The sequence below is a fragment of the Solanum lycopersicum genome, chromosome 9 (genome assembly GCF_036512215.1).
Source record: "Solanum lycopersicum chromosome 9, SLM_r2.1".
NCBI classification, from domain to species: domain Eukaryota; kingdom Viridiplantae; phylum Streptophyta; class Magnoliopsida; order Solanales; family Solanaceae; genus Solanum; species Solanum lycopersicum.
In genome coordinates this window covers 26081713-26225891 of record NC_090808.1, presented here as the reverse complement: position 1 = coordinate 26225891, position 144179 = coordinate 26081713, and the positions used below count along the sequence as shown (strand labels likewise).

General features: G+C 34.2%; 1 protein-coding gene and 1 long non-coding RNA gene across 2 annotated transcripts; both read left to right on the top strand.

Moving 5' to 3' along the window:
* The first annotated feature begins 14638 nt into the window (after positions 1–14638).
* Positions 14639–26273, top strand: LOC109121052 (uncharacterized). Its single transcript, XR_002028479.2, has 2 exons — positions 14639–15090; positions 26021–26273. It is a non-coding gene; the product is annotated as an uncharacterized lncRNA (long non-coding RNA).
* Positions 26274–54862: 28589 nt separating this feature from the next.
* On the top strand, positions 54863–117309 carry LOC138338446 (uncharacterized). Its single transcript, XM_069289410.1, has 4 exons — positions 54863–55017; positions 55263–55561; positions 55684–55814; positions 117157–117309. Exons 1-4 carry the CDS (start codon positions 54863–54865, stop codon positions 117307–117309), a joined length of 738 nt encoding a protein of 245 aa, XP_069145511.1.
* Positions 117310–144179: the final 26870 nt, after the last annotated feature.

Here is a 144179-nt window from a genome sequence, read left to right as displayed (position 1 = left end):
TTCCATCATTTATTTATTTTTTCATTCAAGAATTAAATAACAATGTAAGTTTCGCTTTTAATCTAAGGAGGATATATGACAGAGGAAAATGCCTGAATCCGTCGATATGCAAAATCCCACACAAATTCATAACCATGATGTTGAAGAAGACCAATTTGTTGGAGAAGAAGTATTTTTTTTGCATGTTCTGTGTCTTGCATGTTTAGTTTACTTTGTTTAGTAATTTTTACGATTCAAAAAAATTCATGTTACAATGCGTTTGGAAGTGTATAAGGAATTTTTATTATGTTATAGTTAGTATTTATGTTTGTATTTCATATATTCATTGTATTTTGTGTTTTTTTTTGGTGTTAGTTATGTCAATGTAACACATTATATGAGTTTGATTGTGTATATTTCATATATTTTTTTTGTATTCATAGATTTGGAAGCGTAGATTGAAGTTTGCTGTTGTTTTACTCAATATGTATTTTTGTATTTCATTGTTTTATTGTATTTTGTATCCATAGATTTTGAATTGTATTTCATATATTTAATTCATTTTGTATTCTGTTTTTTTGTAATAGTTATGTCAATGTACCACAGTTAGTATTAATTTATTTTTTCCATAGTTTTATTATTTTTTGTATTCATAAATTTGGAAGTATATATTTAATTCTGATACTGTTTTAGTCAGTATGTATTTTTTACAATTAATAGTTGTATTCATTCAAAAATTATGTTGCATTATTTCTGAATTTGACATTTTTCTTCTAATTTGTATTTATTCTAAAGGTATGTGACCTCATTATGTATTTTATTTAAGAATGAGTACAACAAATATTCAATTATTTCTTTTCAATTTTATATTTCATTCACTTTTTCATCATACTAATTTTTTTGTATTTTATATATTATCACACAAAATTCTAAATAAAAACTAGAATAAATAGAAATACAAATAAAATACATATTGAAATTAATACATACAAGATTTTTAAAGAAAAAAATAACTACATAGGAAAAAAATATATGAATACAAATATACTTCTTAAATAATTATATAGATACATTTGGCATACCTATTCGAATGAATACAAACTAATAAAAAACTATAATAAATATAAATAGAATATATTATGGAATGAATATAATTTTAAGAAGGTAAAAATTCTGGAGAAAAAAAAAGAACAAAGTTTGAATTTTATTTGAAAATGTAACTGATGAGAAAATTATGTGATCCTTACCTTTTTTTTTGAAATATTCTCTCCCTTGATTTTCTTCCTTTTGTTATTAAATAATTTTATCCATTAAATAAAGACAAATAATAAAAACATAAATAAGATACATAACAAACTAAAATTTGACATTTTTACTAAATATTAAAAGTGTTGCTAGTGAGTAATGAGCCCTCTTAATTGTTAAAATATTGACATTTTGAAAAATTTCCCTAAATTAAATAGATCACTCTTTTTTTTTTTTTGAATGAGTTAACATGGTCTTCAACAAATTTAAGTTTAAAATGGATTAACATGAAAATCCATATCCAGCTCCTATAACTAAAATGAAACATTTTTTTTAATTTTAAAATAAAATAAAATTTAGGGTCGATTGGTGGAAGATGGGGGTCAGACCCTTGGGGGGGGGGGGGGTTTCCAAGTGGAGGGGGTTATTTTTTTTTTAAAAAAATGCATTTTTTATTTTTGAAAAATAAAAAAAATTAGAGATAGTTTGATGGAAGCTGGGGGGGGGGGAGGGGGGGGGGGAGGCAGGGCGTGGCGAGTGTTGAGGTGAGGGGGTACACTTTTTTCTTTATGAAAAATAGATTTTTTGTTTTGTTTTTGAAAAACAAAATTCTTTTAGCGGTAGGGGATGCCCATACGGAGGGAGTAATATCCAAAAACAAAAATATTTTAGGAATAGATTGTGGAAAGGGAGAGAGAGGGGGGGGGGGGGGGTTGTCCAGGGGGAGGGGGGATATTGTTGTCTCATAATTATGAGATTTTTAAAATACAAATACATTCAATTGCTTCCTCAACCATTTTAATGCGATATAAGCTCGGTCAATTGTTAGAGGATTTAAAAATTTTAGTTTCATTGAGTTTAAGGGTTCATTTGATAAATAGATAAATAAGAAGATTTATCTTACAAACGGAGCCAAGTACACGAAGTTCCAGGTTATTCCTCCTTTTTTTGATGCTTAGAATTCTTCTTATAATTCCGAGTTTGATCTTATGTGTACAATATTTTGTTGGCATGCGGAGGTAGACTAATGCTTATCAAACATGTTCTAGTCCCCCTATAAACGTGTGAAAGCTTTTTCCAAAGTTATTTATCCCAAACTTCGGCTACTAACAATAATTCATTACCTTAGTACTACATAGAATATTATAAACTCTCTCTGGTGAGTGTAGTAAAGGATTCTTGCCTCAGTTTTCTACTTGAATTATTATATCATCCAATTGCTTTCAAGTAAATCAATTTCCTTACTATTAAAGGAAGACCTCTTTTTCAAAATCAGTCACGTTCGAAAATGTATCACAATCATCGAGATATTCAATGAAGCTGGTATTGTAGCTTCGAGCCCTACTAAACATAAAACTCCCTTCTTTTCACCTGATACAAACCAGTCAAAATACTAACCACTCTGCAAATGTCAATCTGGGGAGAAAAACTACATTGCCCCCCATAGCCCTTTGCACACTTCCTATGGTATCACTCACTATGATCTTGAAGCATGCTTTCTTTGGATAATATTGTGTAATACACGAAGTAGTAGAGCCATCGTATTTTGATCATTATATTTTTATGATAGCAAAGATGAGGTTCATTATCTAAAAAAGGTAAGATGTAATGTTCAGTAGAAGATATTTGCGAGACAAAGAAAAACGTTGGAAATAAGGGTGACATAGTGATATAACCATTCCCTTGATTGGAGGTTGGGACTCCTCTGTCCTTTCAATATTTTTTTTATCTCTTTGGTCCCGCTAGCTTTTTTAGATATTTGTGTTTTATTTTGGGACACTTTCTTGGTCTATTGTGAGAGAACTAGATGTAAATGGCTAAATAAAGTTAAATTTCTATGCTATGTCTCTTGTATGCATTAGATTAGCTTAAGTAAGATATGAGAGATTGAGATTACAACATTAGTATAACAATTGAGGTGAATCAATCGTTTTAAAAGATCAATTCAAACGCGGTCAATACTTGTTTTGAAAGTGAAGTAGATGTCGACAAGAACCTCTCGAAGCCATTTGGACAACTTGCTTTGTTTTACTTGAACATAATTGTAAATGAGTTTAGTAGAATGATAACTTTCTTGAGGACAAGAAAAGATCTTAAGTTGGAGGCATCGTTTCACGTGGAAATTAACTCATACTCTATATCTTTTTCTTATTACTTTGAATGTATATAGAATTTCTAAACATATTGTTTTCGTATATTTATGTCGATTTATTGTCTTGTAGAATTTTTATTTCAAAATGGCTTAAAAAACAAAATACAAAACACAATTTTTTAAAACAAATTTGAGTGATTTAAGAACGCATTATGGATCAAAAATTATTTGACACAATGTCATCTTCAGTCATGAAATTTTATAAAGAGACTATAGGCAAAGGATGGAACATGAAGTTAAAAACGTCAAAAGATTATTTGACGACTCCAGCTTTAAAAAGAACCTAAAGAGTCCTAGAATATGATAGACAATTGAGTGCATATGAAATCAAAGCACACACAATAAAACATGAGGCCACATTAGGAAAAACAATGGACAATCCATGATGGTGTAAAGTTGAGTCTATGAACTGTAAGACAATTGATGGTCATGGATAGGGGTGACAAAATGGGTAAAATAATATGAGAATCCATTCATATTACCCATATTAAATGAATTGAGTATCCAACTCATTTGAAAATGGGTAAAAATGAGTAATATTCATATTACCCATTTAAAATAGGTAGTTAAATGGATAAAATGAGTATAAGCAAATAAAAAAAAAAGTGAGAAAGGGTTGGATGGTAATTTTTTTTTCTTTTTTTTAAAAATATCTATAAAATAACATGAAACTTTTTTTTTTACATTTAATTTGGGATAGGGGTGGGTAGGGCTAGGGTCGGGGCTGGTAGGGGGTTAGAGGGTGAGGATGGGGGTGGGGGCTAGTAGGGGGTAAGGGGGTGGGGTGATAATTTTTTATCAAAAAAATATTAATGAAAAAATTTAAAATATTGTTAATTTTTTGGTATGGAGTGTTGGGGGGGGGGGGGGGGGATGGTAGGAGTTGGGGTGTGTGTGGTAATTCTTTTAAAAATTTAATGAGGTTATTTTTAAAATTTTTAATGATTTTTTAAATGATTTCTTTGGATGGGTGTGTGTGAGGTGGGGGGCTGGTAGGGTGTGTGGGTGTGTGTCGGGGGGGGGGGGAGGGGAGGGGCCCGAGGGTGGGGTGGTAATTTTTTTTAAAAAAAAATTATTGAATTTTTTTAAAAATTTGTTATGTTTTTTTGGGATGGTGTGTGTGTGGGAGGGGGGTGGCTAGTAGGGGGTAGGGGGTGGGTGGGATTTTTTTTTTTACATTTTCTTGTTAGGTGGTTGTGGGAGGTGGGGCTGGTACAGGTGGAGTTAACTGATAGTTTTTTTCTTTTTAAACGATTTAACAAGATCTCTAATAAATATGGGTAATAAGGTTATTCATATTATCCATTGGGTAAACTCTTTTTACCCATTTAAAATATGTGTCGAGTTGGGTAACATACCCCTTTTTAGTTAACGCATTTTTTCATCAACTCGTACTCGACTCGACTCACTCATTTTCCACTCCTAGTCATGGATAATCAGCCAGTGAAACGTACTTTATTTGTTTATGATTCTACTTTTTCAGACCATTTAACTAGAAATATAGGCGTCAATTGAAAAGGAGAGGCGAGAATAGTAGTAGTAAATACATCTAGGGTTTAGTAGTAGTAGTTCTTCTCATCCAAGTTGACAGTTTTCATAGTTCTTGAATGAAGTCTTTAACATTATTAATGCTTTCAACATTTATGGTAAGTTAATGCTTTCTTTTAGTTTCTCGAGTCGTTATTACTTTAACAGTATGAATAGCTAGATATTCTAGTGGTTTTGTGAAATCCAATAAGATTGTGTGATTTACATGTAATTGCATATTACTAGGGCCATTAGATATCAAACTTTATTTTTTTCTTAATTAAAAAAGATTAGTGAATGTAAAGACTAACCTACACTATAATATCTTCATCTATAGACTTGAAAGAACGAGTTAAAATTTTGTAAAAGAAGATTTACATAAATTTTTGGAGTTTACCCTAGTTTAATAAATGTACATTAGAAATAATTGAATTCCTTGGTATAATAGGAAATTATTTTTAATATTTTATGTAGTTGAAGAAGTATCACATAAAAATTCGTTCATGAACTCAGAAGAGACTAAGTAAAATTGCAAGAGACCAAGTGAATATTTGTAACCTTTAGTGCATGTAATTGCATGATTATTAAAGAGCGAAATCAATTTAGTGAGGTAACACAATCTTAATGTTTTAATCATTACAAGCATATTTACTTTCAACATATTTAATTTTTAGTTATTAGTTTAAATACAACATAACATTTCAAGAAAAAGATAATCTCAATCCAGTTCAATACTTTAACGATTATATTACTCAAATCTATAAGAAGTTATTGTTACATCCCGTATCCGAAAGAGGGCAAATAGCAAATTTCAGGTTCTACAGGAGCCAAACCACGCCGTCCACCCACGATCCGTATATCGAACAACAGACCGTAGGCATGGTCTGTGGTTGGCCTGCCAAAGCACTATTCTAGGCGCCAAGAACCATGACATGAAGAACGGACTGTTGATCAGACTGGTCTGTGGAAGGGGCTCATCATTTGAAGCCCCAAAAACATAGTTGCAAACAACCACCCACGAGTGTGAAAGACAGAGTGTAGGGGTTCTCGTGGTTAACCTACTTGCAGTTTTTTTTAGGGTTAGTTGGGTTTTTTCTAATGAATTAATTCATATATTATGTTGTTTTGCCTATGTCTACGATGCCTATATAAGCCTTTTAACCCCTAAATTCACCCCATTGAATTCCCAAAAGAAAATCGATTCCTCTCAAATATTCTCTCACTAGAAATTTGAAAGAAGAAAATGAAGGATTCACCTAGGTTTTCAAGCTAAAGTTCCAATTCCTTCATTGAAGGCCAGTTTCTGGACTCTAGATATGCTAGTATTCATCCATCGAGTTTCTAAGTCTCTCAATTCCAAAAGGTAGAATTTCCCAAATGAGTTATAGTTTTCATCTATTATCATGGATTTTCTTTAGTATTGATTTAAATAAGTTAATTATGATCTTCTATCCATGAATTGATGAATTCAATGGTTTTATGATGAATTCCGATGTGAACCAATGTGAGCCCTATGTTTTAATGTTATGAACTATATGTTGAGGGATTTTGATTTTCAAGGAAGAGTGTCATGAAATTGAGCATGCATTACTAGTTTTACATGAATTTATTTTATGCAATATATACAAATATTTTATGGGTTCTTTGAGAGTAAAGTACAAATGTTAATGTTTTGTTGTGAAAGGATATTATCGCTAAAACACATTTGAGCATGATGAGAAATATTTTCTCAAATAGAAAGGATTCTTAGGGATCGCCCAATGCTTACAACCAAGAGGAGAGAGGCCAAGCAAGATCCTACTAGTGGTGCGGGTTCTAATTCTCCTAAGTTAAAATGATTCAAGCTCCATTTAGGGTTTCTTCAAAGGGGGATATGGGTACTTAGATACTAAGGTTTAAATGTTGACGACTTAACGGAATATATTTTAGCAGAAGCCCATAGTTCGCGGTACTCTATTTACTTTAGAGCCATTAAGATATTGGTGGAATGGAATGAAGAAGGATATTGCTGGATTTATGGCTAAGTTTCAAAATTTCCAAGTGAAGGTTGATCATTAAAGACTGGGAGGTCTCAAGATATTAAAATTCCTCAATGGAAGTGGGAAGACTTGAATATGGACATTATTGTTGCTTTTCCACCCATCGATAACATGAATCTATTTAAGTGATAGTAGAATGGATGACAAAATTGACTCATTTCCGTCTTGTTAATTTGTTCTATTCAGCGAAGGGATATGCCAAGTTGTACTTGAGAGAAATCGTAAGGTTGAACGGAGTGCCTTTGTACATTATTTCTGATTGTAGTACCCAATTCACTTCTCAGTTTTGGAAGTCATTCGAAAAGGGACTTGGCACTAAGTTAAGCTTAACAAAATTATTCATCCCCAAACCAATAGGATTGTGGATAATAGGATCCAAACTTTTTATGACATGTTAAGGGATTTTTTGATCTATTTTAAGGGCAATTGCGATGACCATTTCCAATTGATTGAGTTTTCTTACAAAAATAGTTATCACTCAAGTATCTATATGGCTCCATTTTAGGCCTCATATGGTAGGAGGTGTAAATCTCCTTAGGTTGATTTGAGGTAGGTGAACTTTCCCCAATCGGTCCTGAGCTATTTCATGAGGCTATTGAAAAAGTTTGACTCACTAGAGAGAGGTTGAAAATGGCTCAAAGTTTGAGTTTAATGGAAACTTTTTGATTTTTTTTTTTGAGCTACACATGTATATTCCTTTTGGCATACTTCAACTTTTATTCTTCTTTTTTCCCCGATTAAGATGTTACTTGTATTATAATATTAAGGCATAGTATCATTTTATTCAATCATTACTAGGAAAGATCGTTCATAATAGTTTTGGTCACACCCATCCATAATTATACTAATGGGTCAATCCTAACATAAATAGTTTCTAGTACATCTGCATCAACTTCATTACGCACCCATCCGGGAAGAGTTGTCAAAATGTTGGGTTGGTCAAAAACATCATTCGTGACCCCTTCTTATGATATCTTATCCTCCACCCTATTTTGTTTGCGAAACATATATGTAGTCCTTGTTATTTCCCGTTTTCTCATCAAAAGCTTGCATTGAACAATTACATCATCATAAAGCATACTATTATTAGTAAGCATATCGGTAATGCTGGTGGCCTCTCTTTTATTTTTTTAAGGTTTTATTGTTCCTTGTAATCTGGATGATATAAAGGATAAATGGGAGTAGATTTCCCTAGTTTACCCATCCATTGTACTACCTCCGTCACTTTTAACTGGCATAATTTCCTTTTTAGAGTTAAACTATAAAATTTTTGACTAACATTTAATTATGTATTTTTTCATCATATTAATATGTAACAACTTGCAATTTATACTTTTGGTATAATTTTTGAATATGTAAATAATTTGTTTAAAAAATCAAATTAATATTATCTAATTTAACTTTGAATATTAGTCAAATCGACTCTCAAAAAGTGAAACATGATAAATAAAATGGAGGGATGAAGTAGCATTTATTCTTCATATTGTCCCACTACTCGGTCCCATCAATTTCGTTGGTGCAGATAGTATTGGTGATGCTAGGGTTGTGACTTGTCAAAAGAATGTTACTCCTGAATAATAGGGATTTTGGGCACTGGAAAAATATGTGAGTGGTATCCTCCTAGGAGTTGTCACTGTATTTGGGGTTAACAATGAGGGTCCTTATGGTGCAAAACATGATTTTTTGGGAGCCTCTGATGGTTGAGGAGCCATGGGAAAGTATTGTTCTTATTTGGTGCCTAAGAAGATTTGATCCACTTGAAATTTTATTGGGTTCAAGTCTTCTCTTATCATTGGTATATTCTATGTGCATGTAGGTAGTGCTCGTCAAGAAGAGCCCATTTTGAGTGAGCCCCCACAGGGTGTCTTAATTTGTTTCATCACTGAGGTTATAGCTGTTGATTACGGAATTAAACTCCCTTGGTAATGTGAATTAGAGTTTTTATCAAAGTTTTATCCTCCATTTTGGTTAACTTCTTTTAATTTGAGGTGATCTTCTCTGTCAAGGAAGGGTCCATGGATGATTTACTCGAATTGCATTGGAGTGTGGTATCCATTAATATGTAACGAAATTTACTTTGTTCCTTTTACGAACTCTCCATTCAGTTGCCTTGATAGAATCAATAAAACCATTTTATATGTTTTTCCAAGTTATGGATATTATTTTCTTGGGTCCATGATCACTGCTTGGTTTCTAGTACTTGTCGGTAAGGATCTTTCTCCAAGTTATTTAGGGTTCTTCAAGGATCTCCAGGCAAGGCTGGATAGAGTATCCCTATTCTTGAATTCACATTTGTTAGTATTAGTCCCCTCATGGAACTTGTACTGGTGATTCTATCCCAATGGAGCATGTGTATTTTCCTTTTTTAATTTTGTTTCTATAGTAGTTCCCAACACAAAGTCCCTCTACTGCTTGTTGATTGTGTCACTTGTTTTTTTATGTATCTTTATGTATTGCTTCACATGGAAAGGGATGTAGCTTCTGGAAGAAAAATCCTCCCTGTAATGTTCAGGAACTTAGTTTTCCAACCTACCGGCGATTTCCTCATGTTGTCAATGATCACTGGAAGTACACATGTACTGGTGTCTTATGGAAAATGGAGAATCACAAATATTTCCTAAAGGACTGAGAAGCAGAAATACCTAGTGTGTTCCAACAAGTTTCTTGATCGTGGTTTTTGTAGTTTCTTGAGAAAAATATTGTGAATTCAAGGTTCTAGCTCGTTGAACCATTCAATTGCAGAAGGTATGAAGAATGTTTATATGTTTTTTTAATTCATTTGGTCAGCTTTGGCAAACAGGTAGAGATCGTCTACAAAGAAAAGTTGAGTGATTTTGGGACCCTTACTAGAAATTTGAATGGGCTTCAGTTCTTGTCTCTAACAACTTTTTCAATATCTCTTTAAAGTCTTTTTATTCAAATGATGAAAATGTAAGGGTACATAGGGTCTCCCTCCCTAATTCACCTCGGAAGGTGGAAGTATTCATTTTTCCTTCCATTGAATAGTGTGGCTATGAAGGAAGTGGTGATGCATGACATGACGAGTTTGGCCAGGTTGGGGGAATGTTGAAATAATGTAAAGTTTCGCAAATGTAAGACCATTTCAATATATCAAAATAATTTCAAGGTCAATCTTTAGAATCATATTAGGGATTTTTTCTTTCATTTTTCAATATTGAGTAATACATTTCTAGACAATGATGGCATTGTTAAAGGACCTTCTATTAGAAAGGAAGTTATCCTTGCTAGTTTTAATGGCGGACGGGAGGATAGACTTGAGCGATTGATAACAACCTTTCAAAGAGTTTGTATGTTGTATTACAAAGGTAACTAGGGCATTTAGGGATGAGGAAGAAAAGGGCGAAGTTGAACCTAGGTGGTTGCAAAACACTTTTGTAGAAGACAATGTATTTATCCTTGACAATTTTCCAACATTTTTGGTAAAACATGTGGTTAATTCTGTTCTGACTAGGAGCTTTAGTTGCTTAAAATAGTGAAGTCCTGTGAGGATTTCACTCTCCCACAAAGAGTGTCCAACAAATATGTGAGTTAGGGGTTAGAGAGTGGATAGGTTGATTATTCGTTGAGAAGTTCTTGGTAGAACTAGAATGATCAGTAATATAAAGTTATTGGAAGAAGTTGGTGATGTGGTTTCTAATGTATTCTTGGTACTCTATTGATTTCCAGTTTTATTTTTGATTTAGACAATGCGGTTCTTTCTCCTTCTCCGAATTGTGGTTATGTGGAAGAATGTGTTATGATCACCATCCGTTAGCCAGTTAATTCTTGATTTAGTCTTCTAAATTTTTTTTAGCAATAAGGATTTTATCATATTACTTAAGTAGGGTAGACTTAAGATCCTGAAGAAAGGGTCTGAGGTTGTAGTTGGGGGATTTTTGAATTCAATCTATTCTTGCAAGAAGTCTTCCCATTTTGAAGAAGATGTTATCAAAGGTATTGATGTTCCAGTTGGTAGCTTTCTTTTAAAAGCAATCAATATCGCACTAAGGTTGTCTTGTCTATTTAAGCATGGTTTTGGAATGAATTATGAAAGAGGGATGTCCACATAACATGGGCTAAATTAGGAAAGTCTTCTTGCCTTTATTGGTATAGGTTTTGTCCCGCTCAACAAGCATGGGGAAGTGATCAGACTTGGTCCTAGGAAGATGAGTGACTAGGGAGTACCCGAAAGAGTTTTACCTAGAGGTAGTTATCTATTCACCTATCAAGTCTCTATAGAATAAGGCAATTTATATTTCTATATCTTATAATGGTACAAGTATGTTCATAACCTTTGAATCCTAGATCTACCATTTTACACTTGTTAATACATTCCCATAAGATACTTGTTCTAGTGCTTTTAAATATATTACCTCCTAGCTTCCCACTGTTTTTCAAGACTTCACTGTATTGTCCAGTGATGAGTCATTTTCTATCTATACTTCTGAAGAGGTTACACAACTCTTCCTAGAAAATTGTTCTAGTATTAAAATTTGGGCTAAAATAGATAGCTGAAAAATTTCAAGAGTGGATGTCAGGGATTACTTTGACTGTGACATGGATTCCTTGTGTTGTTACTGTCAAATTTTCCAACTTTAGAGCGTCCTCCTTTCACATGACTAATATTCCTCATGCAAGACAATTAGTAGGTGTTTGAATTTAAGAATCAAACTTTAACCTATTTGTGAGATTGTTTTGCTCTATCATTTTTCTTTCCAAAAGCACGAGCATGACTGGTTTGTGATATTTAACCATTGCTTCAAATAGGCACCGAAAGGTTTCATTATTGGGTTGGCTCATGTTATATATGATGAAGTTCATCGTTGACGATGATTGTGATTCCTGGTCATACATGCTCTTTTTTTTCTTCGACTGGTTCATGTAAGTTTGTACACCCGTGGGGTTCAACTGAAAAACTAGTGGTGATGACATAATCATTTTCCTCATTCTTAGAGTACACTTCTTTAATGCTATAGAAAGAGTGCTATTACGGTGATGTTGATATGCTTTTTCAATTCCTTGAAAAAGGGTTTCTCATGTATGCAGGTTTTGATATCTTTATCTTTAAGCCTTATTGATAAATCTTTAGGTTTTGACTATTTCTTATAAGAAGCTCTAGGATTGAGGTTCCTTACCACTTAGGTTTCGAGTCACTCCCTAAGGAGTTGAGAGTTTATTGTATGTATTATATCCTATTTTATCTTACGGATGAAGGTTGGGCTTTGATATCTCATTAGTTATGAGTGGGAAGGAAAGAAGGGCAATGTCTAGAAATTGTGCCTATTATGGTGTAGAGTCCTCCATGGACATCGTCTTGACTATTTTTCCATTGCGGCCTTTCCCTTAGAGTTTGCATCCAAATTTGATTCCCTAATCCCCCTATTATTTTTTCCACTCTTTTCTATGTCATATGGGATAGGTATACTAGATTCTGGAGGATTCGAGTCACCGGCTATCCTGCTATGGTGACCTTGAAGGTTAGCTGTTTGTTGTATAATGCTAATGCAAGACAGAATGAGGGGTTGTGGTTTGGTACCATTGGCGTTGTTATGAAGATTAGAGGTTGGGGTATATTGGTGTGAGGCTCTTTGATTACTCTCTTAGTGGCATTGGCCTTTAAATTGATCTATTTTTCCATGGTAGGGACAAAAATGATCAGTTCTTTGATGCGACCTTTATTGTAAAATCGTTCATAAGGTTGTGATGATTACTTTCCTCAGTGAGAGTGTTTTAAGGATGGTGGAAGGGCACCTCTTGTGTTCTCTGAGGAGTCTGAGAAAACTTTATGACTTTGGGTCCAATTTGTGATTAATTTAGTTTGGCTGGTGGATACATGATAATCTTTTTGATTAATTGGATTCTCTATAATAGAAATTCATGAGTAAGGGGGATTACGAGCGTTTAAGATAGAGGTAGGTAGGGATGCAACATTATGAGTAAATGTCTTGGTCCCATTATTACCATAATTAATATTTTCACAATTAGTTTTACCTTTTTCAAATTTCTTTGATGTCCTTCTCTGTGTGCTTGAAGTGGTATGGAGATTTCAATAAACTTTCTTGGATAGGATTGTAAGTTTTACGTGTTGCGGATTTAGTCTCATTTACGTTTTATGATCCAATGATTTAGTTGAAATTTTGCTCCTGACTTTTTAATTTTTGGAAAGGAGATAATTTTCCAATTGTTTGCCTGCTTTATTTCGCTTGATGAAGGAATGTTCTAACTATATTGGTGTTTTTGGTGGTTATGAATATTTATTATGCAACTCCTAAGGTATGTATTATCCTTCACAACCCACACAGATAATTCCATCACCATCTAATACCATCTTTTACCTGTGATTGCCAATGATCGCTTTTTGTTTCAACTAGTATTTCTAGAGGACTTTGTAAGCATATTTAAGAACATCTCCTTTAATAGTAGTTGAGGTAAAAGTGTCCGTCTTTAGTAATTCTCATAACCTCTTTCCTATTTTTTCTAGGATTTATTTATTGTAGAACTCCGTTATTACATGGGGCAGCCTCGTCCATATTATTTTATGGGTCATGGATGATTTGTGTTGACAAAATATGGTTATGATCTTTTGAATGATAAGAAATGACCAACTACGAACCATGACCCTTCATAGATGTCCTTACTCATGTTTTGTACTTGGTTGAATTTGACGATATGGTAGTCACATCCTAGATCTATTAGTATATGTGGTTTTAAGAGTTACCATGGATCTATCAATTTGTTTTTCAGATAAGAATGTGATATTATTTTTCCAAATATTTTTATTATCACTAATAGGTAACATTGTTATTATAGCCTTTGCTTATCTTCCCCAATTAAGTGGACTTTCTCCCCACTGGGCAAGGGAGTCTTCCATCAGATTGTTGCTCTTTGGGCATTTCATAGGTCTGGGTCGGTGTGTTGTTTCGTCCTAACATGATCTCTTTGAAAAACTATGACCTTTGTTCATCGTCCACTATAAGATCGCTCGAGTCCGGTGATTCTAGTGGGTCTGGTGGGCTTTGAGCCAGTGGGTCTTTGTATTACTTCTAAGGTTTTGTCCTACTATTGCAAAGACAACATATTAATTTTAGTGACTTGGTTTTTTCATTCAATTTTTTAGTCTTTGGTTGTTGTAATATTCCATTAATTGAATTTAGACTTGGATAGATAGGGTTAGGGTTTTCATTTCCTTTTTTTGTCCCTTTTTCCCTCCAGTTTTTCATATTAACAAGTTTGCATGCTTAATTTCATTTTATTTCATATTGTTAATCTCACATTTGTATGTCTTCGTATTTACATTCAAAAAATAAATGAAATTGGAAAGACAAGATGTTTGAAAAAAATAGAGGAAGCTTCATATATATTTTTAAAATACTCATTTTTTTAGATAAATTATGATATCGACATACTATTAATGTAACACCTCGGAAGTTTGAAAGTAGAAAGAAGTGAGGAATCCTCTTTTCGACTCTGACTCTTGACAAAGGCAAGAAAAGTTCAGAAAATTATTTGAGGAAGAGGTCTACACGACATGATTATAAACAGTAAGAATTCCAACTAGTTGTAGCAGTGGAGTCGTAGAATCTAGAATGGTATTTTGTATTATTAACTTTCTGAAGTTTGTCCTATGAATGAAATGGACAAATTGTAGAAAATTTAATGTGTCATTGATGAGATCCATAGAAAGGTTTTAGACTTAGTGAATTTTTTTTCTAAAAATTAAGTCATGTGGATAATGTCTATGGACCGTATGAATTTAAATGGACCCTAGAAAAGTCTTGTGGGAAGTAATGTGATTGGGTGTCTGTAGTTGGTTTTACAGTTGACTAGTACAGACCGTATAAAGTTTTATAGACCATAGGAACCATCCAATAGTTATTTTAAGGGTATATAGGTATTATACTATTCATCTAATACCTATAATACGTTGTTTTACCCCCTATTTGTAGGTCCGAACTGTAGGAACCACCCGACAATTACTTTTAAGGGTAATTGAGTCATTTTTGATGCATCTAATATATAAACTACGTCTTTTTACTCCTATTTCTAAGTCCTACAATTGGTTTTCTATTCCTAAAACTAACCCATCTCTCTCATTCTCTCAAACTCCTAAATTCCACCAACATTCATGCCTTCTAATTTTCTCCTAAGGTCAAGTACAAAAATCTCAGGTTTCAAGTCAAGTATCTTTTTTCAGCATTGATTTGGTGTTTTGAATAGAAATGCATACATGGATTAATCAATAGATTAAATTTACCTATTGATTTCCCAAGGTTTCTCAATTCTCCAAGCTAAATTTTAATCAAATTGATTACGTTTTGATGCAATTGGTCATGGATTCTATTAATTCCAATCCAATTGTTTGAATGTGATCTTATTATGATTTTTTTTATCTCATTTACATGCTTTCCAATTAATAATATGAAACTATGTATTCCTAATCAATTTTTACCATGAAGCCTAAAAATCATAAATTTATAAAGAATTAATAAAATATGATTTTATGTTTTCACGAAGTTCTGCAAGATTTATGAAAAGGAAAGTATTATGAATTAGGTTTCTTTAATATGAGTATAAATGAAATTTTAAAAGTTTTTTCTCACATATATAGGAATCATAATTTGATTAAAGGTTTTTTTTACCTGTAAAAGTAATTAGCTACTCTATGATGTTTAATCTTGAACTTGTTTTTGAATTCTAGTTTTACATGGATAAGGATATGTTTATGACATTGACTATTCCATTGGTATTTAACTTAGCACCGAGAGAACTTTGAGGTGGAGGAAGAACAAAAGGGATAGTGTCTGGTAGTAATCTCTAGTTCGAAATTATGTCCCTCCATAGTCTTGTCTTAAATGACCTAACTAGTTGATCAACATATAACATAGGAATAATGATATAAATTTCAACCAGGGCATATGATTTTCTTTCTCGATGTATAGTTACATCATATTCCATGCTATAGCCCGCATTCCATATGATAGCTCGCATGGTCTATTCTCGGTTAAAGTTGATATTGACAATGATATATGTTTTAATCAAGGTTTTGATGAAGCTTAATTGATGATTTAAAGATGAATTCACCATGTTCATGATTTATGATTCTACTTATGATCGTTCGTATAATGCTTATCTTGGTCATGAATTTCATGATCTCGATTGTTATCTTTATGATCATATTTTCATATTTTATTAAATTATTTAATAGTTAGTGCATTTCATATAGTAATGCATACTTGTACGTACATTGTTTTACTAATTTATGGAGTGATGATTCTTTTCCCTTAGTTCGTGGCTAGTGGATGACCATGTAGATTCGAAGACTTGGTGAACGTTGATACTCCAAGTACTATGTCAGCTTTATTGATTTCTTATATCTTAAGTTTTTTGATGTTTTATGTGGTGTATAAGTTATGTCCCTACCACTTCTTTTGATGTAGTAGATGACTTTTCAAGACTTATATTAGAAATCTTATTTTTGTCAAACACTTTCAATATAAGAGATTTTTCTACTTTACTCTATTAAGTTATATATATGTTTTTTAAGTGGCTATTTTAGGGACTCTCGGGGTCATAAACATTATGGCATGTCTACTGTGTACGTTGGGTCATGGAAAACTTAGAATTCATAGTAGAAGGTTTTTGTAAGAGGTCCTACGAGGTATGACAAACCACATTAAGTATAGTCATATTCTTAGATGTGAAACGCACTACTTTTATGAATATGAGGCTACAAAACATTTAGGAAACTCTACTTATTTAATTAATCTAAAGTCGTGCCATAGATTCATCTCTATGAAAGATCATTCTCCTAATTCCTGTTGACTTAGAATGTAGACCCTCAAAGAGCTTATGAGAGAAGGAATGTGGGTAAAAATGTGGAGCCTGAGGTCCCTCAAGTTCAATTTACCCTTTGGCTGATAAGTGACTCATGCCAAATTTTATGTGAAATTCCATGATTTACTTGATTTGGGTTCTACTTTGTTGTTGTTACTCCTTATGTGGTCATGAGATTTTGTATTAGTCTTGGCATGATTTCTTATCCATTTAATATCTCTAATCCTGTTGATAAATCTATAGTGGCTAAGAGATTTTATTGATTTTTTTCTATTTTCATTTCTCATATAGTCACTCAAATTGATCTTGTAGAGCTCTATATGTTAGATTTTTATGTTATTCTTGGGGTGGATTCTCTTTATGCATGTTACACTTCCATATATTATTGGAAACTATTAGTCACATTCAAGTCATGGAAAAGGGGAAATTATGTCCTTAAGGAAAAATTTATATCTTGCCTAAATGCTAGGAAAATGATTTCTAAGGGTTACATTTACCATCTTGTTTGAGTTATTGATAGAGATTCCAAAACTTGTTCTTTGAAGTTAGTTTCAATTAGAAATAGCTTTCTGGATATTTTCACTAGTGATGTTATCGGTATTACTCTTGAAAGGGACGTCAACTTTGATATTGAACTTTTCCTTGATGCATATCCTATCTGTGTTCCTCCATACCATATGTACCCGGTATAAAAAGAGTTAAATGAACAACTAAAAGATTTGTCGGATAAAGGTGACATTAGACAAAGTATCTCACCATGGGGTGCGCTAGTGATTTGTTCCAAAGAAGGATTATTCTTTTTGAATGTGCATTGATTATCAGCAAATGAACAATGTTATCATTACAAATAAGAATCCTATTGAAAGGATCAATATTTTTTTCGATCAACTCCAAGGAGTGAGTAACTTTTTTAGGATTTAAATCTAATAGATTATATCCAGTAGAGGGCGAAGGAGAGTGACATTTAGAATATGACTTTCCAAACTCGGTATGGTCATTATATGTTTTTGGTGGTTTCTTTTGGTTTGAGTAATTACCCCATGACATTTGTGGATTTTTTTGAATATGGTCTTTAGGCAATACCTTGATATGTTTGTGATTGTGTTTATTGATAATATGTTGATATATTCATGGAGTGAAGATGAGCATATCAAACATTTGAGGATTGTTTTGGAAATCATCAGGGATCAATAATTGTATGCCAAGTTTAGTAAATGTAATTTTTGTTGAGGTCCATTGCTTTACTTTACCATACTTTAATTGATGAAGGTATTAAAGTGATCCAGAGAAAATCGAGGTTGTCCAAAGAGATCCTAGACCTCTGTCGACTTCATATATACCAAGTTTCTTATGTTTGGCACTTTCTATAGAAGGTGTGAGAAAGTATTTTCATCTACTTATTCGCCTTTCAAAACATTTTCTTGAGAGAAGGTAAAGTTTTTATGGTTTGAAACTTTTGGGAAGAGTTTCCAAGAGTTGAGGGATAGACTTACTTTGACCCCTATTTTGGCTTTACCGAAAGAATTTGGAAGGTTTTGTGGTGTATTATTGATGCTTCATATATTGGTCTTGGTTGTGTTCTAATGCACCTTGGAAAATTTATTGGCTACAGTTCAAGGCAATTGAAGATGCATGAGAAGAATTATCTTAGTCGATTTGGTGTTAGCAACACTAGTGTTTTCTCTAACCATTTAAAGACATTACTTGTATGGTTTTCATGTGGATGTGTTTACTGACCAAAAAAGAGATGACTTGAGTTGTTTTTATATTATGACATGATAATATACTATTACCCCAGTAAGGCAAACATGGTGGTAGATGATCTAAGTTGAGTAGCGATGAGAAGTTTAGCTCATATTGAGTATGATAAGAAATAGTTAGTTTGTGATGTTCATAGATTGTCCCTGATTAGGTTTCCGTTGGTTCATTCTAAATGGTGTATTAGCTGTTCATAGTTCTGCTGAATCAACTTTTATATCAGATGTAAAGTCTAAGCAAGATCTTTACCCGGTACTTGTTTCTTTGAAGAAGTTAGTTTTTTAAAAAGATGTTGAGGATTACTCCAAGGGGGAGATGGTGTACTTCGATATTAATGTTGATTATGTGTTCCAACTTTTGATGGGTTAAGGAATCTTATTATCACAAAATCTCATAGTTCTTGGTGTTCTATTCACCTTAGAGCCACAAAGATATACCATGACTTATGGAAAGTCTAGTGGTGGAATGAGATAATGAAGTATATTGCGGAATTTGTTACTAGATGTTTGAATTATCAAAAAGTGGAAGTTGAGCATCAAAATCGGGTTGGGTCAAAAGATTAGCAGTCCTACATGGAAATGAGAATATTTGAATATGAACTGCATCACAGGTTTGCCTCGCACTCATCAAATTTTCAATAAGATTTGTGTTATATTTGACAAAATGATGAAATCAACTCATTTTTTCCATTAAGACTTCATTTTTCAGTTGAGGAGTAGGCCAAGATTTATATCCAAGAAATTTTAAAGTTGCATGGAGTGCCCTTGTCCATTATCCCCGTTCATGGTAATTAATTTACATCTATGTTTTGGAAGTTATTTCAGAATGGTCTTTGAACGAAAGTGAAACTTAGCATGACCTTTCATCCTCAAAATGATGGGAAAGCTGAACGTACGATTCAGACCTTAGAGGATATGTTAAGATCTTTTGTGATTGATTTTAAGGGAAATTTTTATGATGATTTGCCTTCTATTGAATTTTGTTATAATAAAACTATCATTCAAGTTTTAGGATGAACCCATTTGAGGACCTTTATGTTACGAGTTTTAGGTATCCTATTGGTTCACATTTGGTGAGGCTGCGTCTAGTGATGGAGTTGGTAGACAATATGAAAAAGGTTCTACTTATTCATGATAGATTTAAAATTATCACAAAGTTAACAAAAGCCTTAGGCCAATGTTAGGAGAAGAGGTCTAGAGTTCGAGGTTAAAGACTGGGTCTTCTTGAAAATTTCACCCATGAATGGTGTAATAAGGTTCTAAAAGAAAGGAAAGCTTCGTGCTTGTTATGTGGGACCAAATCAGATTTTGAGGCATATTGACAAAGTTGCTTATGAACTTGAGTTTCATAATGACTTAGCATCAGTACATCTGGTATCCATGTCTCTTTGTTTAAGAAGTGTGGTGGACATCTGACATCTATTGCACTTTGGAATCCTTTTGAATTTAAGATAATCTTTCTTATGAAGAAGTTCTAATTGAGATTTTAGACTGAAATGTTTGGAAGTTGAGAAATAAAAGAAATTTTTTCCCAGAAAATTCTTCAAAGGAATCAATAAGCTGAGAGCGCTACTTTTGAGGTCAAAGCCGAATTGATATCTCAATATCCTCATCTATTTAATTTCTCCCGTAAATAGCATGAGGTATTTGTTCCTCATGGTTTATTTTTTTGGATTCATGCATTCTGGTTATTCTCATGCTTCCATGTGCATGCATGTTCATGAAAATATGATTTTTGATGTTATGATTTAGCTTCGAGAGGTTCTCCATGTTAATATGCATTTTGATGAGATTTGCATTTATGTTGGGTTGTTCGTTTCTCTTCTACACTATTCATGCTAGAGTTAGTCCCATTTGATGAAGAATGTCCCAACCGGGAGATTTGTAGCACCTCGAGAGATGGAAAGTTGAGAAAAGAAAGAGAAGTGTAGAGGTTTACGTGACATACATATGGACGTTAGGATTATAACTAGTCGTAGAAATGGAACTGTACGACCTAGAATGTAGTTTTGGAAGTTTACTTTTTTGAATTTTCCCACGAATGAATAGGACTAACCATAGGAAAGACGACAAGTAGTAAATGGGTTCAATATTTAGATTTAATGAAATTTTAGACTAAAAGTTTAGTCATACAGATGAGGTCTAAAGATTGTAGAATGGTCTTGCAGAATGTGAGATGAAATTCGGGTTTCCTAAGTTATTTCTAGTTTATTGTACACTAAAAACCGTCCAAAATTTATTTTAAGGGTATTTGGGTTTCCTATGTTTTTAATATTTATACTATATCGTTTTACCCCTATTTCTAATTCATATAAAAACTTTTTTATTCCTAAGACAATTCTACTCTATCATACTCTCAAATTGCCAAATTCCATCCAGATTCATCCATTCCAATTATCTCCTACGGTCAACAAGAAGAAGCTAGGTTCCAAATCAAGTCTTCGCTATCACCATTGCTTTTTGAATTTGATGATAAGGTATGTAGGGTTTCATCAATGTGTTCCATTAAACCATTGATCCCCAAGGTTTCTCAATTCTCCAAGTTCAATTTAAATTAAATTAATTAGGTTTTCATTCAATTTTTCATAGGGTCGATTTATGTTGGTTTAATTGTTTGTTTTTAATCTTTTTATGTCTGCTTTAACTCAATGACATACTTTTCAATAAAAATCACATGAACACATTCATTGGTCATGAAATTTGAATATGAACCCTAAAATACATGAATTATTTAAGAAATTGTGAATCTATGACTTAATATTTTCATTAAGTTATGAATGATTTATGAAAAACAATGTATTATGAATAAAGTTTCTTTATGATATAAATCAATAAAAATTTTATAGGATTTTTCTCACATACTACGAAATCATGGATTGATGAAAGGTTTTCTCCCGAAAACATGATCCATTATTTAATGAGCTACTCTAGATGTTTTAAGCTTGGACTAGTATTTGAATTGTACTTTTCCATGGATTATGATAACTATATGAAATTGAATATTCCATTGAGATTTAGCTTAGCATTGAGAGATCTTTAAGGTGCAGACTCAAATAGGCTAGTCTCTAGTAGCAACTTAGAGCTCAAAACTACGTGTCCATATAACATTCTCTTAAATGGCATAGCTAGTGATACCTATATTGTATACAAATCATGATACAAAGAGATTCCTTGCAAGTAAACTCCCCTTTCTCGTTGTGAGAGTTATAGAACACATGTCATATTCTTTGTTAAAGATGATATCCACAAAAATATTCACTTTATCAATGTTTGATTAATATTTACTTGATTATTTTAATATGCATTCACCATGTTGATGATTTATGGTTCTACTTCAGATGATTTTAATACTGTTTAGCCTTGTCGTACATATAATCTTCCATTATGTCCTCTTATGATCATGTATCATGTCTTATTGCATCCCCCTATACAGAGTAAATTTCTTCTACTATGCATACTTTTGCCTACTTTTTTTCCACTAATGTAGGTGTGCCAATTACTTTTCCCTCCATTTGTCGCTAGTATATGAATGGTGTAGATTCGAAGACTTGGTGAGTCATGATACTTTGAGAACTATGACACTTGTATTGCTTTCGTATGTCTTTACTTTCCAATGTTGTATGTTGTGTACAAATTATGCTCTGACCACTTATTTTTTGATTTAGAATATTACTTGTAAGACTATAATAAAGATTCCACTTTATGTCAAACACTTTTATTATGTGAGAGTTTTCTTTATTATGTTGTGTATATGTATGCAAGTGGCTTGTGTTGGGCCTCTTGGGGTCTGGTATGTCATTTTACATCTTGGGTTTACTTTGGGTAATGACAGTTGGGTATGGTGAATTTAACTTTATGAATGAATCATATTATCATACATATATTTTAAATATAAATAAGTATATTTATTCTACGTTTAATTTATAATATTAATTTTCCCCCGAAGGATGTAGTTTTATTTGCTTAATCTCTATTCATTGTGCAATGATTTAAGTTAAAATATATATTTAAATAGGTAATTTTTTAGTTTGATGTTATTACAATGTAAAATGCTCTATAATTATTGATATTATATTTTAATAGTGAACATTAGTTTTATTGGCAAGTAAAATTATCACTATTAATGAAAATCACTTTAATTATTGAAATCTTTTATGATATTAATTTATATGTTGTATACATCATCTATGCATTTTGGTTATTTATGTAATATTATATTTATTTGGGAGACCATGACTTCATCTACGTTTCACATTATTCCATTTGCACTTTCAATATAAGACCTAGTGTTTTTCTCCAACTCAGAGCATATGAGAAGTGTAATACTTAGAAATTTTAAATTTAATCTAGAGCCTCACATGAGTGTCATAGTTTTGTAACACTATTATTAGGCCTAAAAAATTAATATAAATCAGTTAGGAGGTGTTGGAGTTAAAACGTCAAGGAACATCCACGATGTTCGGTGAATTTATAACTTGGACTAATTTAGTGCCTTGATGGTTTTAAGAAAGTAACTAAGGGTTAATAATGGTGAGAGGTTGGTGGTGAATATAGGTACCTAAGAGGGGTTTAATAAACAAGGCCAAGTGATGAGTGACATCATTCAAGGGCAAGCATTAGCCACGAGGCCAAGGCTTCCCAAGAAGGGAGGCTACTGCCTCACTCTTCACGAGCATGACCACGGCCAAGGTGAGGAGATATTGAAGAAGAGTTGGCCATGGGGGATAAGAGTTCATTATACCTAGCTACTGTTCAAGACACCATGAATCACTACACGACTCGTGGTGAATTTGACTTAGAGCAAGGGGATTCCGTGAAAATGCCTTAACCAAAATGGATAAGTTTGGTGGGGCGTTGGGGAGCTACTTCCTAAGATCACCACGAGCAACTTGACGGGACATGGTGCATCTTCAGGGAAGGGGCCTAGGGTGCTCGTTAAAGTGACTTGGTGAGAGAAACGGAGGAGGCTCCTTTGGAGGAGCTACTGCCTCACCATTTCACGTCCACCATCACAGTCCATCATGCACTTCACCGACCATGAAGTGGGGAGTGATGATGGATGGGGGTCTCCCAGTGAAGTTATTTTGGACTTCACTTTTGAAAGTCCAACTTAATGTGGTGCAGTTTGGGTATTTTTGGGGTGGACAATATATTGACTTTAGGTCAATTTTTGTTCACTTCCCACTCCAAAACACAAGCTGTAATTGGAACCCAAATCGCTCCCACTTATCTCTACTCTCTCTCTCTATTTATCCTCCATTGAAGAACAAGAATCTTGAGGAAAAAGATAGTATTCAAGGTTTCACATAATTTTTATGGGAAAATCTTCAATAATATATGAGTTTTTCACTCTTGGGATTCCTTTCCCCAACAGGACCTCTTAATGTTGAATTTCAACTACTTAAATTCTTAGGGTTTTTCTCTATATATGAGTTTTTTTCTAAAGTTGAAATTGATGATTAATTATGTTGAATTTCGATTGCCTATGACTAATCTAGAGTAGATTGTTGTGTAATTGATGGTTATTGTAGGAATTTTGTATAGATCATGTCCTTCCCCAGTTTCCCCAAGTCTTGATTCTTACTTTTTAATTGAAGGGGAATTATGAATGTATCGATTGTTGTAACTATCCTATTCAATCTATAGACTGCCTAGGCAGTGGCGAAGCTAGAATTCAGTCTAAGGGGAGTAAAAATATAAAGAAATAAAATTATGTAGAATCCAAGGAGTGTCAATATGTAATATAAATATACATAATATTTTTAATTCTAGACACACAACGTAATTTTTTGGACGAAGGGGTGTTAGTCGACATCCCTTCACTGCATGTGGCTCCTCCACTGTGCCTAGGGACATGTATTGTTGTGATAAGACCTAGGTATTTTAGAATTGAAGATGAACCTTTCTCTCTTAAACCCTAGGTTATGAACTGAAGTTGATTGGGATGGTGATGATACAATTGGCTTAGTGTTGTGTAGATTACTATCGTATGATATTGTTACACCTATTGTTAGGTGGAATTGAGTGGTTGATGGTAAAACCATGGCTGATTTCTTATGTAGGAAACTGGTTAAGTCTTGTGATCTCAAACCTTTACTTCAATTATGATTACTTATGTTTAGTGATGAACTTATATTGAATTATACCTTTTGATAAGATTAATTAGGGTTTGTATGATGTTGAATTGAAATGTCTTGACTTATTACTTGTGATTTGTTTGATATTATTTAATAATATAATGTCTGTGATGAATTGCCAATATGCCTTATTGTAATATGGTGATATAAATGTGCTAACCTCATAAGTGTGAATTTTATTGATAGAAAAAAACTCATGCAATTCCTATTGAGCTATGGCCTTGACTATATAAGGGATAGAACCTATGACCATAAACTAAGTTATGATTATTCATAAAAGACATTCCAAAAAGGGACTCTATCTTAGCACCGAGAACTTGAAGATGAGGGGTGGCATTTCCCTGATGTGGGGAGGTAGAGTTCACCATAGTCCTCACAAAGTGGATAGCCTCATGGACCAAAGGGCATAGAGTGATATTGACATATACGCCTACAAGTTCCATAAACTATATTTCCACTATAAGAAATACTAGCTAGTGGATCCACCTTAGAATTCTATGTTCATATTTGGTTCTACTTTGGCAAGTAGACCACCTTCCATTGTGTAAGGTTTCATAACACAAAATTCCACACTTAGCTCTTGTGGTCTATGTCGACTAAGGAAAGTGTTCTCAAAAGGTCAAAATGAATTAATATAGTGAACTCTAGTTAGGATGACCTAATGTGTTTTGCTAAGTATAGGTAGGAGTATGAGACTCTACCTATACATTGCACTAGTTAGCCTTGAGGAAGGTCTTAGAAGGAGGCTCGTATGTGCTTATATGCTTATAAATGTAAATGATTTGTTTATGTTGTTTCTACATGTTAATGACACTATGTGATATGGGTTTCCTTACGTACATGTGGTTGGTCTCTATTCCTAAAGTACAATGATGTCTACTCTTAATGATATAGTATGTAAATTTGGGAAATGATTATAGTTCTTGTTGGGTTTACTTGGTTTAGTATGGTTATGGAGCCTTACTTAGTGATTGCACTAGTGGATAAATGGGGGTGTATGAGTGATGGTCTTGCTTAGATTATGATATCATGAGATCTTATGCATTTATGTTGATATATTAGTTGATAATAGAGTTGTCTTGATTGTGTGCTCAATTTTATTGATATGCATGTTGACTTGATTAGACTTGATATTGTTGGTCTTGTGATTTACATGGTCTTAACTTAAGGAATATGTTCTTATTGACTTGTATTGGCTCTTGAATGCTCATAAGGTATTTCCAAAGTGACTTTGCATGCTTTTAAATAAATGTCCCTTTTTGACTTGATTTTTATGTTGTATGTGCATATGATCCTATACTTAGTACATGTGATTTTCTAAACCCAATATTTTTGGTTCCATATGTTTAGGAGATTTTGGACATTTGCATAGAAGGCTTGGAATCATTTTCCAAGTGAGTATGTGCTCAACTCCGAGGATGATTCCTTGTTATTAGTCTAGCTATGTTTATTTGCTGTAGTCTAAAGATGATCATTTCATTCTACTTGTTCCAAGATATTGTATTAAGCCGTAAGTTGCATTTGTTCATTGTGTAAGGGCTTATGCCCATGTTGATTTGACTCAATTAAGATGGTTTAATATGATACATCCCTTTTAAGACTATGTTATGTATCTTATATATAGGTGCCATAAAAGGAGAATACGATGTAATCTTCTTATACGAAGGATCTATATATAGTAGATATGAATATATTATGTGTAAGTGAGAGGTCTAAGTAAACCTCATGAAGTAGTGTAGATGAAAAGTTTTAAATTTTCCACATTTTAACCTTTGAATGTAATGATGAATGCGAAGAGGCTAGTCTTAGTCCTCTTCGAGGATGACGATGCTAGTTACGTCTAGGGGGTGATCCTAGATGTGACAAACTTGGAATCAGAGCATGAGGTTGAATAATCCTAGCCACATCTGTGTAGATTCTTATTCATAATTATGAAGTGCCCCATACTTATGAATGAGAGACTATGTGACGATTAGAAACTCTCATCTTCCTGTATTCATATATCGTGCCTCTAGAGTCTTGTTATGTGCTTTCACCTAAACCTTGTATCATGGTTATAGGTATGAATACTAAGGGCCAAATTAGTCATTGCTATTGTGGGGTCTAATGACAACCTAGGTCATCCACAAGAAAACTAAGTGCCTCCACTTGAGGAAGTTTCTATGGGTGATGAAGTTCCGGGTGTTCCACCAACTATGAGCAATGGAGAGATAAGGGAAAATTTTCTCAATTTGGCCCAAGCCATGATTTCTCAAGAAAATTCTGTCACTTCTCAAGTCCAATCCATGACGACCCAAGCAAATAGGGAGGCTGGACCCCTAGTGGCTCAACATGCTAGCGCCATGGGCTATCATTTAAGAGACTTTACTAGAATTAACCCACCTATATTCTTTTTTTCGAAAGCATATGAAGACCCTCAAGATTTTAGGTCTATAGGATTCTGTGTTCTATGGGTGTGACCTCAATTGAGAAGGCCTAGTAGGTGGTCTATCAACTCAAAGATGTGTCCCAAACTTGCTACCTACAATGGAGAGATAATAGGGCACTAAGAGGTGGTCTGGCTAGAATTCTCTCCTTAATTCATTCTTTCCTAGAGATTTGAAGGAATCTAAGGTGGAAGAATACAACAACCTTCGTCAAGGATGTATGAGTGTACTTGACTATTCCTTAAAATTCACTAAAATGTCCAAGTATGCTCCATCTTTGGTGTCTAACCCAAGGGATGAGATGAGTCATTTTCTTACAGGGTGTTCAAATACTTGGTTGAAGAATGTCATTCGACTATGCTTCATGATAATATGAATACCTCTTGTATCATTGTTCATGATCAACAAGTGAAAGAAAGTAGGCTAAGGAGAAAGAGAAGGGAGGCCAAGAAGGCAAGATGTTATGAAGGTGGTTTTTCAAGGGGTAGGCTTGACATTTGAGACATGCCTAGGTTCAAGAAGTGGTTCTCTAATAAGTTCCTTCCAAATTTCCCAAGGCTCTTGATGATAAGGTGTCTAACGTTACGACTTCAAAAGGAAAAGATACTAGTTAACCTAGGAAGAAGCCAACTTGTGAAAAGTGTGGCAAGAAACATTATGGTGATTTCCTAATTGTGCTAGACAATTTGCTTTTGGTGTGTGGAAAGAGTGGACACAAGGTTAGAGATTGACCTAATTTGAAGGGAAAAAAAGGTAGCGGGCAAGCTCAAGCTAGTCGTTCTAATGTTGATGCTCTAATGAAGAATCACTTTTATGCTCTTCCCTCTAGGGTGAACAAGAGTGTTCTCCCAATGTAGTGTCCGGTATGTTACAAGTCTTCTCTATTGATGTATATGCGTTACTTGATCCGGGTACTACATTATCTTTTCTTACTCCCTTGATATATAAGAAGTTTGATATTTTTCCCGATGACCTAAATGATCCTTTTATAGTAATTACTCCAGCAGGGAAGGGGTGGTTACAAAAAGAGTATATAGAATTTCTCCAATATATTTATCCAATAGAGTTACTCATGTTGAATTAGTAGAACTTGATATAATTGATTTTGATGTAATTTTGGGTATGGATTAGTTTCATGATTTATTTGCTTCCATTGATTGTTGAATAAGAATTCTTAAGTTCAATTTTTGAAATGAACCCGTCTCAGAGTGGAAGGGGAGAAATTCGATTCCTAGAGGTCGTATCATCTCTTTTATAAGGATTGTAAAATAAAATCAAAAGGGTGTCAATATTAATTGTAAGAGTCAAAGATTTAGACTTCGAGAATCATCCCATTATGTCGGTCCTTGTAGTGAGTGAATTTCGGGAGGTCTTTCTTAATGATTATCTCGGAATCCCTCCCGAATAGGACATTAGTTTTGGTATTGTCTTGCTATTGGATACGAACCCTATTTCAATTACTCCTTATCGGATGGCTCCGCCTGAATTAGAGTTGAAGGCTAAACTAAAGGACTTACTAGACAAAGGATTATTAGAACTAGTATTTCTCCATGGGGTGCACCGATATTGTTTGTAAAGAAGAAGGATGGGTCCCTTAGAATGTTCATTATTTACGCAAACTGAATAAAGTCACTATTTAGAATAAGTACCCTGTCCCTCGTATTGACGACCTTTTTGATTAAGGGGCAATCTAATTGAGATCAGGGTGTCACAACCTTAGGGTGAGAGGTGAGGGTATACCAAAAAATGTCATTTCGAACAAGATATGGTCACTATGAATTCTTAGCAATGTTTTGTTGCCTCACTAATGCCCCAGTTGCATTTATGGTCCTAATGAATATACCTAGATTCATTTTTCATTGTGTTCATTGAAGACATCTTGGTATATTAGAAAAATTAAGGTGAGCAGATGGACCAATTGAGAGTGGGTTTGCAAGTGCTTAAGAAACACAAACTTTCCAAGTATAGCAAATGTGAGGTTTTATTGAGGTTTGTGGCATTTCTTGGTCATATCATCTCTAGTGAAGGAGTTGAGGTTGATAAAAGAAAAACCAAGGTGGTGAAAAATTGTCCTAGACCATTGACTCCAATCGACATTAAGAGATTCTTGGTTCTAGCGAGTTATTATAAGAAGATTTTGGATGGTGTTGAATCCATGGCTTCTAATTTGACCCACAAGAGTGTGAAGTTTGAGTGGTCCGAGTCATGTGACAGAAGCTTCCAAATTTTGAAAGATAAGCTTACTTCTTGTCCGATAATGACCCAACCGGAGGCTACTAAGGGCTCTATGGTATATTGTGATGCATCCTTATTGGGATTGGGGAGTGTTCTCATGAAACACGGGAAGTAGTAGCCTATGACTCTTGACATCTTAAGGTGCACGAAAATAATTATAAAACTCATGATCTTGAGTTAGTGGCCGTTGATTTTCCTTGAAAATATGGAGGAATTTCTTGAATGGTGTTCATGTTGATGTGTATACTAACCATAAAATTCTTAAATATTTGTTTAAACAAAAGGAGTTAAATCTTTGACAAAGAAGATAGTTGGAATTTTTAAAAGATTACGACATGATCTTACCCTATCACCGCAGAAAAGCCAAATGTTTGCGTAAGTTCTAAGTCGTATAACCATGGGTAGTGTTTCTCACATGGAATAAACAAATAAATATCTAGTTAAAGATGTTCATAGATTGGCTCATTTCGGTGTTAGATTATAAGATTCCCCAAATGGTGGTTTTATGGTTCATGATAACTCCGAATCGTGTTTGGTGGTGGAGGTGAAATTTAAAAAATACCTTCATCAACCATTGATGGAGTTAAAATTATTGGTTCTTGGTAAGCTAAATGAGTCATTCTCCTTCGAGGGATGCTGTTTTGAGGTACCAAGGAAGGTTGTGTGTTCCTAATATTGATAATTTGAGAAACTTGATCCTTGAAGAAGCTCATGGTTCCCATTATTCAATACATCCGGAATCTACTAAAGTGTATCACACCCTTAGAGAAATGTTTTGGTGGTATGACTTAATAAGGGACATAGCGGAATTTGTTGCAAAATGTCCCAATTATCAACAAGTGAAAGCCGAGCACCAAAATCTGGGTGGTTTACTTCAAGAAATCCAACTTGTCACTTTGAATTGGGAAGACATTAACATGGATTTAGTGGTAGTTTAGCCTCAGACTCAAAAGCAACATGACTCTATATGGGTGGTAGTGGATAGATTGACGAAGTCCACTCATTTCATTCCCGTCAAGTCCACTTACTCGGTGGAGGATTATGCAAGAATCTTAGTAGATGATAATATGTGTTGCCAAGGTATTAGATTATCCATCATACTGGATAGGGGTGAACAATTCACATCTAGGTTTTAAAGGTCATTCCAAAAAGGGTTTGGTACAAAGGTGAAGCTAAGACCGTTTTTCATCCCTAAACGGATAGTCAAGCAGATCGTACTATTCAAACCCTTTAGGATATGCTTAGAGCTTGTATAATTGATTTAAAGGGAAATTGGGGTAAACATTTGCCTTTGGTTGAGATTTTTTACAATAATAGGTACCATTCATCTATATCTATGGATCCTTTTGAAGATGTATGTTAGGAGATGTAGATCTCTTATTAGATGGTTGGATGTGGGCGAGTCTTCACTTTTTGGTCCCAAATTGATAAATAAGAATTTGGAGAAGGTTCATATAATACGTAGTCGATTGAAAACATCTTATAGTCGGCAGAAGTCGTATGCTGACCATAGGAAAAAAGACTTAGAGTTTGAAGAAGGTGATAAGGTGTATCTAAAAATTTAACCTATGAAAGGAGTGGTGAGATTTGGCAAGAAATCAAAGTTTATTTATCATTCAGTGGGTCGTTATGAATTCTTGCAAATGGTTGTCAAGGTTGCATATGAGTTGAGGTTATCTAGTAATTTGCTTCGGTTCATCTAGTGTTCCATGTCTACATGTTTAAGAAGTGTATCAGTGATTTCAAATATATCCTTCCTATTGAGGGTCTAGGTGTGAAGAGAACCTCTCTTATGAGGGGGTTATGGTTGAAATTATTGATAGACTAGTAAAAAAATTAAGGAACAAGGAGATGGCTTCCGTAAAAGTGTTATGGAATTAAGGGTGCAACATGTGAGGCCGACCCCAACATGAAGTCTCGTTACCCTCATTATTTGATAACTAAGGTTAGTTTTTCCTATTAATAGTGAAAATAATAAGTTTATTTGAAGTTGCCTTGATTTTTTGAAAAATATTTGGATACGTGCATTGTTACAATGAATAAGCATGCCTAAAGTTGAAACTTATTTGAAAAATTCTCTTTATTTTTATTTGAACTTATTGTGTGCTTGGTATGTTGTTACCTTCATGAAATAATATTGAGCATGTTGGTAAGTTGAGTTTTGGGCATAATTGACTCCTTTATGATATGTTGAGCTTATGTTGTTGTGAGAAGGAAATTACTCATGTTATGATTGTGAGCTCTAATGTGTAGTAATTGACGTTTTTAATCGCTATGTGTAAATGCCATGATTGAGTTGTAACTCATGTTAATTATGTATATTGTTGGTTGGGCTGCTAGTATTGAGTCTATCCTTTCCCTTCAAAAGATTTTAGTATCATTCGGGGAGTAATGTTCCTAAAGGGGAGATAATGTTATACTCCGAAAGTCTTAAACCTAATATAGAGCCTCACTTGAGTGCCTAATGTTTGTAACACTTTTAATAAGACTAAAATAATGAATATAAATCAGTTAGGAGGTGTTGGAGTTAAAACTTCAAGGAACATCCATGCGTCAGGTGAATTTGTAACTTGGACTAGTGTAGTGCCTTTATGGTTTTAAGGAAGTAACTAAGGTTTAATAATGGTGAGAGGATGAAGGGAATCTAGGTTAATAAGAGGGCCTTAAGAAGCAAGGACAAGTGAGGAGTGCCAATCTTCAAGGACAAGCCAAAGCCTAGAGTCCAAGGCAGCCTAAGAAGGGAGGATACTACCTCACTCATCACGAACATGACCACGACCAAAGTGGGGTGCTCATGAAGAAGAGTTTTTAACATTCTAGAAAAATATACCTGTCTATTGAAGAGTCTATTAGGCTTTAAGAATATTTATTGGGGTACATAGGCATCCCCACGCCCAATATTGAGAAACAATGGGCATGTTAGAGAATATTGTTTTAAGGGTATTGGTCAATGTCTACACAAGTAAACTAAAATATATGTCGATGCCAAATACTCAAATCCAATCTTGTTTAAGAATTGTACCAGCAATGAAGAACCTAAGCTGAAATAACTATATTCTTCACATACACCCTCATTAGGTACTAGGCATCCAAATGTGAAGCCTAGGTACCATAGCACATGATCACTTAAAATGATCATATAGATTAAGCAGTGCCCAAGGACATAGTGAGGATCCTTGGGACAATAAGTGAACTTCCCAAATGAAATTTCCAGAGGGATCATTTAGTAAAGTGCACGGCAACCCATAAGCCAGAACATGTGCAAGAGAGACCATGCTAACCGATTCGGTTAGATCAGTTAGGGGACAAGTGCACGTCCGGGTCAAGCCACGTGGGGACAAGCTTCCTAGACGGTCTTAGGCTCTAACTAACTGAACTAAATAGCTAACAATCCTATTAATAACCAAAAATAACTAACTAATGTTCCCGATATCCTAAGACCAAATCGGGTGACACTAACTGAGTAACTAACTAAAGAAACATCCTAAGACCAAATCGGGTGACACTAACTGAGTAACTAACTAAAGAAACGTCCTAGTACCCAATCTAGGATGGTCCAAAGGGCTAGTTATGGTCCTAACAACTTAAAGGTATTTTAGTAATCAACTTAGATTACTTAGTTAATTATATTAACAACTTAATTAATTAATTTAAATGGTCAAACCAAAACCCTTAAGAAATTTCTAGATTTTGGTTAAGTCAAGTGTTCTCCTATTTTTGGACATTTAGGAGGGCGTGTTAGTAATTAACTAATAAATTTATTTAATTAAGTTATCTAGACTAATTTGAATTAGTTAATATTCAGTTCTTAAATATTTAGACTCATATTATTCATCAATAAGCCCTACGACTAAATACAATGAACAACATAAGAAGAACCCCAGGCGATTTCAAGGTAGTTCTTAAAGATTTTTGTGAAAAGTACAAGGTGATCTTCGTAGATTCAATTCTGCAGTAAGGTATGGGTTTTATCTCATTGATTCCTTTCCCCAGGAGGCTTTTCAACATTTTAATATTCAAGAATCCAAAACATGGGTTGTTCCCAATGAATCACATATTCATCTTCCTCGTTCTCCCTATTTCCAATTCTAGTAGTTTGTATGATGTAAATATTGAGCATGTTGTTAGTATGTTGATCTAACTGATCATTTTGTGTAGGAATCTGTGATTTATAAAGTCGAATGAGACTTAATGGTTTGATCCATATGATTAAGATATTATTTACTTGAGATAATAAATGTTGTAATGCTTACTTGTGTTCGACAATATAAAATTGTTATAAGTCATTCATTCATTGGTTCATAAAAGCTAATAAAAGGTTAAAAGTTCGCTTGTTTAACATGATGAGATTACAATAATGTATTCATGAAGTGATTAACTTACTAGTGATAATATCATAGTTTGATTTATGCCAATAAATTGACTAGCAATATTGTTTCCAAAATATGTAAAGTCATGCCGATCTTAACTAAATGAACTCATAACATAGGGTATGCCAATAATTGGGACAAGTCCCAACATACCTTATCTACATGAACTTGTTAACGTAATAGAACATTGAATAAGTCCTCATAACTTTCATACAAAATTGTATAAGATTATCACTTAACGTTGAACAGGATAGGGTGAGTAATGAAACATCTAAAAATTTATGAGTTATGAAATTTACCTAATATTGAGTGTTAAAAAAAGTGAGACAAGTCTCAATTACACTTAAACGATTATGTCAAAGTTACTCAAATAAGAGGGTGTTAGAAACCGTGAGACATTTATCCCTCGCACCATGATGATAATGTAAGATTAAATTCACATTCATCAAGTAAAAAAGAAAGGCGTGACTAGTCATCCATTGAGCGAATTATGCGTCATACTAGAAGCCAACTTCCATAATGTTTCAGTCAACTCTAAAAGTTGTAATGTATAATAAATCTCTTCTAATAACCGATAGACTAGCAATGAGATTCTGGCAGAACATGTAAGCCTCATGAGACAAGATCACTAACAAGGTGGATCAGGGTCTCCGAAGTCTCCTAGACCTTGAACTATGTTGCTAGCATAGTTACTAACTAGTGGATATTCTACCTATGAATGGTAGGTAGTATTCGGCTTCACTTTGATCGGTGATACTAACTCTTTTCGATTTGGGGAAAACACTGTATATAATTTTTAGCTCACATGATCTATGTCAGTTAAATGCTCAAGAAAGTATTCGATTTCACTTTAGTCATAAACCACCTCTTTTAGGTGTGGGAAGACACTGGACTTAGTTTCACTTTAGCCGGTGAAACACCTCTTTTCAGTGTGGGGAAGACACATGACTCGATTTCACCTTATCAAGTGAAACACCTCTTTTCGGTGTGGGGAAGACACTAGATTTCATGTTAGATCACATGATCTATTTCAGTAAGAAATATTTCAGTAAGAAAGTAAGTAATAAAGAAAGTAACATGTTCAAAGTGAACAACAAATTAAAGAAGAAGCAATGTATGTTCAAAGTGTACTAAGTAAGCAAGACCTTAAGAATATCAATCATCAACGTTTTATAAGAATGAAGTCTTAAAAGTTATTGGTTTATGCCAATATTGGAGTATGAATATATGCCCCCAAGATCGATATATTATGCAAATAATCAAAGAATGGCAATAGCCAACAAAAAATGGCTTATAAATACATTCATGCCCAATTTAACAAGAATGAAAAGAATGACTTGTAAGTAAGGTAGACAAATTATTTCCGTAGTCTTTTGGATTACTTACTCTATTTATTGTAGGTAGGGACTATAATGAATCATTGCACTTTTAAGTAAAACATAGGATCAAAGGAGATCATTGAACTACACAACAAGAAGAATAAAAGACTAAAACACAAACTAAGGATGGGAAGAAGATCTCTCGGCCTAAGAGGAACAAATTTATTAACTTTTGCTTGAGTTGTTCAAAAATTATGTTCATGATTTCAAGGTCTTATGTTCATGTAGAAAACGATTTGTGTGCTTAAAATGTATAGAAATATGTCATATTCATTGCATGATTCATAATAAACGAATTAAGAAAGTGAAGTGACTTAATTTTCCAGAAACGACATGTTGCTATAGGAAGAGCTTTCCTTGATCATGCATAGTTCTTATGTTTTTGTGTTTATACACCCATACTTAGTACAAGTGTGTACTAACTCTTATAGTATTACTATTTTCATATGTTCAGGTTTTTAAGATGATTGAAGATTCGTTGAAATGGTTTTGATTAGCGATATCTAGACTTTGGTAGGTCTCTTGAGTTTGAGTATGCCTACGCTTCTAATCTAGCTTAGTACATTAGACATAGCTAGTGGATGTTGTCCCTAGCATTTAATTTCAAACATTTGTTCAAGCGTTTGTAATAAGGGTGATTTGGAAAACTATTATTATTATTATTATGATTCTCTACTTTAATTGTTTAATCTATTGTTAGATGGTTGCTTTAGTTTGAGCTTATTAGAATATCACTTTTATGCAATATTATATGAAGTCTATGTACACTTCAGTATGTAATAAAAAGTTTCAAATTTTCCGCAAATTTAATTGTATGATTGTGATGAAAGCCAAGAAGAGACTTGTTTGTGACCTCTTAGAGGTTAGCGATGCCGATCTCATTTGGGGTCTAGATTCCGGGTGTAACAAACTTGGTATCAGAGCATGAGGTTTAATTTCTTAACAACTAATGCTCAAAGCAACCACATTTCATAGTTTCTACCTTATAGTTGTGAAGTGCACCACAATCGTGACTTAGAGACTAAGTGATGCTCAGAATCTTCCTTTCTTCTACTCTTTATCGCGTTGTCTAGAGCTTTGACAGCTTGTTTCATTCTAGCATCTAACTTCCTTCATGTGTGTACGTGTAGAAAATGAACACAAGGAGAAATCCAGGCATGAGACTTGAAGAAGCAATAGCTGGAGGCAACTAAGCTCCTCCTCCAGCCCTAACTACTGGAGAGCAAGTGCCAGTCAACCCAGCTGCATTGGCGGATGGATAAGATTAGCGTGCCACTGGTTCAAATAGCCCATTGCATCACTGTTCAGGCACATTCTATCATAGACCAAGACACAAGAGAGGGTGCTCTCAGGGAAAACCCGCATGGTACAACCATGGCTAGTAGAATGAGAGATTTAAATAAAATGAATCCTCTAGTGTACTTCATCTCCAAGACCAATGAGGATCCCCTAGAGTTTGTTGACGAGGTTCAAAAAATTCTCTACTCTATGCGTGCTAATGATGAGGAGAAGGCTGAGTTGGTTGCATCACATCTCAAAGATGTGGCACAGGTGTGGTACATGATGTGGGGATATGGTCGAGCACCAGGAGAAGTCCCTATCACTTGGAACATTGTCAAGCCTTGTAACAACCCGAAATCAAATATGCTAAGTAACTTACAAAGGACCCTAGAACCAGCCACCCTAGAACCCTAGGGGTACCCGCATGGACCTCACCCCACCGGATGCACTCAACCCGTAAGGGTGTGGCTTCTCGGAATATACACTACCATAGACAACAAAATTGGTCAGTTGGTTGAGCTAGGTGGGACCAGGTTGGACTAGGTTAGGACCTCGAATACGAGTTTACACCCGACTGTGTCCAAATCGAACTTGAAAGGGGCAACTTTATGTTGGAGGGTCTAGGGGTAAATTTGTCTTTTCCAGGCTAAGGGTAGTATCGTACTTACCCTAAGTAATGAATTTAATAAAATGGGCGGTTCGGGTCGGGTCAACTCGAAATAACCCGTTTTCGTGATAAGGCTCTACATGAGTTCGAGCCTTGGTGGGAGCATCGATTAAATGGATTAACTAGTGATTTAAAATTTGATTTTTTAAAGGGCATAATGGTCCTTTCGCGTGTGATTAAATTTATCAGATTTTTATCATTTAAAAAAAACTTATTTGACTGTCTTAAACTAAAATCCTAATCCTAGGAAAACTCTCATCTCTCACGATCATTCCCTTATGTCTCTGTATTTTTCTTTTTCATATTTTCTCTCTCTGACTAAACAACTACAAGAATTAAAATTTATTGAAGTTCTTAAAACTTGAAGAACTTACACAAAAATATAAGAAAAACAAACTAATAAAAAACGTCAGGCAAAAGGGAGGATTATTTCATCGATTTGGTGTTGATGTTGAGGGGATTTGGACTTTTTGGAGAAGGTTTTGGGCAGGAAGTTCAAGGTTTAAACGTCATTAAAGTTATGGATTTTTCTTATTCTTGGTACCTTTCCCAAGAGACCCTTATGATTCAATCAATTCTAATCCGAAAACTAGGATTGTTTCCCCGTTGCATGTCCCTGTGACTATGTCCCTTTGATGCGTAGGTCTGGTTTGTTTGCTGGTAGATAATAGGCATGTAACGTGTTTTTGTGATAAATATGTTCATGAATGTGTGTTTGGAATCGTATGAATGACAACCTATATTTTTTGAAAATATCTGTATGTGTGTGCAAAGTTAGTTGTGACTATTACCTTCGATTTGACGTTCAAAAATGATATGTAATGGTTGAATTATTATGTGAAAAAACATATGTAAATCGTGATGTTCGCATGAAGTGTAATGTGTATGAATTGAGAGAGAAACTCTTGGCTAAATGAATCAATCAAAATGAACGTAAAACGTTCTAAATGAACCATGAATTACCCTAAGAACTAAAGTGTAATGTTTATGGAAAATATGCTGAAAAACTACAAAATTTCATGCTACACATTGATGAGTTTCATTCAAGTTAAAGTTGTCTAAAATGATATGAATAATAAATTAAATAAGTGAGGTCACTAAGGATTGAACCCGTGACCTCACCTTGTTAAAAGTCATAGAATAATGTAAGTTAAAAAGAATGTGATAAGGGGGATACGAACCGTGACCTTGACTTGAAAATGAAATTATGAAAATAAAAAAAATGTTAGGAGTGGGATTCGAACCCACAACCTCTCGGTCTGACTTAAGGAATTAAAATAAAATAAAGGTTGAGGTGTGTGAGAATCGAACCCTTGACCTGTAGGTTGATTAAGGGAATTAAAACGAAAAATAAAGTGAGACTGTGGGGATTCGATCCCATACCCTCACGGGTCAACTCGTAAAAGTCAAGGAAAAAGAAAATAAAATAAATTAGGTTGTGGGGGATCGATCCCACAACCTCTCGGTCTCAAGACAAACAAATAAGAAAGAAAGAAAAATAAGGAAAAATGAAATGAAGGTGTTGGGGCTCGATCTCGGGTCCCCAAGCCGTGTGGATAAAAATAGAATAGATAAAAAAAATGTAAGTGCTGTCCAAGGGATTCAAAATCGTGTTCCCATGCTGAATTCCATATTGAGTCATAAGTCATACGTGAATAAGTGTTCAAAATAGTGCTTCCTAGTCAGATTGAAATCAAGATCTTGGCATATGTACAAGTTGCATAAGTCTTGTACCACATAATCTTAGGAAGACATGAATCACTTAAACGAACTATGAATAAAGTCTCATGGCTTGTTTGTATATACCCATATGTATAGCATACGTTTAAACGTAAGTGAACCTAAGATAAATGTAATGAAGTGATGTAACCCTTGAAGGGTTAAGTACGACTGTAAGACATACTAAATGGCCAAGTGCATTGACATATGATGAAATGAACATTCAGGTAAAATGGGTGAGTAATTATGAAAAGCAAATGTACTAATATTATTGGGTGTGGTGAAAACATGATAAGAGGCTAATGTAAAAGATGATATCAATCTCAAATGAGCCTAAGTAAATGTTACCAAAACTTACTCGCTTGTGAGAGTGTAAAGCTAATTAACAGACCAGTCTCTATGAACACTTTAATGAAAGTATTGAGATTAATTTACACTTAATACTAATAATGAGATGAGAAATCATCTATTGTGCTATGATGTGCTCATACTAGAAACAAACTTCCATGATGTATGAGTTGAATGTAATGGAACTTTATACTGAGCACCGATATACTAGCTATAGCGGTGATGCCTTCTTTCGGGAAGAGCGGAGGTTCACTTAACTCTCATGAGATGAGACTCTCCGGCATGCCAAGTATGAGTCTCCTTATATCTCCTAGTCTTTGAACCTATATTGCCAATATAGGGATCTGGTGGGGTTCAATTCCCATGTACGCTAGGATGTGTTGGTTCACTTTGGACGGTGATTCCACCTCTTTTTGGTGTGGGGGAGGTACTGTATTTCATGATTCTTACATGATCTATGTCGTTTAAAGTTAAAATTCCCCATTAATGAATGAGGCTAGCCTCAAATGATGCACATACTGAAATGAATGATACCAAATGTGTTAGGATAGGATAATCAAGAGGAGAGCTAGACTTAAGAACTGACACTAGGTCATTCTTGATCATTGCAAAGCAAACTCGATGAATGTTTTAAACTACATCCTAGGTATATCTAGTGTTTACACTAGCTTATGAATGTATGAAGTGAAGAATGTATGAATGAATGAAGCAAACTCTTTGTTTGCTAAAGAAGGATCCCTAGTTGAGGTCCCATATGTTGAGCCCTCATTTTTAGGAAGTTTTGATGTCAAGTCCGTGATTCCAAAGTTTCATGGTATAAAAATGATTGATATGAAAGATGTTATATGCTATATGTAATATGTTATGTGCTATGTGTAAGACATTATGTGCTGTGTGCAATATGATACATATGATGATTCATGTTACTCTTATGTCATGACTTTCCTAATCCTAATTTTGTAGGTTCACTAAGTTTTCTAATCTAAATTTGGCAAGTCTACTGACTTGACTTTTCATAAATCATGTTTTAAATAAAGAGCTATTTTTACTCATGCATGTCCTTGGTGTGTGCTTGCATATGCCCATACTTATTACAAGTGTGTACTAATCCCATACACTATCTACTTTTAGGTGCTGACACAGGTGGACATTAGAGGTTACGCTACAACATTGCAGCTGTCAAGATGTGGAGCTTACATTCGTACATTGTAGGCCCTCATGTTTTAAAGGATGTCTACCGTTATTATATATCATAGATGTAGGCTTTAGATAGTGGAGCATGTTCCACTAGTGTTACATTTCCTATTTCATATTAGACTATGTATTGGTGATGCTTTGGCAATAATATGTATAATGCAATTATGAACTTCTTCTTTTATTTGATTATCTTTATATTAGATGGTTGATTTGTGAACACCTATGATGTTAAGTATAATATGTTTCACATGAAGTAAGAAAACAAAAATCTCAAATTTTCTGCTAAAATTAACCTTGATGAAGTAAGTATGACATATTTAGGCGTGTGTGCGACCTCTGAGAGGTCAACGATGCCGGTCTTGTTTGGGGTCTAGATTCCGTTCATGAAAAAGTTTGTATTAGAGTACTAGGTTAAATTTTGAGAATAATGAGTTCACATCAACCACATTGAGTAGTTTCTAAGTCATGGTAGTGAAGTGAACCACTATCCTGAATTAGAGATTGCATGATGCGTAGGAAAATTCCCTTATTCTGATCTCATTATGTCTTTTCCTAATGAATGAAAGGATGAGCAACTGCTAAGGACAATCAGGTTCCACCCAAGGCTCTAGTTGAAGAAGTGGCAATGCAGAGCTGCGGGCATCTTTAGACTAGATAGCACAACCATCACTATACAGGACCAATCCATGACTGAACATGTCAACCGGCAGAATGTTCATACGGAGAATCCACAGGTCCGTAGCATGGCTAACAGACTTGGTGCAAGATGTTGCGGGATAGCTGAGCTTTGGGAGGAGTTCCGGTAACTTGGGAGTTGTTTAAGACAATCTTGGAGAGATTCTTTCCCAGAGAGATCAGGGAGGCCAAGTTTGAGGAGTTTATCAACCTTAAGTAGGGATCTATAACAGTCAGGGAGTATTCCCTGAAGTTTGTTAAACTATCCAGGTATGCTACTTCCCTTGTATCAAACAACAGGGAGGAGATGAGCAGGTTCCTCACAGGAATCACCCGAGATCTTGAGCAAGAGTGTCGGTTTGCGATGCTCCACGATAACGTGGACCTCTCTAGGTTGATGGTGCATGCCCAACAGGTGGAGGACAGCCGGAAGAAGAGAGGTGTTCGTGATTCTAAGCCTCATGATCAGGAAGGTCCTAGCAATGGGGGCAACATGAACAACTTTGGCATCCGTGAGCAGCCCAGATATAAAAAGGAGCAACCAAGATTAAGGAACTCATAGTTTTAGAGGAGTACAGCACCTAGAAGAGGCACACTTGAGCCAAAAAAGGCAATGGAGGTGAGATGTAGCGTCCCGGAAAGGACTGCACTAAGTGTGGCGTGCTCATAGTGGAGAGTGCAGACGGGGCACTAATTCCTATTTCGGTTGCGGTAAGAGCCGGCACATGGTTAAGAACTGCCCACAGAAAAGAGGTCAGGCTAGAGGTAATGCTTAGCCTAGGCCTAATCCACAGGATGCAGCAAAAACCGAGCCTCCGAAGAGGAACAAATTCTACACCCTTAAGGGCAGGGGGGAGCAGGAGAAGTCCGCTGATGTGGTCATAGGTATGCTGCAAGTATTCTTAACTTCTGCTTATGCTTTACTTGATCCAGGGTCTACGCTTTCCTTTGTAACTCCTTTGCTTCTCACTTTTTAGATATTGCCTAAAGTTATGCATGATCCTATAGTGGTTAGTATACCTCTAGGAGAAAATGTAGAACTGATAGAGTATATAAGGATTGCCCAATAGTGATATGTCGTAAGACTATGTGTGCAGACTTGGTTGAGTTACCCATGTAAGATTTTGATATTATTCTTGGAATGGACTGACTTCATAGTTGTTTTGCTTGTATGGATTGTCGTTGTAAGGTTGTGGGAGTTTTTTTCCCTAATGAAGAAGACCCAGTCTAGGAGGTGTACAACTCGAGTCGTCCTAATCCGTTGATTTTGAATCTTAAGGCCAGTAAAATGATGTCCAAGGGGTTATTATGTCATCTTATGAGTGTTAATGATTTATATCATGACATTCCTTCCATCAAGTCTGTGCCTGTACTGAATGAGTTCCAAAATGTATTTCCTTATGATATGCCTGGAGTTCCTCCCCCTTGAAAGATTAACTTTGGTATCAATATAGAGCCCGATACTAAACCAATTTCAATTCCTCCTTTCAGAATTTCTCCAGCTGAAGTTAAAGAGTTGAAGCTGCAGCTAAAAAATCTTAATAATAAGGGTTTCATTCAACCGAGCATATCCCCTTTGAGATCTCCAGTGTTGTTTGTGAAAAATAAAGATGAAACCCTTAGGATGTGTATCGATTATCGGCAGCTCCACAAAGTCACTATCAAGAATAAGTATCCACTTCCCATAATAGATGACTTGTTCAACCAACTCCAGGGGTATAGTTTCTTCTTGAAGATTTATTTTCATTCAGGGTACAATCATCTTAGAATAAGGGATGGAGATACCCCAAAGATAGATTTTCGTACCCGTTATGGTCACTATGAGTTCCTAGTTATGTCATTTGGTCTCACGAATGCACCTCCTGCATTTATAGATCTCGTAAACAGGGTCTTTCGTGAATACCTTGACTCTTTCGTCATAGTATTCATCGATGACATTCACATCTACTCTAAGACCAAGGAAGAGCATGAACAACATTTGAGACTAACCTTGCAGGTACTTACATAACATCAACTATATGTCAAATTAAGCAAGTGTGAATTCTGGCTAAGATAAGTGACCTTCGTGGGTCATGTTGTGTCCGATCAAGGTGTAGAGGTGGACCCCAAAAAGTCCGAGTATGTTAAGAACTGTACAAAACCTCTTACTCCCATAGATATCCGTAGCTTCTTGGGATTGGCTGGTTACTACCGCACGTTCGTGGAGGGTTTTTCTTCCATTGCTGCTCCACTGGTAGCTTTGACTAAGAAGGAGACCATGTTTGAATTGTGGGAGACTGGTGATAAGAGTTTCCAAGAACTCAAGGATAGATTCACTTCAGCCCCGGTGCTTACTTTGCCTATGTTTGGTGAGAACTACATGGTTATTGTGATGCATCTACGGTTGTCTTGGGTTGTGTTGTTATGTAGGGTGGTAAGGTACTAACTTATGCGTCTAGACAGCTCAAGGTTCATGAGAAGAATTACCCCACTCATGACCTGTAGTTGGAAGCTGTGGTGTTTGCACTAAATCTGTTGAGGCACTAATTGTATAGGGTTCATGTGGATGTGTTCACACATAGATAGTTGAATTTACGTCAGCAGAGTTGGTTGGAGCTGTTGAAGGACTATGACATGTATGTCCACAACCATCCGGGTAAGGCTAAAGTTGTTGTTGATGCTTTGAGCAGGATGAGCATGGGAAGTATAGCCCACGCTGAGGATGAGAAGAAAGAGTTGGTAAAAGATTTACACATACTTCTACACTGGGTGTGCGGTTAGTTGACTCTACTAGGGGGGGGGGTGTCTCAGTTAATCCTAGTTCTGAATCATCCTTAGTAGTTGAAGTCAAGAAAGGGTCAGCATCTTGATCTTGTGTTGATGGAGATGAAGGACTTAGTGTTAGTTAATATGAATGAGTCTTTTTGTTTAGGAGGTGACTACATACTTAGGTACCAGGAAAGGCTGCGTGTACCAAATGTTGATGAATTGCAGACCAGGATCATTTCAGAGGCCCATGATTCTAGATATTCTATACATCTAGGTTCCACCAAGATGTATCATGATCTTAAGAAGATTTATTGCTGGGATCGCATGAAGAAGGACATTGTAGAATATGTGTCCAAGTGTCCTAATTGTCAACAGGTTAAGGCAGAACATCTTAAGCATGTAGGTCTTACTCAGATTACTGAGGTTCCGAGTTGGAAATGGGAGACCATTAATATGGACTTCGTGGTTGGTCTTCCAAGGACTAGGAGACAGCATGGCTCCATATGGGTTATTTTTGACAGGATGACTAAGCCTGCCCACTTTATCCCTGTGAAGTCTACTTACCGAGCTGAGGATTATGAGGGACTCTACATTTATGAGGTTGTGATATGGCATGGTATTCCTTTGTCTATCATTTAAAATAGAGAAGATCAGATCACTTCACATTTCTGGAGATCCTTCCAGAAGAGCATAGGCATGCAGGTGAAGCTTAGTACTGGCCTTAATCCTCAAACTGATGGGCAGGTAGAGCGCACCATTCAGACATTGGAGGACATGTTGAGGGCGTGTGTGATTGACTTCAAGGGTAGTTGGGAGGACAATCTGCCTTTGATTGATATTTCGTGTAATAGCAGCTATCACTCTAGCATTGGGATTGCACCGTTTGAGGCACTATATGGTAGGAGATGTAGGTCTCCAGTTGGGTGGTTCGAGGTTGGAGAGTCATCAATCTTGGGTCCACAAATCATTGATGAGTCCTAGAGAAGGTCAGGGTGATTAGGGACATGTTGGATACTGCTTAAAGTCAGCACAAGTCTTATGTAGACAATAGAAAACGGCCCTTAGATTTTGATGTAAGTGACCAGGTCTATTTGAAGATATCACATATGAAGGGGGTGATAAGGTTTCACAGGAAGGGAAAGTTGTGTCCGAGGTATGTTGGGCCATATGAGATCCTACAACGTGGTTGTGAGGTGGCCTATGAGTAGGCATTGCCTGCAGAGATGAAGACTTGTCCTATGAGGAGGTACCTATTTAGATTTTAGATAGACATATCAAGTAGCTAAGGAACAAGGAGATTGCCACAATATAGGTATTGTGGAGGAATCATCTTGTTGAAGGTGCGACATGGGAGGCCGAGGGCGATATGAAATCCAGCTACCCTCATCTTTTCAGCCCTTGAAATTAGACTTCCTACTCTTAAGTCTAAGTTTCCTTATCTCTCCACTATTTGTTTTTTGCTTGTTTGTGAATAGTATTTATGTTATGTTCTAACTAGCATTACTCTACATAGTTAGTAGTGTAATTTTGAAAAGAATATTCCTAAGGGAGGATAATGTAACAACCCGAAATCAAATATGCTAAGTAACGTACTAAGGACCCTAGAACCAGCCACCCAATAACCCTAGGGGTACCCGCATTGACCCCACCCCACCAGAAGCACTCAACTCGTGAGGGTTAGGCTTCCCGGTAAGGTGTGGGGGCCAAGGTCCCACGACTCAATATGTGTTGAACTGGGTCCTCGTGCCTATGCACTCCCCTAGGCAACCAACTTGGTGAGTTGTTTGAGCTAGGTGGGACCAGGTTGGACAAGGTTAGGACCCGGAATACAAGTATACACACGAGTGTCCCCAAATTGGACTTGAAAGGGGCAACCTTACGTTTGGAGGGTCTAAGGGATTAAATATTTTATTAATTAATTTAATGATGTTGTTGGTTTGGGTCGGGTTAAAACGAAACAACTCATTTTCGCGATAAGGCTCCACCCGGGTTTGAGACTTGGTGGGAGAATCAATTAAATTAATTAATTGGTGATTTAAAATCTGATTTTTTGTGAGGGCATAATGGTACTTTAACGTGTGATTAAATTAAATAAGATTTGTACCATTTAACAAAACCTTATTTAACTAGGTCCTAAACAAAATTTGTAATCCTAGGAAAACTCTCATCTCTCACGATCATCTCCCTCACGTCTCTCCACTTTTCTTTTTCACATTTCCTCTCTCTGCCTAAAAATCTACAAGAATAGAAAATTTATTAAATTTCATAACACTTGAAGAACTTACACGAAAATATAATTAAAAAAGCTATTAAAAAACGTTAGGCAAAATGAGGATTATTTCGTCGATTTGGTGTTGAAGTTGAGGGTATTTGGACGTGATATTTGGAGAAGGTTTTGGGCAGAAAATTCAAGGTTTGAACGTCATAAAATGTATGGGTTTTTCTTAATCTTGGTTCCTTTCCCAAGAGAACCTTAAGATTCAGTCATATCTAATCCTAAAACTAGGATTGTTTCCCTGTTGCATGTGCGTGTCACTAGCTTCCATTGATTCGTAAATTGGGTATGTTTGCTGGTAGATATTAGGCATGTACTGTGTTTTGTTGATGAGTATGTTCATGACTGTGTGTTTGGAATCGTATGAATTACAACCAATGTTTTCCAAAAATATGTGTATGTGTGCAATGTTAGTCGTGACTATTACCTTCTATTTGAGGTTCAAAAATTATATGTTATGGTTGTATTTGTATGTGCACAAACTTATGTAAATCGTGATGTTCACTCGAAGTATAATGTGACTTACTTGAGTGAGAAACTCTTGGCTAAATGAATCCATGAAAATGCACCTAAGACGTTCTAAATGAACCATGAATTACCCTAAGAACTAACGTGTAATGTTGATGGAAAGGATGCTGAAAAACTACAAAACTTCATGCTACATATTAATGAGTTTCGTTCAAGTTAAAGTTGTCTAAAATTCTATGAATAATGAATTGAATAAGTGAGGTCACTAAGATTGAACCCGTGAGCTCACCTTGTTAAAAGTCATAGAATAATGTATGTTAAAAAGAATGTAGTAAGGGGGATTCGAACAGTGACCTTGAATGGAAAATAAAACTATAAAAATAAAAAAAATGAGAGGAGTGGGATTCAAACCTACAACCTCTCGTTCAGACATAAGGAATTAAAAGAAAATAAAGGTTGAGGTGTGTGGGAATAGAACCCACAACCTCTAGGCTGATTAAGGGAATTAAAACGAAAAGGCTGTGGTGTATCGATCCCACAAACTCTTGGTCCCAAGGCAAACGAATAAGAAAGAAAGAAAAATAAGGAAAAGTTAAATGAAGGCATTGAGTCTTGATATCGGCTCCCCAAGCCTTGTGGATCAAAATAGAATAAATAAAAAAATGTAAGTGCTGTCCAATGATTCGAAATCTTGTTCCCTTTCCCAATTCAGTATTGACACATAAGTCATGCGTCAAAACTGTTCAAAATAATGCTGCCTACTCAGATCGAAATCAAGATCTTGGCATATGTACAACATGAATAAGTCTTGTACCATATAATCTTAGGAAGACATTAATCACTTAATCGAACTACGAATGAAGCATCATGGCTTGTATGTATAGACCCATAAGTCTAACATACGTTTAAAAGTAAGTGAACCTAAGATGTATGTAATGAGTGATAGAACCCTAGAAAGGTTAAATACCAGTTTAAAACACACGAAATGGCCAAGTGCATTGGCATATGATGAAATGAACATTCAGGTAAAAAGGGTGAGTATATGAAAAGCAAATGTGCTAATGTTAATGAATGTGGTGACAATATGATAAGAGGCTATTGTGAAATATCAGAAAAATCTCAAATGAGCCAAAGTAAATGTTACCAAAATGTACTCACCTATGAGAGTATAAAGCTAATGAAAAGACCACTCTCTATGAAAAATCTAATAAAACTATTGAGATTAATATACACTTAATAATAATGATAAGATGAGAAATCATCTATTGAGCTATGATGTCCTCATACTAGAAGCCATCTACCATGATGTATGAGTTGAATGTAGTGGAACTTTATATTTATCACTGATAGACTAGCTATGAGTGGTGATTCCTTCTTTGGGGAAGGGAGGAGGTTCATGTAACTCTCATGAGATGAGAGTATCCGGCATGCCAAGTAGAGGTCTCCTTATATCTCCTACTATTCAATCCTATACTGCAAATATAGGGATCTTGCGGGGTTCAATTCTTATGTACGCTAGCATGTTTTTAGTCACTTTGGCCGGTGATTCCAGCTCTTTTCAGTGCGGGGGATACACTAGATTCCACGATGCGCACATGATCTATGTCAGTTAAAGGTAAAGTTCCCCATGAATTAATGAGTCCAGCCTCAAATGATGCACATAATGAAATAAATGATACCAAAGGTATTTGGATAGGATAATCAAGAGCTGAGTTAGACTTGAGAAATGACACTAGGTCATTCTTGATTACTGCATAGTGAACCCAATGAAATTCTTAAACTACATTCTAGGTATAGTTGTTGTTAACACTAGCTTATAAATTTTTGAAGAGAAGTACGTATGAATATATGATCCAGACTCTGCGTTTGATAAAGAAGACTCCCTAGTTGAGGTCCCATATGTTGAACTCTCAACTTTAAGAAGTGTTGATGTAAGGTCCATGATTCCAAAGTTTCATGGCATATGAACGAATTATATGAAAGATGTTGTATGTTACATGCAATATGTTATGTGTTATGTGTAGGACGTTATGTGCTTTGTGAAATATGATACATATGATGATGCATGTCACTCTCATTACATGATTTTCCTTATACAAATTTGGATGGTCCACTAACTTTCCTAATCTAAATTTGTCAAGTCTACTGACTTGACTTTCCATAAATCATACATCTAGGAAAGAGATATTCTTTCTCATGCATGTGCTTGGTGTGTGCTTGCATCTAAACATACTTTGTTAAAGTGTGTACTAATTCCATACAATATCTATTTTTAGGTGCAGGCACTGGTGGGACACTCGAGCTTATGTTACAACCGTGCAGCTATCCAGACGTGGAGCTTACATCTGGACTTGGTAGGCCCTCATGCTTTCGAGGATGTCAACCATTATTAACTAGTTTCTATGTAGGCTTTATCTTGTGGAGCATGTTCCACTAGTGTTTCAGTTTCCATTTAATTTTAGACGTTGTATTTGTGCCGTTTTTGCAAAACTACGTTTAATGCAACTATGAACTGCATCTTTCATTTGATTATCTCTATATTAGATGGTTGATTTGTGAACGCCTATGATGTTAGGTATAATATGTTTTGCATGAAATAAGAAAATAAAAATCTAAAATTTTCTGCTAAAATTAACCTAGATGAAGTAATTATGATGTATGTAGGCCTGTCAGCGACCTCTTAGAGGTTAACGACGCCGAATACGTCCGGTGTCTAGATTTCGGTTGTGACAATACTGCATTCCTGGAGAGGTTCTTTCTCAGAGAGTAAAGAGAGGCTAAGGTTGAGGAGTTCCTTTACCTATGACAAGGAGGTACATCATTCAAGGAATACTCCTTGAAGTTTGTTAAGCTTTCCAAATATGGTTCTTTTCTGGTGTCCAATAGTAGAGATGAGATGAGCAGGTTTGTGACTTGTGTATCAGAGGATTTGAATGAGGATTGTTGGGCAGCCATGTTTCATAATAACATGTACATTGGTAGGTTGATGGTCCATGCACAATAGGTTGAGGAGAGTCGTCGGAGAAAGAGAGGCCGAGAGAGCAAGAAAGCTAAGCCCTCAGATCAGTTTAGTTCAAGCACTGGTAGGGGTTTTTTTAGAGTTGAGGAGAGGCCCAAGTTCAAGAAGGGGCACCAATACTCAGGTAAAACTACACCTTCCAAGAACAGTAATCCCAAGAACGAGAATAATACAAAAGCCAAGTGTGACCGAAAGACGTGTGGTAAGTTTGGACATTCACATGGAGGTGAGTGCATGGTAGGTTCAAATTCATACTATAGGTGCGGCAAGAGTGGGCATATGATCAAGGACTCCCCTCATGTGAAGAATCAAGAAAAAGGAAGATACTCAGCTTCAGTCTAATCCCATTGCTGCAATCGTACCTCTCAAGAGGAACATGTTTTTTCATTGAAAGGTAGAGAATAGCAAGAGAAGTCAGCCGATCTGGTCACTGGTAACTTACTTGTATTTTCTTTTCCTGTTTATGCATTGTTAAATGCAGGATCTACCTTGTCTTTTGTTACTCCATTAGTAGCTAGTAAATTGAACTTGCTTCCTGAGATCTTGCATGAGCCATTTGTAGTAGGTACGCCTATAGGAGACAACATTAGGACCGAAAGAGTATATAGAGATTACCCAATAACTATTGTTGATAGGGTTACATATAATGACCCAATAGAATCAACCATGGTTGATTTTGATATAATTTTGTGTATAGATTGGCTCCACAAATGCTATGCTACCATAGACTGTCAAAACAAGGTAGTAAGGTTTCAGTTTCCAAATGAGTTTAGAGTTGAAATGGGAAGGGCATGGTTCAAATCCTACAGGCAAAATAGTTTCCAATATTAAAGCCAATAAGATGTTATCTAAGGGGTATTTATACCACTTAGTTAGATTCAATGACTTAGAATATGAAGTTCCTTCCATAGGCTCTATGTCCATGGTATATAAGTTTCAAGATTTCTTTCCGGAGGATTTACCAAAAATCACTATGAACACAAAATTAAGCATGGATTTGACTTAGATCCCAACACCAAACCAATTTCTATTCCTCCCTATAGGATGGATCAAACAGAATTCAAAGAGTTGAAGTTGCAGTTAAAGGATTTACTTGATAGGGGCTTCATCCAGCCGAGCATATCCCCATGGGGTGCTCCATTATTGTTCGTTAAGAAAAAGGATGGAATTCTTAGAATGTGTATCGATAATCGACAACTCAACAAAGTCACTATAAAGAACAAATACCATCTTCCCAAAATTGATGATCTATTTGATTAGTTTAAAGGTCCAAGTTTTTTTTCTAAAATAGATCTTCAGTCAGGTTATCACCAACTTAGAGTAAGACAAGAGGATATTCCTAAGACTGCCTTACGTACTAGGTATGGTCATTACGAGTTTCTTTTCATGTCATGCGGTATCACTAACACATCAGCTGTGTTTATGGACCTTATGAATAGACTCTTCTGTGAATACCTTGATTTTTTTGTCATAGTATTCATAGATGACATCATCATATACTCTAAGACGAGATAAGAGCATGAACATCATTTGATAATGACATTGTAAGTACTTAGGGAACATCAGTTGTATGCATCAAATGTAAGTTTTGGTTGAGATCAGTGACCTTTCTTTGTCATGTTGTGAACGATCAAGGTGTAGAGGTCAATCCAAAAAAGATCGAGGCAGTAAAAAAGATCGAGGCAGTAAGCATGTGCTATATCAGGTCTAGTGCAGACCATAGCATACATCAAACTACCAACTGCTGAAGCATATGGAACAAGTGCCATGTGATCACGCTCCTTGGCAGTCTTGGGTGAGTGATCCTTTGACAATTTAAAGTGATTTGCCAATGGAGTAGTCCTTGGTTTAGCATCATTAACTTTGAATCTTCTTAGCAGCTTCTCAATGTACAACTCCTGAGATCGATTTAAAGTGCTAGCAGATCTATCCCGAGAAATCTTCATCCCCAAAATCTGTTTTGCTGGATCTAAATCTTTCATCTCAAATGCTGTAGACAACCTTGTATTCAGATTGTTAATCTCCCTTATACTAGATCTTGCAATCAACATATCATCCACATACAAGAGTAGAAAGACATATGAATCAGTGTATTTCTTGAAGTAACAACAAGGATCCTTTTCAGATTTGCAGAATCCACTCTTGGTCATGAATGAGTCAAACTTCTTGTACCACTTCCTTGGTGCTTGCTTTAGTCCATGAAAGCTCCTGGTGAGCTTGCACACCATGTGTTCCTTGCCTTGAACCACAAATCCTTCCGGTTGCTGCATATAGATCTCTCTGTCCAGATCTCTATGTAAAAACGCTGTTTTTACATCCATTTGCTCTAGATGCAAATTTTCCAATGCAACAACACTCATTAGAATTCGAGTAGAGGTTAACTTAACAACAGGAGAGAATATTTCAACATAATCAATACCTTTCCTTTGTGAATATCCTTTAACCACTAAACGAGACTTGAACCTTCTTTTGCAATTTGGTTCAGACTTTATTCTGAACACCCACTTGTTCATCAAAGCTCTTTTCCCTGCAGGTAACTCAGTCAACACCCATGTGTCTTTCTTCTCAAGTGACCACATCTCATCATCCATGGCTTGCTTCCGCTTGATCGAATCCTCCACCTGTAGGGCCTAATCAAAAGACTCTGGTTCCCCCTCATCAGTCAGTAATAGATAGGGTAATGAATGTGAATACCTATCTGGTGCCCTAATGGATCTGGATGATCTCCTTAACACCTGCTCAGGTGTAACTTGCTCCACTTCATATTCTTTAGTAGGAGTTGGTTGAGTATTTGCTTCGACATCTCTGGGGTTACTCTTATCCAACTCAACCTCAACTCCCACTCGCTTTGTAATCTCTAGAACCTTCTGCTCTCTGTCCTTATACAGGACAGACTCATCAAATGTCACGTCACAATGTCTCAGGATCTTTCTGTTCTTGACATCCCAAAACCTGTAATCAAACAAATAAGAACCATAGCCTATGAAGTAACACGTCACAGCCTTGGCATCAAGCTTGTCTCTCTTTACTGGATCAACATGAACATAAGCAGTGAAACCAAAATTCCTCAAGTGTTAGTACTTCAGTTCTTTTCCTGTCCACACCTCCTCTTGAATCTTGAACCCTAAAGGAACTGATGGTCCCGTGTTGATCAAGTATGCAACTGTGCTCACAGCATCCGCCCAAAGTGCTTTGGGTAGCCCACAGTGTAACCTCATACTCCTTGCACGCTCATTCCATGTTCTGTTCATCCTCTCAGCAATTCCATTCTACCTTGCCGTACATGGAACTATTCTAATCAATCTGATTTCGTCAGCTGCACAGAATGACCTGAACTCTTATTTGTCATACTCTCCTCCATTGTAAGACATTAGGCATTTGACTTTCAAACCGGTCTGATTCTCAACTTCAGCTTTCCACTTCTTGAAAGTTTCAAACACATCTGACTTATGCTTCAAGAAGTAAACCCATACCTTCCTGCTGAAATCATTAGTGAAGGTAACATAGAATCTGGATCCTCCAAGTGATGATACTGGAGATGGTCCCCAAACATCTGTATGGACCATTTCCATCCGCACTTTCTTTGGCTCTCTAGGAGTCTTTGTGAAGATTACTCTCTTCTGTTTGCCCATAACACAGCTCTCGCAAAGACCCATATCAACAGACTTCAGACCCTCTAATGCAGCCAACATGTTCATTCCTTTAGTAGTCATGTGTCCAAGTCTGTTCTGCCACAGACATGAACCGGAAGCACCTTCAGCAACAGCGGCCATGTTTATACATCCTATAGTGGTGTACAAGGTTCCAGATTTGGTGCCACGAGCTACTACTATAGCACCTTTCACGATCTTCACAAACCTTTCCCAAACTCTGCTGCATATCCCGTGCTATCCAACTGACCAACAGAGATACGATTTTTCTTGATCCCAAGAATATATCTGACATCCTCCAATGTCCACTGATTTCCCGAGGTTGTCTTTATGCAAACATCCCCCTTTCCTTCAATCTCTAAGGCTTTATTGTCAGCAAGATATACTTTTCCAAAATTTCCAGATTTGAAGTTTTGGTACAACTCCTTGCTTGGAGACGAATGGAAAGATGCACCAGAATCCAAAATCAATGATTCAACCAGGCTGTTCACACTAAGGATTAGAGCATCCCCAATGTCCTTTGTTGAATTTACAGAATCATTGTCATCTCCAAATTTCTGATTCTCTTTCTTCTTTGGCTTTGTTCAGTTCGTCCGAAAGTGCCCTTTTTCTCCACAGTTCCAACAAGTCACGTTTGATCTGTTCAGTGATTTTGATTGACCATGTGGATTTTGGCCTTTCATGTTACTTCTTCCCCTTCGATCAACGCTGAGAGCACTTCCCGATGAATCTCTCACTTCCCGTTTGCGAATACTTTCGCTAAGAACAACATCACGAATTTCATCAAACTTCAGTTCCTCAGATCCGCGGGAACTGCTAATCGCAGCAACAACAGTATCCATAGACTCGGGCAGAGATGACATCAAAATCAACGCCTTAATTTCATCTTCAAAATTAATATCCATAGAATTGAGTTGACTCACAATCATATTGAACTCGTTTATATGATCATAAACGGATCTAGTTTTAGACATCTGTAAATTGAACAATCTACGCATCAAATATACCTTGTTCATAGCCGATGGTTTTTCATACATGTTTGACAGTGACTTCAACTGACCGGACGTAGTCTTCTCCTTCACGATGTTGAACGCGACGTTTCTTGACAACGTCAACCAAATCAACCCTAGAGCCTAGCGATCCTTGAGTTTCCACTTCTCCTCCGTCATAGATTTCGACTTCACCCCGGTCAACGGTTCGTGAAGATCATTCAGGTATAGATAATCTTCATTCTGCAACTTCCAGAAACTGAAATCGGATCATCAAACTTCTCGATTCCAAGCTTCGAACTATCCATCTTCTATGATTGTGTTGAATATCCTTAGATCTGATACCAGTTGTTAGGATCAAATTCACGCACAAACACTAGATGAATGAAGAACACAAGAACTTTCAAGAGAAAGAGATGAGAGATCTAGAGAGAGAAAGAGAAAACCCAATATTTTGAGGTAACACCCAGTGACTAAACTTCCATGGCGGTGAGGTATATTTATATTGATATATCAAGAGTATTTTTTGTTACAGAGAATAAATAGGAAACATAAAATAGAGAATAAATAGGAAAACCTAAAATAGAGTATAAATAGGAAAGCCTAAAATTAATCAAGCTCCACTACCTAACACTAACTTTGTAAAAGAGTGTCCCAATTACCAACAGGTTAAGGTCCAATACGTTAAGCCCGGAGGTCTTACTCGCGTGATTCAGATACAAACATGGAAGTAGGAGGCTATTAATATGGACTTTGTGGTTGGTCTGCCCAAGACCAGAAAAATGCATGATTCCATTTGGGTCATTGTTTACAGGATGACTAAGTCTGCTCTCTTCATTCCTTTGAAGTCTACTTACCGAGTCGAAGACTATGCCAAGTTATATATTGATGAGATAGTGAGGTGGATGTGATCCCTTTATCTATTATTTCGGACAAGGGAGCCCAATTCACTTCTCACTTTTGGAGATCTTTCCAAAAGAGCTTGGGTACGCAAGTGAAACTCCACACCGCTTTTCATCCTTAGACGGATACAAAAGTAGAACGTACCATTCAGACCCTTGATGAAAAGTTGAGAGCATGTGTTATTGACTTCAAGGTAAGTTGGGGTGATCACTTACCAGTGATTGAGCTATCTTATAATAATAGCTACTATTCTAGTATTGGGATTGCATCTTTTGACGCACTGTATGGTAGGGGATGTAGGTCCCCAGTAGGGCGGTTTGAAGTAGGAGAATCTGCCATCCTTGGCCTCGAGATTATACATGAGGTTTGGGAAAATGTGCTAATGATCAGGGATAGATTGGCTACTACTTATAGTTGTAAAAAATCCTATGGTGATAATAGAAAGAGGGCTCTTGAGTTTGAAGTAGGTGATCAAGTCTTCCTGAGGATATCACCCATGAAAGGGGTGATAGGTTTTGTAAGAAAGAGAAGTTCATTCCAAGGTATATTGGCCCTTATGAGGTCTTACAATGAGTATGGAATGTTGCTTATGGACTAAAGTTACGAAAAGACTTGGCTTATGTTCATCCAATGTTTCATGTTTCGATGCTTATAAATTGTCTAGGCGATCCAACATTTTTTCTAACTGTTAAAGGTTTAGGAGACGAAGAGAACCTTTCTTACGAAGAGGTTCCAGTTGAAATTTTAGATCACCAAGTTAAGAAGCTGAGGAATAAAGATGTATCCACCGTAAAGGTGTTATGGAGGAACCACCTTGTTGAGGGAGCAACATGGGAGGCTGAGGCCGATATGAGATCCCGTTACACTCACTTTTTCATTTTTTGAGGTTAGATGTACTCTTCCTAAGTCTGGTTTTGTTAAAGAGACTCTAAATTTTAGTGTATCAGGCAATTTTGTTGTTTTAAGTCCATAACTGTGTGTTTTATACTTGCACTATATGAGTTCGTACGAGTTCATGCTTGCATTCATGTTGCTGTTTTTGTATAACATTTACATGAGTTTTGTGTTGCGTGAGTGTGATGTGCATTAATTTAAAGTAAGATTGAGAAGGAAGTTCCTCAATCTCAGATATGAAGCTTCAGATAAGCTTTAAATAATGCTCATCATCAAGAGTAAGTTGTAAATTTGATATTCACAAAGACTAAAGTATCAAGTATGTTTATGTGTTTTTCAAAAATACCCTCTTTGATTCAAATGATGTGTAGAGTCATTCAGGGACAAATTTTCCTTAGGGGGGGATAATGTAACATTCTAGAAAAACTAACTTAATTAGTGAGGAGTCTATTAGGCTTGAAGAATATGCAGAGGCGTACATAGGCATCCGCATGCCCAATATTGAGAAATATTGGGCATGTTAGAGAATATTGGCTTAAGGGTGTCAACCAATGTCTACACAAGTAAATTAAGATATACGTCGATGTCAAATACACCAATCCATGATTGTTTAAGAATTTCACTTGCAATGACTACCCTAAGCTAAAATAAATATATTCTTCACATACACCCTCATTAGGTACTAGGCATCCAAGTGTCGAGTCTAAGTACCATAGAACATGATCACTTAAAATGATCATGTAGATTAAGCTGTGCCCAAGGACATAGTGATTATCCTTGAGACAATAAGTGAAATTTCCAAGTGAACTTTCCTGAGGGATCAGTTAGAAAAGTACACCGCAACACATGTGCAAGCACATGTGCAACCAACCAAGAGACCAAGCCAACTGATTTGGTTAGAGCGGTTAGGGGATAGATGCATGTTTGGATCAAGCCACATGGGGACAAGCTTCCTAACCAGTCTTAGGCTCTAACTACATGAACTAACTAGATAAATAACCTCGGACTAACAAAGAAAATAACTAAATAGTGTGCCCGACATCCTAAGACGAAATAGTGTGACACTAACCGAGTAATTAACTAAAGACACCTAGTACCAAACGTAGGATGGTCCAAAGGGTTAGTTATGATCCTAAAAATATAGGGGTATTTTAGAACCCTAGGTTACTTAATTAATTAAATTATCAACTTAATTAATTAATTTAAGTTGTCAAACCAAAACCCTTAAGCAATTTCCAAATTTTGGTTAAGTCAAGTAATCTCCTATTTTTGGTCAATTTAGGAAAGGTGTATTGATAGTTAACTAATTGATTTATTTAATAAAGTTATTTAGCCTAAGTTGAATTAGTTAAAGTACAAGGTGATCTTCGTAGATTCAATTCTACAGTAAGGTATAGGTTTTCTCTCTTGGATTCCTTTCCTCATGACTCTTTTCAATGTTTTTGAATTCGAGAATATGAAACTATGATTGTTCCCAATGAATCACATGTTCATCTCCCCAGTTCTTCCTATTTCCGATTCTAGTAGTTTGTATGATGTAAATCTAGAGCATGTTGTTGGTTTGTGGTGCTAACTAATCATTATGTGTAGGTTTCTGTGATTTATAATGTCAAATGAGACCTAATGGTTACATCCATATGATTATGGTATTATTTACATGAGATAATAAATGTTGTAATGCCTACTTGTGTTCGATAATATGAAATTGTTATATGTCATTCATTTATTTGTTCTTAAAGGCTTATAAAAGGTTAAAAGTTGGCTTGTTTAACATGATGAGATTACTATAGTGTATTCATGAAGTTATTGACTTGTCTAGCTATAATATCATAGTTAGATTTATGCCAATAAATTGGCTAGTAATATTATTTCCAAAATATGTAAAGTCATACCAATCTTAGATAAATGAACTCATAACATAGGGTGTTCAAATTACTGGGACAAGTCCCATCATACCCCATCTACATGAACTTGTGAACTTAATAGCACATTGACTAAGTCCTTATAACTTTCATAAAGAATTGTATAAGAGTATCAATTAACATTGAACAAGATAAGGTGAGTAACGAAATAAATAAAAGCTTATAAATTATGAAATTGACCTAATATAGAGTGTTAAAAGAAGTGAGACAAGTCTCAATTATACTTAAACGATTATGACAAAGTTACTAACATAGAGGGTGCTAGAAATTGTGAGATAACTCTCACTCGCACCATGATGATAATCTAAGATTAAATCTACATTCATCAAGTATAAAAGAAAAGGGTGACTAGTCATCCATTGAGCTAAGTATAACTCATACTTGCATAATGTTTGAGTCAACTCTAAAAGTTGTAAAGTATAATAAATCTGATCTAAGCACCGATCGACTAGCATTGAGCTTATGCCAGAACATGTAAGCCTCATGAGACGAGATCACCACCAAGGTGGATCAGGGTCTCCGAAGTCTCGTAGTCTTTGAACTATGCTTCCTACATAGGAACTAGCTAGTGGATATTGCACATAAGAGTGCTAGGTAGTATTCGGTTTTCACTTTGGCCGGTTATACAACCTTTTTTCGGTGTGGGGAAGACACTGGATTTAATGTTTAGATCACATGATCGATGTCAGTTAAATAGTCAGGAAAGTATTCAGTTTCACTTTAGCCGTGAACAACCTCTTTTTGGTGTGGGGAAGACATTGAACTTGGTTTTACTTTAGCTGATGAACCACCTCTTTTGGTATGGGGAACACATTGGACTCGGTTTCACCTTAGCCGGTGAGCCACCTCTTTTTAGCGTGGCGAAGACACTGGATTTAATGTTAGCTCACATGATCTATTTTAGTAAGAAAGAAAGAAAGTAACATGTTCAAAGTGAATAGTAGATCAAAAAATAAGAAATGTATGTTCAAAGTGAACTAAGTAACCAAGTGCTTAAGAATATCAATCATTATTGTTTGATAAGAATGAAAATTAAATAGTTATTGGTTTATGACAATATTGGAGTATGAATATATGCCCCCAAGATCTATATGTTATGCAATTAATCAAAGAATGGGCACAACTAATAAAGATTGTCTTATAAATACATTCATGCCCAATTTAACAAGAACAAAAAGAATAACTTGTAAGTAAGGTAGCCACATCATTTCCTTAGTATGTTGGATTACTTAGTCGCTTCATTGTATGTAGGGGACTACAATGAATCATTGCACTTTTAAGTATAATATAGGATCAAAGTAGATCATTGAACTACACAAGAAGAAGAAAAGACTGAAAAACAAACTAAGGCAGGAAAGAAGAGCTCTCGGCCTAAAAGGAGCAAATTTATTAAATTTTCCTTGATTTATTATAAAATTATGTTCATGATTCCAAGGTCTTATGTTCATATAGAGAAAGAGTTGTGTGCTTTAAATATATGGAAATATGTCATATTCATAGCATGAGTCAAAAATAATGAGTTAAGAAAGTGAAGTGACTTAATTTTCCAGAAATGACATGTTGCTATATGAAGAGCTTTCCTTGATCATGCATAGCACTTATATGTTTATGTTTATACACCCATACTTAGTACAAGTGTTTACTAAACTATATACTATACTACTTTTATAGGTGCATGTTCTTGAGAAGATTGAAGATTCATTGAAGTTATTTAGATTTGCGATCTCCAGAATTTTGTAGGCCCTCTTGAGTTCGAGGATGCCTACGCTTATATTCTAGATTAGTACATTAGACATAGCAAGTTGATGTTGTCCCTAGTATTTCATTTAAAACATTTGTTCAAGCATTTTTAATAAGGCCGATTTGGCAAACTATAATTATTATGATTCTCTATTTCAATTGGTAAATCTATTGATAGATGGTTGCTTTAGTTTGAGTTTATTTGAATGTCACTCTTATGAAGTATTATAAGAAGTCTATGTACACTTTAATAAGGATTATAATGTTTTAAATTTTCCACAAATTTAATTGTATGATTGTGTTGAAAGATAAGAAAGACTTCTCTGCGACCTATGACAGGTTAATGACACCGGTCTAATCAGGGGTCTAGATGCTTGGTGTGACAAGTTGTACATGGGGTAGAACAGGTCATTGGACCTAGGTACTGTCCAAAGAACCACGAGTCACCTTAGGACTCGTGGTGAACTTGACTGAGGGCAAGGGGCTTCCGCGAAAATGCCATAGCCAAAATGGGTGAGTTTATTGGGGCTTTGAGAATCTATTGCCAAAGAGCACAATGGGAAACTTGACGGGCCGTGGTTCATCTTCATAGCAGGGGCCTAGGGAACTCGTGAAAGTGACTTGGTGGGAGAAATGGAGGAGGCTTCTTTGGAGGAGCTACTGCCTGCCCATTTCATGGCCCACACCATTGTCCATCATGCACTACATGGAACATGAAGATTGATGGGGGTCTCGCAGTGAAGTTAAGTTGGACTTCACTTTTGGAAGTCAAACTTAATTAGGGGTATTTGGAAATTTTGGGGGGTGGAATATACATTGACTTTAGGTCAATTTTCATTCAGTTCCCACTCCAAAACACAAACTCAAATTGAAACCCAAATTGCTCCCACTTCTATCTACTTTCTCTCTCCCTTCATTCTCGATTGTAGAAAAAAAAGCTTGAGGAAGAATACAAAATCTTCAAGGTTTCCACTCAATTTTCATGGGCAAAGATTCATTAACGTATGATTTCTTCACTCTTTAGATTACTTTTCCCAAGAGGTCCTCTTAAAGTTGAATTTCAATTACCCATATTCTTAAGGTTTTTCTCTACAAATGGTTTTTCTTCTAAAGTTGAAATTTGATTATTAATGTGTAGATTGTTTTGTAATTGATTATAATTGTACGATTTTTTTTATAGTTCATGTCCTTTATTTAATTTCCTCAAGTCTTGATCCTTACTTGTTAATTGAAGGGGAATTATGAAATTATTGATTATTGTTACTATCCTATTCAATGTATAGACATCCAAGGGAAATGTATTTTTGGGATTAGACCTAGTTCTTGAAGATTGGCTTAGTAATGTGTTGATTACTATTGTATGATGTTTTTACACCTATTGTTGGGTATAATTGAGTGGTTGATGTTAAAACCATGGATGGTGGCCAATGCAGGAAATTGGGTAAGTTTTGCGATCTCAAACCTATACTTCAATTAAGATTACTTGTGTTTAGTGACGAAGATATGTTGAAGTATACCTTATGATAATACTGATTTGGGTTGGTATGATGTTCAATTGAGATGTCTTTATTTATGACTTGTGAGTATTTGGGTAAGATGTACTAATATAATGGTTGGTGATGAACTGCCTATGTGCCTTTTTATGATATGATGATGTAAATGTGCTAACCTCACATGTGTGAATTGTATTCAAATGACAATACTCATGCAATTCCTATTCAGCTATGACCATGACTATATTAGGGATAAACCCTATGACCATAAACTAGGTTATGATTATTAATTAAAGACATTTAAAAAGGGAGTCTGTCTTAGCACCAAGTGAACTTGAAGATTAGGAGTGTCACTTTCCCAATGTGGGGAGGTAGGATTCACAATAGTCATCACGAGGTGGATAGACTCATGCACCAAAGGGCATAGAGTGATATTTCCATATACACCCCAAGTTCCATAAACTATATTTTCCCCATAGCAATACTAGATAGTGGATCCACCTTAGAATGTTATATTTATGTTTGGTTCTACCTTGGGAAGTAGACCACATTCCGTTGTGTAAGGTTTCATAACACCGAATTCCACACTTAGATCTTGTGTTCTATATTGACTAAGGCAATTGTTCTCAAAAGGTAAAATGAATTAATGAAGTGAACTCTAGTTAGGATGACCTAATGTGTTTTGCTTAGTCTATGTAGGGGTATGAGACTCTACCTATTCATTGAACTAGTTAGCCTTGAGGAAAGTCTTAGAAGGAGGTTCATATGTGCTTATATGCTTATAAATGTAAATGATTTATTTATGTTGATTCTACATGTTAATGACATAATGTGATATGGTTTTAACTTACGAACATGTGGTTGGTCTCTATTCATAAAATACGATGATGTCTACTCGTAATGATATAATATGTACAGTTTGGCATTGCTTATAGTTCTTGTTGGGTTTACTTGGTTGATTAAGGTTATGGGGCCTTAGTCATTGCACTAGTAGACTAAATGGTGGTGTATGAGTGATGGTATTTCTTAGATTATGATATCATGAGCTGTTATGCATTCAGATTGATATTATCAGTTGATGATAGAGTTATCTTGATTGTGTGCTCAAATATGTTGATATTCATGTTGACTTGACTAGACTTGATATTGTTGGTCTTGTGATTTACATGGTCTTAACTTAAGGAATATGTTATTATTGACTTGTATTTGCTCTTGAAAGTGCATAAGGTAATTTTCAAGTGACTTTGCATACTATTGAAAAAATGTCCCTTTTGACCTGATTTCTATGTTATATGTGCATATGATCCTATACATAGTACATATCATTTTTTAACCCCATTTCTCCCTTTTCCCCAACATTTTAGGTTCCGGCCGTTGAGGAGATTGTGTCCGTTTGCATGGAAGGCTTGGAATCATTCTCCAAGTGGGTATGTCCTATGTCCAAGGATGATGCCTCGTTATTACTCTAGCTATATTTATTTGTTGTAATGTAAAGACAATGATTTCATTCTACTTATTCCAGATTTTATTCTACTTATTCCAGATATTGTTGCAAGCCCTAAGTGGAATTTACACATATTGTAAGGGCTTATGCCCATGTTGATTATACTCCATTTAGATCTTTTAATATGCGAAATTTTTTTTAAGACTATGTTATGTATATTATATATATAAATAATCCATAGAAGTAGAAAACTATGTTATTGTCTTTTATGAAGGGTCCATGTATACTCGATATTAATATATTATGTGTAAGCGAGAGGTCTAAGTAAACCTCATGAAGTAGTGTTAATGAAAATTGTTAAATTTTCCGCAATTTTAACCTATGAATGTAATGATGAATGCTAAGAGGCTAGTCTTAGTCCTCTTCGAGGACGAAGACGCTGGTTACATGTTGGGGGTTCTCCCCAAATGTGACATCAATATTGATATTAAATATAATGTAAGGAAAGCGGGCACCTTTTTTTATCTATGTATATTTAAATATTAAGAACCCTATCGTGCTAATCGCTAGAACAAAAACACATAACAAATATGTGAAATTTAAAATTCTACCGTATATAATTTGCTTGAATTCTTATGGTATAGAAAATAGCAAAGGCTCGACTTATGAATATCAGAAATATCATAAGAGAAGAAAAACAAGTCAAGCAGTATGCTTGGTTCATCAGTATATACCAATTCATGGCCCAATCATATTTCGAGTTATTGATTTTTGTTTTATTTTTAAATAGGATTCTTAAGATTTTAATAATATAAAATGGTAACTTGTATTTTATTTCATTTATAAAACAAGTGTTCACAGTTACTACATCTTTCAGAATTCTTTTTTTATCATAATGAGAAGTAAATTGTCTCAAGCCCTTCAGTTTCTCAGTATAAATTTTTTCTGCTCTGGAATGTCGTCTGGTGACATTGAAGAAATATGACTTTTTACCGCAAGGACGTGAAAGTTTGTAACACCTCAGGTTAAAAAGAAGGAAAAAATTCAAGTTTATAATATCTAGTGTAACTTTCTATGGAACAACATATGATTCATAAAATCACATCACTTACCGTAGGTGGTAAGTCAAACTTAGTTGAAATGTCAAGTCCCAACACTCTTTTTAGGATTCACAGAGACTGTACAACGTTAAATATACTAGTCGTGGTAGCTCTCACAAATGAGTTCAACACTTTTTAAAATTTTAAGGAACATAATTTGGACTTAAGGTTTCCATGTATAGAACGTTGTTTAAACAATGGACCGTACATGGGTCCCACGGTTCAAAGGTCAAAAAACCAGTTTTGGAAGACACCGACGGTTGACTAGGACAGTTCATAGTTAGACATGCAAACCGTGGTGTAGCAATAAATGGAATCTTATAGTATTTTTTAAATGGTCTATGGGTCTTTTTTTAAAAAATTTAACCCAATACTATGTCATTTTACGCTCTACCCTAAGACCTATTTATTAATTATGAATCCCCGAATCACTCAAATCAATTCCCCTCTTAAAATCCCAAAATTTGATCAAGTAATTGTCTAAAAAATTTTGCTCTCTATGGAAGAATAAAAAGTCTAGGATTTCAATATCAATTATACAATACATCATAGCCTTTTGGCTTTGAATTCAAAGGTGATTCCAAAAATCACCAATTTTGTAAAGTTAGATTCTCCATGAAAATTCTGCTTGTATTTTGTAAGATCTACGGGTGGATTTTTATGGTTTCTTCTTCAATTTTAAATGGATCTTCAACCAATAATGTAGGATGATGATCCTTCATCCTTATTTATCCATTCATCTAAGGAGTTTAATCAATGATTTTTAAAGAGATTCAAACATCAAAATTCCAAATTTCAATCTAGCCATTGGTTCATTGTCAAATTGACTTCAAAATATTTCGAATGGTGAATTTATGATTAATAAATGATTTAAAAATTAGTTTAAATCCAATTCAATGAAGAAACTATGATCTCCGTAATTTTTCAATTTATGATATAATGTGGGTCTTGTGATCTTGATTAGATGATGATTCGAATATGCTTACATTGTAATTAATTGATAATTTTATGTTTATATATGTCAATTTATTATGAATCATTGTTAATTGATCAATGGTGATCATAACTTGTAAGTATTCGTGAGTTGACCTAGATCTCTCTCCATTTCATATAAAACTGACATTAGGTTGTGCTGATTGGTATGGTGCACTTATGATGGCGGTGTTTACCTTCTTTTCTATATATCATTTTTTTGATCATATACTTGTGTGAAAATTATTTTTGAGAAGTGTGGTTGTGATGATCACACATGTGAAGCTATATGTCTAGTCTTCCTTTCTTGTTAATGATCTAGCGTGCATTGATAATGTTATAATAATTGAATAAAGGTGTTAGGGTTAGGTATGGTCTTTGTGCTTGTCACTAATTAAATGATAATGATTAATGACCCCTAGATGTACCCCTATATTAATGTGTGATCTTAACCAGTACTAGGAGTCTTAGATTCAAGTGTTGAAAATGTCTTGTCTCCTATGCTATAATCTAGTGTATTGTCTATGTATGAATGTGTATTGTTGTCTTAAGAGGGTGGATGAATCAATATTATATTTATAGACATTATGTGATCATGTTATCCAATTTACACACACCTCATGCATGTTGATGAGAAGTGTAGATTCATGATGCCTAATGCATGGATAGTTCGCATGTGCACTAACGTCTACTACTATGTATGTAAATTATATATCCATGAAAGTGTAAAATATATCTTAACTAGGATGAATTTTTTGGTTTACTAGTGTTGGCAAGGTATGGGACTTTTCCTATATGTTTCACATGTCTACCTTGAAAGAATATTTCTAGGGTGATTACTCTATATATATGAATGTGAATGCATGATTTAGCTATGAACATGAAAGTATAGGCTATGACCATGAAAGTATATGATATAATAAATTATGCATATGTGTAGTATCTAAATGTGTTGACGTAAAAGGTCTTATCGTGTAAGTATATGAAGCATGTATTAGAGTCTAGTAAAGAGGGGGCATCTTGAAAGGTATTCTCAGTTGTACTCTAAACTAGATATTGCTTGAATATGCGATGTTCATGTGGAAGGTTTTCTCATATGATTGAGGTTGATGAAAGGACAACTTCTCATCTATAACAAATGAGCTAAGCATATGAGGATTTACACCTCTTAAATCCATTTTTATGAGGTAAAGTTAATAAAAACTTTTCAATAAAGGGAATTTAGCTTAGCACCGAGTGAATGTAATGATGAGGGGTGCCCTTTCCAAATGTGGGAAAGCTTGTTTACCATAGTCCTGTGGATAACTACACTGCCGAATAGGCATGAAGAGGGTTTTTATATATACATACAACTTTCCATAACTATGTTCCCCATAGGATCTAGCAAGTGATATCAGCTAATATGCTAGCATGATAATCATGTCTTACCTCTGCAAGTAACATACCCTCCTTTGGTGTGGGGGGACGACACCAAATTCTATGGTTGGCTTAAATGGTCTTATTTTCGATTAAGGCTAGGATTTCCCTAAAGTATATTATATAATGGAAGTAAAGTAATGAACCCTATCTACGATAACCTAAGGAAAGTTGCGTGGTGTAGGTGAGGGTATGTGACTTTACATATGTATTGCATAAGTAGTTCTTGTAGGGAGTTCTAGGAAGGTGTTCTATATGCATATGTAAATGTATATATATATATAAGTATCTGAATAATATTTTCTTAATTAATGTTATATAATAGTTTATACATTATATTATGATGATAAGGGTCGTGTACTGATTCTATTCTATTGATATTGAGTCTAAGATGGCGAAAGAGACTTAGAGTCTAACAATGTATGATGACATACATTTTATATATATATATATATATGAAGTGATGTTCTAGCATATGACGTTCTATGAAAATTTTAAATTTTTTGCTAAATTACTATGAAAATGCGATCAAATATTACTATGGACTTGTATAAGACCTCTGAGATGTCAAGTACGCCATGTTACTTCTAGGGTGTGCCCCCCGATCGTGAGAAACTTGGTATTAGAGCATCAATTTTTTTCAAGAAACAAGTGAATGAATATTAAATTTTAAATGATTTATAAAATTCACTCATGGGGATTTAAGTCCACACCTTTAGGGTAAGTAATGAGTGCCTCACACCGTCGGACAAAAGTATGTTTATATGAGCTTTCGGTTATTAAAAAGTGGATTTAGGGTCCAAAGTCTTATATTGTCACGTTTACTAGAGTCACTTTCATCTTTGGTGATTCGCGACACATCTATAAGTTAGAGGATATAGGACGATAATGTTTCCGTTCTTTACTATTCTTATGTCGTGCCATACAACTTAACTCTATATGATCTCTCTCTTATGTTTTCTTTTCTGGTGGTCTTTTAGATGTGATTGTGTCACATTTGGGGAGTATCCTTTAGACGTAACCGACATTGTCGTCCTCTTTGATAACTATGACTTTTCTCTTACAGTACATCATTACATTCATAGGTTAAAAACATAGAAAACTTAGAACTTTTCACTACTTCTACATTGAGGTTTCCATAGACATACATCTACATAAACATAATATTTCACATTGAGAATACAGAGACCCTTCGTATAGAAATATTACATAATCTTCTAGTTTGATTGCATATAAGTATATATAAGATATAACATAGTCTTTAAATAGTGTCTCATTTCATAACTATCTAAGAAGATTATATCAATTTCGTCATAGCCCATATATCAATGTAATAGATCCACATATAGGTTATACGATTCATTATCAAATGATAAAGGGAAACAACATAAGAGTCTTAAAACTAAAACAACTTTATAAGTTCATATTGGCACCGCCCTCAAAATGTGAGGACCTACCCACTTGGATGATTGAGAAATTCCAAGTCTTCTTCAATGGTTGTCTTAAAAGAGTTCAACAAATAAAACCTTGAATGCTGGGGAAAAAGGGAGAAAATGGGGTTAGTGCAGCAATTGTACTAAGTATGAGACCATATGTTAGTATAGTATCAAGTCATACCAAAAAGGGACATTCCATTAAAACATGCTATTTTACATTTTGGAAGCCTTATACATATTAAAGAGAGCCATACCATTCAATAAATCATATTCATTAAACCAAAACAAGTAACATGTATATCAACATACTTGAACCCATAATCTATTACAACCCTATCATCATGTAATAACATCACAATCATGAATAAGAGTTCATCATATCATAATAAATCAAAACCATTACTCATGATCCTCACTAAGTCTATTTGTGCAATAATTAAAAAAATACCATAAGCTTACTTAATCAAGTTAACATAGCAAGAACCATAACCAATGACCATACTCTACATGATATATTAATATGAGTTTATAACGTCATAGTTTAGTAATAGAGACCAAATACATGTTCATAAGAATAATGATCATCACATAATGTCATTTACTTTTGAGATCATCGTATTATCATCATATCTATTCATTAGAATATATATACATAAGATTAATCTTATAAGTCTTCCCTCAAGGCAAACTAGTTCAAGGCATAGAGAGAGTCTCATACCCCTAACTACGCTAAGTCAAACCTCTCAAGTCACTCTAGTTGGTTTGTACTTCATTACTTCATTTTATTTTGGGACACTTACCTTAACTGACATAGACCACAAGAGCTAAGTGTGGAATCTGGTACTGTTAAACCTTACACCGATGGAAGGTGGTCTACTAGCCAAAGTAGAACCAAAAAGAAACGTAGCTTTCTAGGTGGATCCGCTAGCTAGACTTCCTATGGGGGAAATATAGTTTAAGGAACTAAGACATAGGTATTTTCTCTCTACATGCCATTTGGCAGTTGGAGCCTCTCTCATGAGAAGTCATAGGGTGAGTATCCCTCATAGGTAAGTCAACACCTCATAATGAACTATAGGGTGAATCTTCCTCTATGGAAAGTTAACACCTCTCAATGTCAAGTTCTATCGGTGCTAAGCTAGAGTCCCTTTTAAAATGTCTTTTAATGTATTTATTAATCAATCATAACGTATTGTAGGTCATAGGTTTAACCATATTATAATCATCATCATCATAGATCAATAATAATTCCCATGAGTATAAATCATTTCATTGCAATTCATATAAGTGAGGTTAACACATTTACATTGTCATTCATGATAAGCACATTGGTAGTCATCACCATCCTTATAACATTTACATCTTAGTCAACCTCACAACCATAGTAAAGATATTTCAATTCAACATCATACCAACCCTATCAATCCTAATACAAGATATACTTCATTGGAACATCATCACTTAATTTTAAGCAACCACAATTGAAGTAACGAATAGTGATCATAAGACTTACCAAGTTTCCTTCATAATCAATTTTCAAGGTCTTAACATCAAAACTTATTCAACCCAATAAAGGTGTAACATCACACAACAATAAAAAATATTAAAACAAGTCCAATTGAGTCACTATATCACAATTTAACGCTAGTTCATAGCTTAAGATAAGAGACTTAGGTCAATTTCATAACATACTTAATAACCTAGACCAAATACTCAAGAACTACCATCAGAATTCTATAATTCATCTTAATCTATTCATAATTTTTACAATAACATCACAAATTAGTAATTCAACCACTAATCAAGTCAATTGAACATACATTACGTAATTCATATTAAGATCACAACTTAGGGATAAGGTGAATGGTCATCTTCTACAATTTAGAACAATCCATCAAGGGCGAACATAATTAGGTTATTATACATGTTAACATATCCATAATATCAAAAATAAATCATAAATAAAGTAATTAACAAGGTCAATTTCGTGGTTGGAAAAGACCACATGAAAACTCACTTTTGAAATCAATTTAAAGGAACCCTTTGGGGAAAGAAGTACGAAAGGTTAAAGGAATACCATAACTTTATGTTTAATTAATATTTAATAATAAGTTTGAACCTTTACAGCCCTTGAACACACCCCTATATTGATCTTCAATGGAGGTCTTCAACTAGAGAGAGCAAGATGAGAACAGTAAGAGAGTTTTGTTTTTGTGAGTTATGAGAGCTTAAGATTGTCTAATAAGTTTAAAGACATTATATGGGTTGTTAATTAACTAGACCATACCTAACCCCTAATTAAACTCCTAGATAATCCGACTAATTAAATTATTTAATTAGAAACGTGCAGCAGAATACAGACCTCACAGACGACATCACGATCAACGGATCATGGGTCAATCGAGGGCCACTGTGCACCTTAATGTCGAAAATCCGTTGTTAAGTTTAGAGACTATGCAAAATGACCTGTCCAAGATTTTTTCTAAGTGACCATCGATGGATGCAAATGAAGTCTCATCGATTGGACCACGAGCCATCTGTGGCATCCGTAGGTGAAAATGTACGTTGATAGTTTTTGGTCACCTTTGAAAAGGTACTTCTAAAGGGACATTGGTTGGTATTAGGAGAGTCCTTTCCAGACGTTTATACTATAAATTAACTCTACTGTGTGTTATACACCCTTTCACAAATTTTTATCTTTTCTGACCCATAAAAGCTAGTCAAATAGGCTAAGGTACACTAGTACCTTATTGGACTATTTTCCAGGCATCATGGAAGTTCTTATACATTTTGGTTTATATCCTTCCTAAATGATGTATATAAATTAAAATATACCTTAATAAAGTGTATAGATCTTAAGACACCTATGTTGGGTTCAAGAATACATCTTAGATTTTTGAACTGTTATAGATTTCTTGGATGAGATGGTATCTCTATATGCTTCAGGGAGAAAAAGGTGAGTTTTGATGCTTATCTTGATTTTATAGTTTGATGAGTATATATGATGGTGAATTTTAATATATGTTGATGTGATGCTATTTATGGCTATATATGTGATTTATGAGAAATGACATGTTATGTGAATATTTATGCTATGATCTGGTTATAACTTCTTAGGAGTTATTGTGATTATTAAATTCTTTTCGAATGGAAAAGTTCTATATGGTTTTGAATGATGAAAGTATAATTATTAGATTTTGATTGAACTGCTTTGAATAAGTGTAGTAATTAGCTTAAGATGCATGTTTCTTTTGTTTATGTGAAATTGTTTAAAAGTTGCCTCTTTATGTGTGTGATTCATCATAGCTTCCTTATATGGATTGGAGTATTTTGTATAGGATTTATTCTAGAAGTGAAGGTAGTGTGCTTACCTTGTAAGAATATTGTGGATTATGCTAGTAATGGGAGAACCCTTATGACTAGTTGATTGTCCCTTATGAAGTTATTCTAAGAGTGTCTAAAGGGCAAGAAAAGAGTTTGTTATAAAGGTTGGAAATTTGTTTTTCCCTAAGGTTGACCTAGAGGGTAGTATGTATCCCTTAAATCCTAAAGAGGAGAAAAAAATCAATGTTGACCTACTTTAAAGTGGTTGGTTGTTTTTTAAGATTGATTCAAAGTACAGTCATCTAAAGAAGATGCTTAGAATTTACCTAGGCTTGGTTGCTTTGATGTTTCCACCAAAGGTAACGATATGCATTGAAATGACCTCGAAGTAACTTGCCCTAGTGTTAAAATTGAAGAAAGAGGCCTTTATGGACAAGTATCCTCTATTGTTTCCCTTATGTTTTTTGTGACCCTTGGTATTTATAGTATAGTTGAGACTTTATGTGGATGGATAGTATGACCTAACTATATTTTTATGGAATTCCTTTAGGTGTTGAGCCTAGAGTCCAAGAGAAGGGTGATGTGCTTAGTTGCTAAGATTGATATGCGAAGTTTCTCTTGTTGTTGAGACAAGATGATTTTGAATGGGTTTACCCTACGTGGGGGATGATGATGTGAGTAGTAAGGTTGTAGATATCTCTATCTTGTCTATCTATTCTTACTTGACCTTGAAACCAAAGATTTCCAAGTAGCTTGTTAATAATAGGAGTCTCACATAAAAGTATAAGTTGCATTTTCTCCATATGTTTTGACTATCTTAATTGACAATATGTTATGCATGTTATGAAGATTCTAAGTTGCATGAAAAAGGATTTTTGATCAAATTCATGTTTTGTAATGTTGATGGTGCATTTTTATGTCACTTATAATGTGTGGTGTTTTTAGAAGTTTATGAAAATTTGAGTCTCCTTTAAATGAAAAGTGAGAAGTCCCTTAAAATATGTGAGTTTTATGTATTAGAAAGTGTTAATGTAGTCTCACTTTTGAGAAGTGCTAGTTTGTTTACCTAATGTTCTTGATGTATGCCTATAAGTTGCAAGAAATTCCCTAATTGATGAATGCTTATGAAGAAGAGTATCGTCATGTTAGAAATTGAAATTTTGTTAAATTACTTCTGTTGTTGTGATGTGTGTCGTATGACTTAACATTTGGAATGCTTTGCTTAAAATTAAGGAAAGATGAGCATGCTTTGCTTAAAATTAAGGAGTTTCTCTTTTAAATGAATAGACCTTTATGTCTTGCTTTTATATGATCTTTATGATAACATGTAAGTATGTTAATGAGAAGGACATTCCTCCTTAGATATAAATAAACATGGAGATGTTAAGCATGACCTTAATGATATTATAACTAAAAGGGTGAGGATATTTATTGAACTACATTACTCATGATCAATGTGCAACTAGGGTGAGTTGATTGTTTCTTCTTTAGTGATGTTGAATCTGCCAATGTGTGACTTAAAGGTTTATGCATAATGAGCTCTTAATGAAATAAGATATAAAGACCATGTTATGATTAGGAGAATGATGATCCTATTATGAACATGACAAGAGACAATGTTTTTGATGCATTAAAAAGTGAGTGAATAAAGGTTGTGCTTGCTCGTGTTGCATTGAGTGCAAAATGGTTTGAAGTTTGTGTCCCTTGTATGTTTTGTGCATTTAATTTCTTGTGATGATGTGTTGACTGTTATGAGTTGCTCTATGGTTCATTGTGTCCTTGAAAGTGTTATACATTGTCCCAAGTGTCATTCGAGGATGAATGTTCCCAAGTGGGGGATATTGTAGGTTTTAATGTCCCTAAAAAGGTTAATAATATTTTAGTGAAGTATTTTACAGTATGCATGGTTGATCTAAAGTGGTTTGGAGGTTAAACGTCGAAGAATGTCAAAGATGTTTTAAAGGTAGCCTTGAGACGTGCTATTGTGTTCTAGTGTGCCTTGGTACATTTTATATGATGTTTGGTTCTTAAATTGATATGGTAGGACCCTAACATGTATATAATTTTATTTAGGGTCAAAACGCGTGGGAACTACTCCCTAAGTATCGCCCTAGGGGTCCTTGAGGAGGACCCAACCTAAAGGCCAAATGTTTGCTCCTGTAAGAACCCTCAAAATAATGTTACTAGAGCGTTATGTGTGTCTAAAAAGGTTTAAAATAAGTTAAAATAAGTGTTTTACAATATACATGCTTGATTTGAAGTTATTCGGAGGTCAATCGTCCAAGAACGTCTGAGACGTTCGAAAGTTAGCCCTTGAAACGTGCTTGTGTGTTCTAGTCTGACTTTGTATGTTTTATGTGTTGTTTGATGCTCAAATTTATATGAGAGGTTCTAATATGTATACGAGAGTATTTGAGGTTGAAACATCTGAGAAAAACTCCCCAAGGAAAAACCGAATTGTCGTTTAGGAGGACCCAACCTTTGGACAATAAGCTTCCCATGGCAACAACTTTTGTTCCTTGGTGATATAGGTTCGCGTTGCAGACTAGGTACTCCATAAGTCAAAAAGTTGGTCTGAGTCGCAGATACAACATAGACTCAACTGTCTCGTAAGTCATTTTCAAAAATATCATGTAGGAACAGCTCCGCGTCGCGAACCTGCTCCCTGACAAAGATTTCAAAAACGAAAGTTGAGTTTGACATTTCTAAAAATCCAAATAAGTGTGGGTATTTCGGTTATATTGAGATACGGTTATACACTATTTTTAGACCTTATTTAACCCCTTTCCTAAGTCAAAACCCTAACACCCAATAAGAAAATCAAAATCTGAAATCTTTCTTCTCTTCCAAAATCTCTCAAACCTCCGTTGGAGGTTAAACTCAAGTTCAAGATAGGAGCTAGATTTTCATAGTTTCTTCTCAAATTTCTCATGGGTATTCAATAAATAATGTATGGTTATCGTTCATCCTTATTTATCCATTAACCTACGGAGTCAATCAAGGATTTTCAAATGTGAGTTCAAAGACTAAAATTTTCAATTTTCAATCTAGCCATGGATTTTTTTTATCAAATTAATTCAAAAGTATATTTATGATAAATGGATGATTATATACTATATTAAAGATGAATTTCAATCCAATTTCATGATGAACCCATGATCATCTTAAAATATCAAATTATCCTATAATGTTGGTCTTGTGATATTGATTCGATGTTTGTTGAATTATGTTTCAATTATATTTAATTGCCTATTACTATTTTTATTAATGTGAATTGAATATGAATCGTGGAGTGATGATCCAAGGTAATAAAGGTTTGAATATTTTGTAAAGTTGACCTATATTCCTGTACTATCTATAGTTTAATGATGTGATATATATAATGTGATCTTCATCTTATGATAAATGAAATGTGGATTTCTAATATGTTAGTGTACTTTTAGCTACTTCCCAATACTTGAATTATTGATGAATTATGAGGATTGATCAATGATGATCAAAGCTTATGTGAGTTGGTAATATTACTCTACATCTCTACTTTCCTATCGAATTGCTAGTTGAATTGGCTTTATATGGAATTGTATAGTACGGTCCACTTATGGTGGCGGTGTTTACCTTCTTATGATTTTATATTACATGTGATCATGGACTTCGAGGCAATTGTATCTTAAAACTTTGGTTATGATGATCACATAATGTAAAGTATTTTGCCTAGTCTCCAATGCTAGTTAATGATCTAGGTCATAATGATGATGCTCTATATATGTTTAAATTACTATGTTAGGGCTAGGTATGGTATACATGTTTATGTTTGAACAATATTGTGTAGTATGATCCCTACCTATGAACCACTACATGAATGTGTGGTGTTAAGTATGATTAGAACTGTTAGATTCAAGTTATGAAGATGTCTTGTCTCCTATGTTATACTGTTGTTGTGTATGGCCTATTGTTCCTATTACTCTATATGTGAATTGCCTATGGTTTAGAGGACTTTAATGTATATTGTGACCTTTGAAATGTTGATGCCTCAATGTTAGGATAGTTTCCATTATGTGATCATGTTGTCCAATAGACACACACCTCACGCATGCTTACAATTAGTGTAGGTTCATGGTGTATAATGAAGGGATAATTCTCATATGCTCTAATTTCTAGTACTATGCATGTAGAGTACATGTCCATGAAGTGTGAATGTATCTCTTAACAAAAATTACTTTATTGGTTTACTAGTATGGACAAGGATATGTGACCTTGTCTACATATTGCACATGTGTGCCTTGATAGGATAGTTGCTAGGTTGATACTATATATACATGAATATGAATGAATGGTTAACTGATAAACATGTCTTATATGCATGAATGAAGTTGAGTATGAACATGTGTGGGTCAAAGGTCTTTATGTGACAGCTTTGCTCACAAATAAGTACACACAAACATGAAAACATGTCCATTATGAATTTATGATGATCTAATGAATAGAGGTGGTCTTGAGAGGTGTTCTTCAGAGCATCCTAAAGTAGATGGTGCCTGAATATGCTACGTCCATTGTAAAGGTTTCTCACTTTAATTTGGTTAACGTAAGGACTCTGTCATCTATGACCTATGAGCTAATCATGTGAGGGGTTAACTCTCCTAAGTCTATATTTTTATAAAGTAATAATAATAATGACTTTTCCATAAAGCGAACTTAGCTTAGCACATAGTTAACTTAGATGAGGGGTGCCCCTTCCCAATATGGGAAGACTTGTTCTTCATAGTCCTCACAAGGTGGATAACGACAATGCCCCATTTAGCATAAAGAGGGTTTTAATATATGCCTCCATGTTCTTTAAACTAAGTTTGCCCCATAGGATCTACCAAATGATAACACGTAATATGCTAGCATAATGTTTATGTTATACTTTGGCAAGGTAGAGCACTTTTCCTTGGTGTAAAGTTCTACAACACAGGATCTATGTTTCGAACACATAATTTTAATGTAGGTTAAGGATATAGTTTCCCTAAAGTAAAATGGACAATGGAAGTAAAGTAATGGACCCTAACTAGGATAACCTAAGAGATGTTGCTTAGTGTAGGTGAGGGTATAATACTTTAACTATGCATCGCAAATGTATCTTTTGAGGGGTGTTATAAGATGGTTTTCTATATGTATATCTATATGTTTGTGTTTTTATGCATGAAATTGTAGTATTGCATACTTTTATGGTATATGCATGGTATAAGTCCTATTGAGTCTATGATGATGAGGTCTTACCTTATGAGCATAATGTTGGTCTTAGTAACTATATGATGAAGGTCTCACTTGGTATGTAGGAAGTTGTATATACTTTCCATATTGATGTATGAAGTAAATTTTAACGCTTGTAGTATCTTTGTAGGTTTACTATGTACGAGTGAGGTTATGAGACTTTACATGTACATTGTATTAGTAGGATTGGATTGGGATTATGAGTAGAGTTATATGATATCTTTAGGAAGTGAAGGACAAATATATTTTTGTTGACGATTATCTATTATGATGTTTTTGGTAGTGTTGACTTGTATTTGGTCTTGAAGTGAGTCTCAATGTGGTTCATGGAACATTATGGTTCATATGTGAAGTAGGTGTCTTAGGATTGTTATGTTCCTATGGATTCTATGTTTAAGTAAATGAAATTTATGTGGATATTCACGTAACTGAATTAAGGTGGTGTTTGAGTGTGGATTGTGGAATGGGACACTATTCATACATAGCACAAAGTGTTACTATAGGGTTACTATGGGGTTAACTACTTGAGGTAAAATATCATATAATGTCATGAAATGCTAAATGTTCCTTAAATGAATAATGTGGCTTTTTGTGATGTTATGAATAATGTTCCTGCCTAGGTGAAGTAGATGAGATATGTCGTGATTCATATATCAATTTTTTATGAAGGTTCATTGAAAAGAAATGATGCATGGTTTCTAACAAAATGTCCTCTTTAAATGCATATTTTTGCATAGTTGCCATTATTAGTGAATTCTTGTACTAACACCATTCTTATTCATCTTTTTACAAAAAGTGTAGGTGTTAATAACTAGAAGATGTCTATTAAATTAAACAACCATGATAGCTTCCCCGAGTTTGGAAAGGGATCCTTATGTTTAAAGGATTTCCTATGTTATGTTCTTACTAAAAGTTATGTAATAGTTTAGATATTATATTATGTTGTTAAAAGGGATGTGTCCAAAGATGACAAAAGAGATTTATAGTCTTAATTTGCATTATGACATACATATATATATATATATATATATATATATATATATATATATATGAAGTGGTCTTTCTAGCATATGATATACTATGAAAAGTTTTATATTTTCCGCTAAATTTACTATGACTATGCGATGAATGATAACTATGGGCTTGTATAAGACCTCCGAAAGATAAAAAATTGCATGTTAATAATAGGGGGTACTCCCGGTCGTGACACCTCTATATTGCGAACACAATGCATACTGTACCATCCCAAGAATTAATTCAAAAAAGTCATGTGGGAACAACTCCGCATCGTGGACTTTCTCCCCGATGAATATTCCAAAAATGAAAGTTAAGTTTGACATGTCCTAAAGTAAAAATAATTATGGTAGTGTTTTGGTATCTTTGGGAATCGGTTATAAACAATTTTAAGACTTATTTAACCACTTTTCCTAGTCAAAACCCTAACACCCAATAAGAAAGCCAAAAATTCCAAAACTCTCTTCTCTTCCAAATTCTCTCTAACCTCGATTGGAGGGTAAACTAATGTTTAATCTAGGGTATGGTTTTTTATGGTTTCTTCTCCAATTTATCATCGGCCTTCAATAAATAGGGTATGATTGTCTTTCATCCTCAGTTATCCATTCATCTAAGGTGTTTAATCAAAAATTTCAAACGTCATTTAAACACCAAAATTCCCATTTTCAATCTAGCCGCGAGTTCATTGTCAAACTAATTTAAAAAACATTCTAATGGTGAATTTATGATTAATTAATGATTTTAATATGATTTCAATTCGAATTCCATGATGAACCCATGATATCCCTAATTTCTCAATTTATGATATAATTTGATTAGATGATAATTAGATTATATTTAGATTGTAATAAATTGCTTAATTATATGTTTGTGTATGTCAATTGATTAGGAATTTTTAAGAATTGATTAGTGTTGATCATATCTTTGATGTATTGGTGAGTTGACCTAGATCTTTCTCTATTTAGTATATAATTGACATTGAATTGTGTTTATTGGTATGGTCCACTTATGGTGGCGGTGTTTGCCTTCTTGTTTATATACATATATCTTGTGATCATGTCCTTGAATGAAAATTAATGTTGTGAACTGTGGCTATCATGATCAAACATCTAAAGAGATATTCCTAGTCTTTCTACTTCATGATGTAGGGTGCATTGATAAAGTCATGATAATTGAATGAAGGTGTTAGGGTTAGGTACGGTCTTTGTGCTTGTCAATGATAAAAATCTAATAATGAATTACTCCTACCTATGAACCCCTATATGACTGGGTGATCTTAACCAACACTGGGATTCTTAGATTGAAGTGTTAAAGATGTCTTATCTCTTATGCTATAATGTTGTGTGGTCTATGTATGAACATGCATTGAGGTCTTAAGAGGATGACTACCTCAATATTATGTTGATAGACATTATGTGATCAGTTTGTCCAATATTCACACACCTCATGCATGTTGATAAATTGTATAGATTCATGGTATGTTCTCAGATGCACTAATGTCTATTACTACGCATGTAAAGTATATGTTCATGAATATAAGAAATGTATTTTAACTAGGATGACTTAATAGGTGTTCTAGTGTAGGCAAGGGTATCGAACGTTGCCTATATATTGCATATGTCCACCTTGATAGAATATTTCTAGGGTGATTACTAAATGTAAATGAATATGAATGAGTGATTTGGCTATGAACATGAAAGTATATGGTATGAACGTGAAAGTATATGATATGATGAAGTACACATATGTGTAGTATCTAAATGTGTTTATGTGAAAGGTCATCTCATGCAAGTAGGCATACACACACGTGAATGCATATAATGAAGCATGTATGATAGTCTAGTAAAGGTGGGGTCTCTTGAAAGATATTCTCAATTGTACTCTAAACTAGATATTGCTTGTATATTCTATGTCCATGTGAAAGGTTTGTCACGTGATTTAGGTTGATGAAAGGACAACTTCTCATCTAACCTATGAACTAAGCATATGAGGAGTTAAACCTCCTAAATACATTTTTATAAAGTAAAGTTAATAAAAACATTTCAATATCGGGAATTTATTATTGCAACGAGTGAAATTTACAATGAGGGGTGCCAATTCCCAATGTGGGAAAGCTTGTTCACTATAATCATCACGAGGTAGATAACTAAAATTCCAAATAGGCCTAAAGAGGGTTTCCATATATACCTCCAAGTTTCGATAAGTATGTTTCCCCATAGGATCTAGCAAGTGATATCACCTAATATGCTAGCATGATACTCTTGTATTACCTTGGAAACAAAGATTCCCTTTTTTGGTGTGAGCGGACGACACCAAATCCATGTTTGTCTTACATGGTCTTATTGTCTTTGAGTCTAGGATTTCTGCAGGGTAAAATGGACAATAGAAGTAAAGTAATGAATCCTAACTAGGATAACCTAAGGGAAGTTGCTTAGTGTAGGTGAGGGTATGTGACTTTATGTATGCATTGAACAAGTAGTTGTTGAAGGGATTTCTAGGAAGGTATTCTAAATTTATATGTATATGTATATGTCTCTCATGCATGTCATTATGGTAGTTATATAATTGTCTGATAATATGCATAGTCTGAGTCCTATGGTGTCTATATAATGAGATATTACCTTATATGCACAATGCTGGTCTTATTGACTATATTATGAAGGTATTAATTTGTATATATGAAGTAATGATATGCTTGTGGTCTATTTGTGAGTTTACTTACTATGTCTGAGATTATGGGTTTCACATGTACATTACACTAGTCAGCATAGATAGGAATATAATTAAAGTCTTATGATGTCTTTATGAAATGAAGTCCAAGTAAGCATTTGTTGACTATTTCCTTATTCATGATGTTGTAGTTATTGTTGGCTTGCATGTTGTCTTTGAATGGGTATTATAGGTGGTTCATGGAAAATGTTGGTTCGCATGTGAAGTATGTGTCCTATGATATGCTATATTTCTACGAATGCCTTTGTTTTAGTTAATAAAGGTTGCATGAATGTTCACCTCGGTGACCTTAAGGATATGTTGGGGTGAGGATTGTTGAATCAGACATATTTATAAATTGCACGAAGTATTACTAGAGGCTTATTTAGGGGTTAATTTATTAAGGTAAAGTAAGATAATATTATGAACAAGATTGATGTGGTTTAAATGCAATACATGTGGCTTGGTGTCTTTTTCATGAAGAGTGACTTTTCTATATGATGTGTGTGGACTATATTGTGTAATTGTGTCAATGTTTATGAAGATTCTTTTTAAAGGAATGATTCATGGTTTCTAACAAAATGTCCTCTTAAAAAGCATGATTTGCATGGTTTCTATACTTAGTTCATTCTTGTACTAAGACTATTCTTTTTCATCTTTTTACACAAAGTGTAAGTGGTGATGATTAGAGGATGTCCATTAAAGTTAAGGTCTTGAATAACTTCCATAATTTCAAGGAAAGGGATCCTTATATTTCAAGGATTCCCTATGTTATGTTCTTAGTTAAAGTTTTGTAATAGTTTATTTTGATGCTAATTATGGTGTTGTGACTAGATGAGTATGGGAAAAAGGATTTGGAAGAGTTTGTTTTGATGCCAACTTTGACTATGTGTGATTTAGGAGGTTTGAGGCATCATAATGGGAAGTTGAATTTGATGTAGTTCTAGCTTTGTAAGAGTTATATGTTTGAATGAAGTCCTCTTTAGGGGGAAATGAGTTACCTTATGGTTGTGTGCAATGATAGTAGAAAATTATTGTGTAGACTTTAGGAGTGTTGGAATAATGTTGTAAATAGTAAGAGTTGAAAGTTTCCCTTTCTTAGGTGTAATGCTTCATAGTTGTCCTTGTATTGAATTAAAGTTCTTGCATAGGCTTAAATTCAAAGATGAGGATGGTATGCCTAGTTATTAAGGTTGGTTGGTAGTCTTGATGTTCATGAATTAGGTTTGCATTAGTTGCCACCTTACGTTAGGTATAGTGGGTTATGAAGTATGATACATTGAAGATTCTTGTTAAGGGTCGTAACGATATTTAAAAAATGATTTAAAAAGTTATCTAGAATAAAGGCCAAAGTGAGTCATACTTCCTTATGGTGGTCTTGAATTGTTCTTAGATGGGTCTACATAAGTGTTGGAGAATGGTTACTTGGGCTTCTTACAGTAGATAATGATGAGAAGTTCCTTGTAAGTTTTTTGAATTGAGTATGATGTTGTGTTGATGATGATATTTCTAGTTGAGTCATTTAATACATGAAAATGTTCTAGTGTCATTTGAGGATGAATGATTTTCTAAGTGGTGGAGATTGTAATGACCCTCAAAATGAACTAGGATAAATTTTAGCTTCACGTGGGTTTCTTGAGTTAATAACTTGTTAAAATAATAAAATCCAGAGTTACAACTCCATTTTAAAGAGTTTCCAAGTGAAACGTCAAAGGATGACCAAGAAGCCAAAAAACTAGCTTATTGTGTGCTAGTGTGTTCTAGTATGTTATGTGTTTTGGTGTGTTGTTTGGAGTTTAAATTAAGTTGAGGTGATCCTAGTGTCTTAATGATCTAGTTTACGGTCCAAGATTCAAGGCACAACTCCCCAAGGACTATCCAAAGGGCCGTTGAGGAGTAGCCATGATTTGGCAAAGGGGGCTGCAAGATAGCATGCATGAAATGTGCTTTGTGCCCTATGGTGCATCACGCCTCAAGAAATTAGAAGGAAAAATGTTCTCTTGCGATGTGGTCTTGTCATGAATCTCTTTATCTCAAATAAAATTCACGAACAATGATTTGGAAGTGCCTTCGCGACGCGCAACCGTGTCCCTAATTTTGTCGCGTTGTTTTAAAGTCAAGTTAGACTTAATAAAAAAGGCCCAACTAATGTAGGGGTGTTTTTTTTGGGTATTTTGGGTGCGTTTACTATATTGTTTTCAAGTCATTTTACACCTATATCCCCAACCTAAAACCCTAACCTCTATTAGAGAATCAAAATCTCTCTCTTCATCCTAAATTCTCTCTCTTCAAGTCCTCTATTGAAGAACATTCAAGCTACAAGGAAGGAGGTAAAATCTCCATGTTTCAATCAAAATTTAGTGGGTTTCTAGTGCTAAGGTATGTTAATCTTTATCTACAATTAGATTCTCTATAGAGTTGATTGTCAAATTCCACAATAATGATCAAAAACCCCAATCTTTCTCAAATTAATGGGTTCTTGTATTAAATGTTTTCAAACTAATTATTATGATTATATTATGGTTTAAGTGATAATTTTAAGTTAAAAACTCCATGAACCGATGGTCTCTTAATTTCCTAAGTTTTTGCTTTCGAAGTGGGTTTGATGAATGTGGTTGGATGCTAATAGAAATGTGTTAATATTATGATGAATACTTGTTATCTATTGATTTCCATGCACAATTATGATGAATTTTTGGAGAGCATAGAAAAGGTTATCAGGGCTTCAATTAATGGTAAGTTGACCTAAATTGTTCAATTTCCTATTGAATTACTCTTATGTGGTATGGTCAATATGTAATGGTGGGGTTTAACTAATGTATATGAATATATATGTGCATTGTAGTTGTGGCCTTGAAGGCAATTAATGTGAAGTAAAGTGATTATACGATATATATGCATAGAGATGTGTTATGAATTTACGAGTGTGAATTTTGAAGATAATATGACTAATTGAAGTATAATGTGAATAAGAAGTATGGTTATGTGTGATATGATGAATGTAGTATGATAATGTTTAGAAGACAATATCATGAATGATGGTGGTTATATGAAAGGTTTTCTCACATATACACACATATTAAATGAATGAAGCTAATGAAATATAATTAATGTGAGTTTATTGAAACATTTTCTCAATGGAAGTCTAATGAATGAATAAGGGATTTGGGGTGGACACTTTTTGTGTGTAGAGATGAAGTGTCTAGTAACAACCTCAATATTTTTAAGATCTTTCCAATGAATGAATGATATGTTGGGACGAGTACTCTTCGTGATTCGAAATGTATTACTTAATAGTAATCCTTTAACCTATAGACAATGAATGTAATGAAAGTCTAAAACTCTTTACGTAAAAGTTTTTTTCTGGAACGAGAGGATTTGAAAAGGAGTGGATATTTTCTGTGAGTAGATATGTAGTATCCAAAAGTAGCCTGTTTAGATGGGTACTCTTTGTGAGTTAAGATGTAATACTTAGAAGCAATCTCCCTATACCTTAACTATTCACCCACTGATGACTAGCTAGTGGTGTTCCACGTAAAGGCTAAAATAATGACCCTACTATATGCATGCAGTGATTCGTCAGTGGTAGGGGTTAATACCGAGATTCTATGTTAATCTCCCATGGTCTATGTCGGTTAAATATAGCACCCACAAATGAATGTAATGAACTAGGTCTTTCTAAGGGTGTACTTCTTAGGGTATGTAGTGGAATAAAACACCATCTACGCATTGCAAAAGTAGGCATTTGAAGGGAGTCTTTGTGGGTTTTTGTAATTTTAACGGATAAATGGCTTTCCTATATGATGTTAATGAGGTATTGGTAAGGCATGTTGGACTTATGTCTAATATTAATGAAAGTTCTGTGACTTGTTGAGTTGTGATGGAAAGTAAATATCTTTATCTTTTGTAGGTTTAAGGAACACTTAGGTGTGTATTGAAGAGGTTGTATGGGCGGTCTCTCTATGTCTTACCTTTGTTGTCATCAACATAACTTTGGATATAGGGTTCAATTGGTTAGTGCGTGACTTAGTTAATATGGTTGAATGTTGAGAATTAGAGTATTAATACCTTGTATGTTAATGATTGACTTGTATGATGTCCTTTATAATTGGTTCATCATCTTTTTAATACAAAATAGCATGAAAATCATATTTCAACTAAAATATACTTTTGCATGATTGCAATAATTAGTTCTTAACTTTACTAACTCCATATTCTTCTATATTGTTACATGTATAGGTGGAAAACTTTATGTTTGACTTGAATCTTTGAAAATAGGTAGTTATGTCAAGACTCTTGGTATGTCCTCATATGTTCGAGGACGTGGATATTATTTCTAGTTTTCTTCTATGAAAGACTTTGTAGTAGGAATGAGCTTCTTTTCTATGTAAGGGTTGTGATCCTATGATAATAAAATGTGTCTAAGATGACTTGTGATGAGGATACTTAGTTCATATTACGTTTTATAAAAGAGTTTCCGTATTGACTTTGTTGTTAAAAATTTTAATTTCGCACTACTTTTATAACCTAGATGATGAATAAAAGCTAAGAAGCTTCTGTAATACCCCTAAGATGTTGAGTACGTCGTGTGACGCCTATGTGATACTCTTGGGTTGTTACAAACTTGGTATCCAAACAGTAGGTTATAGATATAGTCTTAGGGTTCAATGTCTCCCAAGGAACATCTAGAAGAGTCTTGTTCACCAGTGTGAGTCACCACACATCTATGAGCGAGAGGCTATAAGACAATAGAAGTTTAAATTTCTTCAGTACTCTTGTGTCATGCCATAAAGCTTAACTCCATATGATCTCTCTCACTTATTTCCTTTATCCTTTGGTCTTTTAGATGGGATTACTTGGAAGGGGTGATGATGAAAGGTGTAACGGATAAGGAGGTGTGTTTTTATGCTTATTCGAGTGTAGTGACTAAATGATTATATTGGAAGCTGGATTTGTAATAGTTTATTGTGATGCCAACTACGACTATGTGTGATATACGAGGTTTTGAGGCATTATTATTGGAAGTTTTACTGTGAATGTAGCTCTAGTTTGATAAGATTTCTATGGTTCAATGAAGTCCTTTTGGGGGGAAAATTAGTTACCTTATGGTTGAGTGCAATTATAGTAGAAAGTTATGGTGTAGACTTGAGGAGTGTTGGAGGAATGTGGTAAATATTATGAATTTAAAGTTCGTATGAGTAATGCTTCATAGTTGTCCTTGTGTTGAATTAATGTACTTGTGTAGACTTAAATCCCAAGAGGAGGATGTTATGCCTAGTTAGTAAGGTTTGTTCGTAGTCTTGACGTTGATGAGTTAAGTTGGTATGAGTTCCCACCTTATGAGATGTCTATTGAGTTTTGAAGTATGAGAACTTTAAGATGTTTGGTAAGGGTCCTAACAAGATTTGATGAAAATGGCCTAAGAAGTTATCCGGAATAAAAACCCCGGTGAGTCATAGATCCTTATGGTTGTATTGATTTGTTCTTAGATGGGTTTAACCCAAGTGGGGGAGAATTAATTAAAGTATTAAGGTGGTTGATATCCTCATATTTTCCATCTATTATTATTGTAGTCTGAGACAAAAATTCTTAGTAGTTTTGCTAAGTACTAGAATCTTGCATATGAGTATGAGTTGCATGTATCCTTATGCTATGATTACCTTTATGATACTATGTTGCATTCTCTTGTTGATGTTATCATAAAATTATTAATTGATCTATGTTCCTCTCATGTTAATGAGCATCTAGGAAATTTGTTTATTTACCTAATGAGTGGTCATGTTTATTATCCCTATGTGTGATTTGAAAGTTATTGCATATTGGGACTTATAATGAAATATGAACATGTCTATAGTTGGAGAATGTAGTTGCTCCATAATACACTAAAAATAATGAAGTATATGTGTACTATGAATGATGGAAATAGTTCAAAATTTCTTGTGTTGCTTAGAGGGTATAATGACTAAAAGTTGGTGTTCCTTGTATATATGGTGAATTGACCATGAAGTCGTATTTATGATGAGATGTTTTGTGAGCTTCTAATTGAGTCATTTAATCCTTGAAATTGTTTTAGTGTCATTCGAGGAAAAATGTTTTTCTAAGCGGGGGAGATTGTAACAACCCTCAAAATGAACTAGGATATATTTGCGCTTCACTGTTGTTTTTTGAGTGAGTAAATTGTTAAAATAATGAAATTCAGCCATAGAAGTCAGTTTTATAGAGTTTCATAGTCAAACGTCAAAGAATGACCAAGACATCCAAAAACTAGCCCTGTGTGTGCTAGTGCATTCGAGTATGTTGTATGTGTTTTGGTTTGTTGTTTGGAGTATAAAATCAGTGAAGGTGACCATAGTGTCTTAATTAATGATTTTCCTATCAAAACGTCCGGCCACAACTCCCCGTGGATCAACCAAAGGGTCCTTGAGGAGCACGCAATCTTTGGCAAAGGGGGATGCCAAGGCAGCGCTCAGGCAACCTTTTTTTTAGGCCCATGGCGTGTCGCGCCTCCAGCACTTAAAAGGAAAAATGTTCCCTTGCAAGTGTGCTTGTTATTTCTAGTTTTTTTCTATTAAAGATTTTGTAGTGGGCATGAGTTTCTTTTCTATGTAATGTTTATGACCCTTTTATAATAAGATCTATCTAAGACAACTTGTGATGCTGAGAATTATTTCTTCTTACATTTTATAAAGTGTTCCCTTATTGACATTTATGTGAAAATTTTAATCCTCCACTACTTTTTATACCTTTGTGATGAATGAATGCTAAGAGGCTTGCAAAAGACCTCTGAGAGGTCGAGTACGCCATGTGACGCCTAGGGGGTACTCCCAGGTCGTTACAACGGCTTTTCCACATAAAGGATTCTTAGAGGTCCAAAAAATTCTCAACTAAAATTTGAATTAATATTTAGGATATATTTTAATGACCCCTAGATTTTATTGTCTACTTGATGTGACTTCTACGGACGATAAGATAAGCGGAAATTACAGATGATTCATAATAATAAGACTAGTAAAGACAGCTAAATTTTCTACTGAATTTATGATTAGCACCAAGTGGAACAGAGGCGATTGCGAATGTACCATAAAATGTGTGCCGCCATAAATTTGTCTTATATAGACATTAACTAGTGGATCTACTTAACCTAGAAGGTTAGGGTTCTTACCTTTGAAAGTGAGGACATCTCTTTTCAGTGTGGAATATCATCGAATTCTATGTTATAGCTGTCATGGTTGATATGTCAGTTAACTCTATTCACGATTGTAACAATGAGTAAGGTTACTTCTAAAAGTATGTCACATGTGTTTAAAGACGATTTTTACTTACACAAACCATGATCAAGGCTATGGTTCTAACCTCTTATCTTACGTTTTAACCTGGTCATTTCATATCATGAAAACTCCTTCTAGCATTATTTAACTCTTATACAATTCTATCATACTTGGTATATTCTTTTTAAAAAACGCAAAATCTTGTCAACATTGTTTCCCAAATATTGGTTCTGGGGCTCTATCTCCAGATTCTCATTGTTGGTGTTCACTTTAGTAGCTTGTGATGACTGGTGAGTCTTTCTGTTCGAGGACCGGACCCTTTATTGCTTATTGTATTTACATTATTGTATTTGTATGGTATGTCTGGGTTTTGTACCAATCATTTTGATATACTAGATGACATTGAGACTATTAGACTTCTGCTTCATTTTTGCAAATGTTTTACGATATAAATTGCATTTTAAACTCTTCAACTCTTTTATATTGTATAATGTATGCCACGTGGCTTGTTAGGGTGTTTTTGGTCCTACACTTCAAACATTATCTAGGCAGTAATCTGGGTCATGAAAAACTTGTTATTTAGAGTACAATATTTACAAAGGTTCGAAATAGTCTCATAAGCTAAGTTGAGTAGAGTCTTGTTCATGAGTGTGAAACATGCCACATTTATGAATAAAAATATATAAGATAATTAGGAAACTCCACTTATTTTGTTACACTAAAGGTGTGAAGCATAGTGTCATCATATGTGACTTCTATCCTAATCCATGTGTGATGCTTTTAATGATATTACCCCTCGATGAGACTATATTAGGAGGAATACGAATGTGAAGCTCTTCCTCAACCTCCTAAAGTTCTGGTCAATCGTTTGGCTGAACAAGTAACTAATACAAACTTTATGGTTTCTTTTAAAGTATAAGACCAAGCCACGACGACTTAAGACAATAGGAGATTTATTGTTCCCATGAACCCAATTTAAGGTAAGATGAGATCTATAGTGATAGACTTTACAAGAATGAATCCTCTGAAGTTCAATGGTTCGAGGTTGAGGAAGATCCTCAAAAGTTTATTGATGAATTGTACAAGGTGTTGATGATCATGAGAGTTATACTGGTGGAAATGTGATGCCCCAAGAGCATCCCCTATATGTGATATGATATAATAGTCCCCGAAGGGGTATTCTACAAGCCTCTTAGCATTCATTCATCATATAGGTAATAATAATAGTGCAAAATTATAACTTTTCTCAATAAAACTAGCAATAGAATACTCATAATGCATTGGAATACTAAAGTTTCACATGATTATCTTAGACACAATCTCAAAACATAATAGGGACACGACCCTTTACAATAAAAAAGAAGCTACTAAATGTCTTTTACATTGAAATGAAATGTAAGAGTTCTTTATCCTCAAATCCATGAGGACTTACCAAGTCTTGCAAGAATAGATATCCAAGTACACCAACTACCTAGAAGAAATCACTTTCCAGAACCTACACCTTTAGTTAAAATATGAATAAAATGGTGTTAGTACAACTAAGCAATAAGTATGATGACCATGCAAAAAGATACTTTGAAAACGAACATTTTCTTGGAAAACCATAGATTATGTCACCTTTGAAATATCATTGTTCAATAGCATAAGAGACATACAAGAAAAGTAGAATCATCATAACAATCATAATATCTCATTTAGACAATACCTACATGTAAACCTTCATCATAAGGGCGAAATGGTCTGATGGACCCTTGTATTTGTATTAGTTTTTATTCTAAGCCCTTCTACTTATCTATTTATCATCAGGATCCTTAGACTCAATAAAACACAATATATCGGACCCTTCTGACCATTGACCACACTTATGTTGCATGAAGATGGCTGAGTTGGCAAAAGTGTGTTATGACATTTTTGGGTTAAAAAAATTGAAATTGTTTAATAAATAAATTTTAAAAAAACAATTAGATAAAATTCCTTCTTTTTCACCAAATATCCAATCCTTTTCACCATTTTCATCCAAAATCTATGGAAAATCCATCACCACTATCGTCGCCATTTTTACCGACAAAATTGATAACCTCTCTCTCTCACCCGTCTACATCTCCACCGCACACCATCACCTTATTGCTTTTCTCCTCCAACCTCCACAAAATAAACAACCTAAGTCATCCCACCACAAGATCTGACCGAAAAACCTCTTTACCGCCATCTCTTCTCACCCTCACCACCTTAATATTCTCTACATGTACTGTTGACACCTCTCTCTCCCTTTCTCCATTGTGAAATAGTGGTCTCCGGTGATTGCAATTCAGTTCTACGATGAATACCACCAATGCCGCTTTCTCTCGGCATTGACTCGATGGACTTAAGATATACCCAGGATTTGGTAAGTTTGATGTTAATGCACTTTTATGAAGGAAAGAAAAAGGTTGTGTTTGGGATGAAAATGGCTGAAAATGATTATAAATAAGGGGAAAAGTAGGGTTTTGCATGAAATTTCTCCATGGATTTTGGAAGTGAATTGAGAAATCGGATGTATGGAGGTTTCATCTTTTTGCATTATTGCTCACCAAGATCATCACCACCTTTTTTATCATTAAACAAGCATATCAATAGATCAAATAAAACACATAAAAAAATATGAAAATGCAAAACATGAAATTGGCCTAATGAGGTTGAAGAAACAGTTGAATAGAAAATTGTGAAATAATATTCTAAAAAATAAATTAAGATTTTCTTATTTTAATTTTTATTAAATAATTTTTAAAAATAGTTATGAAATAATTATGACATGGCATTAATATATCTAACTTGGATATGACATCTCATTTATGTGAAGGAGAGTGAGTTACACACATGATCAAAGGTGTTTCAAAATCTCATTTTGGTAAGGTTCAGTGATTCAGATGACAAAAGGCTAAGTAAGATTATCAAGAATACAAACTGATGCAAGTAGTAGGGTCCACCAGAGCATTCTGCCTCACCTCAAGTAACCCTCATGCTATATATTGTGCAATGTAGGGTAGCGTCCCATACCACCATCCACACTATGACCATACGAATGTCAACAAAAGTGAACTCACCTTTGAATCTTTTAAACCTTTTCACAATAAACTATTTAAGAGATGTCATAATTGTGCAACTTGCAAGTAGAATCCCATAATACTACTCACCTAAGGACTACTTTGAAGTCACCATAATCAAGACACATTCATAAACAATAATACATGATAAATAAGCAACACGTGATATGATTCAAGTATAACATGCATCTTTACCTTTAATCATATAAGAGTCAACATTATTCACTCATTTAATTAAGATCACTTTCATTCATTAGAGATTAGGTCATCATTCTCATTAACTTTAACATATGAGGACATGTATTCATTTGTAGGACTTAACGCATTAGCAACTAAGACTTATGGAACTCATTAAAGTACTTTCAAAGCCTACTCGTGCCATGTGTAGATAACATCCCATACTACTACTCATAGTTTGTGGTACTTATCTAGTAAGTTGATTACACATATCCCACGTGATGGGAATAACCGTTTAACCAACAAAGACTATGAGAGCTAGTTTATGAAATCTGGTGATTTATCCCTACACCATAAACATCTAGTCCCATTGCCTTAGGGTGACCGGTTCCTCTATCTTCAATAAATTCGTAGCTACGACCTATGTGCACATATTGATGTGGGCTATGAAAGACGTTCATTGAAATTCAACCTAATGTTTGGAGAACCTCCAGATAACTATATTCGCTCAGTGTATAGCCTACATTTCCATAGATTAGTTTCATTAACATTACATTGTTGTGATTGAGAAGGCCACCAACATTAGGCGTACCGACCCAACACACATACACATGAAGGGACACCACCATTAGGTCTACGATTCAAGGTATAAAGGATAGGTTTATCTTCCTAAGAAGAGACACCACAATTAGTTCCACCGCTCCTAAGATCATCATTTCACACAGGAAAGAGGCACCACTATTCGGTCTACTACTTCAAGGTTTTACAATCAGATTAGCACCTATCATCCTCATGAAAGGCTACTTCCATTAGGTTTACTAATACAAGGTTTAGAATAGAATTATTCATTACTACTTCATTTATATAGACGATACCAACAATAGATCCACCAATAAAATACATTTATTGATTCGGTCATAAATAGTCTACCAATAATACGTCTACCAATTCATGACCAGTTAGACATTAAGTAAAGATACATTCATTATTCAAAAAGAGGATGCTCTAGCCTAGATATTAAGGATACACATTCACCTTTACATTCATTTATAGAAGAATAGGATGGCTAAGCCTACAAATTCACGACATTAAAATTATAATATAGAACCATTAACATTCCATCACCATAAATCATTCATGAGTATTTACTGAGAAAATAATTTTAATAGGCAGTATCACAAATCTATAATTGAGATTACATGTATATAAATTTCAAGACATGATAATCATAACATCATTGAATTCACAATCACATAACTAGCAAATTGGTACTTCCCCCTTTCAAGTGGATCCACATCACATTCAAAATTCTAATTCAATTGATCACAATTTGAATTCGATGCTTTAAATCTCAACTAACCAACACATCGATATAAAAATACTTCAATAATTCACCATGATTAAGCATAGAGGATGATACAGATAAATACTTAAATCAATTTAGGTATAGTTCGTCAATATTTATTCATGATCAATAAGCCCACATCATAATGCACAATGAAGAACCTGAGATGGATAATGGGTTCATAGAGTTTTTCATCATAATCCATCAATCAAATATTAATTCAACAAAAAAAATTCCATTAATAACACTTATAAAATAATTTGAGGAAAGAACATATCTGTTTGAGGAAAACATGGTGATTCTCTTGAACTTTAAAACATTAGAATTGACTCTAGGGATAGAAGTTATCCCTAGGTAGAGGATAATAATTCATTATCCATGAAGAATCCACGAAGTTCACTTGAAAATTTGAAGAATTTTACCTTGGAACGTTGAGTTCTTCACCTCTAATTGAGGTTTCCTTGAAAGAGAGTTTTGCATAAGAAAGGTGTCTATCTTTGGGGTTTTTGAAAATAATGGAAGCCAAAAAAAAGTTTTAACACTTCTACTACACTTAAAATATCTTAAAGTACCTAAAAGAACCTTCCATGCATTTTAAAGACTTGAGGTGAATTTACTGATTCACCCATCACTTTGTCGAACAAAAAAAAAAGATTGCAGGTCCATTTCATGAGTCCCCATCCACGGATCATGGATGGGTTGACGAGACTGTACTTTCCATTCATGGTTTGTATCATATCCCTCATTTGGGTGCTTAACCAATGGTGACCATGCACAGGGTTTGGATGGACCTATGGGTTGTAAACTCTATCCCTAGGTCATCCCCATAGTGATAATCTCATGGTTTCTATGGGTGTAAGGGTCTAGACTTAGGGTACTCGTCAAGGACCCTTAGGGTAATCGTTGGAGAGTCGTACATTGACGTCTATCTCTTAAAAACCTCTACCATAGCTTAAGAAAATATACAACAATATAAAACACCCTCAAACATTAGACCAAACTAAAAAAACACACACGTTTTTATATTATCCTTTACTTAAGAACAATCATCCTCAAATGTAACTCAAAAACACATTAGGGATAACATATAAAGACTAGCAGACCAGCTTTATGCATGCATTATAAATATAAAAGAATCAATAATTCACAAAACTTGAAGGAATTATTCATTCCACATCAATAGGATCAAATAAAATTCATTCAATAACCAAGAAGAGACTACATATACAAACTCATTGTGCATAGAAACTCCATATTCATCATTTCATTTGAGGAACTTCCTTCTGTATATCACAGCGTGCTCATATTAACAAAATTAGGCAAAATATGCAACCCTTTCAAGAACACATTTGAACATGCTCAACAAGTAAACTCATGAAGCACATAGAAAAATCATGATATATGCATATAAACCGTAGTAAACATATTAATGAGAACTCACTCTATCATTTGAAAGCAGAATTCAACTAACATTCATATTTATTCATAAAGCAGCGGAATACGAAAGTCTCACATATCCATCCTAAGTAAAAACTTAATTACATTATAGGGATACAACCCTTTACAATAAAAAATAAACTACTAAATATATATTAAATCAAAATTAAACATAATATTTCTTTGTCCTCAAAACCATGAGAACATACAATGTCTTGGAGGAATAGTAATCCAAGTACTTCAACTAGGTAGAAGTAATCACTTTTCAAAACCTAAACTTGCTGTAAAATGATGAAGAAAGTGGTGTTAGCACAATTAAGCACGAAGTATGATGACCATGCAAAAACATACTTTATCAAGAGAAATTTGGTTGTAAACCATGTATTAATAGTATTTTTAAATATCATTGCTCAATAGCATAAGAGCATACAACACATGTACTCATCATACAAGTCAAAGTATCTCTTCTAGACAATAGAAACATATTAGTCATTACATTTACCTTTAAACCTTTACCTCAAGTAAACCTTCTACTATACCTTATGTTATGTATGAATAGCTTCCCATAGAACCATCCACACTAAGACACCTTACTAAGTCATCAAAAGTGAACTCAGCTTTCAATCTTTTCATGATGCAAAATTTAAGAGACATTAGCATTTAATAAGTCAACTTGGCACAAAAGGAGTATTACCTAAGACAACCCCTAAGTCATAATTGTGAAATGTATAAGTAGCATTCCATAATATAACTCATCCTAAGCACTCTTTCGAATTCAGCAGAAGAAAGACACATTCATATACAATAAGACATTACAAAGAAGCAACTCATGATACGATTAACGTATAGCATGCCTTCAAACATATAGAGCAAACAATACCGAATCACTTCATTTAAATCATTTTCATCACTAGACCTTAGGTTATCATTGTCATAAAATTTAACATAACAGGACATTTATAATTTAGATAAATTCACATATTATTCAGTAAGACTTACAGAATTAGCTAAAGCCCTTTCAAATCCCACTCGTGCCATGTGTAGATATCATCCAATACTACTACCTACAGTTTGTAGTACTTATCAAATAGATCAAATGCACATACCACGTGATAGGAATAATTGCTTAACCAATTTATACCATGAGAGATAGTTCATGGAATCATGTGTCATATCCCCTTAGCATAAAAAGGTGGTCCCCTTGCCTAAGGGAGACTAGTTCATCTACCTTTACTTGATCCATAGCTATGACGTTTGTGGGAACATATTTGTGGGATATTAAAGACATTTTATATTTGGCCTAACATTGAGATAAACTCGATCTCACCATATCTACTCGGTGCTTAGCCTACATTCGCATAGATTAGTTTCAATAACATACGCTGGTGTGCTTGAGAGGGCCACAAACATTAGGCCTACCAACCCAAGAACCATGCACATGAAGTGTCACCACCATTCGATCTAATTATTCAAGATATAAAGGATAACTCATTGATCTTCCTAGGTAGATCCAGTATAGTAAATGTCATTCGAAGACAAATATTGTTCTAAGTGGGGGACTATTGACACGCCCTCAAAATGAGCTAACGTATATAGAGCCTAACATGTTTCTAAAAAAGTTAATAACATGATAACAAAGTGTTTTATAGGTTGTATATTTTATTTGAAGTCAGATTGAGTTAAGATGTCCAAGAACGTTTAAGACGTTCGAAAGTTGGTCTTTCGACATGCGAGTGAGTCCTTGTATGTTTGGCATCAATTTTATGTGTTTTTTCGGAGTTTAGAAGCATTGTTGTTGTCCCTATTACCTTGGTAGACATGTTATGGGTCAAAAATTTCTGGTACGAATCCCCAGGGACCACCCAAAGGGCTCCCAAGGAGTACCCAAACCTTGAACAAGAGGCTGCCCAAGGCAGCCTACAGGAGCAAGAATGAGACCTTGACCTCGTGAGGAGTGCCTAGAATGCACTTCACTGTCCCAAAAATTATTTGACGCAGAGTTGGGAGGATGCCCCACGACGCGCTGCCCACTCCAAGATCTGGTTGCGTCATTTTTTTAGTCCATTTTGACATATGTAAGAGCCCCAATTCGTGGGGGTGTTTTGTTAACTTAGGGGACACTTTATTTACTGTTTTAGGACCTTTTTAAAAACCTTTACCAATCAAACAACCCAAATACGCTTTATGAAATAAAAATACATAATGTTCTCTTCTATTCCAAAACCCGAAAACCTCCATTGAAGATGAAGCTCAAGAACAAGCTAGGAGTTGGATTCTTGGAGCTTTATTCGCAGATTCTCATTGGCTTTTTAATGTATAAGGTATGGTTATTGTTCATCCATATATAAAAATTCATCTATGTATTCCTTTGGAAGTTTTTTTAAACATGAATTCTAAGTAAAATATCCTAATTTTCAATCTAGACATGGGCTCATTCTCAATTTGATTTCTAAAGAGTTCTAATGATGAATATATCTTTATATTCTTATTTTGTAATGAATTTCTCTACAATTTCTTGAATAAACCCTGATCCTTCAAATTTCTCAAAGTTAGCCTATAATGTGGGTCTTGTGATATTGACTTGACGTTTATAAAATTGTGATTAGATTATGTTGAATTTCTTATTGATATTACTTTATTTATATATTGAATATTAATTACGGATAAATGATCATAATCTAGGAGATTTGGTAAATTTACTTGTTTCTATTAATTAGCTTAGAATGTACATTAAATTGTGTTGATTGGTATGGTCCACTTATGGTGGCAGTGTTTACAATCTTGCACATATTTATGTGTTGTGATCATGAACTCAAAGGAATTAGATGCAATATTAGTTGATATGATTATTTATATGTTATGAAGTTGAAGGAATTATCCTTGATTCAAATATCATGTCTAAGTGAATTAATGTTATGTAATGTTGTATGAATAGTCTTCTACACTACTTTTATAACATAGGATTAGATATGATGTTATATGTATATGTGTGATGATGATGTTAGGGTTAGGTGTGATATATATGCTAATGATGAATAATATCCTTATAGCATGACCCCTACCCATATGAACCTTATATGATTGTGTGATCAAAGAATTCTACGAGTCTTATATTCTATTATTGAATATGTACTTGCCTCCTATAATTTAATGTGAGAGTGTGTCATCTATAGTCCTCAATACTCTATATATTTGTATGAATTGGGACTTGGAGAATATTGTACATTTGTTGTTATCTTTAGAGGGTGGCTTCCTCAATACTATGTGATAGTCATTATTTAATCATGTTCACCAATGTACACACACACTTCATGCAATCTATGAATAGGATAGATTTATGAGACGAACTAAGAAATAGTTCTCCTATGCATCATTAACTATTTATATGCATGTAAAGTATATTATTTATGAAGTTATGAACATGTGTTCCTAAATGTATTTATGTGAAATTAGATCTTACTTATATGTACACACACATATGCATGTATGCATATGATATGATTATGTGAAAAGACATTGTCATATAAGATAGCTTCTAAGTGAACATGACAAATGAGAATGGGAGCTTGACGTCTAGTAAGTTCATCTTTCCACAAGAGAACGTTTACGTTAGTAAGTCCAGGTTCCCAACCTTGATGTTGGCTCATTAGATGGAAACCTTCACGATTATTTAGTCAAGATTTCTAGAAGCAATCTCTTTTTTCCAATACTATGTGCCCACATAGGAATATAGCTTAGTGGATCCACTTAGAATAACTATGTACGCAATGTTGCACCTTCAACGAGTGTTAACCCTCTCTTATTGGTGTGGGAGTAGAAAGCCGGATTTTATGTAGCTCACATCGTCTATATCAGTTATGGTTATGTCTCCCGAATGGTAATAATTAACTAAGATAAGAACATGAACTATACTCTATATTCCTTGAGAATTTTACTTGGCATGGGAGGACTATGGACCCTACCTATAATTGCACTAGATGACTACGAGAAAGGATAATATTCGATACCCTTATGAATTAAATACTTAGGTTATATATGACTTGTATGAATGCATGTTAAGATATTAATAATGACTATGTACGTGAATTACACTTATGGCTTCTAAATAAGCTTACTTAGTATATGTCGGGGAATGGGACTCCATATGTACATTGCACAAGTAATCTTGTGAAAGGTTTATAAGGGTAGTATACTTATGATATGAACTTTATTATTTATTACTAAGGTTGTGGTAAAGAAAAGAGTTCTTATATGATGATATGAAGTATGTGGCTTTATTGCTAGTTGTAAATTGATATGCTATGACATGTTGAATATGTTATGACTTGTTGAATTTGTTATGACTTTTTGAGTATGTTATGCCTAGTCTTGGGTGTATTCTTAGGTAAACTCGGTGGAAGTAGTAATATCGTATTGTACCTACACATTGCACTAGCGTGACTTAGGAGTTGTCTTAGGTGATTGTCCTTATGTGAAGTTGATGTCTTTGATGTGCTTATGACTTGTGAATACATGAAGTTGTGTTTATGAGACATATTATGAAATAATATTGTAAGGTGACCTCAAAATCATACATTGTACTAAGTACACTTGAGGGTTACTTAATAAAAGAAGTAAAATAAAAGAGAGGTAATGTATGGTGTGTATTGAATATGCTTTATGTATGATAATATTCTTTATGCGTTATTATGAGTATAATCCATGTTATATTATGCATGTGAACTATATTGATCTTATATGTTCCTATGTTCATGAAGTTTACTAAAAAGACATGTTGCATGATTCTAACTAAATATCCTCTTTAGATGCATGTTTTTGCACTGTTGTCAGACTTAGTGTATTCTTGTACTAATACCATTCTTATTCATCTTTTTACACAAAGTGTAGGTTGTGATGGCTGGAGCGTATCTCCTAAGTGAAGATCTTTGATATATTTCCCAAGTTCAAATAAAGGATCCCTTATGATTCAAGGGTTGCCTATGTCAAGATGTTTCTTAAAGTTGATATAATAGCTTAGACATATATATTATGATATTAAGGGTCGTTCCCTATTCTATTCTATTTAGTTGTGTCTTAAGATGGTAAAGACACAATAGAGTCTATCTATGTATCATAATATTATATATATATATATATATATATATATATATATATATATACACACACACCAAGTATGTTCTAGCATATGATATGCTAAGAAATTTTTTACATTTTTCGCTATTTTTGTGATTATGCAATGAAAGATATCTAAGGGATTGTGTTAGGCCTACGAGACGACGCCATGTTAAGATTCGAGAATACAATAACTTCTAGGGTATACCCTCTAGTCGTAACAAAAACACCCTCAAACATATGACCAAACTCAAACACACACATGTATGGTTCTAGTTTCACTACTTCGTTTTAAGGGTTGTTACATTATCCTTCACTTAGGAACATTTTTCCTCAAATGACACTTAAAAACACAGTAGCGGTATGTACTAAAGACTAGAAGACCACCATTATTGCATGAAATATAAATTTATGCATCAATAATGCACAAAACATGGAGGAAATATTAACTCCACATCAATAAGATCATAAAAACTTCATGCAATACAAGCAAGCATGAATTACATCTACAAACTCATTGTGCATCGAAACACCATATTCATCATTTCATTGGCAGAACTTCCTTCTCCAAATTATATCATGCTTATCTTAGCAAAATTAGGCAAAATATGCAACTCTTTCAAGAACACATTTGAATATTCTAAACAAGTCTATTCATAAAAGATAGAAATATCATGATAGATGCATATCAACATGAGTAAATATAATAATGAAAACTCAATATGTTACTTTAAGCTAAAATTCAACTAACATGCATATCTTTAAAACATTAGCCCTTTGAGTAGTAACATCTAGATGACTAATGGACAAGGAATGAGAGAGAGAGACAAAGATTATGGATTTAAGCTCTATGGCATGAGACAAGAGTAATGATGAAAGTGAAACTTCCTAACGTACTAAGCATGTCGCTTATATATGTGCCACGACACACAACGATGAACAAGACTCTATGAAATGTGTCTTGTGAGATATCAACCAAAAGAACAATTCCCGAAACCTTATGCTCTGATACACAGTTTTGTCACGCCTTGAGAGAATCCCCTAGATGTGACACAACGTACTTGACACAAAATGGGTCTTGTACAAGCTTTTTAGAATTAACTCATCACATAGTTGATAGAAAATATTGCAGAATTAATACTTTTCTCAATAAAACAAACAATCGAATATTAATTGATAAAGCAACGGAATACAAAAGTCTCAAATGGCCATCTTAAGTAAATTCTGAAAACAAAATAGGAGGACAAGACTTCACAAAAAAATAAGAAATTACTAAATATCTATTAGATCAAAATGAAACATATGATTAAGAAAGTGGTGTTACCATAATTAGGTACTAAGTATGATGACCCTGAAAAAAAATGCTTTATAAGGGGAAATTTGGTTGGAAACCCATGCATTAATAGAATTTTTAAATATCATTGCTCAATAGCACAAGAGACATATAACACAAGTAATCATCATACAAGTCATAGTATCTCATCTAAACAATACGAACATGTTAGTCATTAAATTTACCTTTAAAAATTCACACACATTTATTCATTCAATTTGTTAATAAAGAGTCTACAAACAATAGGCCTAGCGATTCTGGATTATTTTGACATGAAGTCATGATACATTCATTATTCTAGAAGAGGATGCTCTATATTTCTAATTAACGATACATACTCACATTTCCAATCATCTATTTAGGAATAAGATGCCTAAGCATATAAATTCGAGGTTTTCAACATTACAATAAAGAAACCTTCACATTCCTTCATCATCATTAATTAATGAGTATTGTGTGAGAAAATACTTTCAATCACAACCCATGAGACCGACTTCGTCGCCCTCTCAAAGGACTCAGACAAGCCCTTAGCATTCTCCGTAACTTGTGATTAGTAAAAATTGCGGAAAATTTAAAACTTTTACGTGTTATTTGAAGTATACTTGGACTACATACTTAAAATTCATGATGACGTATGATAGTCTAAAACTTGTCTCACATATATAAAACCATCTAAAGAGTACGAATCTGGACATAGTCAATAAATATTCAATATGTCATATAGGCCTACATACAAAAGAATCCAAAAATAACATACATACAAGTAGAATATTCTTAATTACTAAGTCTTCATAAGCTAGAATATGAAATATAGAAACCCCGAACATAAGGACCTACCATGACTTAGAGAAAGAGTTCCAAGCTTCTTCAATACGATATCCTTAAACTTCAATGATGAAACCTACAGTTGTAGTAATATAAAATAATTGGGTTAGTAAGCCACATGTACTATGTATGGGTATATGCACATAACATGTAAGGACATCCATGAAACATGATCATTTATCATTTCTTTAGAAAGCATGCTATGTCATGTGAATTGTTCAATGCACATAAAATAGAACATATAAAAGTTAAGGAATCCATCAACCTAAAACATTATCAAAATAAAATTTCATAGAGTCATGTTAACATTTTGTATTCAAAAGATCAAAGAACATAACATACATGACCCTTACTAATGATCTCATCCCCAACCTACAAGTTCAATGGTCATGTGAATCCCCATAACCCCTCACAACAAAGTAGATAAGATAGGAGAACATGAGTGATGTTTTGCTTCATATAACTAGTACCATAAGAAGTCATCACTTAATATAACAATATAAACCAATAACATATTCATCATAATTACCAACATCATATAAGAGTAACATCACGTATCATAGACATATATCTTTTATGTCACCATATTACATAACAACAATCTCCTATGACTTCCCTTAAAGTCAACCTATACTAAGTACACTCTTCATGTCACCCTAGTAAATTTCCATTTATTTGTATTTCATTTTACATGAGGGAAAATTTGCCTTCACCGACATAGACCATGTGAGCTAAACATGCAATCTGGTGTCATAAAACCCCACAACTAAAGAAGGTGGTCTACCGGCTAATGTAGAACCAAACATGACATAGCTTTCTAGGTGCACCCACTAGCTAGTATCCTATCGTGGTAGTATAGTTCAAGAAATAAGAGATGTATTAGACACCCATAGTTCCACATTAAAAGGAATCTTCTATCTCATGAGAGTTATTGTAAACCTACCTTCATACTAGGGAAGGGACACCTCTCATATCTAGTTCATCGGTGCTTAGCTTAAGTCCCTTTCTTGAATAACCTCTAATTTGTCTTTTATAATTAACTCATCATAGGTCATAGGAGATCAAAACCTTGTATAAACATGATCATAAGCTCCTTAGGATTAGATGAGGATTTCATTTCATTCTAAACCTTCATTTTTTATATTAATATAACATAGTGATCTTGTGTAAAACATCCAAGTAAATATCGTAACTTGTATTTTTTTGTGTTCTTATCATGAACTCACAAGTAATATGTTCATAGCCCAAAGTAAACACATAGCAACATCATACGTACTTCCATAACATAGTATCATGATTTAAAGGCTAACATATGCATTGTAGAGTAATCACGACTTTAGAATATTAAGCTCTCTATTCCAAGTTCCTAATTAAAGAATTTATGTTCAAATTACAACACTCATAACAATAACATAGTGAATACTCAATAGCATAACAAAGAACAACTCTTTAAATAACGTACAAGACCAATCAGTAATGTAGGATAACAGAAGGGGTCATTTGAGTGTTCATTATAATCTTAGTTCGAATCTCAAAGTTTTCGTATTATCAAGTAGTAAGTATAGCCCATCGAAACCATCAAATTAATAATAAATGTTCTCCACATGAAAATTTATCATTACAAGTAAAACACTCAACAATATATGCATAATTAAACATAGAAACAATTACATTTCATCGAGAATCATAAACTAGATTTAGGACAAAAATAAATTGTGTAGAGTAAAACACAAAAATTTGGATGAAAACCTTGAAGTCTTCATCTTCTTCCATAAACTCTTTTTGTTCTTCAATAGGGTTTTGAAAAGAGAGCGTTATTGGGAGAGGTGAGAGAAAAATTGTTTAATCTTATTTGGAACGTGTAAAAGTGGTCTAAAAATTACCTAATATCCATATATAGTCGTCCTATGAATTACCCAAAATACCCTACACTTAAATGGGTCTTTTTTATGATGTTTAATTACAAAAAAAACATAAATGATTATGGGATGTGGTTGCGTGTCACGGGGACAAATCCCATCATTTTTCTAAAATTTTGGGTTGAGGCAGTGAGGTGCGTGTCAGCCTCACGGCCCGATGCTGCACCTTACATGTTGAGGTAGTACACCTCGTGAAGAACGCGCGTCACACACTTGTTCCTCAAATTCATCCTATCCGCAGGTTGCCAGGAATCCTGCCCACCTATGTTAGGGTCCTCCCCAAGGGCCCTTCGGGTGGTGCTTGGGATGTCGTTACAACATGTTTGAACCTTTTGTACTAATTATTTATATCCAAGGTATCATTCTAATTTTTGGACTTCATTTGACACTTGAAACCTTCACCAAATATAGGGACGCCAACTAGGTAAAATTAGCTAGTTTTCGAACGCCAATGTCTTTCTTTGTCGTTTTGGATCTAACCTTTTCTAAATGATTTTATTACATTAATATAGGTTTTGTAATATCATTTTAAACATTATTTAAAGATTAATCTCTACACTATGTCATCGAATTTCCGGTGTGTTACCGGATCAACAACACATTAGAAATTCGAATTCAACAAGAATTTGATCATTATTTTCCTCCAAGGCCTTACATCTCAACACCAACACACTAATACATCAATACATCAATAATTCACCATGATTTAACATATATGATTATATAATTTAATAATACAAATATATTTAGAAACCGTTGATCAATATTAATTCTTGATCAATAAACCCACGTCATAAGAAAAACTTTAGTAAGTTGAGAGAAATCATTGATTCATAGTGTTTTAATTAAAATTCATCAATAAAATAACAATTCAATAACACAATTTTGTTAAAAACACTTAAAAAATTTTGATGGAAGAAGCCTTGAGATTGACTAAAACTTGGTGTTGCTCTTGAACTAACTTGACTCTAGAGATTTAAGTTATTCCTAGATTTAGGATCACCATAACCTATACATGAATAAACCTTGAAATTCACTTGAAAAGTTGAAGAATTTGACCGTGGAACCTTGAGTTCTTCACTTCTAATGGATGTTTCTCTGAGAGAGAGTTTTGGAGAAGAAAGGTTTCTAACTTTGGGTTTTTTAACACAATCATATCCAAAAATAAATCGTAACACTTTAAATATTCTTAAAATGCCTAAAATAACTCATCATGCACTTTAAATACATGGGTAGATTTACTGATTTACCGCCGACGTAGTTGAACAAAAAAACATATTGTACGCTCATTCCAGCTATTCTCATCCACGAATTGTGGATGAGTTGATGGGACCGTAGAACTTAGTGGTATGGATCAAAGACCATTAGATGGCGGTCTTGACATACATAATAAATCCATATGGTTTGGATGGACCTACGGGGCTTTAACTCCATCCATATGTCACCTCATTTGAGGTAACCTCACGGTTTCCTTGGGGTTTAGAATTGGGGTCCTCCATAATGACCCTTATGGTGGTTCTTAGGGAGTCGTACCTTGCTATGTAATCCTTACACACCTTAAAAATAGGTCAACACAACATAAAACAATATCAAACACCTTCAAACTTCAAACTAAACTTAAACGCACACATGGGTCATCACCTTTTGTGCAAACTTCCAACCAACTACGCATAGGTAAAACCTAAGCACTTCCTGAGTGGACAATACTTAAGATCAAACATAAAAGATAACTAACACATTTAAAGTAGGTAAAAATTAATTCTCTTTTGCTTGAAGACTTAAGGGTACACACTACCCTGTAAGACATTCTAGGGCAAAGACATAAAGAAAAAATATAGAATAAGATCCTTTCACCCTTTTCCCCCATTCTTAGTATAAGTTCATAAGGGAATTTAGTCAACTAGTCATAGAGGCTCTCTCATTAGCTAGCATATTTCACAACCACCTCACATGGTAAACACCGATCTTTCCTCCTTATTAAAATGTCTACAACAAAGACTCCAATTCACTCAAGGGAAACTAGGGGGCATTTCTCAAATAATAGGGCAATATCATTCTTTCATTTTTTTTACATGTGTCCAAAACATTTATAGACTATACCATAACATTATACTAACATCATGCATAACCATAATTACAAAATATATTAACAAGCTAGAACCATATCATAATATAAATTCTCAACATAATATATCAATTCTCATAAGTATAATATGGCCATTAATGAAATCACATCAAAAATACAAATTTTTCACATTCAAAAGTACTCATGAAGACACAAAACTAAAGTAAGCATCAATACTCACGTTTTCTCCCTTAATATTTGAGATATCACCCTCCCCAAGAAATCACATCTAAAATAACACAGGACAATGAAACATAAGAGGTTAATTATATAGAGCGATGTTATATGGCACGACATAAGAGTAGTGAAGAAAATGAAACTCTATTGTCTGATAGCCTCTCAATCATATATGTTTTACGACTCACTGCCAATGAACGAGACTCTACTAGACGTGGCAATATGAGACGTTGAAACCTAAATTTTTTTTCTACAACCTTATGCTCTGATATTTAGTTTGTCTCAAGCAGGGAGTACCCCCTCGAAGTAACACAATGTACTTGAACTCTCGGACGTCTTATACAAGCCTTTAGACATCATTCATTGCATATTCGTAATAAAAATAGTGTAAAACTTAACACTTTTCATAGCACATCATATGGTAGAATCATCACCTCATTTACATAAAAATAATCATAAGTAAATAAGTAGACTCTTAGACTCATTTTCCAACTTAAGACACAACTCAATAGAATAGGATAGGGACAACCCTTAAAAATCGAAAATAAAATATAACTATTACATAAACATAATGAGCATCCTTGACATAGGAAACCCTTGAATCATAAGGGTCCCTTTACTTGAACTTGGGTGATATATTCAAGCTCTTAACTTAGGACTAATCCTCTAGCCATCAACACTTTAACTTTGTGTAAATAGATAAAGAAGAATGTATTAGTACAAGAATGCACTAAGTATGACAAACATGCAAAAACATGCATTTAAAGAGGACATTTCATGTGATATCATGCAACATGTCTTTTTAGTAAACTTCATGAACATATGAACATATAAACACAATATAGTTCACATACATCATATACACAAGGATACTACTTGTAATAGCACATAAATCCAATTGACATACTTGGAGGAATATCAAATAAATACAATACATTACTTATATTTATATTACTTCATTCCATAAGAAACCCTAAAGTGTAGTTGATACAATATATCACCTTGAGGTAACCTTACAATAGCCTTTCATAGTTTTTCTTCACAAACACAACCACATATATTCACAAGTCATAGGCACATCATAACCATCAACTTCACATAAGGACCATAACTTAACACAACCCCCAAGTAACACTGGTGCAATGTGTAGGTAATTCCCATAACACTACTTCCACTTAAAGTACCTTAGAAGTTACCCTAAACTAAGCATATCATATCAAACAAGTCATAAAATCTTAATTTATAACTAAACATAAGGTCACATACTTCATAGTATCAGATAAGGCTCTTTCCTTTAGTACAACCTTAGTCATAACTTATTTAGTCGTAAGTAAACCACCCTCATAACTCCTTCACAAGACTTGTGCAATGTACACATGGAGTCCCATACCCTAACATATACTAAGTAAACCCATTTTAAAATGCATTAATACATTTCATACATACATAACATAAGTCGTACTTTCATACATGTATAAATCTTATCCATTCTTTGAGTTCACTCGTGAAATGCATGTGTAGGGTCCATAGTCCTTCTTATACTTGGTAACCTTCTCAAGGAATTATGATTAGAGAGCTTAAACTTATCTTAGTTAATTTCTTACTTTGGGAGATATATACATAAGAAACATAGACCATGTGAGCTATATTGAATTCCTTGTTCTCCTCTCACACTAGAAAGAGATCGCTAACACTTTCCTAAGGTGTAAACAGTGATAAATAGCTATGTAGATGTTATCCATAGGATATAACCTACGGGGAACTTAGTTATGGATCATGGAGATAGCTTCTATAAATCTTGACTAGCTGGACATGGAGATTTTTATCTTATGAGATAACATCTCAATTCGGAAACAAGACTTGCTAAACATGAAGGTTATCTTGTGAAAAACGGACATAATAATGTGAAGCCCCCACTCTTATTTTTCATATTCATTTGGTGCTAGGCTCTATATTCCATTTTGTATATATTTAAGCCTTAAGTGATTTAATTCACAAAAAAGGTTTTAGGATGTTGCTTCTTCATACATCATATAGCACAAAGGTTTATATGATGAGAATGTCCTTTCATAATATACCCTAATTCATTTGAGAATGTCCTTTCACATATTTATACAATCATACATCATGTGTTGTGCATAGAATGTGAGATCTACATTAACATAACACTTCTAATCACACATGTTCATAACTTCATTAATCATATACTTAACATGCATACAAATGGGTAATGATACATAGGAGAACTACCTTTTTCTTAATCGTCATGAATGATATTCATAGTCATTCATGAAGTGTGTGTGTACATTGGCCAACATGACCACATAATTTTTATAACATAACATTGAGGAAGCCACCTTCTAAAGACAATAACACATGTACTACATTCCTCAAGTCTCAAGTAATACACACATATAAAGTATTAAGGACTATAGACTACACCCACTCACATTAAATCATAGAAGACAAGAGCATATCAGACATTAGAATAGAAGACTCATATCATACTTTGATCGCACATTCATATAGGGTTTAGTTAGGTAGGGGTCATTCTAGAAGAATTTTACTCATTATTATCTATCTAGACCACACGTAAACCTAAAATAATCATCATATAAACACAAAATTATCCACACACCTAAAACATTCAAGTAGTGTGGAAACTACACACATAACATATTTTTACACCACTTAACTTAGACATGATACTAGATTCAAGGCTATATCCTACAAATTACTAAACATGGAAATCATCATAACAATTCATCTAGCATCTAATGTATTTAAGGCCATGATCATAACATATAAACATTTACAAGAATGTAAACACCACCACTATAATTGGACCATACCAATCAACAAAATTCAATGTAGATTCTTAGCTAATTAGAAGAAATAGGTCAACTCACCAAATCTTTAAGATAAAGATCATCTTGATCAATTCCCAAAAATTCATAATCAATTGACACAAATGGATATAGAACTAATCAATTCATTACAATCTAAACATAATATAATAATCTTATCATCATGATAACACGACCCACATTATAGACGAATTTGAGAAATTATAATGATCATGGGTTCTTCATAAAATTGTATTGAAATGCACAGTTAAAATAGTAATTAAACCTAAATCCTTCATTAGAATGACTTCGAAATTAATTTGACTATGAACCCATGAGTAGATTGAAAATTAGGAATTTTGGTCTTTGAACAACTTTTGAAAATCATTGATTGAACTCGTTAGATGGTAGATTTACAATAAATAAATGACTGCCATACCTTATTCATTGAATACCTATGAATAATTGGAGAAGAAAAACTTGAAATCAGCCCCTATCTTGAACTTGAGTTTTGGTCTCCCATGGAGGTTTGAGAGAATCTGGAAGAAAATAGAGTTTTGGAATTTTGGTTTTCTTATTGGGTGTGGGGGTTTTACATGGGAAAGGAGTTAAATAGGTCTTCAAAACAGTTAATATCCACCTTCCAAAATACCGAAAATACCCCCGTACTCATTTGTACTTTAAGACCCATCAAACTTAAATTGAATATTTGGAAAATTCTTTGGGGAACAAGTCCACGTCGCGCAACTGTTCCAACATAATTTGGAATTAATTCTTGGGGAAGTCAAGTGTGCATTTTTTGTCCACAATGCGGATCAAACAATTTACGTACTGACACCCCACACCGCGTCGCTTACATGTACATGGAAGAACAAATGGCTACTTACTTGGGCATCTTTTGGCCCAAGGTTTGGTCCTCCTCGAGGACCCCTAGGCCAGCCCTTGGGGAGTCATACCTAGAATTTTTGACCCTAAATGAGTTTATTTAGATGTTAGGGTCATAACCACTGAATATAGACTCCAAAAAACACATAAAAACATGGAAAACACACAAGTACACAGTAGCACGTCTAAAGTCTAACTTTCGAACGTCTCTAACGGTCTTCGACGTTTGACCTCCAAACTAGTTAATATCAAGTATACACAATTTAATTAACTTAATTAGCATGTTACTAAACTTTTTAAGAACAAGTGAGTCTCTAGACACCTAAACTCATTCTGAGGGTCTTGACAAGAGCAACAACCTAGTTACCTAGGAAACCACCCTTCATAGGATCACAACACATTTACCATATCCCCTAAGTCAAGAAAAACACACACATATAACATTCAGGGACTATAGATAAAACACTCTCATTACATCATAGAGGACAAGAACATATGCGACATTTTAATAGAAGACACCTAACAATCATAAGATCACACATTCATATATGGTTACAAAGGTAGGGGTCATTCAACAAGATTATTCATCAAAATGAAATATGTAGATCATACCTAACCCTAACAACATCATTCACATATGCATAACATTATCAATATACCTAAGTCATTAAACTAGAAATGAAGACTACACAAAACCATTACAGTCATGAGAATTCTCATATCAAATCCCTTTAAATCTATTGCCCTCGATTCAACGATCAAAACATGTATAGATAGACAAGAATGTAATCACCACCACCAAAAGTGGACCATACCATACAACACTAGCTTCAATATTAAATACTAGGAATTAGGTCAACTTACAAATACTCCAAGAAATGATAATCATATATCAATCAGCAACAATTCATATGTAATTGATACAGATAGCAATGGCATTAAATAATAAATTATAATCTAATCATAATTCAATTAACATCTAACGGAGATCACAAAACCCACATTATAGGCTTAATTGAAAGATTATGGAGATCCTGGGGTTTTAAAGGAAATTCATTGAATATTATGTTAGAACCATTCATGAATAATAAATCTATAATTACAATGAAATTGGAAAACATTTAACAATGAACACATGTTTAGATTGAAGTTTAGGAATTTTTCTCTAAGAAACACATTGGAAAGTCTTTGATAGAACCCATTAGATGAAAGTTTAACTAAGTATCAAGGGAAACCATACCTTGATAGAAAAAAATCCACGAAATTTTAAGAATAAAACACTTGGATTCCATCCTCCTAGTTTTATCTTGAGCTTGATCTCTAATGGAGGTTTCAAAAGAACCATATTTGGGAGGGAAGAGTTTCATTTGAAGAATGAATTCTAATTAGGGGTTTTATGATTTTAACTAACTTAAAATACACCAAAATAGGTAAAATAACCGGTCATCCTTTAATTGAAATGTTGGGTGAATTTCCCAATTCACCCTTAGTCGTGTCTAGGCAACATGTTGCATGTCCAATTGAAATATTCAAACGATGGGCCATTGTCTAGTTAATGATCCCTCCTGTTGATCCATCGTTTGTGACGGAGACTCTCTAGTTTAGGGGCTAAGCTCCCACGACTAAGTAGTGATCCATACACCCAATCTATGGGGCGTCAACTAGTCCACTAGGCATCGATCATGGGCGCAGTTCGAGACTGCCTTGGAAGTTCTTTTTCTATCTTTGGGTTCTCCTAAAGGACCCTTAGGGTTATTCTTGGGGATTAGTACATTGGAATTTTGAATCTAAACACGACTATATAAAACTAGGGTAACCCCTATCATTTTAGACATAAAAACAAAGAAAACATACAAAGGAAAACTAACACAGAAACAACAAATTTTCGGATGCCTTGGTCATCCTTTAATGTTTGCACCCAAGTTATGAAACCTTATGACATATGTGAGGCTATAAATTGTCCTATTTCTTTTTTAGTGTCCGAAAATTATCCCCCCACTTGGGCTCGTACTCGAATGACACTTAACACTTTCAACCATTTTCAGGGACTCAATGACACATATACTAGCTCAAATCATTCGACATAGTACAAAATAATAGTAAATGCACCAAACTTACAAGAAGAACAAACTTGATACCATTATGCAACAAATGCAACACAAGCATGTAGAAACTTACCTCACTAACTCAAAGAAACAAGGCACATGTGAGGCTCTAGATTATCTTAGTTAATTTTGAGGTTCCTTACAAGATACTAGGGGTTTTGCAGAGTTTCTAATGGTTTTAGGGTTTATAGTATTTAGGTTTTCTTAAGGCTTAGGGTGTAGGTTCCCTAGGATTTTCAATGAAGTTGTAAGGGTTTAAGGTTTAGGGCTTAGAATTTGTTTCGTTTTAGTGATTTAGTTTATGGGTTTAGGCTTTAGTGTTTAGTACTTAGAATTTTTGTTTTTTTAGGGTTTAGTATACATAACTTATGCCTTTATAGGGTTTAGTAATTAGATTTTTTTAGATTTAGGGTATTTAAGGGTTAAGTGTTTCTTAGGGTTATTTAGGGATTAAGTCTTTGGGTTTATTTTTGATTTTTTAATCATAAGGTTTTAGGATTTTTAGGATTTAAGGATTATTGTAGAGGTTCAAAATGATTTTTATGGTTTATAGGATTTAGAGTTTCTAAAGGTGAAGGGTTTAAGGTTTTTGGGTTATTAATTTAGGATTTAGGGTTTAGGTAGGTCTTTGACATCTTTTAGGGTTTTTAAAAAAATTATAATGACCCTTTTTGTGGGTTAGGGGCTCAAAAACACCTTTAGGCCTTATAATTTATTAAAATGAAAAATACATATAGGGGGACATAAGCCTTACCTCTGATTTTAAGGTGGGTAATTAGTCGATCAACCTACTAAGGTTATTCAACTCCATCCCGATACATCAAAGTTTATTCAAAAGAGACTAAGAACCAATGGAAGAATACTTCGTAAAACAAAGTTTACTAAGAATACATAAACGTGGGAGACTCTCCCCTTTAAAAGAAAAGTCAATAAAAGTTAAAAAAAGAACTATTCTAATAACTATATCAAAACTAGACATAATCATTATGATTAGGATGTATAAAAGTACGTATCTTGCACATTATTCTACATATAAAACAAAACGAAATTGATAAACAAGTGTTGTAAATCATGAACAGACCATTCACTCTACTCATAACATGACAAGCCTCTACTTGTAGATTTTTTGGTTGGCAAATTAATATTTTCAGAATAAAGATTATGTCTAGTAATCTTCCTTCATCTTGAGGACAACTCTTTGTTCTCTTGAAATTCTTGTATTTCATCTTCATAATCAGTGTGGAAGGTGGATTATACCTCTTCTTTATCTTCATTACTTTCTAAATATTGAGTATCTTCACCATACTCATCATCCGATGCTATATGGATATATTAATCTACTTCTTAAACTCTCTCTTGTTGTCCTTGTTGTTCATTTTTGATCCATGTGTCATGCTCCTTCTCTTGTACTTTTTAGTGCATATCTTCTTTATTTGCTCAGTCTTGTCTTGTATCTGTTGTTATTGGTTTAAGGAGATCTTTCTTCAACCTCTATTTGAATCTCCTCACAAAGTTGCTGCCTTGTGTTGTTATCTGCAGGTTGCTGTGATTCAAGTAAGCTTTGATCATAATAACCTCGTCGATGTAGACTTTCACTTCCTTCTATACCTACACATATTTTATTAGTTTCAGAAATAATAGGAGTGTGTTGTGATGTATGAGGAGGTGGAGTCTTACCTGGTACATCTATTACATTTTTCACATTTTTACAGTAATTTGTACGTGGATTGCATGAATTGTATGACATACATTGTCTGTTGGTTTTAAATTGTGATATGCGTGTACAATTTTTGCTGCAAAACTTCTCATATTCAGCAGGTCGGCTATAATTGTATCATGTTCCTTCATATGCGGCTGCATTTCTCCTAGAATAATTTATTCGTGGACTGCATGATCTGGTTGTTGTAGCTTCTAAATTTTGATACCTTCTTTTCGTGCTTGCATGCTTGTTTCCAGTTGAGATGTACCATGTTCCTGTGTATCTTGATCAATGGAAGTGTTATAAGTAGGGACATTATATGCTATACTTGCTTTTTCTATAACTTTGCCCTCTAGCAAAACATCTAGTTTTGTAATTCCTTAGCTTTCCATGCAGTCTTAGGGACCTGTTTTTGCTTCTTAGTTTTGTATTGATGGTGTGTTATCTTTAGGGTGTTTCCCTTGATGTAATTTTATTGGAACATTACTAGATTTTTTTTCAGCATTGGTACTACTTTTTTGTGCATATTCCATTTTATTCTTTTTATACGATTCCTCATCCCTCAATTTGACTGTACACTCCTCGATCATATGTTGTTGGTGCTTACAGTAATGACAATAATTCGGTAACTTTTCATACTCAATACTTTTCAACTTACCTTTATTAAGATCTTACTCATCATAACCAAGCCACACATACTTAGGTCTATCCTTTGTGAAATCAAGATGGATTCTAACTCTTGCTATCAAACCCCATGTTTTATTAACTGTAGCATTGTCTAAATATAATACCTTACATATAGGAGCTAGCATATCAGTAAGTATTTCTTTATAATAAAAATGCCAAGGAAGCTCTAGAAGAGAGATACAAACAGGTTCAATAGGTGTTTCATCAACAGATTTAAAAGTGGGAATCAATGTTTGGTTTCTCTTAGGCTGTCGCTCAATAACATTCATTGCTTGGTCCAAACTATTACAATATCTAGTTCATTATCAAAATCAATGTTGACATGCGTAGAAGGGAAGTTGTAACAATCCAGAAAATGTACTTGTCTAGTGAATATTCTATTAGGCTTAAAGAATATGTATTGAGGTACATAAAAATCTTAATGCCCAATATTGATTAATATTGGGCATGTTAAAGATTATTGGCTTGAGCGTGTTTGCCAATTTCTGTATATACTCAAGTAAAATAAAATACACATCGATGTCAAATGTTCCAATCCATGCTTATTTTTAAATCGTACCTGCAATGAAGACCCAAAACTTAAATGACTATATTCTTCACATTATACACATTAGGTACTAGGCATCCAAGTGTCAAGACTAAGTACCATAGCACATGATCATTTAAAATGATCATTTAGATAAAGCTGTGCACAAGGACATTGTGAGGATCATTAGGACAACAAAAAGTGAACGAAAAGTGCAAACAGAGTGCACGACTAGGATAGAACACGGCAACAGATATGCAAGCACATGTGCTACTGGCCGAGAGACAACGCCCAACCAATTCGGTTAGGGGGAAGGCGCACGTCGAGTCAAGCCACGTGGGGTCAAGCTACCTAACTAGTCGTGAACTCTAACTAACCGACATATATAGCTAACTCACCTAAGACTAATTAAAATGAAGTAGGTAGTGGATCCGACAACCTAAGACCTAACTGGGTGACACCAACCGTGTAAATAACTAAAGAAACATCCTAGTAAATAACCTAGGATGGTCTAAAAGGGTTAGTTATGGTTTTAACGACATATGGTTTCTTTAGTAGTTACTCTATGTCACATAATTAATTATATTAGAAACTAATTAATTAACTTAAATTAAACTGAGACGCTTAAGCAAAATTTCAGAATTTAGTTAAGTCAAATGTTCTCTTATTTTTGGACAATTTAGGAGGGATGTTTTTGTAATTAGCTAATTGATTTATGTAGTTAACTTAATTAGTATAAGTTGAATTAGTCATATTCAGTTCCTAAAAATTAGTCTCACGTTTAATCTCTAGAAAATTTACGACTGAAAAATAGTGGACAACGTAAGAAAAAACCTTAGGAGATTTCAAGGCGGTTCTTCATGGTTTTCGTGCAAATGCAAGGAGATCTTCTTAGATTTTATTCTACAGTAAGATATCAGTTTTCTCTCTTGGATTCCTTTCTCCAAGAGTCTTTTAAACGTTTTTGAATTGAAGAAATCGAATCTAGCATTGTTCCCAATGATTGGATATTGATACCCCCAGTTCCCCCTATTTCCGATTCTTGTAGTAGGTATAATGTAAATCTTGAGCATGTTGTTTGTATGTGGTGCTAACTGATAAGTATGTGTGTGTTTCAGTGATTTATAATGTCGAGTGAGACCTACATGTTAGATATGTATGATTAGGGTATTATTTTCATGAAATTATAAATGTTGTAATGCCTAATTGTGTTCGAGAAAATGGAATTGTTCTTAAGGGATAATCAAAGGTTAATTGACCTGGCTAATAATAATCTCATGGAAAATGTTTTCTGATAATATCATCGTTTTATTTTATGACAACAAATTGAATAGCAATATTATGTCCATAATATTATTAGAATTGGCATATATTAAATCATACCAATCTTATATGACAAATGTATTGTAATGCCAAATGCATGTTCGACAAGTTTACTTGACAATATGTAACTCAATGAACTCATAACCAGATGTATGCTCACGATTGGGACAAGTCCCAACATACCTTATCTAAATGAACATTGTGAATATAATAACATTGAATAAGTCCTTATAACATTCATAAAGAATGGTACAAGACAACCAAAAGACATTCAACGAGATAAGGTGAGTAATGAAATAACTTAAAGCTTATGAGTTATGAAATTGACCTAATAATTAGTGTGAAAGGAAGTTAGATAAGTCTTACTTACATATAAATGATTATGTTAAAGTTTCTCACAAAAGAGGGTGCTAGAAACCGCGAGACAAGTCTCACTCGCACCATGTTCATAATGTAAGATTAAATTCACATTCATCAAGCATTAACGAAAGATGTGACCAGTCATCGATCGAGCTAAGTATACCTCATACTAGAAGCCAACTTCAATAATTTTTAAGTCAACTCTAAAAGTTGTAATGTATAATAAATCTGATCTACGCAAAGATAGACTAGCAATGATCTTGTGCCGGCACATGTAAGCTTGATGAGACGAGTTCATTACCAAGGTGGATCAGGGTGTCATAAGTCTCCTAGTCTATGAACTATGTTTCAAACATAGGAACTAGATAGTTGATTATTCCACCAAAGAATGCTAGGTAGTATTCACTTTTCACATTGGCTGGTGAAACCACCTCTATTATGTGTGGGGAAGAGACTGGATTTCATGTTAGCTCACATGATCTATGTCGGTTGATGATCAAGAGAGTATTCAGTTTCACTTTAGACTTGAACCACCTCTTTTTTGTGTGAGGAAGATAGTGGATTTTGTTTCACTTTAGCCAGTGAACCACCTCTTTTTGGTGTGGGGAAGACACTGGATTCGGTTTTACCTTTGCCGGTGAACCAACTCTTTTATTTGTGGGGAAGACACTGTATTTCATGTTAGCTCACATGATCTATATCAGTTAATGCTAAATATTTCTTTAAGAAAGTAAAAACCGAAAGAAAATAGCATGTTCAAAGTGAACAACAGATCAAAGTAGAAGAAATGTAAGTTCTAAGTGAACTAAATATGGAAGAGCTTAAGAATATCAATCATCAATTGTTGACAAAAATGAATTTTTGATAAGTTATTGGCTTATTACAATATTGGAGTATGAAAATATGCCCCAAGATCTATATATTATACAAATAATTAAAGAATGATCCTAGCCATTAATGATTGACTTATGAATACATTCATGCCCAATTTGACAAGAATGAGAAATATAACTTGTGAGTAGGAAAGCCAAATCATTTCCTTAATCCTTCGGATTACTTATTTGATACACTATAGGTATGGGACTACAATGAATCGTTGCACTTGAAGGTAAAGCATAAGATCAAAGGAGATATTTTAACTACACAACAACAAGAAGAAAAGACTGAAAAATAACCATAAAAGGCACGGGATAAGAAGCTCTCGGCCTAAGGGAGCAAAAATAATACCTTTTGTTTAACTTGTTTTAAAATTATGTTAATTATTCCAAAGTATTATTTTCATATAAAAAATAATTTGTATTCTTTAAATGCATGAAAACACATCCTATTCATAGCATGATTTACAAATAAAGAATTAGGAGAGTATAGTGACTTCACTTTCTAGAAATGACATGTTGCTATAGGAAGAGCTTTCTTATATCATGCATAATCCTCATGCGTTTATGTGCATACTCCCATTATTAGTACAAGTGTGTACTAACGCCAATGCTGTTACAATCTTTATAGGCGTAGGTTCTCGAGATGACTGAAGATTCATTGAAGCGGTTTGGATTAGCGATGTCCAGACTTTGGTAGGTCCTCTTGAGTTTGAGGATGCCTACGTTTATTATTCTAGGTTTAGTACATTAGATATATCTAGTGGATGTTGTACCTAGTATTTCATTTCAAAGATTTGCTCAAGCATTTGTATTAGGGACGGTTTGGTAAACTATAATTAATATTATGATTTCTTATTTCAATCGTTTTATATATTAATAGATAGTTGTTATGTTTGAGCTGATTAGTATATAAATCTTATGCTGTAATTATATAAAGTCTAAGTACACTTCACTAAGTATTAAAACGGTTTAAATTTTCCAAAAATTTAATTGTAAGATTGTGATGAAAGCTAAGAAGAGGCTTTTCTGTGACCTCTGAGAGGTTAATGACGCCGGTCTTATGTGGGGTCTAGATTACGAGTGTAAAAAACTTGGTATCAGAGCATAAGGGTTAATTAACTAGGAACTAAGGCTCAAAAAAACGATGTTCCGTTGTTTCTAGCAAATGGTTGTGAAGTTCACCACAATCATTACTTAGAGACTAAGTGATGCTAAGAATCTTCTCTTCTTCTACTCTTTATCTTGTTGTCTAGAGCATTTACATTTTGTGTCATTTCAGCATCTAACTTCCTTCTTGTGTGTGTGTGTAGAAAATGAACACAAGAAGAAACGCTGGCAGGAGAGTTGTAGAGGCAGCCTCTGGGGGAAACCAAGCTCCTTCTCAAGCCCTTGCTGCTGGAGAGCAGGTGCCTTTCAACCCAACTGCGTTGACGAGTGGAGAAATGACAGCAGCACTGGCTTAGATCGCACATGCTATCACAACCTAGGCCACTAGAGAGTGTTCTCCCAGGGAGAACCCTTACGCTAGCACCATGGCTAGTAGACTAAGAGATTTCACTAGAATGAATCTTCCAGCCTACTTTGGGTCCAAGACAAATAAGGATCCCAAGAGCATGTGGATGAGGTTCACAAGATTCTCTGTGCTATTGGTGTTAATAAAGAGGAGAATGCTGAGTTGGTTGCATACAATTTAAAGGATGTGGCTCAACTTTGGCACATGATGTGGCGAGATAGACTAACACCAGGAGATGTTCCCATCACTTGGGACATTCTCAAGACTACATTCCTGGATAGGCTCTTTCCTAGAGAGAAGAGAGAGGCCAAGGTTAAGGAGTTTATCAACCTATTTTAGGGAGGTATGTCGGTCAAAGAATACTTCTTGATGTTTTTTAAGCTTTTCAAATATGTTTCTTCTCTGGTGTCCAATTGTGGGCAAGAGAGGAGCAGGTTTTTGATTTGTGTATCACCGTATTTGGAAGAGGAATGTCATGCATCCATGTTGCATGACAACACGGACCTTGGTAGGTTTATGGTTCATGCACAACATGTTGAGGAAAGTCGTCGGATAAAGAGAGGTCGAGAAGGAAACAAGAGCAGTCCCTCAAATTAGACTATTTCTAGTAGTAGTTAGAATTCGTTTGGAGCCCACGACAGGTCCAAGTTCAAGAAGAGGCACAAGAACTATGGTAATCCTACTTCTTTAAATAACACTAATTCCAAGAACGGAAATGTTATAAATGCCCAGTGTGATGGAAACTCATGTGGTAAGTGTGGTCGTTCACATAGAGTGGAGTGCATGATTTATTCTAATGTCATTTGTGGTTGCGGCAATAGTGGGTTTATGATCAGGTACTGCCCACATGTGATGAATCAGGATGAGGACAATGCTTAGCTTTGGCCCAATCCTACTGTATCAGGCGAGCCTCCCAAGAGGAACTAGTTCTATGCATTGAAAGGAATAGAGGAGCAGAAGAAGAAAACTAATGTTGTCACTAGTAAGTTGCTTGTCTTTTCTTTTCCTGTGTATGTATTGTTATATAAAGGATCGACCTCTTTTGTTACTCCTTTAGTATCTGGTAAATTTGAATTGCTTCCTGTGATCTTGAATGGGCCTTTACTAGTTAGTACTCTTATAGGAGACAACATAAGGGTTGAATGGGTATACCTGGATTGCCAAATTACTATTCTTGATATAGTTACATATTCTAACCTAGTAGATTTAACCATGATTTATTTTGATATAATTTTGTGTTTGGATTGGCTCCATGGATGCTATGCTACCATAGATTGTCGAAGAAAGGTAGTAAGGTTTCAGTTTCCAAATGAGTTTGAGAAGAAATTGGAAAGGCGTGCTTCAAATCTAACTGGACAAATAGTCTCCAATCATAAAACAAATAGGATATTATCTAAGAGTTATTTATGCCATTTATTCATAGTCAATGACTTAGAACATTAACTTCCTTCCATAGATTTTGTGGCCATAGTGACTGAATTTCAAGATGTATTTACGGAGGATTTAATAGGAATCCATCTTGAACGCAAAATTGACTTTTGTTTTGACATAGATCCCAACACCAAAACAATTTATGTTCCTTCCTATGGAATGGCTCTAGTGGAACTCAAGAATTGAAGTTGCAGTTAAAAGATCTACTTGATAAGGGCTTCAACCAGTCGACCATATCCTAATGGGGTGCTCCAATGTTGTTCGTTAAGAAAAAGGATGAAATTCATAGAATGTGTATCGATTCTCTACAAATCAACATAGTCACTACAAAGAACAAATACCCTCTTCCCGGAATCGATGATCTATTTGATAAGCCTCAAGGTACAAGTTTCTTTTCTAAAATAGATCTTCAGTTAGGGTATCACCAACATAGAGTGATACATGAAAACGTTCCAAAGATTGCCTTCTATACTAGGTATGGTAATTACGAGTTTCTTTTCATGTCATTTGGTCTCACTAACGCAGTAGCCGCGTTTACAGACCTTATGAACAAAGTCTTTCGTGAATTTCATGATTCTTTTGACATAATATTCATAGATGACATCCTCATATAGTCTATGACTAGAGAATAGCATGAACATCATTTGAGAATGACATTGTCAATTCTCAGAGAACATTTGTTGTATTAAAAGCTCAGCAAATGTGAATTTCGGCTGAGATCAGTGACCTTTCTTGGTCATATAGTTACCGACCAGGGTGTAGAGGTCGATCCAAAAAAGATTGAGGCAATAAAAAATTGTGGGAGACCCCTCACTCAAACATATATTCCATTTTTCTTGGGTTTGGCTAATTCATATCGCAGGTTTGTTGAGAGATTTTCCGCAATTGCTGCGCTATTTACGACTTTAACAATGAATAAGGCAAAGTTTGAGTGGTCTTGAACTTGTTAAAAGAGATTTAATGAGATCAAAGACTAAAACACTTTGGCCCCTATTCTCACATTAACGAGGAGTGGTGAAGGGAATATGGTGTAGATGTTTACGTATTTACTGACTATAAAAGTCATTAATATGTTTTTACATAGAGAGAATTGAATTTTCGTTAGATGAGACAGCTAGAGTTGCTCAAGGACTTTGACATGAGTGTCCACTATCACTAAGGTAAGGCCAATGTAGTGGCCGATGGTTTAAGCCGATTGAGAATGGGCAGTGTGCCTCATATCGATAATGAGAAGAAGGAGTTGGTTAAAGAAGTACACCAATTGGCTAGGTTAGGTGTGTATCTTGTAGGTACACCAAATAGGGGTGTTTCGATTCATTCAAGTTCGGAATCCTCATTTGTTTTAGATGTTAGAGATTAACAGCATCTCGACCTAGTACTCATGCAGTTTAAAGATTCGCTTTTGAGTAAACTTAATGAATCATTCTCCCAGGGGGAGGTAATGTTCTTAAATATTGTGCATACTAAATATTGATAATGTGAGGCCTAATATTATCGCAGAGGCTCATGGCTCCAGGTATTCCATTCATCCAAGTTCCACCAAGATGTATCATGATCTGAAGGAAATTTATTGGTTATGAAGCAAAATATCACTAAGTTTGTGGAGGAATGTCCCAATTATCAATAGGTTATGGTCGAACACCATAAGACTGGAGGTCTAACCAAGTCGATTGAGATCCCAACATGGAAGTGGGAGGCTATTAATATGGACTTTTCTGTTATTCTTCCCAAGACCCAAAAACTGCATGATTCCATTTGGATCATTGTTGACAGGATGACTAAGATTGCTCACTTCATTCTTGTGAAATATACTTACAGAGCAGAAGATTATGCCAAGCTATATGTTGATGATATCTTGAGGTAGAATTGGATTCCTTTATCTGTTATTTCGGAGAGGGGATCCCATTTCACTTCTCATTTTTGGAGATCTTTCTAAAATATCTTGGGTTCAAAATTAAAGCTCAACACTACTTTTAACCCTAAAATGGATGGACAAGCAAAGTGTACCACTCCGACCCTAGAAGACATGTTAAGAGCATGTGTTATTGACATCAAGGGAAGTTAGGATGATCACTTGCCACTAATTGAGTTATCCTATAATAATAGCTAGCATTCCAGTATTGGGATTACACCTTTTGAAGCACTATAATATTGGAGATGTAGGTCCCCAGTTTGGTGGTTTGAAGTAGAAGAGTCTGCCATCCTTGTCCTTTATATCATACATGAGGCCGTGGAAAAGGTGAGAATGATTGGAGATAGATTTGATACTTCTTAGAGTCGTCAAAAATCCTATGCTGATAACATGATGAGAGCTTATGAATTCGAGGTAGGTGATCAAGATTACCTAAAGATATTACCCATAAAAGGTGCTATGAGATTTGGTAAGAAAGGGAAGTTTACTCTGAGGTATAAAGATCGTTATGAGGTCTTGCAGTGAGTAGGGAAAGTTTCATACGAATTGAAGTTACTAGATGTCTTGGCTTCAGTTCATCAAGAGTTTCATGTTTCGATGCTTACAAAGTGTCTAGGTGATCCAACATCCATCCTACCTTTTGAGGGGTTAGGAATCTATGAGAACCTTTCTTATGAAGAGGTTCCATTTGATATTTTAGATCGCCACGTGAAGCGGATAAGGAAAAAGGACGTTACAATCGTAAAAGTGTTATGGAAGAACCGCCTTGTTGAGGGATAAACATGGGTGGCCGAGGCTGATATGAGATTGAGTTATCTGCACTTGTTCAGTTCTTGAGGTGATATATACTCTACCTAAGTCTGAGGTTTTTTATGAAACTCTAAATTTTAGTGAATTAGTCGATTTTGGTGCTTTAAGTCCATAATTGTGTGTTTTATACTTGCACCATATGAGTTAATATGAGTTCATGCTTGCATTCATTTTAATGTTTGTGTAGCGTTGATGTGATTTTTTTGTCGCATGAGTTGTCATGTTCTCTGAGTTAATGTAAGATTGAAAAGGAAGTTCCTCAATCTCAGACATGAAGCCTCAGATAAGCTTCGAGGTGATGTGCATCATCAAGAGTAAGGTGTGAATAAAATATTCACAAAGAGTAAATTTTCAAGTATGTTGATGTGTTTTTTTGAAAATACCCTCTTTGATTCAAATGATGAGTAGTGTCGTTCTCGGGACGAAAATTCCTAAGGGAGAGGAGATAATGTAACATTCTAGAAAATGTAGTTGCCTATTGAAGAGTCTATTAGTCTTCAAGAATATGTATTGCGGTACATAGGAATCCCAATTCCCAATATTGAGTAATATGGGCATGTTAAAGATTATTGGCCTAAGGGTGTTAACAAATTTCTATGTATACACAAGTAAATTAAACTACACGTCCATGTCAAATGTTTTGATTCAAGCTTTATTAGAAATTGTACCTGCAATGAAGACCCTAAACTAAAATAACTTTATTCTTCACATTACACATATTAGGTACTAGGCATCCAAGTGTCAATCCTAAGTACCATAACACATTATCATTTAAAATGATCTTGTAGATTAAGCAAAGCCGAATAACATAGTGAGGATCCTTTTAGACAAAAAAAATTGAAATTTCCAAGTGAAAACAGAGTGCACGGTTAGGAAAGTGAACAGAAACACATGTCCAAGCACATGTGCTACTGAAAGAGAGACAAATCCAAACCGATTAGTTAAAACGGTTAGGGGGCAGGCACAGGTCTGGTCAAGCCACGTGGGGCAAAGATTCCTAACCAGTCCTAAGATCTAACTAACTGAAATAACTAGCTAAGTAACCTAGGAATAAATAAAATGAACTAGCTAGTGGATCTTACAACCTAAGACCTAACCGGGTAACACAAGCCGAGTAACTAACTAAAGAAACTTCTTAGTACCTAACCTAGGGTAGTCCAAAAGGGTTAGTTATGGTCCTAACGCCTTAGGGGTAATTTAGTAATTACCCCAGGTCATTTAATTAATTAAATTAGCGACTTAATTAAGTAATTTAAATGATCAAAACCGAGACTCTTAAGATATATTTCAGAATTCGGGTAAGTCAAATGTTCTCCTATTTTTTGTCGATTTAGGAGTGGCGTTTTTGTAATTAGCTAATTGATTTATTTAATTAAGTGAATTAGTATAAGTTGAATAAGTCATATTCAGTTCCTAAGACTAAGACCTAAGTTTAATAACTTGAAAACCTACGACTTAAAAATAGTGAACAACGTAACAAAAATCTTAGGCAATTTCAAGGAAGTTCTTCAAGGTTTTCGTGCATTGTGCAAGTTGATCTTCATAGATTGAATTCTATTTTAAGGTATGGGTTTTCTCTCCTGGATTTATTTCTGCAAGAGGATTTTAAACATTTTGAATTAAACAAATATAAACTATTGTTGTTCCCAATTATCAAATGTTCATACCCCTAGTTCTCCCTATTTCTGATTCTTGTCGTATATGTAATGTAAATCTCGAGCATGTTGTTGGTATGTGGTTCTAACTAATCAGTATGTCTATGTTTACATAGTTTATAATGTCGAATGATACCTACACGTTAGATCCGTATGATTACGCTATTATTTACATGAGATAATAAATGTTGTAATGTCTAATTGAATACGAAAAAAATGGAATTGTTCTTAAAGGATAATCAAGGGTTAAAAGTTGGCTTGCTTAACATTTTGTGATGAATGTAGTATATACATGAAGTTAATTAACTTGACTAATGATAATCTCATGAAAAATGTTTGGTGATAACATCATAGTTTGATTTTATGCAAACAAATTGGCTAGCAATATTATGTCCTAAATATTATTATAATTGACCAATTTTAAATCATACCAATATTATATGGCAAATGTATTGTAATTCCAAATAATGTTTGATAAGTTTACTTGACCAGATAACTCAATGACCTCATAACCAAGGGTATGCCAATGATTGCACCAAGTCACAACATACCCTTTCTAAATGAACATTATGAATAAATTAACATTGAATAAGTCCTTATAACTTTCATCAAAAATGGTACTAGACTACCAAAAGACATTAAACAACATAAGGTGAGTAATGAAATAAATAAAAGCTTATGAGTTATGAAATTGACCTAATACAAAGTGTTAAAGGAAGAGAGAGGATTCTTACTTACATTTAAACGATTAAGTCAAAGTTACTCATTTAAGAGGGTGCTAGAAACCGCGAGACAAGTATCACTCGCACCATAATGATAATGGAAGATAAAATTCACATTCATCAAGTATTAACGAAAACGGTGACCAATCATCCATTGAGCTAAGTATACCTCATACTAGAAGCCAGGTTCCATAATGTTTGACTAAACTCTAAAAGTTGTAATGATTAATAAATTTAAGTTAAGCAGTGATAGACTAGCAATGAGCTTGTGCCAGCACATGTTAGCCTCATGAGATGAGATCATCACCAAGGTGGATCGGGGTCTCTTAAGTCTTTTATTCTTTGAACTATGTTGACACCATAGGAACTAGGTAGTGGATGATTCCACGTAAGAATGCTAGGTAGTATTCAGTTTTTATTTGGCCGGTGAAACCACCTCTTTTGGTAGTGAGAAAGACACTGGATTTGATGCTAGCTCACGTGATCTATGTCAGTTAATTCTCAAGAAAGTATTAGATTTAACTTTATCCGTGAAAAAACACTTTTTAGTGTGGGGAAGACACTATATTTTTTACTTTAGCCGGTGAATCACTTCTTTTCGGTGTGGGAAAGACACTGGATTCCGTTTCACTTTAGTCGGTTAACCACCTCTTTTCGGTGTGGGGAAAACATTGGACTTCATTTTATCTCATATGATATATATTATTTAATGCTAAATATTTTTGTTTAAGAAAGTAAGAAAGAAAGAAAGTACCATGTTCTAAATGAACAATAGATCAAAGAAGAAGAAATGTAAGTTCAAAGTTAACTAAGGAAGAGCTTAAGATTTTTAATCATCAATGTTTTATAAGAATGAAATTTTAACAAGTTATTTGTTTAAGCCAATATTGGAGTATGAATATGTGACCCAAGATCTATATATTATGTAAAAAATTCAAGAATGGATTTAGCCAATAAAGATTGACTTATAAATAAATTCATGCCCAATTTAACAAGAATCAGAAATATAAATTGTGAGTACGGTAGCCAAATTATTTCCTTAGTCCTTCGCATTACTTACTCGATTCATTGAAAGTATGGGAATACAATGAATTATTGCACTTGTTATTAAAACATAGGATCAAAAGATATAATTGAACTACACAACAACAAGAGGAGAAAAACATAAAAATATACTAAGGCATGGGAGAATAAGCTCTTGTTTTAAGGGAGAAATATAATAACTTTTGTTTGAGTGTTTGTAATATTATGTTCATGATTCCAAGGTCTTATGTTCATATAGAAAATTCGTTGTGTGCTTTAAATGCATGAAAACATGTCGTATTCATAGCATCATTCACAAATAATCATTTTGGAATGTATAGTCACTTTATTTTCCCGAAACGACATATTGCTATATAAGGAGCTTTCCTTGATCATTTATAGTACTTAAGTGTTTAGGTGCATACACCCATACTTAATACAAGTGTGTACTAACCCCTATTGTATTACTATTTCTATAGGCACAGGTTTTTGAGATGACTGAAGATTCATTAAAGTGGTTTGTATTAACGATCTCCAGACTTTTGGTGTGTCCTTTTGAGTTCGAGGATGCCTACGTTTATTATTCTAGATTTAGTACATTAGATATAGCTAGTGGATGTTGTCCTTAGTGTTTAATTTCAAACATTTCTTCAAGCATTTGTATTAAGGCCAGTTTGGCAAACAATTATTAATATTATGATTCCTTATTTCAACTGTTTAATCTATTGATATATGGTTGTTTGGTTTGAGCTTATTTGTATATCACTCTTCTGCAGTAATTAAATGATGTCTAAGTACACTTCAATAAGTATTAAAAGTTTTAAATTTTCCTCAAATTTAACTGTATGATTTTGATGACAGCTAAAAAAAGGCTTGTCTACGACCTCTAAGAGGTTGACGATGTCGGTCTTATCTGGGTCTAGATTCTGACTGTGACAGAAGTGTGTAATTTTAAATCCTCCAGATAACTGAGTTAAGTTGAGCAAAATATTTCTGATCAACTAACTCTAGGCACTGAGCTACTGACCTTGACAGTTAAGGTAAACTTACACCTTTCAGGCATTTTAACCATAAAGTCTTCCTCATGAAAAATTACAACAGGTCGACCTTGTTTAGTTGTTATTTTAGGAGTCGCAAAAAATAAAGGGGCAACAATTTAAGCTAAATTACATCAAAGTCTAGGAACATATGATTGAATAGAAGTATAAGCTGCAGATTCTTGCATACAAAACTGGTTTTGGTGATCCTTAGCTGGTATACGCTCTTTTTTTCTCTTTGGATTAGCCTGATTGTTATGTCTAACAAAATTGCTAGAAATTTGAGGATGTTGGTGAGGCTTCTTGACGTTATTCCTACCATTTTATATAGAATTCGAACCCCCATTCCAACTGCTACCATCTACAACAACATCAATATTCTCCACAATATTCACAACATTCTTATTCTGATTACTATTAGGAATTTCAGGAATCGCACTGATACTTGACTGAATTATTTTAGTATTTTTAATTGCAACTCAATCTTGTAAGCTTAGTGCTGCCTCAGACACATGTTCTTGTCTTTGTTGAATATACAATAATTCTCCAACAACGTGTTCATGTCATTGATTTTTAATTGCAAGAAATGATTGTCCATCCTCCCATGTTTGTTTGGTGGTTCTTGACTATCCCTGTTCTTCGAGTTTGGACAATGAAATACTAGCTATTTCAAAAATCTATTGGACAACTGCTAAAATTTTCCAATGCGTTTGTGGAATTGGTTTTTGCAGCAGCATATTAGTAGGAGTAGAATTGTGTAGGTTAGGAATATCAAGATTTACCTTAGTATAAGCACCTTCAATTGTGGGACTACTTCTTTGATACCCTTTTTCAGCAATAGTTATCAGAGCACTAGTGCCGCCACCTCAAATTTTTACATCACCAATTCCTACACTGATTTGCTTCAATTTTACATTATGTTGTATGCCCTGATAAGGACAACAATCCCAAATACTCGGATTCACATTTACTACATCAGAAGTGGATCAATTTTTAGATCTCTCTGCAATGGATAATCGATCTATACTATCGCGATTCGATCTTGCGATGGGGGCGATAAAACACGCTGATATTTTAGCAGAAAATGAACCTATTGCAGTAGATTAAATTTCATGATTTGATAGAACCTGTAGCAAACCAGAATTCGCCACCTTCATTATTTGTCTTGCCCTGACAAATTCTTCCTCCTGAATTGTGACAGGAGTCGCTACTTCATGTCATGAATTTGAAAAACTACCTAATACATTTATGTCATCTTCTTGATTTTTTTGATCAGTGTTAGAACGATGAGAATACTTATCCTTATTAGATGGACGATGTTCCAGCGAATTTTCCATTCCAAAGAGTCGTAAGAACCAACTCCTAAAGTTGAACGCAAGAACCAACTGCTAAATTTATGTCTTAGGTTATTTTAAGGTTTATTATTTAGGTTAAGTGTTTTAACTAGGTTTTTTTCGGGAATAGGTCTTTGGGTTTTTTAGGTTTATGGTTTATACGGTTATACCAATTTAGGGTTTATGGATTAGAGTTTTTTCGTGTCTTTTTTTGTTTCACATATGCGGTTTAGGGACTTAGAGGGCTTGAATCTTAGTATTTTTTAGCCTTAGGGTTTTTAAGGGTTAAGTGTTTCCCAAGGATTAGGGCATAGGGTTTTTTCTCTACTTTAAGGTTTATGATTTTCATATTGTTAGGATTTTTATTTTATGGTTTATTATAGAATTTAAAGGCTTTAGGGTTTCATAAGGTCTATAATTTAGGGATTTAAGTTAAGGTTTATGGTTTTTAGGTTTTAGTTGTTTGGGTTTTTAGGTGAAGGTTTTTAGGGTCTTATAGGTTTAGGGTTTAGGGTCTTACGGTTTCTTTTTCTGCTTTTAAGGGTTTCACCTATATACTTTTTAAGTTTTTATAGGGTTTATAGCTTATAGATTTGTAGGTTTAGGGTTTTTTAGGGTTTCTAATGTTTAATTGTGCAGAGGGTTTTATAGGTGTTATGTTTAGCGGTTAGGGTTTTTTGTATTTTTTTAGGTTTAGGATATTTAGCATTTAAGGTTTGAATGTTAGGTCTTTTAGGGTATTTAAAAGGTTTGAATTGTTTATAGGTGTCACGACCACAAAGCACCGCCTAGATGTAACTGCTGGCATCGTACTCGAAGAGTACTTAGACAAGACTCTCATCATTCATCATAACATATTATAGGTGAAAATATGGAAAAATAAATTTTTTTCATATTGAGGTGTACATAGACCTCTCACATATAATATATGGAGTTTACTTAGACCCCTCACATAATGAAGCTTACTTAGGCTTCTCGTTTACCCAACATAATCAATGCATAAAAATTTAGTCTAATACTTTGTCTCACATTGAACCATCTTAAATGAAGTAGAACATTTAGGAATAATACTCATACAAAATCATAATATCCATAGGGCTTACAACAATATCTTCAACAATAGGAAAGAAATGAATGTCTTTAGAGTATAGAACTACTACCAAAGTAAAATAAGTGGCACCATCATGAAAGTAGAGGGCATACTAAAACATGGGGAAAGTCCAAGTTGTTATATCCCGAGAGTACACCCTAGAGGAGCACTCTCGGAGTGTGACATAGCGTACTTGACCTCTCGGAGGTCTTGTACAAGCCTTTTTACATCATTTAATTGCATACATGTACTTAAAGTAGTGCGAAATTAGAATTTTTCACACAAAATATCTTAAGACATCTTTCATATAAAATCATAGGAAAATACTAAGTCTCAACATATTCCAGTCTCAGACTCAAGTATACTTGGCACACGGCCCATACAATATGAAATATAGAAACTTAGTCTATTACAATTCTTTGACTAAAAATAAAAATAAAGAAAGTTATGTCCTAGAGTCTAGTGAGGACATACTTCAACTTTGCTTAAAAGAATCCTAGTTTCCATGCTTTTCTTCGAGACGCCTCTCACCTTCCAAGTACACCTTTAGATATAACAAAATGTATGGAATTATTACAATGCATATACTTAGTATGACATAACGCATAAAATCATGGGAAATAGACATTTATGAGAAATATGCTCCGTTTGATTAAAACTTCATATTATAAGCATAAGAATCACATTGAAACATCAATCATCACATTTAGAACATATTATAAGTTATACACAATTTATATCAAATTATAGTATATTACAATATCATTATAGTAAGCCTTACGTAACTTCATTTTTAACTTCAAATGAAACTCATACCTCACAATATAGCATCAATAACACATCCCAAACACATAAACATGATATCCTCCTACCAAAGGTGATTCTAAGGATCACTTTACTGAGTTATGAAGAGACCACCCATGAAATCCATTTGCACATACCTAAGAGACCCTGTAGACTATCTAGATTAAAATTAATCTTATAACAAACACTAATATATAATATTACATTCTCCTCCCTAATTTTATCAAAAACATACTTAAGTAATTCAACAAGAGACCGCCCATACACCGTCTCCACGAGTACCCAAATAGTGCTTAAGACTTCCTAAGTTTAGATCATATCTACTTTACCAATTTACTCTCCTATCTATAGCTATTCTTAAGACTTCTCTAGGTTAGACATGAAGATACCATTCCTATATCCCCTTCACACCTTAACAAGGAAACCCTTAAATTACTCTAGGTAAGTACTTATTCATTAACATGCTTTCCAACTTAAGTCGTTATCTTCATTAGTGAAATTAAGAGATAGTCACCACATAAGGACATTCAACTAGTTGTTTTGGAGAAGACCTAAGGACTCACTCACTAAAATCTTCCAATGCCAATCACGCAATGTCTAGTTAGTGTCCCATACCACAACCTAAAATTCATAGAATTTCTTACACACTAGTAGGTATCTCATATGATGAGAATATGCAATAACAACATAGACTATACTAGATATACATGGAATCCATAATCATGACTCTACTCTGATGGTAGGTGTTCTACTTGCCAATGGTAGAAACAGGACACATCCCATGTCAGAAAATGGTTAAGGAATATCTACATTTTCTTTGTTCTCTTATATCGTTTTAGTTCGAAACTACCAAAGCATACTCACTCGGTTCTAGCCTTTGTTCTCATAAAATATTTAAATAAAGAAGTACATGAAGAGGTTCCATATCTAGTTAACAACCCAATCAGATTATACCTTACCAAAGAGTGTCCACAAAGGTACCTACAATAATGAAGAGGATAGCTCAACGACTTTTCAAAGGATGATTTCATGTCGTTCCATCCAATCAACCCTAAGTCCACCTTCCACACAAGAGGGATACCATTACTACTTTCAACTTCAAAGATATAATAACCTTCCATCAAGGGTAAAGGTTCCACTTAAAGGACGTTCATCAATATTTTCAAGGTCACAAATCAATCACACATACAAGACTAAGAGGCTTTAACATACTATGTAAAGAATTTATATTCACATTCTACATGTAACAAGTAAGGGACACAAGTCTACCAAAACAAGTTAAGCATATACTTCACATATATCATATAATTCAAGAAGCACATAAGCATAACAATTGTTATTTATTGGTCACCCTATTAACTACTATAGAATCATCAATCTAAGTTATCACAAGTCTCATATAAGTCATCAAGAATGATCATATATCAACATCAGGTAATACACCTAATGACTTTACTCTAGCCTATTAGTGACACACATCATAAACTAAAAAAAGTCATGATTTAACTCCGTATAAACACACAAGTCATCAAGACATTCAAAATATTCATGTATTCATGTTATAACATGACAAAGCCATAATTCATAAATTAATGTCGATGAGGCCATAGTGTTTCACAATTCATAAAGTAATGCCGACAAGGCCACATTAGTCACATGTATAACACATAAACACCGCCACCATAATTGGACCATACAAAAAATCATTATCAACTAAGACCTATACTAAACAATATTGAGAAATTTAGGTCATTATACCATATGTCAAATCTCACAACTTCAATCAATAACAAACTCAACAAAAACAATACTCAAAGGCCTTTACCAATGACCTTAGTTTTTAATTAAACCCAATAATTAAAATACACAATGAATCAAATTTATTACCTACTAACAATTCTTCCATGATTTGATCATAATTCAATAGCCAAAATCAAACTACAAAATAATACAATAGCATAATGATATTATCAAATCACTTACAAAGTAGTCAAAACTTGGGTTTCATGAATTACATGGGTTCATAGAGTTTTTAGGTTAAAATAATCAAACTAACATCAATTCGATCAATATACAATGATTCAAAATGTTTTAAGAAAGAACCCTAACTAGATTATTATTTACAAGTTCATCTTTTGAAAAATCTTTTAGAAAATCACATCAGAGATTGGATTCTTGAAGAAATTAGATTCAAGGATAAAATTCATTCCTCAATTGATGGTAGACCTCAAATTTGATGATTAATTGATGGAAAAATCACCAAATAATTTTCAATCCAAGATCTATCTTGAGTTTTAGCTCCAATTGATTTGTAGAGAGTTCTTTCGGGAATTTATTTTTTGTTTTTGAAAATGTAACATTTAAGAAAATATACATGTATAGTTAAGAGTCTAACATGTTTTAATAATATGTATTGGGGTACATAGGCATCCCAATGCACAATATTGAGTAATTTTGGGCATATTAGAGAATATTGACCTAAGGGTGTTAACAAATTTCTATGTATTAACAAGTAACTTAAAATACACTTTGATGTTAAAATGATCCAATCCAAGCTTGTTTAGGAATTAAATTAAAATTTTTAATTTCATTGGTTACACATATTAGCATCCAAGTGTAAAGCCTAGATACCATAGCACATGATCATTTAAAATTATTTTGTAGATTAAGCAGTTCCCAAGGATATAGTGATGATCCTTGGGACAAGAAGAGAACTTCCAAAATGCCACTACAAAGTGAACAGTTAGGAATGTGACTGATAATACATGTACAAGACCAACTGATTCGGTTAGGTCGGTTAGGGGCCGGAGCGTATCGGGTCAAGACACATGGGGCCGAGCTTTCTAACCAATTGTAGGCTCTAACTAACTTACCTAACTAGTTAACTAACCTCGAAATAAAGAAAATGAAATAGCTAGTGTGCCCAATATCGTAAGACCTAACCGAGTGACACTAGCCGCATAGCTAACTAAAGAAACATCCTAGTACTCAACGTATGATGGTCCAAAGGGGTTGGTTATTGTCCTAGTGACATAGGGGTACTTTAGTAATTACCCTAGGTCACTTAATTAATAAAATTATCAACTTAATTAATTAATTTAAATTAATGGTCAAACCCGGGTCCTTTAGAAAAATTTAAGAATTCGGCTAAGTCAAATGCTCTCCTATTCATGTTAATTTAGGAGGGGCATTTTGGTAATTAGGTAATTGATATATTTATTTAACTTATTTAGCCTATGTCCAATTGTCAACATTCAGTTTGTAAGACTTAGATTTATGTAGAAACTCACGATTGAAAAACCGTAAACAAGCGTAAAAAAAACAGAAAAATACTCTTGGGTTCTCCCTATGCGATTTGAAGGCAATTCTTCATTATTTTTAATGCAAAGTATAGGGTGATCTTCGTATATTCAATTCTACAATAAGGTATGACTTTTATCTCTTGGATTCCTTTCCCTAGGAAGCTTTTAATAGTTTTTAATTTACGAAAACTAAAATTACGGTTGTTCGCAATGAAACTTTTGAATGTTCATCTCACTTGTTCTCCATATTTTCAATTCTAGTAGTATATATAACAAGAATCTCGAGAATGTCTTTGTAATGTAGTTCTAACAGATCATTTTGTCTAGGTTTCTGTGGTTTAATAATGTTGAATGAGTCCTATTGGATAGATACGTATGATAAGAGTATCATATACATGAGATAAGAAATGTTGTAATGCCTGATTGTTTTAGAGAGATTGAAATTGTTATAAATCATGTATGAAATTTAATTTAATGTTGAAAGGAATGAAGGTTTCAATGACTATGTGTGTTTACAGTAGATATGTTTGCAAGTGTTTGAAATGCAATGTTTCCAAGAAGTAATAAAATGAGAATCAAAGCTAGTTAATGAATCCTCAATGCCAAATTAACATTATAGCTTGGCTAAACTAAGCACTGAAATATTTTTATAGGCTAATCAAATCTTAAAAGTTTTCTTGCTTAAAATGATGAGATTACTATACTTTATACATGAAGTTAATTTACTTGGATAATGATAATATCATGAAAATATTTAGTGATTGTTTGGTTTATGCCGATTAATTGTCCAGCAATATTATTTCCAAATCATGTAATAGAATTGGCCAATGGCTAATACCAATCTCATATGGCCAGCATATATTATGATGTTTATTGTTAGGCGAAATACACGTTAAGAATAGACTTGACAAGAAGTAACTCAATGAACTCATAACCTAGGGTATGTGAATGATTGGTACAAGTCCCAACATATCCTATCTAAATGAACTTGTGAACATAGTGGCACATTGAATAAGTCCGTATAACATTCATAAAGAATGGTACAAGACTACCAAATATCATTGAACAAGACAAGGTGAGGAATTAAATAACTAAAAACTTATGAGATATGAAATTACACTAGAATGGGCGTTAGAGGAAGTAAGAAAAGTCTCACTTGCACTTAAGCAATAGTGTTAAAGAAACTCACATAAGAGAGTGTTAAAAATTGTTAGGGTGTTAATAATGTAAGATTTAAGTTCACAGTCTTAAAGTATAGAAAGGAATGACTAGTCATGCATTAAGCTAAGCATACCTCATACTAGAAGCAATCTTCCATAATGTATGAGACACCTCTAAAAGTTATAAAGTATAATTAATCGAGCTAAGCACCGATAGAATAGTAATGAGCTTGTGCAATTATATGTAAGCCTCAAGAGATGAGAGTACCACCATGACGGATAAATGTATCAAAAATATCCTAGTCTTTAAACTATGTCTCAACCATAGGTACTATCTAGTGGATCCACCTGAGAAAGCTAGGAAGTATTCGGTTTCACTTTGGCCAGTGAACAACCTCTTTTTAGTGTGGGTATGACAATGGATTTCAAGTTAGCTTACATGATCCATATCGGTTGAATGCTCAAGATTTCTTTAAGAAAGTAAGAAAAAAAGAAAGAAAGAACTAGCAATATGAGGATTTGTTTGGATAGGATGACCAAAGGGTGATGTTAGACTAAGTAATGACGTAAGTCATTCTTAGTCATTGTACAGAAAGATCCCAATGGATTTCTTAAAATAATATACTATGTCAAAGTAGCATGTTTAAAGTGAACATGATACCAAAGAAGAAATGTAAGTTCAAAAACAACAAAGTAAGCAAAATCATAAGAATATCAAATCAATAGTGTTTGACCACAATGAAGTTTTAACAGTTATTAGTTTTTTACAATAAAGGGAGCAAAACATAATGACTCATAAATTGGAGTATGAATATATGCCCCAACATCTTTATATTATGAAAATAATCAAACAATGGTCATAGCCAAAGATTGGGTTATAAAAACTTCATGCACAATTTAACAAGAATGGAAATAATAACTATTGAGTAGGGTAGTCAAATCATTTCCATAGTCTTTTGGATTACTTACTTGATTCATTGTAGGTATGCCACTACAATGAATCATTGCACTATTAAGTAAAATATTTGATCAATGTAGATCATTTAACAACAAAATAAAAAAGGAATAAAAGACAGAAAAATAAACTAAGGCTGTGAGAGGGAGGTCTCGGCCTAAGGGAATCAAAAATATTGTTTTTTGCTTGAATTGGTATAAAATGATGTTAATGATTCCAAGGTCTTATGTTAAACTAGAAAATTATTTGTTTAATTTAAATGCATGAAAATATGTCATATTCATAACATTTATTCATAAATAACAAATGTGGAAAGTGTAGTGACTTCACTTTCGGAAAATGGCATGTTGCAATATGAAGAGTTTTCCTTCACTATGCATATTCCTTATGTGTTTATGTGCATACAACGATACTTAGTACAAGTGTGTACTAACCTATACACAATTAAAATTTGTATAGGTTCATGTCTTTGAAGATGATTGAAGATCAATTAAAGCTGTTTTGACTAGTACCTCTTGACTTTTGTAGGTCCTCTTGAGTTCGAGGATGCTACGCTTTATTTTCTAGCTTTAATAGATTAGACACAACTAGAGGATGTTGTCCCTAGTTTTTCCTTCTAAACATTTGCTCAAGATTTTATATTAAGGCTGGTTTGACAACTATTAATGATATTATGAATTCTTCATTTTATTTGTTCAATATGTTAATAGATTGTTTTTTATTTTGAGCTGTTAATATATCACTCTTATGCAAGAATTATATGAAGTATAAGTACACTTAAGTAAATACAAAAAGTTTTAAATTTTCAACTAAATTAAACTGTATGATTGTGATGAAAGCTAAGAAGAGGTTTCTCTGAGACCTCTGAAATGTTAACGACGCCGGTGACAGAAAAGTGAATTCATCTAAGTGTTTCAGACTTACAAACCCACTTAAAATACCCTCAATAACCTGAATAATTCATCACCCTAATTTAAGGAAGGCTAGGTAAAATACCCAAAATGTCCATGGGCTAGCCGAGATGCTGCAGGTAATTGTAGACCATCAAATGACGATCAAAACCTACATGGCATCATCCCATCAACGGCCCATGCTGGTCACCGTTGATATGTACACAGCCTTAAAAATGGTAGAGTAAGCTCCCTAGTCTAAGTCCTCATCGACGTCTACCACCTACGGAGTGTCGACCAACATACTAGGCATTGATTGCCATCCGTGGATGGGACTGCCTTAGGCAATTTGGGAAATCAAGATGGGTCCTTCCTAAAGGACCCCTAGTTGGTCCTTGGGGAGTTTTTCCTGGACATTTCCAACTCGAATATGTTCTTATAAATGTTTAGGATGTCTCACATCAATTTCATCCAAAAATGAACACGTAAATCTGGACGAAACACACTAAGGAACATAAGCACATTTCAGAGCAAACCTTTCGAACGTCAAGGACGTTTTTTGACGTTTGACCTCCAAACTTCTCAAAAATTTTTAAAATGCCTCCTAAACTCTTTATAACTCATTTAAAACATCAAAATATCAAGACACAAGTATTAGAATCTAGTATCACCTAAATCATTTTAGAGGTGTTACAATCTCCCCCACTTGAATGACATTCATCCTCGAATGAAACTTGCTTCAGTTTAAACACTTTCAACAGATAAGAAACTCAAGAATAGGCCCACATAAGCATACCACAATATAAACAAAATAATTTTTTGAGGAACACCAATTTCACATACTTAATAGACTCAAAATACAACACGAAAATAGAAAAAAATTTACGCCTCATCATGCAAATAAGACTTACATTGTTCAATTCAAATAGGAACATTCCTACCAAATTAATTATCATTATGATATACATAAATTCTATACACACTTATAACCATTTTTAACAAAAACACAATTTAGTCAAAATTTAAAATTATTTACAGTGAACTGTTAAGGCAAGACAATGAACTATGCTCATATTTCAAAAAATCCAAATCTTAAGTAATTCATGATGAAAGGATGACAATATAAAAGATATAACCAGATAAACTCCATTCACAACATAATTATAAATTCATAAAAGGAACAATGTAAGGAATCAATAAAATTTAATTCCAACAAGACTCAAAGACAATGTAACATGCAACATGCTACTATGATATTCTAACTCTCAAGCTTGAGTTGAGTAGAAGAGACGATACAATCAATAAAAATCTTACTACTCGACATACACCCCATCTTAAAAGGAAGTGATAACAAAAAAAATAAGAAGATATAAGTCACCAATATCATCTTCATCATCCGGCTTTGATCCCCTAGCCCGGAGTGCATAGAAATGATTCTTCCTTGGAACATAATCACCCGGAACACTTGGAGGAACTTTCTTACCTTCGTTTTCTCTAGCCACAATAGTAGGACAATCCCTCATATTATGTTCATCCCTTACCACAACCAAAAAAATTCCCGTACCAACTTGACATTTCCCATAGTGCTTCTTCCCACAAGTAGGCTTAACACCTTGAGAACCACTACCATTCTCATGTTTGACCTTAGGATTCGTAGGTTAATCTTGAATTGGAGCCCTTTTCTTGAACATATGTTCGTTTTACTCACTTGGTCCACATCTCTTAAAAATTCTAGAATTTCTACTAATCTTAGACTCCTCAATGGATTCAGAATACACCATGAGCCTATATAGGTTCATGTCACCAGGGAGCATGGTTGTACGCACCTCTTCTTTCTCAAGGTCGGCAACACCAGCCATAAACCTAATCATCTCATCCCTACCATGAGACACCATGGATGGATCACACCTATAAAACATGGTGAACTTCAAGGAATAATCACCAACACTTATATTACCTTTCTTGAGATTAATAAACTCCTCATCCTTCACCTCCCTCCTCTCATGGGGAAAATACTTTTCTAAGAAAAAGTCCTTAATCTCCTCCCACTCTATGGGACACGAATCAACCAGCCTATTTTCTTTCCATTGATTGTACCACACTTGATCCACTTCCCTCAATTGGTACCAAGTACACTCCGCCTTCTCCCTAGAAGTCACCGTATTGCACTCAACACCTTTTACGCACAATCTAAAAACTTTTGGGGACTCTTCCTACTTATAGCAAAGAAAAATAGGAGGAATAATCCTCATAAAGTATCTAAATTTAGAGGTTATAGTACTCTCCATAACATTAACTCTAGGTTCAATAAACCAATTCACATGGGTTGTAACGGATCGAGCTAAAGAAAGAAGGGACTCTCTACTCTCCCCATTAGTGATGTCCTGTGGAGACACCGAAACATCATTACCTTGACATCCAATTGGGACATGAACACCATGAGCAGCCACTTGAGCATCTTGGGGAAGTTTAACTCCTTGTGGAGCTAGTCCACCTTGAGGAACTTCCTCTTGTAATCCTCTTTATCCAAACAATCTAGAGTCCATTCTTCTAGTAGTCATATCCTATAAACACAAGAGAAAGGATTTTAAATAGACACTTATAACCTCAACTCTAAAAAATGACACAAGAGTGATGAAGAAAGTGAAACTCTACCGCCCTATAGCCTCTCTCCCATCAATGTGTCGCGACTTACACTAATAAACAAGACTCTACTAGACGTGGCCTTATGAGACTTTTTATTCCTAAGACTACTTTCATAACGTACGCTCTAATACAAACTTTGTCACATCCTGAGAGTACACCATAGAACATATGGCACTCTCAGAATGAGACACGACGTATTTGACCTATTGGAGGTGTTGTACAAGCCCTTTGACCCCATTGATTGCATACATGTATGAAAAGTAGTGCAGTATTAAAACTTTTCAGATAAAATTTCTTAACATATCTATCATATAAAACCATAGGAAAATACTGTATGTCTAGAATAGCTGTGGATGACCAGTAGCAGCACAGAGATGGTTAACATCATGTCCTCTCTTATCCATTCTCCGATCACCGAGCAATGTGGCAGAAACTCAGACCAGTCGCCTCCTCCTATGTAGATTTGAGCTCCAAACAACATCTACAAGCTTACAATAACAAGTAAGAAAGCTAAAAAATATCCGACAAATTTCTGAAATTTTTGATCTATCATGGTATGTTTGTTCTCACAAAATTGCTTACAGTCTTTTCATTTACTTGGAAAATGACTAGTTTCATGAATTATCATCTATGTTATTAATGATTCATTTTTGTAACCATCTTTTGATAATTTTTGTTGATAAGAATTGTTAGAGTTTAATATTTTCATCACTATGCACCTGTTTTCATTGTGATAAACTCTTTGTTAAGTTATTTTACATGCAAGTCATTTTAAACGCTAGTCAAAGAATATAACTATCAACTACTATTTGATTTATTTCTTTCCCCTTGCTGACTTTAAGACTACTTCAATGATACCCTTTTATAACTCCGTAATTGTGATTTTCCAGTGATTTGGGGGAACTTATTGTGTGCATTATTTGATTCCGTTCTTGAAATAGTAGATTGGGTAATTAACATAATTATGACATAGACTAATTTATATACTAAATAGCAGGTTCATGTACCGTAAGTTCAGATCTTTATTCTTTTTGTATTGACTCTTGACGTAACCTCTATCTGTTGGTTTGTGTTTTTTGTTAAGCTGTTATATTTTGATTAACAAATATCACGTTTATTGTGTATTATTTCTAGTTCTGATTCAGAGAATTCTAATTTTTGATTTATTAGAATTCAATGTCTTCCATCCTATGGTTGACCCTTGTAAATTGTAGGTGAAAAAATGAGCGAAGCGGGAATGAAAGCAGCAAAGCCCTTACTTTAAGAGAATTGGTTTATCTATATATCTACAAACATTCTAGCACTATTTTTACTTTTTGGCCTAATTTTGTGAACTTGAATGAATTTCAATTTTTGAACATTCTAGGATTAATTTAATGTTTATGCTTAATTTTTGTGAATATCAGTATATGTTAACTTTTGAATTGTAAATCAAGATCATATGTTTTTATATTTATATATGGATGCGAGTAGTTGTAGTACATATTAGTTTAATATTTTACATCATTATATTATACTCTATTTTTTAAAAAAATAATTACACAATGGCTTCAATAGCCTGCAATACCCATTTAAAAAGTCTATTGCATTAGCTTAATAAAATTGTTGCAATAGTTTAGAAGAACTCTAAAGTAGATCGAGTTTTATAATAAAGTTGTTGCTATAGGTCTTTTGAAACGGTTCACAATTATTGCAACAACCTATAATAATGTCTTCCTACACTAAAGAATAAATGTTTCCATAGATAGTTGTTGCAACAATTTAGAACTGTTTCTATAAAACCATTACTATATATATATATCGCGACAGGCTTATATGAAACACACCAATTTCTATTTCCATAATTCAATTGAAATACATTTTGAGTCTATGTCAATGATTATTCTTGTGTTTCAGCAAACCTATTTTCTAGTAGTAACAAGACCAACATCACCAAAAAGTCAAGTCAGTATGTATAATATCAATATAAGTCATATAATGATTAATAACATCACGTTGAAATCAAATAGACATGAACAACTTGTCACATCCTCAGAGTACACCCTAGAAGATATAGCACTCACGTGGTGTGATATGGCATACTTGACCTATCGAAGGTCTTATACAAGTCGTTTGATAACTTTCATTTCATACATATATGAAAAGTAGCGCAGAATTAAAACTTTTCACACGAAATATCTTAAAACATATTTTATATAAAACCGTAGGAAAATAATAATTCTCCATATATATGCCAATCTCAGACTCAAGAATACTTGTTAGTACACGAGCCATACAAATATAGAAACTTAGTCTGTTACTTAAATTTGAATTAAAAGAAACCTAAAGATAGCTATGTCCTCGAGTCAAGTGAGGATATATTTAAACTTTGCTTGAAACAATCGTGGCTTTCAAGATTTGGTTCAAGACACATCTCACCTTCCACCTACACCTGTAGATATAACAAAATGTATGAAATTAGTACAATGCATGTAGTAAGTATGAAATAATGAATAAAAATCACGATAAACGTACATTTATGAGAAAGATGCATTAAAATTTCATATTAAAAGTATAAGAATCACCTCCAAACACCAAACATGACATTTAGACCACATTCTATGGAATTTCTAATTTATAGGAAATTATAAAATTTTACACTTATATTATAGTGAGCATTACAGTGACTTAACAGCAACTTCAAATGAAACTCACACATCACAATATAGCATCAAGAATATCTCGAATACATAAACATGAGATCCTCCTAACAACGGTTATTCTAAAGCTCACTTAGGTGAGTTATGAAGCGACCACCTATACAATCCCCTCACACACACCTAAGAGATCTTTTAGACTACCAAAGATAAGATCATTCTCATTTCACATAGTAGTATATAGATAATATGGCGTTCTTCCCGCATATGTTATAGAAAGACTTACTAAAGTAATTCAATAAGAGACCATCCATACACCCTCTCCAAGCTTACCTAAATAATCCTTAAGAATACCTAAGTTTAGATTATCCATACTTTATCAATTTACTCTCTTTATGATAGTAATTCTTAAGAATTCCCTAGGTAATACTTGAAAATGCCATTCATATGCCCCCTTACACCATAACTAGGAAATAATTAAACTGCTCTAGGTATGTAATTATTCATTAAGTACTTTTGCAACTTAAGTCATTATCTTTAAAGTTAAATAGGAGACATTCAACACATAATGACATTCAAGTAATGGTCTTGGAGAATACCTAGGGACTCACTCACTAACATGTTTAAAACCTAATCATGCAATGTCTAGATAGCGTCCCAAACCAGCACTTAGAAACACTAGTAGGTATTCCATATGATGAAAATATGCTATAACCGACATAGATCATCGTAGCTTTGCATGGACTCTAGAGTCATGAACCTACTTCGATGGAGGTTGTTCTATTTTCCAATGGTATGTCTAGGATACATCCCATGTAGGTACATGTTTTTAGAATATCAAGGGTTTCTTAATTCTCTAATGTCATCTTAGTTAGAGCAACTTCCAAAAAATACAGACTCGCTGCTAGACTTTATTCTTATACAATATTACACATAAATGAGTACATGAAGTGGTTCCATATGTAGTTCACAAAACAATTACATTACACCTTACCAAAGAGGGTCCACTAACGATACCTACAATAGTCAAGAGGATAGATCAATGACTTTCCTAAGGATTATTTCATTTCGTTTCAACCAATCAATCCTATGTCCACTATTCACACAATAAGGATACCATTACGACTTTCAACTCAAGGATATAATAACCTTCGATATAGGTTGAAGGTTCTACATAAAGGACGTTCATAACTATGTTCAAGGTCTGATGTCAATAATACATACAAGACTAAGAAGCTTTAGCATACTAAGTCTAGAAGTCATGTTCACATTGTACATATATCAAGTAAGGGACACAAGTATACCAAAATAAGATACACACATACTTCACTATACCATATATAGTATGTCATTTAAGAAGCACATAGGAATAACCAATATAATATATTTGTCACCCTATTCAATACTACATAATCATCAATTTATGTTATGAAAAGTCTCACAGAGTCTATCAACAAACATCATACTTCAACATCAAGTAATATACACAATGAGTACACTATAGCCTACTAAAGACAGACATCATCAACTAGAAGAACTCATGCTTTGACTCCACATATACATATTAGTCATCAAGACATTCAAAATATTCACATGCTCAAGTTATAACATGATAAATCCATAATTCATAAAGTAATGCCGACAAGGCCACACTATTCACAAGTAAAGAACATAAGCACCGCCACCATAATTAGTCCATAAAGAACATCATTATTAACTAAGAACTATAATACACAATATAGAGAATGTTGGGTCAACTTACCCTCAATCCAACCTTACTACTCCAATCCCAAGCATACAAGTGCGATGCTTAGATAAAGTTTCATAACCTCACATAATCAAGTAAACCAAGTAAAGGACCACAAACAATGTTACTATTTAAAGTACCTTCATCTCATGCATGTTTTTCAATATATATATATATATGTATATATATATATGTATGTGTATATATATATATGTGTGTGTGTGTGTATATATATGTATATATATATATATATTTGTATATATATATATATATATATATATGCAGAGTGAGAGAAAGAGACAAATAGCATATACATTAATAGAAACTAACATTATATAGGATCAACAACATGTAATGTCAACATAAACATTTCCTTTATATCATAAGTACATAAGAACAACCACCTAGGACTTCCCTCAAGGTAAACTTGTGCCATGTATAAGTAGAGTCTTATACCCCTACCTACACTAAGTAATTCCCCTTAAGTCACCATAGACAGCGTCCACTTTATTACATTTTTTAGTTTCGGGAACAATTGTTTGAACCCACCTAGATAATGTGAGCTAAACATGGAATTTAGTATCATGAAAACCTACAATGAAAGAAGGTTGTCTACTTTCAAAGATAGTACTAAAACATGAACATAACATTCTAGGTGGATTCACTAGCTAATATAACTATGGGGGAAACATATTTCAAGAACTAGGATACATGCTAGAGACACTGCTTATGCATAATTTTGATTGTAATGTCTATTACATTAGAACCATTGTAAACCTACCTTCCCACATTGGTAAGGTACACCTCTAAAAATTAGTTCACTTGGTGCTAAGCTGAAGTATCTTTTTGAAATGTCATTAAGGTATTCTTAATCATCGTAACGTCATATAGGTCATAAGAGACTAACCCCTTGTATATTCATAGTCATTGGATCATTAGGTATTGCATTATAATATCCTTTCATTACAACCCTTCATTCTTGAGATTAATACACCATCATCAACAAATCATTGTAAGGCACATAAGTGATTCACAATAAACCTTATATCATCATACCTCAATCATAATCTCAAATTGATATAGTCAAGACATTTCAATTACATTAATCATTCCATCACCTACCTAATATAATCACATGTTATACTTCAATTGAACATCATCATCAAGTATAAGCCATCATAATTAAAGTAAGGATTCAAGATCACAAAGTCTTACCAATTAAACTTCAAAAGACATCTCCAAGACCATATTAACAAAATCATACTCATCCATAAATATACTCAATAAAATCATATAATAGTAATCAACACAAGATAGTATCATCACTAACCAATTAAACATCAAGTCATAACCTAGGGTTAAACAAATAGGGTCATTTCATGATTTCTTACATAAAACTAGGTCCAATACTAATAACTACCAAAATTAAATATTAATAAATATTAATATATCAATAATAATAAAAGGAAACCAATAACAATTAAATTTTAAAGATCAATTTCTGAAAAAGAAGGAAATGCATGTTTTTTACATCTTTTGAAATCAATTTGAAAAAACATCTTATAGAAATAAGTATAAATAGTGAAGAGACTACATAACATAAAAATCCTTCAAGATTGATGGAGAGAATGTTGAAATATTGTATCCCTAGTAACCTTGAAGCTTG

Bases quoted from the DNA above. Each gene is read 5' to 3' on its own strand.
- LOC138338446 (XM_069289410.1), top strand. From the start codon at position 54,863: ATGGACTTTGTGGTTGGTCTGCCCAAGACCAGAAAAATGCATGATTCC. The intron at 55,562-55,683 runs GTATATTGGCCC...TAAATTGTCTAG, and splicing joins AAAGAGAAGTTCATTCCAAG to GCGATCCAACATTTTTTCTA. The intron at 55,815-117,156 runs GTGTTATGGAGG...GTGTGTGTGTAG, and splicing joins AAGATGTATCCACCGTAAAG to AAAATGAACACAAGAAGAAA.